Source organism: Urocampus carinirostris, chromosome 1 (assembly GCF_059441175.1).
Source record: "Urocampus carinirostris isolate Australia breed hairy pipefish chromosome 1, RoL_Ucar_1.0, whole genome shotgun sequence".
Lineage (NCBI taxonomy): Eukaryota > Metazoa > Chordata > Actinopteri > Syngnathiformes > Syngnathidae > Urocampus > Urocampus carinirostris.
The window spans coordinates 16,208,284-16,338,999 of NC_142349.1; the positions used below are offsets into that span (position 1 = coordinate 16,208,284).

The 130,716-nt window shown below is 39.7% G+C and overlaps 5 protein-coding genes across 11 annotated transcripts; 4 read left to right on the top strand and 1 right to left on the bottom strand.

The window, feature by feature from the left end:
• Positions 1-286: 286 nt before the first annotated feature.
• Positions 287-39,526, top strand: lmx1al (LIM homeobox transcription factor 1, alpha-like). 2 transcript variants are annotated; one of them, XM_088328640.1, is made up of 9 exons: positions 287-500; positions 1,616-1,707; positions 3,944-4,139; positions 29,163-29,395; positions 33,326-33,489; positions 34,907-34,984; positions 35,051-35,171; positions 35,610-35,765; positions 36,451-39,526. In XM_088328640.1, the coding sequence occupies exons 1-9, from the start codon at positions 460-462 to the stop codon at positions 36,606-36,608; spliced, it is 1,239 nt and encodes a 412-aa protein (XP_088184766.1). In that variant the 5' UTR covers positions 287-459; the 3' UTR covers positions 36,609-39,526. The 2 variants fall into 2 exon arrangements, with proteins under 2 accessions (XP_088184766.1, XP_088184775.1); XM_088328649.1 differs by having other exon boundaries at positions 3,947-4,139.
• A 738-nt stretch (positions 39,527-40,264) lies between these two features.
• chchd5 (coiled-coil-helix-coiled-coil-helix domain containing 5) lies at positions 40,265-49,526 on the bottom strand. Of its 4 annotated transcripts, none has more exons than XM_088328663.1 (5): positions 49,398-49,507; positions 47,570-47,731; positions 46,977-47,117; positions 46,746-46,893; positions 40,265-40,448 (listed from the first exon to the last, which is right to left on the bottom strand). In XM_088328663.1, exons 2-5 carry the CDS (start codon positions 47,584-47,586, stop codon positions 40,386-40,388), a joined length of 369 nt encoding a protein of 122 aa, XP_088184789.1. In that variant the 5' UTR covers positions 47,587-47,731; positions 49,398-49,507; the 3' UTR covers positions 40,265-40,385. The 4 variants fall into 4 exon arrangements, with proteins under 4 accessions (XP_088184789.1, XP_088184814.1, XP_088184798.1 ...); XM_088328688.1 differs by having other exon boundaries at positions 46,742-46,893; positions 49,398-49,504; XM_088328672.1 differs by lacking the exon at positions 47,570-47,731 and having other exon boundaries at positions 49,398-49,526.
• Positions 49,527-49,804: 278 nt separating this feature from the next.
• atp13a1 (ATPase 13A1) lies at positions 49,805-60,253 on the top strand. Its single transcript, XM_088328628.1, has 25 exons — positions 49,805-50,339; positions 52,520-52,609; positions 52,720-52,983; positions 53,089-53,244; positions 53,317-53,386; positions 53,460-53,566; positions 54,364-54,493; positions 54,636-54,691; positions 54,763-54,889; positions 54,970-55,107; positions 55,176-55,296; positions 55,385-55,542; positions 56,763-56,938; positions 57,023-57,133; positions 57,212-57,337; positions 57,424-57,526; positions 57,743-57,936; positions 58,071-58,167; positions 58,249-58,433; positions 58,546-58,660; positions 58,731-58,927; positions 59,015-59,157; positions 59,230-59,341; positions 59,542-59,685; positions 59,755-60,253. The coding sequence occupies exons 1-25, from the start codon at positions 49,842-49,844 to the stop codon at positions 59,863-59,865; spliced, it is 3,729 nt and encodes a 1,242-aa protein (XP_088184754.1). The 5' UTR covers positions 49,805-49,841; the 3' UTR covers positions 59,866-60,253.
• Positions 60,254-63,844: 3,591 nt separating this feature from the next.
• Positions 63,845-70,888, top strand: dsn1 (DSN1 component of MIS12 kinetochore complex). Its single transcript, XM_088353650.1, is given in 12 exon segments — positions 63,845-63,954; positions 64,172-64,208; positions 67,362-67,632; positions 67,716-67,789; positions 68,490-68,562; positions 68,645-68,702; positions 68,770-68,820; positions 68,894-68,965; positions 69,040-69,187; positions 70,110-70,191; positions 70,282-70,349; positions 70,352-70,888. Coding segments are annotated over 12 exon segments (1,011 nt in total). The 5' UTR covers positions 63,845-63,919; the 3' UTR covers positions 70,394-70,888.
• An 8,904-nt stretch (positions 70,889-79,792) lies between these two features.
• pbx4 (pre-B-cell leukemia transcription factor 4) lies at positions 79,793-121,452 on the top strand. 3 transcript variants are annotated; one of them, XM_088328703.1, is made up of 11 exons: positions 79,793-79,939; positions 80,568-80,753; positions 87,362-87,475; positions 93,262-93,335; positions 109,693-109,937; positions 111,038-111,228; positions 111,356-111,491; positions 113,846-114,002; positions 114,280-114,350; positions 115,531-115,617; positions 117,367-121,452. In XM_088328703.1, the coding sequence occupies exons 2-11, from the start codon at positions 80,569-80,571 to the stop codon at positions 117,454-117,456; spliced, it is 1,350 nt and encodes a 449-aa protein (XP_088184829.1). In that variant the 5' UTR covers positions 79,793-79,939; position 80,568; the 3' UTR covers positions 117,457-121,452. The 3 variants fall into 3 exon arrangements, with proteins under 3 accessions (XP_088184829.1, XP_088184838.1, XP_088184846.1); XM_088328712.1 differs by having other exon boundaries at positions 80,581-80,753; XM_088328720.1 differs by lacking the exons at positions 79,793-79,939; positions 87,362-87,475 and having other exon boundaries at positions 80,062-80,753.
• The last annotated feature ends 9,264 nt before the right edge of the window (positions 121,453-130,716 follow it).

Consider the following 130,716-nt stretch of genomic DNA (forward strand, 5'->3'; position numbering starts at 1 on the left):
TACCACCCAGGAGCGCTAGATAATAGACACTGTCCCTTTAATGTCCGTTGTTAAAAATACTTTGAAAAGTCACCCAAAAATTGCACAGCAACAGTTATTATTTTGCAATGCTGGAGTTGCACCCCAAACTCCTTAAATTCTTCCCATTTTTGGGGTCCCCCACTTTTTATCATCACCCCTCTCCCTTTCCACGCGCCCACAACCCTCCCTCTCTGAAATCCGTAGACATTTATTTTTCTCTCCCCCGTCCACGCAAATAGAAAACACGCCAGGGGAGAGAGGCAGCGAGGTTGCTAGACAAGAAAGAGGAGAAACAATAGTGCGTGTGCAGAGTGGACAAGGAGCGTGGAGTGTCGTCACGGATGTTGAGTTTAGCGAGACGCGAGGACGGCGAGTGTGCAGGTGAACTAGCGGTCCGTGAACGCATCTGGAAGTTGCCAACTTGCCTCCGTGGTTTTAATGTTGCCAACCGAGATACCGGCAGTGTGTTTCACCTCAAGGTAACAAGACATTGTATTATCGCAAATGGTGCGTTTGAGTTCTCATTTACACCTGAAAACGCAATGGTGTATACTTTTATGCTTTTTCTTTAAATCAGTCCTTTTAATTTCGTGTCCTTTTTGGATTAGCGCGCATTTCTTGACTGACATATTTGAGAAAATGGCTTTTTTATATTTCAATTTCACGTGCACTTGTTTTAGTCGTTTGTTGACAGCATGCAATTATATAGTACATAAATACAAACACGTCCCTTGTGGATTTTCCATGCCTCCAGTTAGTCATAAAACCAGATCAGATAACGCCTAAATTTCCATAATACTCATTTCTTCCATCGTCTTTTATCGTGTTTTTACTTAATGTGGCAATTAAGCGGGTAATCCTCAGTCAGTATCTAATAACTGCGCCCTAGAAATAATGATCTAATTTCAACGATGAGACAAAAATCCAAATGGATGGCCGTGTTAATTGTATTACAGGCCATGGATATTACACGATGTCTGATTAAATTGAACCATTAAAGATCAGGGGGGTTATTTGGGTTTTATAATTTTGTGTGCATGGAAATGAAAAATATTTGTATTCGATTAATGAGTAAGATTTTGGATTGATTCCCTTTTGGGTATTTAAAAAAAAGGGGGGCAATGGAAATAATCTCGGATTAGAACATTGAGCAATGTGTTTCCCCAAATCATGAAACGGATACGATTATAACAAAACTAAAACAATATGATGATATTAATTGTGGGTAATTAATAAAATGCAAGACAAATAAATCAAATTAAGTTAGGTGTGAGAGTGAGTGCACGCGTGCGAGTGTGTCAGTTTATATAATGTTAAAAAAAGTTAATACTTGATGAGTTATTATTATTTCGTACTTGCAAAATTGAACTTGAAAAAGTTTTTAGGCTTTCTTTTAATTAAATATCCGATGGATTTGTCGTCATAAATTTTGCAACTGTGCATAATGATTTCAAAGTTTTGATCATATTCTTGATTTTACACATCACATTTTCTTGATTTCTTTTTTTTTTTTTTTCAAATATCCAGAATAAAAACAACATATAACATGTATTTCTAATGTTATTTATTTCTCAACCTGCGTGCGTGTGTGCAGGGACCACATTGAGGCAAGGAGAGAAGGCATGAAAACAGAGGAGAGCCAACAGTCGTGTCAGCAGCAACCTCCATCCTCAACACCCTTTGTCGGTGGGTGAGAGCATATTGATACGTAAAATAATAAATTCATACATAAATAGATGAATGTAATGTGTCCAAAAACGGGCCACGAGTTTTTCCAAATAATTTGGCTAGATAGGCCTCGTTATTTCTGCTACCACCATTTTATAAAATGCCACTTGGTTCTCGGAGAAGGAAGAACAACTAATTCACAATCAAATACAAATGTTGTTTGTCTCTGCAGCACCTATTTACTCATAGCAAGAGATAATTTGTGTAATAGCTTATCTTATTTACCAAATAAACGCCACAAGCAATTATTTCAGCTTCATAGTTTTTCCCCAACTTGCAGTAAATTCAGTGTTGCTTGTTGTATGTAGCAGAGTGTGCAAGATTTCGCAAATTACAACCTCATTAGCAATTTACGATGCCGTTGTCGCCTGGTATTAGTGACAGAGACGATCCGCATTAGAGCCGGCCGGAATGGTCAAGAAAAAAAATCCCGCATATCAATTGGTATACGGCGCACAGAATTTGAAGAAAAAAAAAGAATCCAAAACATATAAAATACGGGGGAAATGTGAGTTGAATTCCCATCGTTTTGTGAACAAACCCCCACCACAACTTCTTTTCACATTGCATGAAACTTTTTGGGGGGAAAACAAAAGAATGGTCATTTATGGAATACAGTAAGTCTTGTTGGAAAGTATTAATTTAAATCAATGGAAAATGTTCTTTATTTTCTGTGAGTTTATTGTTTAACTCCAATGTTTTCCTCATTTTAAAAACTATCCGTGTATATTTTTATACAGTTTACATATAAATGTGAATAAAAACAACACTGACATTGTTTTCTAATATCGGTCCCAATTTAGTAAACGTTTAAAGTTAAATAAAATATCCATTTAGAGTTTTAAACATCACAGTGGCGGGTCATTTTGACCCGGAGACAACAGGAGGGTTCACCCCGGACAATGTAGCCCATTGCCATTAATAAGAACGAAAATGTCTGAAATATTATAATATAAGTTGTTTTCAATAATGTGTGATTCGTGCAGCTAAAATGTTACAATCGCCATTCAATATATTGTTAAAACATTCACCAAACATTATATATTTTGGTCATCATTATTATTATTATTTAAAACCATATATATAGCGATAGCCAATTGTCTAGGCTTAATATATATATAAAATTGTAACGATGCACTAAATGCAAGTCAACTGCAGGAGAGAGAGTGGGAAAGGTGAGATGGCACAACATTCATTTGGACAGGTAACTTAAAATTAGTTTTATCTGGTTATATCAGTATCAGAAATATTTTATTAACACTCCACTTATTGAAACATGAATATTTTGTTTGTTTGTTTGTACATGATTCAATTGTTTGTTTGTAAATGATTCAAATTGAATCTTTTCTTCCGGCGCCGTCACGAATGGCAGCCACTACAGCAGCTCCCGTGTTATTTTCGATTGTTCTCGATTGTTCTCAGCTCAGGGATGCTGCTGGAAATGTGAATTTCCCTTCGGGGATGAACAAAGTATCTATCTATCTATCTATCTATCTATCTATCTATCTAGTTTTCATTGCACTATTATTATAATGCACTCACAACTTAGGCCAGTCTCAAAGCAGTGTCTTTTTGCCTGATAATAATTATAAGATAATAATTATGTTATTTTTAGTTTTAGTACGCGTGTATCCTAGGGTGCCATGTATAATCTCAATGCAAGCAATGTTCACTTGTTATCAATAAAGACTATTGAATTGTATGGTATATACAATACCATACAATTCAATAGTCTTTATTGTATTGTATTGTATTGTATTTTATACTATTCTATTCTATTCTATTCTATTCTATTCTATTCTATTCTATTGATAAATGGTAAATGGTCTGCATTTATACAGCGCTTTTCAAGTCAATGAAGACTTCCCAAAGCGCTTTACAATGTGCTCCACACTTACCCATTCACATACACTCACACACACACACACACACACACACACACACACACTCAAACACCAATAGCGGCCGTGCAGCCATGCAAGGCGCCAACCTGCTTATTGGGAGCATTAGGGATTCAGTGTATTCTATTCTATTCTATTCTATTCTATTCTATTCTATTCTATTCTATTCTATTCTATTCTATTCTATTCTATTCTATTCTAAATATATCAGAAGTTCAGGTTAAATTCGCTGAACTTCTAGATCTATGGATGACGATTTTAATCTTATCCGTGGGTGGGCCTCTGTCCCCAAGCAGGTCCAGAATACTCCGGCGGAGGCGGCGAAGTTTGCGCGGGCTGCTCTTCGCCAATCGCAGACCGATTCCTGCTGCGCGTCAACGAGAGTTCGTGGCACGAGTCGTGCGTCAAGTGCGCAGTGTGCATGAGCGCGCTCACGGGGACGTGCTACTGCCGCGACACACTGCTCTACTGCAAGCCCGACTATGAAAAGTAAGGATCGGGATGCGCGTGCATGAGATGGAGGGGCAGAGCGTGAAACCACTGGATTCAAATTCCCATTGGAGTATTTAAAGAGGCAACGTTTTCCTGTTCACATCGATTGCTATTTGGAGTTGTTCTTAAAATGGGGGTCCACAAACTTTTTCCAGGGAGGCTGGCAGGATTTGAGATTCAGGGCTATGAGGGTGCTGAGCTCCAAAAGTGTCTGGCCGGTTTAATTTTTTTTTTAACAAAATGTTATTCAAATTGATACAAAACATAAAATTCAATTATGTGAACATCCATCCATCCATTCATCCATCCATCATCTATTCATCGCTCCATCCATCCGTCCATTATCTGCACTGGGCAGTGGGCAGGGGACACCCTGAACTGGTTGCCAAGCCAGTTGCAGGGCACACAGAGACAAACAACTTTCTCGCTCATTTGTTTCATTAAAATATTTTGCTAAAGGCTTTTTATCTTAAAAGGCTGTTTTAATCAATTGAATGTTCACTTTAAGGCCATTTATATTAAATTATTGTTTGTTTTAAGGCCGTTTTTACCAATCGAATGTCCCTTTTTTATTGAATTAGGGCATTCTTGGGCTTCCATAATAACATACTCTCACCGCAATACACCAGAACCTCCACAGACTCCGCCGCAATGCCGCAAGTGACACTAGCCAACCGAAACAGGAGTGAGAACAGTGCTAGGAATCAAATGGACTAAAACATTTGAAGGCAGTGGAGTATTTTCTGCAGTGTGTTGTTCACATATTTGTTTTGTTTTATTTTTTATATTTTCTTGACAAATTTCATTATATTTAATCCTATCCTGTTTTTTATTCAAGAAAAGAGAGTCTTAAAAGTGCCTTAATTTTTGGGGTTGCTTGGTTTGAATTTGAGGGCACTTGAGCACCCCCAAAATCAGGTTGGTAACACCTACGCGGTGATGGCTACAAAACCTTTCCCTTCAGTTTGGAACAGAAGGATTGTGACAATTGCAGCAGTGCCTAAATATAAAAATTGTATTGTTTTTCAGGAAATCACGATCATAAAACCCTTCTAATATCTTCACAAAAATAAAAAATCTGAAAATATATAATAACACTGTTTATTAAATTAATAACAACACTCTGTGGGATATTTACAGAAAAAAAACAGTTTTAATAGGCCCAAGTAAAGCCGAGTTCCCAGAGCACCTGACCAGCAGTATTGATGACTTGCGAAAAGGCAGATTTTATCACACTATTTTAGTCACGGTGGCAGAGACAAATGTTAATTTTGTTGTGTATTTTACATGTTACAACTACAATAAACTATATTTTATTTGTCCATTCTAATGTCATCAAATCTATTGTCATTGTAAAATGTGAAATACACAAAGAAAATTGACATTCATCTCTGGTATAGTAATTAAAGAAAATTCGATAATAGGATAAAACCCAATGCCTTTTGAAATGTCTTTTGTGTCAGTGGTATTCACGTGGTATCACTGTGGCGACCAGGATTCGAGTCCCGTTACAATAAAAAATTTAAACCCATATTTAGAATTTTTAGTTAGGTATAAAAAAAAAAAATTCCAGTCAAAACGCTCTCTAATGTTGTTCAGGGTACCGAACCCAATAATGGGGCAAGCCTTATCCGGCCCGCTGGCCGTAGTTTGCAGACCACTGCTAAAACCCTTCCAGTAGGATTAAGGCCCCAATTCAGAATGAATAAAAGCAATTTCAATTTTACTTTACCTATTGTAGTTGCATAGGTCAGATTTGGAATGTTTGGGTGAGATTTTAATTATGTTGCTAACATTTTATGGGCGGATTCTAAATAAAAAAGATTTTTTTTTTTTTGCTCTGTTATTTTGTAGAAATAATCTTTTGGGGAAAAAATAGGCAGAGTTTTAAAAAAATTCTAACTTTTTAGTCATTAAAAAAAAATAATATTAATCCAAATAGAGAATCAAACAGGTTGGATGTGAATTGGGATATTATTGACCCAAACTGTTTTCAGAGTGTGTGAATAAACCTGTTAAAAATATATCATAGACGACAGCTGCTTCAATTATGCGGTTAAAAAAACCCTGTAAAAAACAAAAATATTACAACATAATTGTAGACATGCAGTATACTAGTGTCATGCAGGAAACAGATGCCATATTTTAAATGACTTGAATGATGAAAATATGACTTTTTGGAGATGCTTAAAACAATGGCAGTAGCCACTAAAATGTAGAAAATTGAAATAAGTCAAATGAAGTCTTCCCTGTAGGTTTGCAACTAGTGTGTCTGTGCGGTCTTCTTTCTCGGATGCCAGGGAGGGGAAGCCTTTCAGAAATAAACAACAGAGGGAATACACAATGTAAAAACGCAATGGTCCTTCCAGATGTTTCACGTTTAGTGCTTTTCGTTTCCTGAGGCTGCACTTTGTCTGCTGGTAGAATATTGCTTGAGTGTGTTGCGTCCATTATGTGCGTTGCTATCAATGTTTTGGAAAGTGTCAGACGGCATCTAGCAGCTCCCACTGTACCTGACATCTGGAGGGCCGAGCGAGGGCTCCGTGATGCGTTGCAAAAGAGGAGAAAGGAGGAACTGGCTGGCTGCTGATGAAAGTCCCATTGTATGACGTTTATCGCGGGGGAATGAGTGGGAATGGCGTAGACGCTAGCTTATCAAAAATCATGCTTTTGTTTTTAGTTTTTTTAATTCCAGGGAGTGAAAAACGGTATTTGTTCTTTTCGTGTAATGACGATAGTTGTAGACCGAGTTTAATAGTCTGGGGCTTATTGATGACATGGTTGATTTAGTCCGCCTGTATGCATTCCATATGGGTTTGTTTTTGGGCTGTTTCCGTGCCAGACTTGGCTCTGGGCGCTGCCAGTGACCTTCAATGGATCAGCAACAATGTCTCCTTGTTTTACTAGCATTGGCACCTCCACGCACAGCTTCAGTATCTGGATGATACATTGGAAGTAGACGCATATTGCTTTTACAGTAAATACAGTTGTGTTTATACCTTGAAAGCACATAAGTTAGATGATTAGAATTGAAATGAATTATGCAGAGGTATATCTTAGATCAATTTGAATTTGTTTAGATCAAGAGCATAACTTATCCATTCTATTGTTCATGTTTATGGCGGTATGACACTGCCATAAGTAGAAAAAAACAAATATATGCCATACAAATAAACGAATGGATAAATAAATCACCTAATACCTAAACACAAGACAAAATGCAATTATTTTGCTATTTATTTTGTCATTTATTTTGTCAATGTATTTTGCCTTTGTAGTTTGTTGTTGTAATTTGTCATTGTGTTTAGCTGTCGTGTTTTGTCGTTATATTTTGTCCTTGTACTATGTCCTTGTATTTTGCCGTTGTTTTTTGTTCTTGTATTCTGTGATATGTTGTTGATGTATTTTGTCACAACAAAATGTTGTTTACATTAGGGGGCGGATCAGTAATGCTAAACCAATAGGTGAAAAGCTGGGCCAGTTTGGACCGTCCCTTCATTTAAATAACGTGTTGTTGTGACAAAATACAACAATGACCAAATACGACGACGAAATACAAGAACTAATAAAGTACAATGACGACAAAACACAAAAACAACAAAATACGACATCAAAATACAACAATAACAAAATACGATGACAAAAAAACAACGACAAAATGCGACAACAACAAAATGCAACAATGACGACAAAATACGGCGACAAAATACTCAGACTAAAAACAACGACAAAAGGAAGAAATTACAAAATGCATAAGTATATTAAAAATTGCATTTTTATCATACTGTATACGATAGGTAAATATACAGACCTATCGTGTGATTTATGTATGTGTTCATTTGAATGCCATGTATTTGTAGGTATTTATTCATTTATACAACCATTTCTACCTATAGCAGCATCGGTTTATTATTACTTATCTCAGGATCAGTCCTCCATACCATGTTGTGCTGCAATCATCGCTTCAATTTTGTGTCATTGAGTGAAAGTGTTGTCAAAGGACGTTGTGCCCAACTTTCCAGGGAAGCTAATAAGTGAGTTTGGTTGAATCATAATGGGGACTCATAAATAAAAGACATTTGCAGGAGGATGCAAACAATCAACACATTTGGTGAGTTTTGTCTCACACAAAATGAATAAAATAGGTCTCACCCAACATTTTGGGAATGTAAATTTATTTTACATAACACAAGCCTCACCTAGAGGGAGCTGACATATTTGATTGTCATCTTACTGCCACTAACACACCCAAAGCACACGCCAAAAATATTAAAAACCTCGTGAAAGGCTAGGCAAAAAAATGAAAGGCAAAATGGTTCGGTTTGGTCAGTTTGAATCTCGGTAGTTTGTTTTCCTCCTTTTGCTTTATTGCACTCGTTTTTGGTCACACCACTCAAGACACGACATCTAGTGGTCAAATAATTCCCACCGTTCCTTTAAAAGCGAATCATTTTTAGCTAGCACGCTGCTATTTTCCTATCATCCCTCCTATGGAAAGCTAAAAAATACTGAAGGAATTATGCTAACAAGTAGAAATATAGTGAAAAGCCATAAGGTGTGATGACAGCAAAAGGACAATAAACATAAGCATTTTTTTCTTTGCTATGAAATAGCGGTAGTTGTCTCTTCTTAATCTACTATGGAAATGAGGGGGATTTCAAAAGTATTATCTGTGATTTCAACCACCGTCCCTGTATGGAGCAGATGTTTCCCGTGACGCTTTTACGCCTTGACTGGAGTCTTCCGTCTATATATATTGCATATGGCACATGCCCAGCTGGTGCATTCAAGGTGCATTAGCTTTACAGACTAACCAGCTTTTTTATAAACCTTTTGTATAAAACTAAAGTTCATTGAACTTGAATAAAACTTGAATAACGTAAGTTTTGGAGAAGGGATGTCTTTGGCGTAAATTGAGTTAAATAATTAGCAGAAATACACAAACTATTATATACACATGCATTTTTAAAACACTGGTAAATCGAGAAATGAGTATTTATAATACATAACATGAGCCTCGCTTAAAGGAAGCAGAAAAAATTGTCCGCCATCAATCCATCCATCCATTATCTGCACCGCTTATCCTCAGTAGGGTCGCGGGGGTGCTGGAGCCCATCCCAGCTATCTTCGGGCAGTGGGCAGGGGACACCCTGAACTGGTTGCCAGCCAGTCGCAGGGCACACAGAGACAGACTCACTCACTCATTCACACTAAGGGACAATTCGGACCGGCCAATTAACCTGACTTGCATGTTTTTGGAATGTGGGAGGAAACCGGAGTGCCCGGAGGAATCCCACGCAAGCACGAGGAGAACATGCAACTTTCACACAGGAGGTTCGATCTCATGACCTCAGAACTGTGCCGCACACGCGCTAACCACTGCTCCACCGTGTTGCCCCTTGTCCGCCATAATGATCTCAAACGTTCCCAAGTACTGAAAACCTCAAATAGGCTGGGCAAAATAATGAGAAGTAAAATGATGCGCTGTGGCTAATTTGAGTCTCTGTAGTTTATATTTCTTCTTGTGTTTTTAACACTCATTTTCAGTTGCACTACACAAGAAAGTGACATCTAGCGAGTAAATACAGTAATACCCACTGTCGCTTTAAACCACTGGTTCTCAACTGGTCTGACTCTAGGACCCACCATTCAACATTAATGACAAACTGCGACCCAAATCAATAATAATGTTACACTCTTCAAATTTGTCAAACCAAAGGATTCGTGCATTTCAAAGCAGAGATAGCAGAATATATTCACTCATATGCGTACGTAATATATTCTCATACCATTTTCTTATTTCGCAGTCGTTTACTTCTTCGACTCGATCGATGTTGCCACTGTTTTGCACTCTTCTTTTCTCTTATCATAAACCTTTTTGGGATCCATTGTTATGGGCAGAAAAAGCAAATAAAACGAACAAAATCACATTAAAATGAGATATGGGCCCTCTCAAACGCTCTGATTGACTGAACAGGTAGAAAAGTTAAAGCAGACCATTATCGCCAATCAATAAAAGGAGTGTTATTGACCCACATGACTTGACTCAAACATGACTTCCAAGGAAAAGGCCCGTGACACAGTGAAAACTGGTCCAAGACCTACTTTCGGGTCCCGGCCCACCAATTGAGGAACACTGCTTTAAACTACAGCGGCGCCCAGAGAGAGAAGGTGAATAGCACTCTGTAATATAATATTAAGAATTAAAAGGTTTGTACATCATGATTAATTCCTTGCACCACCTTCCGGAGTTTATGACTTGCCCACTTAGGGGCAGTATAATCCGTTGCTGCGCACATAAACATGGAAGAGTTTCACAACTACTGTAAGTGACTTAGTATAATTCTGCTGACACAGACCAACTCGATTTCATTTTTGCTGTGTTCCGTATAAAACTCAAAGGCTCTGTGGAGACTATTTTGCGTTATCTCAATGCGAAAGAGGCAAGGGTGGTCCCGGCATCATAAGAAAAAGTGCTGCTTATGTAAATGGGCCTCCTGATAGCCATCATCTCCCTCCAGTACAGGTCAGCCACACGGTTCCCCGTCAAGGTGGAAGCTTCAAGGCCGGCGTTTCCCGGTCAATGATGTCGAGCGCAGCTAGAATGAGCCTGTGGGCCCTCCTCGTGAGCGCTATAAAGGCAATGCGGACCTTGTGGAAAAAGAGGTCGCCGGGGGTGGATATTCACTAAAGCTTGGGTTTAATAGCTCACTCGGTGTGGGGTGGAGGCCGCTCACGCTACATCTTAGCTTTATAAACTCACACAGAGGGAGATCCCGCCAGCAAGTGTAATGCAATATCTCTCTTCTGACCACATAGTCGCACCAAAGTCTACACAGGGCTTTATTTTCGTTGGTAGCAGAGCCATCCTTGAAACCAAGGGGAACTAACACATAGTGATTATCATGGTGAATGGGGGCACTCTTCCTTTTTAATCAAATTCAACAAAGGGCATTTATCTCATGTGTCCTAAAAAATATCCCGAGTGATTATCACGTGTCTGGTGAGCTCATAAAAATTCTCCCCTTATGATCATAATATTTGAATGATTATTCTGACTCTGAAAAGACTAACCTGTGGGTGTTTTATTGATATATGATGGGCAATAAATAGGACCATCAGTCATAAATGTGAAACATTTACGATAGCAATCCTTAAATGTGCCTGCAACACCTTGATTGACAAGCCAAATGGAACGCATAACCAATCACCAAGTCCACTGACAGGACATGTTGCAAACGTGTACACTGGTAGCTAAGGGAATTGTCATTTGCCTATTTACACAACGGTGAAAACCTTTTTCACTATCCGTCACTTGAAAAATATGATTTTCCTCATGCTGATGTTTTGAGTTTTACTTTGCCTTCATGTCGGTTTTAGATCAGGGAATGGTGTAATGATATTCTATTGTCCGTAATAGTAAACGGTCTGTGCAGCCCTTTGAGACTATACAAATAAACTTGACTTGACTTAACTTAAAGGAAATATAAAAATGATAACCAAACGAACCATTTATAAAAATAATATGAGGTAAAAAATATCAGATTACAGTAGTACTTTATTGTGTGTTTGTTTACATCAGTGTCTTTTTTATTCTTTGTTTCTTTGGTAATTAAGTATTTGCTTATTTCACACTATCCGCCTAGGTCGGTTGAATTATTTTGTCCTAATAGCAACAAGCAAAATAGCCCGCGTTGCCGGTGATAATAATTGGATTCAGATGCTTGGAGTGGTCGGTGGTCAGGAGCTGCAGTACACAATTTGGTTGCTGGAGGAGGAAAGCAGACCATAGGAAAGAGTATTTTTACCATTTTTGTAGGTTTCTATTAGCGGTGGAATGACACAAAACCTAGTTAAAGACAATCGCGGAGGCCTAACGTACATGAAATTCGGTTCAGCCGTTTTGGAGCCAATAAATCACATACAAACACACACACACACAAACACAATAATTAGAAATTATTAAATAGTTTAGATTAGATTTAGATTAGAATAGATATATTTAGATACATTATGTCTCATATCCATTTGCTGATTAAGCAACAAAAGGATTGTCCTGCTGAACTGTACCGATCGACAATACTACACATTCTCTTAAAAAAGCTAATAAACCTGAACTAAAAGTCGTCAATTGTAGATGCTAAAAATGAAAAATAAACAAAATTAAGCAACCTAAAATTTGTGTTGTTGAAGTGTGACAAGTCAAGGTTATAAAGAACAGGTCATTTTTATTTGTCTTTTTTTTCACATTTTTTCACATTCGATTCATTTGGTTTTTGGTACTACTTAAAGACGGATAATGTTGCCGCTCTTTGCATATTAAAGGTAGAACGCGAACAAGTGAATCCTGGTACCCATTCCTCTGGGTTCAAAATATCTTTCCTCGATCTTCCGAGGTTTCAGTCGGACAGAAGCCGCCCATCTTGCATCGACGCAGTCGCCACATCCCTCCTATCTGCCGCCTCGTTCGTCAATGTCTGCTTGGCGATCATATTTCTCCACCCCAAACCTCATTTCCTTTTCAGTGAGATTGATCACAGCCATGACACCAAACAGTTTATCTCTTGTTTTCTCTTAATGTCACTACCCCCTCCTCATTGTCCTCGTCTGCCACTTGCTGGCTTTATATTCCCTGCAGGGAGTGCATGAGGGGGGAAGGAGGTGGTGGTGCTGATTGAGAACAGCTCTAATTAGCCACAGCTCTTGTGGCTGTCTCAATGACAGGCTCGACACGGAGCATGGGGAAATATTATTAACGTGATGGCTTGTCAACAAACTCTTGTTACCATCAGCTAAACTTGGGCTGACTAGTGAAGATTAAGGTGTCAATATAAATGTCGGAGACACATTATTTTAAAGGGAATACAGACTGCTGTTTGTATACTGAAAGGTTTTTATTGAACACACTTAGATTTCTAGTTTAGACTCTCACAATTTTGTTTGTCAAAGGGGTCGGGAACCTTTTTGACTAACAAAATTGTGAGAGTATAAAGCCATTAAACCAAAATGTTTTTTGGAAGAGCCATAAATTATATTTTGAGACAAAACTCAACAATACATCCAAACCTGCTCTCCAGACAAAAGTTCATTCTTTAGCACATTTCATTTTTACTGTGGGCTGTTTGATCATTTGATCAACTCTATGCAATAATGATAATGCCAGAGCTTATGTCCCATACCAACAACTATACCACTTAAAATTTGTCTCCCTCCCACAGTTGCTTAAGAGAAGGCCTCTTTTGTAAAAAATGTCACAAAGTACTGTAAACCAAAGGTTTTGGATATATTTAGGGAAGTGCACTACATGTGCAGAGATCAACCAACCCCTACAGTTTGTTTAGTGGGTTTTTGTCAAAAAGTGTCTAAACAGTGAATATAGATTATTTAATGAGCTTTGAGATGAGGATCCTATACAGCCAAACAGGGTCTCTTTGTTCATCACTGTAAGAGCATAGTGATGTTTGAACTTTGCCCTACATATTCTAAACCGAAATAATGTCTTACTGTCTGCTTCACATACACTTAAATTTGAATGTACCGTGGCCCTTGTTTATATCCGAGCCAGATGTACTCGTGAAAAGAACCATATCTGGCTCGCAAGCCATACGTTCCTGACCCCTGGTTTAAAAAGTTGAGCATGTCGCTGTGTAAAAGCCCTAAGCCCAAAGTTGATCACCTGGAAGAGGCCATACCTACATGATGGACGGGATTTCAACATGCTTACATCGAGTATTTAAAATAAAATGTAGGTATTGTGAAGATACGTTGATACTTTGGGAATATAGAAGTTGCCTTTGATTTTTTGTAGTAAATTTGGAGTCACCCGTATGGTGCCAAAGGACAACATAAATAGCATGCTCTTGGTTTAGAGTAAAGTAAAGTACACATAGGGTAGGGTGCAGGAGGCAGTGAGGGGCTAAGAATGCAAACCCCAGGCAAGAAGGCCACGAACCCCGGATCTCTGGATTGTCAGGCAGACGTGCTAACCACACAACCACATTAGGCTGGTTTGGAGAGCATGAACATCCGTTGCGGGAGGGGAACTTACATAGGTCCCCTTCAATCGGCCCTCTTGTGCGCGTTCCTAGACTTTGGATAAGCCGTCACGAGCTGCGGGAGGGGAACTTACATAGGTCCCCTTCAATCGGCCCTCTTGTGCGCGTTCCTAGACTTTGGATAAGCCGTCACGAGCTGCGTGATGGTTTTTCTATCGTGACTTCACTTGCGCACCGCAAGTATGAGAATAACAACGCATGTGGTTGCCGATTTCCTTCTTTTACATTTGTGTAATTGGCATGCAGACGTCATACAGATGAAAAATTAGAACAGGGTAACAGAAAACAGAAAAACAGTTGTAGGCGTATTAGAATTCTTGTGCTTAAATTATCAAACGTATTCACACAGGGATACGAAGGTTCAGACATTTTTTACGCAACTATAAAAGCTAGAGCATATTTCAATTGTATTTTGTCAATCAGTGTCGTGGAACCACCAGGAACAGTTTTGAGGGACTAGTAAAAAAATCCTGAAATTGCCTCCCTCATAGACACGCACTTAAGAGATTGGCCCATTAAACCTAGCCAGAAGTATCGCAGTGTCAACACCGAGAAGAAAAACAGAAAGGATTTTCTTGAGCAGGAACCATTTCTTAAGCAAAATATCTAATAAAAATAGTAATTGTACAAGTTAGTTTGCGCTAACCCCAACTCCCTTGGCCCAAATTGTATGCTTATCAGGAATAAACTTTGCCTGACTATGCTGAAATCCGTCTATGATATTCTCCTTTTAAACTTTAGCAGTATCAGGTACATGCACGCCTTCCCCGCCCTAAAAGCAAGGCAATGTGCAAACATCACGTTTATGACTTTTGTAAGTCGTACACATTTTGACTTTTGTCTTCACCTCTTTACCCACCTTTTTTGTGTTTTACTACTTAAAATTTAAACAGTCAAAATGGCCTTTTTTACGATTACCGGTAATCATAAAAATGTTACCAAACAAAGTTAATGCCATTTCTGAAGGAAGGTAAGCTGTTTCGAACCAAAGGGAAAATTTCTGTCATCATTTTTATAAGCAATTCGCAATTATATTTCGATATTTATTTCTGTTTTTGTTCTTTGGGTTTTTTTGTGAGTGAGGGTACCATTACATAAAAAATCAAAACAAATCAAAATTACCAAACAAAAACCTTTCTTAATCACGTCACCTTACTTTGTTACATTAATCAATGCAAGATTTTTCAACCCAAATCCGAGGGTTGAAACTTGGGTAGGCTGAAACTGCCTGGTAATTTTCTTTAGAAACCTGTTTTGTATTGGGAAGTGAAGTGAAATTAGTATGATTTCACTCACAGCTATACAAATATTGCATGCGCTGTTTCAAATCAGCAACGGTTGTTCGTTTCCATAGTTCATCTTAATAGTTTATCTGATGGATAATTCCTAATCGCGTAATTTGCATCTGGGAGACCTAAGTAGTGGCTGCCATGCTGGATGAGTACCTACCCATATTTTAGTACACCTGTATTTTCACGTCCGGGGGCTCAAACTTGATATACCTGGGGGCAGATGAAGCTCGGTGAGGTTTGGCCAATTTAAGTTTTCCATTAAAAGATTTGAGAGAAGGGGGCCAGTCTGTGTTGTCATCATAGTACAATGCAGATAGGTTAGCCGGTTGAATAAAACTTCAGTAGGTGTTAAAAGTTCAATGGGAGTTTGAGGCTCAATCATTACAGTATGTAGATAAGCATTTTTGTTTTTGACATATGTGGAAAGGATAGGAGAAAAGTACGCAAAGTTGGTAACTAGCCTCAGGAAGAGACCAATGCTGGTAATGTTCCAGATGCACTTAGTGGGAAAAACTAACATCTTGCCTGACATGTTACGTTAAGTTACCTATTTACCTAAAAAGACATTCAATAAAAAAAAAGATTGACCAAGTTTCTTATTATTCATTCTAAAATGACTTTGTGGTTCTGATCACTTACTGTTTATGAAATGTTCAGACCAGACTCTTACATAGTGATTTGGGTGTTAGTTCTGCTCTATTAAGGCTGAATAACCATGTTTGTCACCTCCTCCTCAACAATTCCTTATTTCTTTTGCTCTGAGAGGTCACTACAACAGGAAGACAAAAAAACGACGCCTTACACCTTCAACTTTCATCTGAGCAGCCGATAGAATAACAGTGTAGACCAGGGATGTCAAACCCACTTGGGTGCTGTGGGGCCGGATGCAGACTTTCAGTTCTCAGGTGGGCCGAATCAGTAGAAGAATGTCAACTTAAAATTTTTATTTTAACATAGTTTTTCAGTATTATGCTTGATGATTCAGCCTACTTTAAAAGCCTACACTGATATTTTTATGTTCGGCATTGAATGTGTTAAATAGTTTGTTTTAACAGTTGAGTGATTGCAGTTGTACACCGGGACCAAATCACCACACTTATTTAAAATACTGATCACAGCGATATTTGGTAGTTTCAAAAACTGTGACTTTCTTTTCGGTCAATTGAGCAGTAGATGATACGTGAAGTTGCGTCTTAAATAAAGTAGCGGCATGTTAATGTCATGTTTTTGAATCATCACCGTACGAAAGGCCAACCGTCACTTGACAGATTGAGTCCGATGGAGAGGGTGAAGAAGATGTGGTTTTTTTTCCCTCTCAGCCACGTGTATGAGGTTGTGATATTGTCACCGATCGTGCATAATATGAGACACCATCGCCCCCCCCCCTCCCACACACATACCAATTTTATAACAGACAGCTAATAAATGTTTCATGGCAGAACAAGCTGGTCGCCTCGCCTTTATTAAATCTGAGATAATAAAAGCAGAGAGGAAGAGGAGGAAGAGTATGAGGGAGAATAGAAGAGGCGGGGGAACGGCGTGGACACTTTCCACCGAATGTCTGCATCTCCTGTTTCTGGGGCAACGGGTACCACTGTCCCCCGTCACTGCCGTGCCGGCACCCCCGCTCCTCTAACCCGCTGCTTCCCGCTCCGCCTGAGACAGACAGGAAATGAGAAGCGGGCAGACAGGATATTGCGTTCTGGTGGCCTGGGGATTAACTGTTTTATCTGAACTAACACACGCACACACCGCCTGACGCTCACACAAGTGAGAGAGCAGGTCCTCGTGCATTGTATTCATTTTTGGTAGCATCAGGTTGAATCAAGCATCCCGGGAGAAATAACAATAAAAGCATTTTTTTTTTCCAATCAAACATGCTTGTATTCGAAACGCAATTGAATGCAAAATATGCATTGATGCATCGTATCAAGTGACTGCACTGTTTGTCAGCTGTCAAGTGAACTCTCTCGACAACAAGCAGCAGTTTGGCAGATGGTAAGAAATTCCTTGAGATGTTTAATGCCATTCCAGATTTCAGTCAAACTAAACATCAAACAAAGAGAAAGACATATCGAATAGATCAACACTTTCTCAGCTTGCTGCTAACACAAACAGTGCGAACACCATAGTCAGAGTAATCAATAAATAGCGTTTATGTTAAGAGTCACATCTTAACAATTACTTCAGGGGTCAGGGAACCTATTTGACTCAAAGAGCCATGACAAGAACATTTTTTTGAATTTATTTTGAAAGCCACACCATACATTTTCACCAAAATCTCAAAACCAGCTTTGTAAAAATACTCTAATTCTGTAGCAAATTTTATTTCACCGCGAGATGATTTGATAAAATCTATGAAATAAGAATAATGCCAGAGCCTGACTCCCATATCAACAAATATACCACTTAAAATCTGTCTCCCTACTACAGTTACTTAAAGGGACAGTTTGTAATATTTAGTCCCTCCAAGTGGTACAAAAAAACTTTCGTCCAGTTAAAAAAAAAATTTGATTTGAATACCTAGAAAAAATACATGAACTATCATCCATCCATCCATCCATTTTCTGCACCGCTTGTCCTCAGTAGGGTAGTGAGGGTATTGGAGCTCTTCTCAGCTGTGTTTGGGAAGTGGGCGATGGAACTGTTTGATGAACTATCATACAAATGTTATTTTTTTATTAGGACAAGAGCATTAGTTCAATTTTGAATGTCAGGATAAATAGGAAAAAATATTTTAAAGGAAATGCTTGGAGACAGGCCTAAGTTGTAAAACTAGTGCAATGGAAAACAGTGAATCATAAAAATTGTTCAATAAGAAGTAATGACATAAAGTGCTGTGTTTCTCATGGCAAAGCGAATTTCATGCAAAAAATCATATCAAAAGTTATCCTTTGTCAACTGTTTATATAACATTTATATTCAGCTTTATTTCTGGCTCTGGGATATTACTAATTGAACACTTAAAATTTATTTTAGTATGTTGTCAAGTATTATTTTGGAAATACATCCTCCGAATAACAATATTTTAAATTCGGGCCTAATCACTACAACTTTACTCATGGAACTTGAAATTTATTTTAGTCAAGTATTCTATTTTTACAAATACATCCTCCAAATAATGATTTTTTAATTTGGGTGTAATTACTAATATGGTAAACATTTGAGTCCATCAAAAAACAAATGTGGGCCTTTAGTTGACATTTTTCTAGCTCTGTACATCAGTGGTTCTGAATTGGTCTGATTTAAGGACCAACCATCCCACCCTAGTGAAAAGCTACGACCCAAATCAAGAAAAAAAATATATTTCTCCGATTTATTGAATGAAATGATTGTGCAGTTTTGGAATTAGAATTGTTTTTATCGTCATTGATATCAATGTTGTGAAACATTGTATGCAACGAGATTGGTCATGGCACTCCAGGGTCAAACATGTAGTTAGCACGTTCGCTGAATATGCACAAGGTCCATGGTTCGAGGCCTGGTGGAAACATATGTCACCCTGGAGAGGGATGGGCCCCACCAGGCTGTACTTGCCCAAGACACACCACAGGAAATGGTGCCCCTACGACCCTAGTGGTTAAGGGATCCAACCAACCAACCCATAGAGACTTTGAAGAGAAAAGAGATTAAAGGTTGAATAGGCCCAAAAAATAATAATTACAGCATAGTTCTTAAAAAAAACTGACCTAAGTTATAATTATGATAATTCAATGAAGAATAGTGCATTGTAACAGTAGTGCAATGAAAATATGACCAGAGGCAGTAGAATATGTTCACAGGGGCGGCAGTAGCTCAGGAGGTAGAGCGCTCGTCTTGGGATCAAGGGATCCCAGTTCGAATCCCGGCTCCTCCATGTTACATGTCGAAGTGTCCTTGGGTAAGACACTGAACCCCTTTTAATTTAGCAGCCTTCACATTAAAAATATCTCAAATATTCTCCCTTGTATTCGTGTTTGGCCATGCTCACCATGTGTGAACAAATGTTATCAGTCTTCTTCTGTAGTGAAAGATATTGGGTGTCAACTCATATTTGCAAGGAATTGTAAAGTAGTTTAAATGACCCTTAGTTATTTATTTGCTTTTATTTGCTGCGACCTATTAAATGTAAATGGTCTGCATTTATATAACGCTTTTCAAGTCAATGAAAATCTCCCAAAGCACAATGTGCTTCGTACTAACCCATTCACATATCGATCGCGGCGTCAGCCATGAATGGCAACTACCTGCTTATCGGGGGCATTAAGGATTCAGTGTCTTACCCCAGGACACATCGACATAAAACATAGAATCGAACCTGCAACCTCTTAATCCCAAGACAAGCGCTTTACCTCCTGAGCTACTGTCGCCCCTACTGAAAACAGATTCGCGACCCACGTTTTTCGACCTAACCTACCAGTTGAGAAACACTGCTGTACATTATAATGTTATTTTGTTAGTAAAACAGATACAACCTGTAAAGTGATTGGCCAAGACTTAGGAAATATTTAAATTCAAACAGAAAATACAAAAAAGTCATGAAATAAAGGTTGTTTTAGAAAAAATGCAAATCTGAAAAGAATGTGTTTGATAGGAAACATAATATGTAGATTTAATGACTTTCGTAAATAAAGAAATGGCTTGAGAGCTGTAGTCTAGGGTATATAAGGGTAGTTTATATCGCACGTTTATTTAGTTAACTCCTTTAGAAAAATTTCATTCAAGCATGAGGATTCCTTACCCAATTAGTTTATCAGCACACAACAAATATCAGCATCTGGCCTTGTTTTATGGATGTCGGTACATACGCACCTTATCTGCTTTTCCACAAACTGAGCATGAATGCTTATGTGACAATGTGTTTGTATAGTATTTACTGTGTGTGTATGTGTGTGCGTGTGTAACTCGCACTGTACTCCGTAATCATATATATCCATGCTTGTGTGTGAGAAGGACTAGCGTGTGCGGGTGTGAGTGAGAGGTGGCATGGGTAGCATGCATCGTGGGGAATGCTGGGAGATTTTAATAACACAGAAGCAGTGCAGGGAGATTTAATAAACGAAGATGATGTGATTACTGAACCTTGGCTCTGAGCCATTTTGCTTCGCAGAGCAATATCCGCCCGACGCGTGCGCACACACACTCAAAGACACACATGAGAAAATGGATACTAAAGTGACTTAAAAGTACAATAGTCGCACATTGCCGTTTTCATTGTCCTGTCCGATGCAACCCGCTCAATTTTCATGTATTTTTGACTTGGTACAGGTACTGTGTTACGAATGTTCTTCAAATTAAAATAAAACATTATCAAGAAAGATGACTCAGAGACACATTTATAAATATTCATGAAATGATGGTGGGCTTGTTTCACTCACACATCGTTGGATTTTTGATTGTGTTACTGTGATTGTCTGGCGTGAAATACAGATTGAAGGACTGACTCTTTTATTTTTTTTTTAAGTAACCAGTGTTTATTATTTTGGTGAAAAACAAATAACCCTTTTGGAGGGCTTAACATTCCCGATATTTTTTTTAAAACTTGTCTTTGATATATGTAGCAGGGACACAGCAATACCCAGGTCAATAAATCTACATTTAGATCGGGAAATATTTTAGGCAGTGAAACGCTTATATTAGTGGGCTATATAGAAGGTCACAACACTTTTTGAACCTGACAAATGACCGATTAGTGCGGATGACCTCCAATATCATACAGATTTTCTAGATATGAATATATTAATACGTAAGAAATAAGCAAGTAATCATGATTCTAAACTCAGCAAAAATATCCATAAAAGTTGTGAAATCTCCAACATAACAGATCTACAAAGGCAACTTACTAAATACCTTAAGGATAGCCCTCGTTATTATTAAAATATATGATTTATGTGAAGCAACTAATGTTAAGGGAGCTTGCTTGAAATTTGGAACTTTGTTACTCTCTGCTGCCAGCTCCTGGCTTGAGTTGTCATTGCAGCCTCAATCAGTTCATTCATGATGCGAAAGCAAGGGTTTGCATTTCTTAGATGTGCTCAAATAAACACTTCCTTTTTCATCATACTTGGGGTTTCGGTTGGTGTTTGGACTTTACTCGAAGCAGGCTCTTTCCTACTTTTGCCATTTTCACACTACACTGACAAATAGAATTTTTTTAAAACCTACAGGGATGAGCATGTCATAACTCTGCAGCACTGCCTCCAGCCATTCCTCAAACTTAATGTGTTCCACCCCAAACAGCCCTGCTAAAAGTAAGATAAGAGCAGAAAGGCACGATGAAAACAAATATAAAGGCTCTTCGAACTGAGTTGGGCATTGTAAATACATACTTAATGGAGAAAATATTTAACATTCAACTTTTTAAGGACACCTCCAATGATGCACCCCATCTTTAACGATTTCTGAAAAAAGCAATTCTACAAAACAAAAAAACCGCAGTGGCAGCCCTCATGAATAAGAATTGATTATCTTAACGATTTCCTCCAACAATAATGAGTAAAAAAAAACTACTTCATTTGTGTAAATATTTTTCAAAGTTTATACTTTCTAATTCTCTCCAAGGTCACAAGGGCCAATCAGTGATGAGCTGTTTATTGGAAATGTTCCACAGGGTACTAATGTAATCCTTGGGGGCTTTTTATAAAGTTTGGCATATTGTCAATATTTACTTGCTCACGTCTGTTAACTATTGTAGGCCAAATTATTTTTTTAATGCTGTACTGTAGAATGTATGAAAAACGTATTAAATATTACAAAAAGTTGTTTTTTGTTGCTGCTTAATGCTAAAACGTAAATTACAAGCATGGTGGTGATATGAAATCGAGACACTTGATGCCACAGTGCTAAATTGGAGTTTGACATTGCATATAACCCTCATATACTGAATTTGCTATGAAAACATTTCGGAACTATTTATTGCTGCTCCCAACTTGTTTTTCTACCTTATATCTTATCTCATAAAAGTTACATGTAATTAGTCATGGCCTCCCTCGTTCATTTTCCTCTGAACTATATGAGAGACAGGCCCCTGTAACTAGAAGTGCTGGTAAATTTGACTGTTCTCTGCCGCCTTTTATGTTCACTTTGTTTGACTCATTATTGGTACAACACGCTCCTTGAATTACAAAAAAATTGAATAAAACGTGTTTTCATTGCATATCGTTCCTTTTATTTTTGTTCATTGATATTAAGATTAGCTTGTTTCATTTACTTCACGAACAACTCTTTGAAGGGAAAAATTAAGAATCCATCAGATTTTCTTTATTTTCTCTTCAAGCACTCAAGTGACAATCACTCCCAAGGAATCTTGCCTTTAACATGTGTGGGTCAGAGCTCAGGAGTTTTGGGGGACAGTCAATAGGATGAGCTCAAGAACATGCAGTGTATGAATAATGTCGAAAGTCCCGCAACGTCTCGGCATGCAGTTGCTCTTTAGCCAATAGTTGCACCCGTCAGGGCTAGTGTGAATGATACTTCTATTAGAGGGGGATTAGACTGATCTACTTACAGACCCCCGCTGAGGCAGTTACCCTGAGTTGCCTCTGTTTTCGGTGCTGAGTAAATTCCCACCGCGCTGCATGCGGCCCTATTTAAGTAACGTGGGGACTTAATATGGCCGGTATCACACAGAGTGATCGTTGTCATTTTGCAGCGTTTTGTTCCCTGTGTGAAAGGACTAAAGACCGGAAATCAGTTGTACTATTGCTTGCTCGAAACTGTTTTTAATATTGGCCGCCTGCAAAGGAGATTCATCGTATGGCAAGGTTGTCCGTCATTTTGACTATTATTCTGCAAAGTTGCCTATTTGAATACTATGCATTGTTTACATCAATGTCTCTTACGGCTCACGAATCCCTTAACCGCCTGGGTTGTATGGCCACCACTTCCTGTGTTGTGTCTTGGGCAAGAACAACCTGGCGGCGCCCATCGGTTTCCAGGCTGTTTTTTTTGGGTAGGGGTTTGCTCCCCCACATGAAACATAAACAGATGTAACAGTATTGGTTTCCATGATTTACCAGTAGCAGGTGACGCCTCCTGATCTGATTCAGGTACAGCACTTTCATCATCTGGTCGTCGTTTTTAAGCATAGTCATCCCTCTCCTCAGAGAGGAGCCGGACCACGACAAGGACAGCCAGCTGCTTTTATGTAACAATACTGATACTAGATGCTAAAAAGATTAACAAGGAGAGTGACATGACAACAGGATTAAGAAATATATTGCAGGCATACTAACTAGCTGTAACTAGCAAAAATCTGAAACTAAGACAATGCAGGATGTCATGGAACACTAATTCTATCTGAACAAAAACATGAAAGATAGACAACACAGAATATGTTGGGCCGCTATCGGCCAATAATTATGCTGTTCTTTGTGACCTAGAAGTGACAATGTGTATTATTTGGGGCTTCCTAGTGGTCAAATACTCGTAGGTTGAGAATTTTTTTTTTATTGCTAACATTTTTAGGCACAATTTGTCAAAAACTGGGCACTTGATTTTGGTTGCACTCCAAAATACAGCGAGATCTATTGGTCAAATATTACACTGTGCCCCTTTGATTACAGCCAAATGATTAACCAAAATAAATAACCTGTACAACTTGCTGAATCACGGTGACGAAAAAATGATTAAAAAAAAGTTTTTAGTGTCAATTTAAGCAACATGATAATTAAAGGAAGTGTCCGCAACTTAAAATGTTGCTACTCTCTGCTGCTATCTCCTGGCTTACAAAGTCAACTTATTCCTCAAGTACTAATACACTGTTCTTTTTTCAAATATTTCGAGTGTTTAGTTTAGTGTTTGGACTGTATTTGAAACGGGCCTTGTTTTACTCTTGCCGTTTTTAGGCTACACTAACAAGAAATCCAGTGGAGGAGCATGAAATCAGTCAGCCTTGTGTGCCTTTGCTCAAAAAAGGTTGAGAAACACTGACATAACAGATGCTTTCAATAGAATAGCAAATAGTGTGTTTCTTTTTATGATTGTCTCGCCTGTTTGCTTACGATACAAATATATCACCCACCTTTGCTATACCCCATTAATTTGAAATCACAGTCGTTTTAGGAAATTTGTAGATGGCTTTTGGCAGATGGAATGGATGAGATTAGTCGTGGCAGCTGCGTTTGGGACGGAATGACAGATTAGGAGCTCTAATGTGCAGACCTGGCTCCAGATTTGTGGAGCAACACCTTCCTTGCGCTCAGTCAGGGAGCAACAACACTTTTGTCTGTGCCTTCCTCCCCCTTGCACATCCTCGTGCCAGAACTCCCTTATCCCCGTTTGTATCTCGTTCCTTCTTTTTTGTTCAAATTGGAGCCCCTGCGCTGTTATCCTGCTGATGGCAAAAAAAATCCTTGCTTCTTGGTGTGTGAGTGGGAACGGTACGACAGCTCACTTCAGAAAAAGTATTGATACTTGAGTGTGTTTGTGTGTGGCTCAGTGTGCATAAGTGAGTGGCGAGAGATTAACCCCATGCTATCTTCAATCCCTGGTTATGAGTTTACAGCGTCTGGCTGGCCATCGCCCTGTTTAAACAACAATCTAATTAATCCCGTCTTTATTAGTTTCGGTGAACTGGGGGAGGCGGGCTGGTAGGGCGAACTGGGAATACTGGCAGAAAATACCAAGGTGGGGGTTGGGGGGATGCTTGCGCTTTTAGGAAAGCAAGAAGCAAGAGCCGGGATTTCATAGGAATTTAATGGCAGGGAATTAAGTGCTGGTGAAAATTAACAATTGTGTGAAGTGATAGTGAAGTTAGAAATCAAGTGATGAAAGGTGGGTGGATGAAATCAGAGGGGCAATTGGAAAAGGCTCTCTTCATAATATTGAAAGTATTGTGAGCTTGGTGCCGAAGTGGAGTGTCACGGCCCCACTAGGGGGTGCGAAGCACAATGCAGAAACAGAAAGTACAGGGAGTGCAGAATTATTAGGCAAATGAGTATTTTGACCACATCATCCTCTTTATGCATGTTGTCTTACTCCAAGCTGTATAGGCTCGAAAGCCTACTACCAATTAAGGATATCAGGTGATGTGCATCTCTGTAATGAGAAGGGGTGTGGTCTAATGACATCAACACCCTATATCAGGTGTGCATAATTATTAGGCAACTTCCTTTCCTTTGGCAAAATGGGTCAGAAGAGGGACTTGACAGGCTCTGAAAAGTCAAAAATAGTGAGATATCTTGCAGAGGGATGCAGCACTCTTAAAATTGCCAAGCTTCTGAAGCGTGATCATCGAACAATCAAGCGTTACATTCAAAATAGTCAACAGGGTCGCAAGAAGCGTGTAAAAAAACCAAGGCGCACAATAACTGCCCGTGAACTGAGAAAAGTCAAGCGTACAGCTGCCAAGATGCCACTTGCCACCAGTTTTGCCATATTTCAGAGCTGCAACATCACTGGAGTGCCCAAAAGCACAAGGTGTGCAATACTCAGAGACATGGCCAAGGTAAGAAAGGCTGAAAAACGACCACCACTGAACAAGACACACAAGCTGAAACGTCAAGACTGGGCCAAGAAAAATCTCAAGACGGATTTTTCTAAGGTTTTATGGACTGATGAAATGAGAGTGAGTCTTGATGGGCCAGATGGATGGGCCCGTGGCTGGATCGGTAAAGGGCAGAGAGCTCCAGTCCGCCTCAGACGCCAGCAAGGTGGAGGTGGGGTACTAGTATGGGCTGGTATCATCAAAGATGAGCTTGTGGGGCCTTTTCGGGTTGAGGATGGACTCAAGCTCAACTCCCAGTCCTACTGCCAGTTTCTGGAAGACACCTTCTTCAAGCAGTGGTACAGGAAGAAGTCCGCATCCTTCAAGAAAAACATGATTTTCATGCAGGACAACGCTCCATCACACGCATCCAAGTACTCCACAGCGTGGCTGGCAAGAAAGGGTCTAAAAGAAGAAAAACTAATGACATGGCCTCCTTGTTCACCTGATCTGAATCCCATAGAGAACCTGTGGTCCCTCATCAAATGTGAGATTTACAAGGAGGGAAAACAGTACACCTCTCTGAACAGTGTCTGGGAGGCTGTGGTTGCTGCTGCACGCAATGTTGATCGTGAACAGATCAAAGCACTGACAGAATCCATGGATGGCAGGCTTTTGAGTGTCCTTGCAAAGAAAGGTGGCTATATTGGTCACTGATTTGTTTTTGTTTTGTTTTTGAATGTCAGAAATGTATATTTGTGAATGTTGAGCTGTTATATTGGTTTCCCTGATGAAAATAAATAATTGAAATGGGTATACATTTGTTTTTTGTTAAGTTGCCTAATAATTATGCACAGTAATAGTCACCTGCACACACAGATATCCTCCTAAAATAGCTAAAACTAAAAAAGCCCCACTCCAACTTCCAAAATATTCAGCTTTGATATTAATGAGACTTTTGGGTTCATTAAGAACATGGTTGTTGTTCAATAATAAAATTAATCCTCAAAAATACAACTTGCCTAATAATTCTGCACTCCCTGTATAGTGGTAGTTATTTTGGGCAGGGTTTGGTATACAGGGATTCAGGTATTGAGGCAACAGTATCTACAAGACCAGAGGCAGCAGTCATGGTCCTAGAGGCAGGCAAGGGGTCGGTGATCCAGCAGGCAGGAACGGTGGCCGTCCAAGAATTCAGCAGGCAGTAATCGTGATCCAGGATAGTAGGCAACTGTTCGTAGGTTTTGCTAAATTTAATCGGATATTCATTCACGACTACAGCACCATTGACGCACCCATTGACCCTCTCACTCTCACCTCAAGGTTAGATTCACCCGCTCTTCACAAAACACTATGACTTTCTATAAACTTGAAACTGCCTTTTCCTCAGCACCTATTCTTTGCATGCCCGACAATGACAGACCCTTAACGGTTGAGGTCAACCTCTCTGACACTGGGATAGGAGCGGCCCTATTTTAGGTCTCAGCCAATAATAGGAAACTGAACCTATCCAAAAAACTTTCCAAAGCCGAACAGAATTATGTCATAGGCAATAGAGATAGAGAGGAATCAAAACCTGAAAGTGGAATGTGACATGGAGAAATAACAAAGTTCAATCAACAAATTGTCAAAATTTTCTTTAAGTGTCGGGTGCAGTGTTGATGTCTGTTCTTTTAAATCATCGCGAAACAAATTAACCAGTATTTAACAAGTACAGTACTAGTTATATGAAGGCAGTATTTCTCAAGTTTCTCAGGTGGTAGTCGAGCAGTGTGCAAAAGCCTCACAGCTACATAAGTTAAGTTGTATTTAACTTTGTAGACTATTCCTGTGTTATGGCACAGGTTTGTGCTTCAATCTTAGATGCAGCAAGTTTCCTTTTATTCCACTAGTAGTGGGTCGTACGATGCAACTTTTTTTTGGATCTTTTTTATGATTGTGGTACTTCGGCATCTTAAAAGTTTAGCACTAAAAATGTTTATAACACTCACAGCCTGCAAAATTGACTTTTCTCCTTTTTTTGTTTGTTTTTTAATGAGGATTCTGAAGACACTCAAAGGGACATTGTAAATTATTTAGCGCATCTTTGTGGTAAAGAAATTTATCCAGTGGTTGAAAAACTGATCCAATGATGTCTGCTTTTACTGGCTTTTGTCTGAAATGCGAGAGGCAGGCGTACTGACTTGTCAACACTTTTTTCGGGTGATTCCTTTCCACAAACTCTGAGACATCATGGAATTTTGCTAAAATGTCCCTAATTTCGAATGTCTCTGAACTCTGACTGTGACATAAAGAGCATGCAGGGAGCACACATGTGCACTGGGTTGCCAGGCAGATTTGAAGCAGTAGCCGGTTTGTTTATGTCCGGGAAACGAATAGTAGTTTTGACTTCGTAACTAGAGCCGATCTTCAGAACTAGAGGCAATATTTTCCCGTTCAGGTACTTCATTACCTGAAACTTTCATATTTAAAGGTACCACTGTATATATATATATATATATATATATATATATATATATATATATATATATATATATATATATATATATATATATATATATAATTTTTAAAATAATAAGCAAACACATCAGAGCTATCATGTAAAAAGGACTTTTTTTAAATACTCGCAAGTCAAGAAATGTACATTTATTTGACATAGCAAGAGCCTTGCATAGAAGGAGCTGTCATAATTGTTCACCATCATGCGGCTATGATGGGCATGAAATCTCTGGTTTGCTTGTTGCTCGGTCCTGCAAATAAAGTCAATTGGTTGGGTTCGGCTTGGTGGGACTTTAATATCTGCAGACCAGGGTGGTGTCGGACTGATTTTTTTAGGCCCAATCTTACCTCTGGTAAGGATGGATGAGCTATAGAGAAAAATAATCAGATCATCACACCAGAAATTCCACAATAAAATATGTTCGATCCGAGGCTCACTTCTACCATCTACTACCCAAACAGTGTAAGCAAATTTCACCATAAGAAACAGACTCTTATTCAACAGTAAAGTCATTCCTTGTATAACAGATGTTCACCTTGCTGCTCTGAGAATTGGGTAATGTTTATACGGCCTTTAATTAAGAGACCACACTAATCTCTGGAATCATTGAATGCGAGGGTAAATGTGTTGGGGGGCTCCTTGTTTACGCCTCCATCTTTAATTACCTCACCTCCTTTCAGCTCCTTGACCCTCATGGTGCTCTACTTTACATCCAATATGTAGGCATCCATCATCATGTGTGCATCCCTTCGGTGTGTGTGTTTTCAGGCTGTTTGTGCGGAAGTGCAGCGCCTGCCTGCAGGTAATAGGCCGTTCCGAGCTTATTATGCGGGTACTGGGCCAGGTATACCACCTGGGCTGCTTCAGCTGCTGCGAATGCGAACGCCGGCTGCAACGAGGGGACGAGTTTGTACTGAAGGAAGGTCAGCTACTCTGCCGCATGGACTACGAGAAGGAAAGGGAGATGCTGGCCGCCATCAGCCCAACACCTACAGAATCTGGTATGAAATGTGGGATTTCAAAGCAATATGCCTAACAGTTTGTTGTACGGCTAAAATGTATTTCTGGGTTTGGATACCGTTTGCACCTTTAAAGAAATACAGTGGTACCTCCATATACGAGCACCTCTAAACATGAGAATTTCAGTACACAAGTTTTACAACAACTATTTTCCAGTTCATAAGCAGTCCCAGAGGCTACCACTAAAGACCGCTCGTGACTGCATCAGCTCGTCCAGTTTGTGCATGCAGACTACAACAAGAAAAAAATTGGGCCGTAGTTTTTGGGGGTGTGTATGTTAATTTAAGGCTGTGCTTCTCAATTATTCTTCATTCATGCCCCTTCCTTGGAAAAATGGCCAGCGCACTATTTTAGAATGACAGATTTAAAGTTAGAGTAACTTGAATTTGAAGTGTACACTAATTGCTTGCGTATCATGAAAACTCTCTTGATCTCATAACTGTCAACCTCCACCAATTGCTCCCCTGATTAATGGTTGCACATCCTCCTTACACAATAATAAGACACACGAAAGGAAATCGTGCCCTTATGACCCTAGTGGTCAAGTAATATGTAAACCCACCCAAACAGAACACTGCACCTATTTACTCATAGCAAGACAGACTATAGACTAGAGCAGTGTTTTTCAACCCTTTTTGAACCAAGGTACACTTTTATTTATAAAAAAGTTCCGAGGCACACTGTCCGTCGAAAATGTTTGAAATTGAAGTCATGTCAAATCTTTTACTGTACTACCTCATAAGCATGTAATTAGTATATAAAAAGAATGAATGAATGAATGAAAACTTTTGTTTCGAACATAAAAATAAAAACAGGACAAAAACAATGAGTCAACAACAGAATAATGTCACATAACATGTTCGAAAAGGGGTAGTCAGAGGCAGATGCTTATTTTTCCTACCCCGAAGAAGAAAATTATATTTAAAATAAAAAAGAACGATGTGCTTTATTTATGTTTTTATTTTTTACAGTGCAATCTTAAACCGCTTTATTAAACATATAAAGTTATTAAATGTACTGTGCTACCTCATGAGCAGATTAGTATATATAACGTATATAAAAATCTACAGCCACCTACTGATATGGATGACTATTACAGTTCCTCGTCGAAAGTGAATAATGGCGTGACATTTTTGGAAAGATAAAATTGGGCAAATTCCAGCGGCACACGGGACAAGGTCTCACGGCACCGCAACTATATGGGCAATCTACTACCAGTGACCGAGATGGTCCATGTAAGAGTTCAAATGGCAAGACGAGATCGGTCTTTTTAAAAAAAATATTCCCTGTATAAAAATTGTCATACGCCTCACACAAACTGAAATGATCGATAAACGCATTAAATACGGAAAAAAACATAAGTTGACAGCAACCAACCCCCGGCCCCCCTTTACACCACACAATGTTCACACATTACTGCAGGACTCATAATAAACTTCCATTTTAATTAGTTGATATCGTCTTATTACTGTATTTTTTTAATGTTTAATCACTATTCTAATGCGTTTTTAGTGATCAGGAATATGTGTTTTATAGCTGTTCACTTGGGTACATTTGGGAGGACAGGAGCGGAAATATTAGTTTTAAATTATCTTTATATCGAGAAAATTACCCCGTTTCATGAGCAATTTGCGCTATGAGCATGATCCTGGAATGAATTAAGCTCATATGCACAGTTTATTCTAAGCCCATCATCAGGATCACTCTAGATAGATAGATAGATAGATAGATAGATAGATAGATAGATAGATAGATAGATAGATAGATAGATAGATAGATAGATAGATAGATAGATAGATAGATAGATAGATAGATAGATAGATAGATAGATAGATAGATAGATAGATAGATAGATAGATAAAAGGATACTTTATTCATCTTCGCAGGGAAATTCACATTTCCAGCAGCATCCCTGCGCTGAGAACAATACATTAATAAAGCAAAAAGAATACAATATACAAATACCCACGTGCTAATACCCACTGTAACGTGTTATATAGAGTATCTAGATAGTGCTACACAGAATACATATTGCAATAAAATTCGGTAATAAGCAATGTAGGGGGTGTGGTTTAATGTGGGCCTTTACTCTGCCGGGTAGAGTTAAAGAGCCTCTACATATAATAATTCATATTTGAAGTTTTTTTTATAATTTTTGGGCAGTATAATGAGAAGAAAATAACAGGACAAAAATGATCTGGTATAGGAGGTGCTGGATAATTTTGCATATTTTAAGAAATATTTTGCCACAAGACTACAAATTTAACACTTAAAATGGACAAACCCATCTGCAATCTGATATGATACACACACCATTTTCTAACTTTAGGTATGACTTTAATATTTTGCTTGAAAAAAAGGGTAAAAAATTAGTTTACAAAAAGTTTATAGTTTAGTAGACTCCCAAAATCAGGTGAGAAGGCATTCATGAATTTTGAACTTGCCAAGAGAACAGGAGAGGGCGTTACAAAAAATCCTCACAATGCAAAATTCCAAATCTGATCTAAAAGGAATATCTATCCTAAAGTGTTCAGAAATCAAAGAAAAGCAACATTAAAGGCCAATAGTTATGGTGATGTCGACAGTGCATAATAGTCAAAATAAAGAACTACCTGGCATCCAGTTCAATTTTCTTTGTAGCTGCCCAACATTCAAAATAGAAGAATCGTATCCATAGTAAATTAAGATTAAATACACTTAAAATAAGTGTATTTTAAGGATTAAACATGGATTCCTTATTTTACAGTCATTGTTCTTGTATGACGTGCTTTGTGTATAACATGCCCCCTAATTTCGGAATGAAAACCGGTATAAGATATTGTTTCCCTTTTTTTCAGTTCGAACTAAGCGGTGTAAGTGACAAACATTATTGAATACGTGCCACAATGATTGAAATCATTTATTGACAATGTCACGACCAGCACACAGGGTAGACCCAATTTTCTCACAATTTTATTGAACGAAAGAGAAAGGGCAGCGCCCGCGATCCGATGTTTGCTGGACGTAGGAAGCAGGTCGCTCTCGTACTCGGATTGTGATCTGAACGTGGAAGTGGATCTTCCATAGCGAGCGATGGCGGTGTCAGGGACGGAAAAACTGGTCGGTAGACGGTACTAGGAGAGCAAAACTGTGGTCAGGATCATAAACGGGTCGTAAGTTGGGACGGGAGAGCAGACGTGGTTGGAATCAAAAAGGGTCGAAGCCGGAAACAAACAGGAGCAAAAACGGGGCAGGCGGGAGTCAGGGTCGGGAAAAAAAAAGCTTGCCTTGTAAAAACAGAGGTTTGCAGACGGAATGACAACAGGGAACTGACAGGACTGGGTTTGAATAGTGACAGGGAGCCAATCAGAGCCTGCAGCGGTTGGCCCCAAATGATGGGGCACAGATGATTCACATCGGTAATCATGACAGACAATGTAAATAATAAACACAATACCAACATAAAATGTGCTTTTTTGCATTACTTATTTTTCAGGTCAACTTTCTGTTTTCTCCATTCTCTAACATTCATCTCTGGAACTGTGACTAAAAAGGTGTCATCAATGAGATAAAATCTAATATATTTTTATATGACTATATCACTGGTGATCTAGTGGTTAGGATTCGGCCCTCTCACCACTGCTACCCAGATTTATTTCCCGTTTTATCCAATGTTTTGCGATTGTAGTCAGCGATAAATGATTAATCATTGCGCTAATACAGTATCATTAGTGCAATGATGAATTGCACTAATACTACCGTGTATTATTCTTTCTTAGGAAATGCACGTTAAACACTCCTGATTTTTCCCTTTTTAGTCAAAGAAATGCCATAAGACATTGTGTAAAAAGTGTCATGGCCACATGTCTTGATACTTCGAGTTGCAATTGAGTTTACTTGAAGGACACTTGCACCTTTTTGTTATTGCTCAGTGAAAAGTGAGGACGAGGATGGTGGCGGTGGATCTGGCGGGTGCAAAGGCGGTGATGAGGGCAAGGAGCACAAACGATCCAAACGCCCGCGGACCATCCTGACCACGCAACAGCGCCGTGCATTTAAGGCGTCTTTTGAGGTCTCGGCCAAGCCTTGCCGGAAGGTGAGGGGGCGCACTGAACAGTTTGCAAGTACGAGGAACCATGACTTGCATTTGAGCTGATATAACATCAACTAGAACTTGAAAAAACAAAATTTGGCATTTTGGGTGGATGTGGGGTTTTATTTCATAACGAATTAAAGGTAAAATTTTAATTTCATGGAAAGGTTCAAATTTGTATTCCCTGTTATTCTTGACTTTAATAGCAGACACAAACCCCCCAAAAAATTGACAAATGCACGTTAACTTAAAAGGTGTTGTGTTTTATTTAAAAACTTCTAGTGATAAGAAGTTGTATCTCAATTTATGCTAAATGTAAGTACTCTACACCGAGGGGGGAAAAAGGCCACCAGATGATGAAGGTGCTGTATCAGAGTCAGATCAGGAATCTTCTGTTGTTACTGGTAACAATGGAAACCAAACCAGTACTGTTTTTATGTGGGGCAGTAAACCCCTACCCCAAAAACCAGCCAGGAGAGAGATGGGCAGCACCAGACTGTACTAGCTCAAGACGCATCACTAGAAGTGGTGCCCCTGCGACCCAGGTGGTTAAGGCATCCGAGAACCATGAATATGCAAAAATACATGAACCATGATATAAAAGTGCATTGTTTTAAATAGTAGTAGGTCAAGGAATTTGTATTTAGCGTATTTTACAATAACTGAGCCTCACCTTTAGCGAGCTGACATTATTGTCTGCCATCTTGCTGCTAGGGGTACCCAAACACCCAAAACCTTGCAAAACTGGCAATCCGGTTTCAATGCTAAAAAAAAAAAATTGCAGAGCAACTTCCAATTTCTCCAGGAATGAATGAATACTGGTTGTGTAGCAGATGTGAATGACTTCATCAATTGGCGGCATCACTTGGCAGGAGATAGAACGCTTGTTTTGGGATCAAGAGGTCGCAGGTTCGATTCCCTGCTCCTCCGTGTTATATGTTGAAGTGTCCTTGGGCAAGACACTGAATCCCTAATGCCCCAAATAAGCAGGTAGCCGCATCGAATGGCCTATTCCCAATTGGTGTGTGAGTGTGTATGTGAATGGGGAAATGTGAAGCACATTGTAAAGCGCTTTGGGAGGTCTTCATTGACTTGAAAAGCGCTATATAAATGCAGACCATTTACCATTTACTTGAAGGAATACCAAAGGTTGTGTGAGATGACATTATACGTGAGAAGAAAAATGGTGCAGTTTGGAAACGGAGCCTCTGTATTTTGTTTTTTTCCCTTGAGCTTTGTAGCACTTGTTTTCGATTGCACTATGGTAACAAAATCTAGTGTTTAAATATTACACAGTGTCTCTTTAAATCTAAAAAAAAATGTGAAACGCCTTAGAGAGGCTTACAAACCGACTATATATCTATGGTTATTTACAACAGTATAGCACTTTTTGGAGTTTAAAAACAAATCTAACCTCCAGGTGAGGGAGACGCTGGCTGCTGAGACGGGCCTCACAGTGCGGGTGGTGCAAGTGTGGTTTCAAAACCAAAGGGCCAAGGTGACACTTTTCATCTGACCTCCATAACCCCTCAAAAACATGACTAATAAGAACCTTTTGTGTCAGATGAAGAAGATAGCCCGAAGACAGCAACAACAGCAACAACAACAGCAGGAACAGGAGCAGCTGGGGGGGTCCAGGAGAGGCACGAGTCGAGGGGGACGCCAAAGCAACGACGACAGTGAGGGTAAGAAACAACTTTTGAGAGTCCAGGGCGTAGGTTTCGTCATAGCACCGGTGGGGACAAAGCTCATTTTTAAAGTGATGCCATAATATTGGCGGGGACAAAACAGTAATTGCTCGGTATTGATTTGCTTTTTGCGTACCATACAGTCACCTGCTCCCACGACAGCAAATGGGGTTGAGATCTGGTGACTGCACTGGCCACTCCAATGTAGACAGAATACCAGATGCCTGTCTCTTCCCTAAATAATTCATGCATAATGTGGAGATGTGCTTCGGGGCATTATTCTGCTATAAGATAAAATTGGATCCAATCGAGCACTACGGCGTACCCTTGGTTGTGTCACAATCTTATCCAAACATGTCGGGTCACATCTTCAACCCATGAGATCAAATTGGCAGTGTTGAAAGTATAAGGCGTTCACTCTTCCCATCCAAATAGATGGCTCGAGTGGTCACGGCATGGACGGCATCCTGGGATACCCCTCATTGCCTCGACAGCAGCTCCTCACCTTGGACCCCAACATCTACGGTGGGGAACCCTTCCGGCACGGGCTCACCCCACCTCAGCTGACCAGCGATCAGCTTCAGTCGTACGGTAAGAAGCAAGGTTAGAAACGTTAACTCTCAACCGTGAAGTCTTATTAAATGTTTGGAAACAGGGAATTAAAGACACCTCAGGAGGGACTTGAACGCACAATCCCTGGTTTATGAGGCCAATGCCTTATCCACGGGGATTTATCTCGTAAGCTCAGTAATTCCAACACATAGATTACATCAACTCCGGGAAAATCATTACGTCATTTTAACAAACCTCGTCTTTTCACAAAAATATTTGAAGGTGAATCAATTAAAGGTATTCCTAAATTCTTAAATGCGCAAAATGTGAGGAACTCTTTTGCATAAAGTCTATATATATTTCATTGGAAGACAGCCCATCTTGTCTTTCACTTTTTGAGCTATATCAATTGAGTAACACGGCACCCTAGTAAGCAAGTCACCCTATTGGTTTACATGTTAAGGTTACGAGTGTTTTAAGTTTTTGTTGTTGTTGTGGAAAATGCCTAGGCGTTGTGTCACAGGTGGATGCAGTAATGGTACACCAAAGGGCGAGCAGCCGAAAAGGGGCTAACTGCCCAATAAAACACAGGGTTGAAACACCTATTACCCAGACACACACAATGGTTAAAATACAATAAAAGCAATATCATTGACATAATAATGTAAGTGACCGGTAGCTACGTTTATCCTGATCCACAAGTATTGCATGTTCCACTTTTCAGAATCGGAGACGATTTTTCATGACTTGGACAGCGACGGCAGTCTGGGTCACCTCGGCGACTGCCTCCTTGCAGCCGGTGAGGGCGGCCTTCTTACGGCGCGAGTGGGAAACCCCATCGATCGCCTCTACTCCATGCAAAACTCCTACTTCACCTCGTGACCCTGACAAACTCTCACCCATCCTCCCGCGTGCTCTTCCACCTCTCACATCAAAAGATGCAGCTAAAATGGAATTCGTCCCCTAAAAAAGCTGCCACTGAATAGATGGGAACGTCTTCTCGATACATCATGAGAATCATTTTGAGAGACACTGCAAGTGTGACAAATGCGTAGAAGCACCTCTTTTGTGATATTTATGACGTTTATTAAATGAGCACTTTTGAAAGTAAAAAAAGGCCAGACATATAATGTATGATGGATACTAATCTAAAAAAAAACTCTTTAAATGCTAGAATGTTCTCCATTTATCTCTGCTACCAACAGCATGAATCATATTTTAATCAGGTTCAATGGTGACGTGTGTTATCTTCAATTTTCACTCATTTGAACGTGATTGGTTTATTCACTGTGCACAGCTCCACCCCCTCAGGAAAAGGGTGTAAATTGCTCGTCTTTATTCCTGCTCTCAATCAGTTTAGCACATGATATATCAAAATATTAACACTCTGGATAGGATTCATTTTGGTGTCTTTTTTTCTCCAACACAAAAATAGCATTTAAACACGATTTTGTAGACTTTTATCCATCCTCTGTCACCACACGTGAACTTTGTTTAAAGATAATCTACCAGTGAGAATGTGAACATTTGATTTGTTCAAGACTCAAAAGGGTGTAAAATGTGACACTTAATGCAGCTAATATAGGACTGTATAGTAACTGGAGTATAGCATTTAAACACGATTTTGTAGACTTTTATCCATCCTCTGTCACCACACGTGAACTTTGTTTAAAGATAATCTACCAGTGAGAATGTGAACATTTGATTTGTTCAAGACTCAAAAGGGTGTAAAATGTGACACTTAATGCAGCTAATATAGGACTGTATAGTAACTGGAGTATGGTTTTGCACTCAGGTTAGTGTGTGTACTTTGTATGTTTTACCTGAGACATAACTCAGGATATTCTCTTGATTGAGTTTGAATGTTACCAATTATTTACACGTGAAGTAATGTTTTGAAGAGACCCTTAATAGAACAGTAGTTTTCATTGCCTATTGAGCAAGTAAGACCCTGCGATTCTGGGATGAAAAGACTGAACAGATATTTTTCAGGCGGTGGGGGGGATTTCTTAGTTGGCAAGGCTGCTTTAAAGTGCCCTAATGTAAAAACCCTCACTTTTGAAACCTCATTTTATAGCTTTGGACATTTTCATTTAATAATTCAAAATTGATGGTGTTTTAGAGTAAACCTATAAATACATTTCACTAATACTTTTAAACAAAAAACTGCAGGAAAAATATACCACCGTATTCTGAACACACTAGTAGAAGGGTCTCCAACGTAGTGCCGGCGGGCACCAAGTAACCCCCTAAGAACACCTGAGTAACCCATGGACAGGTTCTGAAAATAGCTAATTAGCTATTTCTAGAAAATTATATTTGTAACTAACACAATGTTTAGTGAAAGTAACAGTAACAAAATAGTAATAACATGAGTAGTTATTTTCAAAGCGTATTTCAAAACGGTAGCCCTTCTCCCCATACAGTAACAAAAAGTAGCTTTCGGCTTCAACAAGGTTGCACTAGTAGATGGCAAGATAGCTAATCTTTTTTTCAATGCTATCGTGACCTTGGTTTTTTACTTTTTAAATGAGATAAATCTTCAGTAAATCTTCAGTGCCGACGCTTTATACAAAGGTATGAGAGTTTGTCATTTTGAAAGAAGGGAATTGTACAACGGTATTTCAAAATTGCAGGGGAAACTTAAGCATTTAAATCAGGCAATTATTTTTTATTTCCAATGAGACAACTTGTTCATAAAAAAATTATGTTCCACACTGGAGGTTCCAATGTTGACAGCTTTAGTTTGCATGACTGGCTTATTAAAGAACAGAAAACGGCTGGGTTTAATGGTTTCCTTTTTCTTTTTTTGCTTTTAGAAACCACAACAGGGTTGTTTTACGGAGCCTTATTCGGATACAGGGTTGCACAAGAGGCTTTTGACTTATTATTGCATAATTTAATCATACACACTGGGTACAAAACAATGAGCTCCAAATGTAGATGTGTGACTGCTTTGCTGTATTTAATTGTAGTACTGTAGTTTCTTTCCATATATATTTATTTCCCTCGTCACAAATTAGATGGGTAAATATTTTGTACCTTTTCATGTGCTTAACCACAGCATGATTGTCACATTGTTGAATGAAGAGCCTCCAGACTAACGGCACCCGGCTCAAAGCGGTCCAATTTATAAAGCATACACATACTGTAGCTCTAGCAATCCTTTTATCCATTACTGCTCCTAAAAAGGTGCTTTCTCACGTCAAGCTTGACGCATGCACTTCCATGGTGATAATTTGTGAGGGTAGCTTTTTTGTGCTGTGTTAGCTGAGTATCAATCTTATGTTCAGTGGCTACCAAGGTGACGTGCTTTGATTGTATAATGTTACTGTATATTCAATACAGTCTTGGGTTTCACCATTTAGCGTTCCTTGTTTTGATTTCCATATTGATTCTACTTGCATCACACGTGCTTTTTGCAACTAACAGGCATGAAAACGGTTAAATGGTTGAAAAAGTGAGAACATTGTGGAAGATTTATGTTTTGGTCCATTTTACAACAACACACATACCCTTGGGGGTATTGCACAAAACCAAAAAAAGATTAAGCCGGGTTAGGTTTATTATCTGAATTTAGCCTAGTATGGTTGCATGAAAGCAAGTTAAATTTAGCTTGGCTTAGTTACTAGTGTCTCTACAGGTAGCCTACTCCAGACCAGGCTAACATTATCCCCAGGGATACATCTGGCACTGTTACAGTCAATTGTGTGAAAAACCAATGGGGTTTTTTTAGCATTTCCATGGACTATCTTGATATGTTGCATTATTTTAATCATCCTGCATAAAATGTGGATATAGGCTATATTGAAATTTCATTAAACTCTGTTGAGTGTAGCCATTCATGGAGTAAATTTTACTGGCCGTGATTTATTTTTCATGCCAATTAAGAATGCTTGTCAAATGGCGATCGGAGCTTTGATTTGATTAATATGCATGTTATTAGCCGTTTTTGAGATTCTAAAGTGAAGAAAAAAAAACAAGATGGTGTCAATAAAGTCTTTGACACGGGTGACAACGTATGCATAGGTCCAATACACATTCATCTGTCCCCTTGTCAAAGAGAAAAGTTGTTTCTTTGTGAAAGACCAGTGAAATAAAACCCAAAAATAAAAACAGTACTACCATTACTAACATTTAAATTCAAACGCACAGTTCAAGCCCCCTTACCCTCCAAAAAATTTCTTTTAAATGTCCTTGGATCTACACAATTCACATCTGTCACCGTTTTTTATTTCAAAACTGCTACTCTCATTGAAAGGTAGGAGATTTTCATGCCTGAACTAGATTGTAGTCATTTAACAAGAAAAGTTTTGTTCTCTGTGTTGCTCACAGAGAACATAACTCAACTGGCGCTCCTCTCTCAGACGGCCTCCTTCTGCTCCGTTCTTCCCAAACTCCCTTTTTCTTTGTCAGTGAGTAGATTTTGTGTGGGAGTGCAACATTCAGGTTTAATATTTGACTATGACTCAGCACAGTCAATGATGTGGGGGTGCAGATATATGGCACTGAAAACAAAGGAAGGAAACCCCCACCGGTTGAGAGAGACATACCTTAGTTTTAATCGAATAAATACGGGTTCACATGAATTTGGGTCTCCACAGCCTAGCAGTTGGTACAGGTGAAAAAAATCAAGGCTCGTGAATTGAAAGACAAAAACTATAGGAATGTAGCTACTGCTGAAGTGTGAATGCTATGATGGCACAGGTACTGGATTTGTCTCTGAAAAAAATACATAAATATAATGATTAGTCATGCAATCACATTATAATAGATCATAATAATAGTAAACGTTCTCTAATTTTTGACATTTCCAAATATTAATAATAATAATATTACATTCACTAAATGAAAAGTACTATTAGTCAATAGACTCATGTCAGCATGTCTGTCCAATTTACGTCCGTTCAAAGTTTCTAAGGCTTGCACGATAAAGTCAAGGCCCACGGGCCAAATCAGGAAGCCTTTAAATGGGCCCTGAGATTATCTTGGTACACTGGTAAATTGTATATGATGAATTGTTGTATATTATTTTTATTTTACATTATTTCTCCCTGTAGTAAGTCGTTTGTCAATTTATTGTATTTCTATCCAGTTATAATATAAAATATTTTCCTTGAGTGAATAATAAGACACCTTTTAAGACACCCAAGGTTGCTGTACACAGAATACCAAATAACAATAAAACAAGCAAGTAATAAACAGTAAATTAGAACAAAGTAGAGTTAAAAACGGGCCTGTATGTGAAGCAGATGATCATGAATAGGCTAGTCTGAGGAGGAAAGTTTTAAGTTCCGGATTAGAATGTGGACAGGGAAGCGGAATTCCAGAGGTCAGGCGGCAGTGAGTTCCAGAGATGGGGCAGAGTAGCTGAAAGCTCTGCTCCACTCTGCCTCCCATGGAGCGGAGACAGTCAGTGAGTATAGTGTGATGGAAGGAGGAGGATAATCTTATGATCTCCTTGGTCAATTTATCCCACTTTTGCCAAAATAGTAACGGAAGGCTACTGATGGTGTCTGAATAATACTGCCTTTTTTCATTTCATTTTCATGTTACGATTTTTATACAAAATAAATGTATCTTTTTTGCCGGTTGAAAATGTTAAATTATAGACAGAGCCATACGAAAATATTGCTCTATTCATTTGATAATCTAGGAATATTCTTTTCTTTTCAGTAGGTTCAATTAGGTTCACCAGATTATAAGTGTCATTTTAAGGATAATCAACATTAAAGCAGTCCTGTATTTGGCAAGCATCTCTCACTTACCTAATGAGGTTTTCTAAAGAGAAATGAAAGCGGAATAAAGTAAGGAGATTTGACATATCAAACAATTCCACTGCGTAATTAACTGATTTACAACTAAGGACTCCTACAGATCTCAAACATTGATAATAATTTCAGCGCCATCGACGAATATAAACGTCAAAGAGAGGGAGTAACCATCCAGTTTTTGGGAGTGCTCAAGCACCCTTAAATTCAAACCAAGCAGCCTGGCTTTTCCTTTATAAAGGACAAGATAGGCTTCAAAATCAATACGGTTAATCTTATCTATCCCGGCTGACGTTCAAAGAAACTGAGCGGGTCAGATGTATCGACATTTCGTTCTGTATACACGTGTACACGAATGACAATAAAGTAAATCTGAATCTGAATCTGAAAAATTGCATTTTTTTTAAGTTAAAGAAAACGAAAATGTGAACCATGCAGGATCCGAAATACTCCACTGCCTTAAAATTGTTTAGTCTATTTTATCCATAGCACCTCTCTCGTCCCCTCCCCGCTCCTCTTTTGCTCGGCTGGGGTTACTTGCGGCATAGTGGTGGAATCTATGGAGGCGCCGGTGTATTATGGTAAGAGTATGTTGTACTGTACAGCGATTATGTTAAACAACTATTTTACCACCCAAAACTATGATTTGTTATCATCAACAGATATTGGTCCTTATTTTAGCTGCATTTAATCAAATGCAACAATGATGTGAGTATTGCAATGTTCACAAATGGAAAATGACACTCCGAAACAGCGTTGAATGATCCTAAATCACTAAGTGAAATGAAAAAAAAATTAACCAGCCAGACACTCTAAAACTTAAAATTGCTCCCCGTGTCAAAGGTTGGTTTTATTTCTAGTAACTTTGACAACTGTGTACTACAAAGATTAATTTAAAGTTGAGTTGCATTAATGACTATGGTTGGATCCCTTAACCACTAGGGTCGTAGGGGCACCATTTCCTGTACTGTGTCTTGGGCAAGCAGATGACAAAAATATATTTCAATTTCAGTGGCGTTTTCAATAGATAGAAAATATTGATTATTGTTCTTTTAACTTGGCTGGTAGTGAAGGAGTTCAAATGTATTGTAGTGGGCATTTAGCTACATCTTTAAAATGTAAACAAATTCGCCTTGTAATGATTTACCCCAAGGCTAATTCTTAAGTGAATGAACTTCTCTCGCGCCTACACGTTTATCATTAGACAAAGGAAGAGTGATTCAACAGCGCCTCCACTTGTTGCATTCAAGTATTGCACTACACTAGTGATACCAATACCAACTGAGAATATCTAGGGGTAAATTGAGATCAGAGCACACGTTTGTAATATGGTTCAATAAATACTGGTAAACACAGCACTAAAGCCAACGGGTGCAATCAAAAATTCTATACTAAATAATTACGATGCGGCGAATTTTCGAAAAAAGGCAGACAAATGTTTGGCCCAAAATGATCAAAAATGAATGAAAAAAAAGAAACCAAAAAAATGCCACAAAAAAACAAATGTTGAGATTGATGTCACATCAAACGTCATTTTGCACACGAGAAGGAAACCAGGACCTCTGCCAAGCTTATACTAACAATATACATATTTTATATGCATGTTTACTGCTCGCACAATTTTAAGCTGAATTTAGCTAATAATTACATGCTTAAACAAAAAAGCAACCTGTCCACAGTTGAGCCGTTTAACCCTGGAGAACCCAAAAACCCTTTTATCCTTTGGAAAAGTATGACCAGTGGGTTCTACAAGGTGACAAGAATTGAACCATCCTTTAATTATTGTCAGGAGCTAAATGCTGAAAAAAATATTTGTGTAATGACTGGCTAGTGGTTGTCCCCTTATTCCGATTCAGGATGTACAGTGCCTTGCAAAACCAAGGTATAAGTTTTGACGGTGATCATTTGTGCACAACAAAGTATCTATCTATCTATCTATCTATTTTCAGATCTTTCCACAACTGCTCTATAGGATTAAGGTCTGGACTTTGGCTTGGCCATACTAACACCATTATTTTGTTGGTTTTAAACAGACATGGGGACTTGAGACTTAGTGACTTGGACTCGAGTCGACTCGAGTCGCTGTTTTTATGACTTGTGACTTGACTTGGACTTGGCAATCTAAGACTCGGGACTTGACTTGTGACTTGACTTGCCCAAGAAAAAAATACTTGGGACTTACTTGGGACTTGAAGGTGAAGACTTGAGACTTACTTGAGACTTGCACATGTGTGACTTGGTCCCATGTCTGGTTTTAAACCATTCCGTTGTAGATTTTGATTCATGTTTAGGTTTGTTGTCCTGTTGGAAGGTAAACAGGCGCCCCATCTCAGGTCACTTGCAGAATCCAAACAGATTATCTGCCAAAATCACCCTGTATTTGGTTCCATCCACATTCCCATCAATTCAAACAATCTTTCTAGTCCCTGCTGTAGAAAAATCAACCCGAGTGTGAGGCTGCATGATGATGGACGATGAGCAGTGTTACTCTTATGCAATGGGCGTAACCAGCCTGTTGTAAAGGATGCTCAAGCACCCTCAAATTCAAACTGTTATTTGTGTGCCATGTAGCTCCTTGCAAAAGCCAAGCAGGCCTCACAATGGTATTCTTTTAAAAAGGGCTTTGTTCTTGTCACTCTTCCATATAGGGCAGACTTATGGAGAGTATGATTAATAGTTGTCCTATGTACAGATTGTCCCACCTCAAATTTATTTGCCTGCACGTCATCCAATTTTATCATAGGCCTCCTAGTTGCTTCTCTGATTAGTTTTCTCTTTGTTTGGGCTGACCAGGTCTTGGTAGGTTTGCAGTGATTTTATGCTCTCCCCATTATGAGATTATTGCTCACACAGTGCTCCGGGAGATGTTGCGATATCTTGTATCCCATTCCTCCTTTCTACTTTTCCACAATTTTATCCAGGTGTTTCCTGGTGTGTTCTTTGGTGTTCAGAATGTGGTTTGTTCTCTAGTATATCTTTTTACAGACCTCTGAGCCCATCACAGAACAGGTGCATTTAAACTGAGACTTAATGACACACCAGTCTGTTTGTCATTGTGAGTCATTTAGGTCGACATTGGATCATGTGAGAACTCTTGGAGTCAGTTGGTTGAGCTGAAAGAATATTTTAGAATATAAGAATATTTTTGCAACAGTTCAAATGATTTGGTTTGACCTCACAATTGTATCTCACATGTTGATTTTTAGACAGGGGTTTTGAAGGGTTATTGTTCTATCTTCGTTATTCATTATCCATTATCCGTCAGTTCATAATACGCTACAAAGCCTAGGAGCCAGGACACTTAGTCTCAGCCAAAAGACCAAGCTAAGGTCCTAGCCCTAAAGCCTTGCTGCGATCATTGCGAATGCACCGTTCCCGGAGGTACTGCAATACCGGGCCGATGCATGGAGTGGTCAGAAATTTCTGGCCGTGAAGCAGACGCTGTTGATATTGGCCCTGTACTGCAATAAATGTTTTCAGCTTTTTAGCTTTCTGTTTGAAGTAATATGACAAAAAGTCGAGGGTGAAATATTTCTGCAGGGCACTATATAGGGCAGGTGTGGCGGACAAGTTTGACACGAAGAGCCGAAATTTTTAACTGTGAGAGTCAAAGAGCCACACCACGCACTGACCTGCCATGACAGATAGACACACACAAACACACACAATTAAAAACAAATTATTTCCCATAACACACTTCTCTCCTTACAATACAAAAAGTATTGTTCTGGTGTTGATTTCAAGGAAAGTGTCCACCCTCAATACACACAAATCGCTTTTTTCCCTTTTTAATTAGTCCCTTTTTCCTCTCATTCTTTCTTCTTTCATTTTTTTTTTTTTTTAATTTTAGCCAACATTAGACCCCCACCCTTTTTTCCTTTCCTTCTCTAAAGGCAAGGTAAAAAAAATTGAAAAGAAAACAGTGTGTTTTGGTCACTTCCAGTGTCTGTAGTTTATATTCTTCCTTGTACGTTGTAGCGCTCGTTTTTGGTTTGTTACACAATACAGCCACATATTGTGGTCAGAAATACATGTCGTCTCTTTTATGCAAGTGCAGCCCACACAAAACATGGATTTTTTTATTGTTAATTGTTTGATTTCATTCCTAATGTTTTTTTAAATAGTTTATATCCTTAAGAATAGCAAATAACAAAAAGGACATTTGAGAAAAGTGGATTGTTTTTATCAGAGCCTCTTTTGTGGAAAACCTGGTTTGTTAAGACCCATTTTTTAATTTCTGTATATCCCTATTAATGAAAACAATATTTCCCCTTTTCCCATATGTTTAAACACTGCTATACAATGGTAGGCACTAACCATTTGAACTTAAATTTTCTCTAAAAATACAATATTTCAATGATTAAATAAGTCTTTATGTAGTAAAACACATGAATCTCCCACACTAATCTGTGGAAATTTGGAGGCCTGCCTCATTGAGATAAAAGAGTGGATGTCACTCAATTTCTTGCGTCTTAACTCTGAAAAGACCGAAATGTTAGTCATTGGTCCATCTAAATGCCGTGACTTATTCTCAAAAACTGCCCGGTCCGAAGCCTACGATCTGAGAGTGCCGGTCTTCTGGTGATCCCAAGAGCAAAGAAGTGTTCAGCTGGTTCGAGAGCGTTCTCCATCCGGGCACCGGTGCTGTGGAATGCTCTTCCCCCTGAGATCCGATCTGCAACCTCAGTGGAAATGTTTAAATCTAAGCTTAAAACTCACTTCTACTCCATAGCATATGAATAACCTACTCTTCTCGTCGGCTGAAAAATAGTCTGTGTAATATAGTGTAATAATCTGTGAAGCCCTTTGAGACTCTTCGTGATTTAGGGCTATACAAATAAAAATGACTTGACTTGACTTGAATACTGGTGAGCTTTTCATTGCATACGTCTGTGACCTGCCACAAGTTGAGCATCGATTACTTTAAAGCAACTCTTGACAACTTTTAAACCCTTCACTTCCTGTTTTCGTATCTGCAGCAGAAACGTTGATCAACGATTCATTTAGGGTGGGTGTGTATGTATAATTGTGGTGTTTTGATACGTACTAAAACGTATTCAATGGCTTCTCTTTGGCAACGATAATGAGTCTGAATTAATGATGGATTCATCACAAGACATTGCGAAGTTTTAAAGAAAGTCTATCCGTGACAATTACTCTTTTTGCTTACTCTATCCAACTCTGGCCCAATATTATCGTTCAACTATTCATGTTAAAAAAGCATTGTCGTTTTTAATCACTTACCTACCCTGCTGAGATCCACCGTTTCTGCACAGCCAAGAAAGCGAGTCACGTGGGCTGAACAGGAGGCAGGTGAACTGTGGTTTTCTCTCAAACACTTTTCGAATTCGACAAACTGCTTAGAACAGTCTGCTCTGATCTTCTGAATCACTGGGCTAACAAATCAATCACAGAAGTCAGTGCACACCAAACACGTGTTCAATTTGCAGGTTATATGGAGTAAATAGATAGAACTTACTGTGATGATGTGCATTGTGAGACCTTCAACTTCAGTTCATGACACTTCTCCTGCCATACAGATGGGTTGGCGGCTACACATGACCCATAGGCGTCCATCTCTTTATGGCAATACTTTGCCGTAATTTCCATAGCTGCCTGCCTAAAATAAGCACATGCAGCACTATTTTTTAAGATTTCAATATGTTTTATTTAGACTAGTTGGCAACATAAAAAGACAAATCTCAAGTTTAATTTATCGGTAGGCACTCAACATCTCATGTACATGCGAGTCATATATTTGACTCTTTTAACTAAAGACAACATGATGGATACATACCTGTCAACCTCACCCAATTTCTCCCCTTATGAATAATTGCAAATCCCCTTATTAACACTAGTACATATTATGAACATTTTTTGTGGTTTTTGTATTTTCAATCAAAGGAAGAGCATTGAGTTGGCACGCAGCCCCACAGTGCAGAGGTTCGGGGTTCAAGTCCAGCTACCACAGCCTTTTTTTTTTTCAAACACATACAATTTTTTTGACCCCACAGAGTTTGCATGTTCTTCCCTTGCTTGCGTGGGTTTACTCTGGGCACTCCGGTTTCCTACCTCATTCCCAAAAACATGCATTTCAGGTTAATTGGCCGGTCCAAATTGTCCCTAGGTGTGAATGAGCAAGTAAGTTGTCTGTCTCTGTGTGCCCAGCGACTGGTGTCTTCTGCCCACTGCCTGAAGATGGCTGGGATGGGCTCCAGCACCCCTGCGACCCTACTGTGGATAAGCGGAGCAGATAATAGATGGATGGATGGAAAGAGCATTGAAAAGTAAACACTTGGAGGCTCAAATTTCTCCTGGGTTGTGAAAACATGCAGGAATTCAAAATGCCACCGTGCTGTGATTTATATATTATTGCATTTGGGAGTCAACCACATACTATACACAACACAGGCCTTGTACATTATTTGGAGGTATAGACATGATTGTTGTATAATATCATATTGTAATAATTAAGTATTATATTGTTTATAAGTGTCATAATAACCATATAATAATCAATTATTATAATAAGCATTATGATTACAAGCATCAATATAATAATACTTATAATCACCCATTACAATTCATAATCATTGGTTTATAATAAACCTGGTGTATTTGACTGCATTTCCCAGGATTTTTGTCTTAATATACTGCATTTATTCATTTGTTTTCAAACATTACCCTGAACCTAGACAAATGTAATATCACCCATAGTGACTCGGTCAAAAATCTAGGTGTTATATTTGATCCTAATCTGTCGTTTCAGTTACATGTGAAAAATATTACTAGAATAGCTTTCTACCACCTCCGTAATATTGCGAAGATTCGTTCAATGCTGTCCCAATCAGATGCAGAGATTTTAATTCATGCGTTTATTACTTCTCGGCTTGATTACTGTAATGTATTGCTTTCTGGTCTCCCGATGTCTAGCATTAAAAGTTTGCAGCTGGTTCAGAATGCGGCAGCTAGACTTTTGACTAAGACTAAAAAGTTTGAGCATATTACACCTGTATTGGCCAACTTGCACTGGCTCCCAGTCCACTTAAGATGTGACTTTAAGGTTCTCTTATTAACGTATAAATGTTTGCATGGGCTTGCACCCTCTTATCTCTCTGATTTGATTTCCCCCTATGTTCCTGCACGGAGTCTGCGCTCGGAAAATGCCGGTCTACTTGTGATTCCGAGAGCCAAGAAGTCTGCGGGCTCGAGAGCGTTCTCCATCCGGGCCCCGGTGCTGTGGAATGCCCTGCCTCTGGAGATAAGATCTGCAACCTCAACGGAAGTTTTTAAATTGAGGCTTAAGACACACTTCTATTCCAAAGCATATGATTGATGCCCACCTCGTATTCTGTTTTGTCCTGTCTTTTTCTGAGGCCTGCCTGGCTGATACGAAGGAGAAGGATGATTTGGGATGGGTCAGCGGACCGGGGTCTGACCTGCAGCATGTCAACCCCTGCATTTACCAGCTGGCGTCGTCGTTGATGTCATGCTCTTTCCGGACATTTTCAACATCTTACCTAGTGTTTACTATTCTGTGTACAGTAATGCTAATTGTAATTCACCCTGTTCAATCCTGGAAGGGGGATTACCACATGTGAGGTCCTTTCTCAAGGTTTCTCTTTTCTCCTCACACTGAGGTTTTTGAGTTTTTCCTTGCCCGCATGCTGGTTTGCTAGTTTAAGATCAGGTAATTGTGTAATTTTGTAACTGTAATCCTGTGCAGTCCTTTGAGACATTTTTGTGATTAAGGGCTATATAAATAAATTTGACTTGACTTGACTTGACAAAAAATGCTTTACGGCGTACAATTTGAAATGACAATTAAAAACGTACACAAAAATCGGGAAAGCGTAAAAGTTGACCGGTATGTATAAATAGCAACAATAAGAGTTCTTACATAGTGCCTATTTTGTGCTCGTTAGCACTAGTAAAGCTGAACAGTCAAGGTTATGCTTCTCCATGTGGCGCCATGTAAATGCATTTGGTCACGTCTTCTTATAATCCAATTGGAAGGAATCTACGAAATATTCACTCTTATTGGACAAAGGAGAACACCATCTTGAATTCGATTGGTCAATTTTCATGAATCCCGTACACTAGTTTCCTGGTCCTGTGATGACGAGGTTAAGTTAAAGACACAGGCTCCTAAATATAAATCTATGTCAGGGGGAAATTTGTATATTTTGTTTGTATGATGGAAAATATTCATGTTTATTTAAAGACATAGCAATGTAAAATTTAACGACTTCATGACTTTCTGTTGTCTGCAGTATCGAGTGTTGCGTGAACTCGAGGCGTGCGTGCGCATCTTGAGCGCTGACGTATGCGGAAGTGACAGCTGATGAAGAGAGCCCACAGTAAAACTTGTCGCTTTTGGGTAAAAGGATTGAGGACCATTCCGCGTGTATACTTGCGTTTTAACGGCATTTACACGGCGGAGCAAAGGTGGGTAACAAGAGGGTCTCCGAAGTGTGAAAAAAATAAAATGAACGACGTGTTCAAAGAGGACAGAATGACCACGGACAGCGTTGGTACACCAGACAAGCTACTATCGGCGCCCTCCGAGAACCACAACCGGCATGACAATGGTACCGGGGACGAGCTGGTGAGCTCAGTGACGCTTTACAGACGAAGGTCACGGCTCTTTCACGGCACTGTCCTGCCGTTCTTGACGGTTTTTTACCCTGCCTGGCTGTACGTGTGGCTGGGGGTGTACGGTGCCTCGGAGTATCCAGAAGCTGGCTTCCTGACTCTCGCTGCCATCGTGATTGTGCACGTCCTTACGGCGCTGTCGGGTTATTGGTCCGTGCACGCCCACTGTTGGCTGACTTGTTCCAAGGTAAACACAATAAAACACCCCCAAAATGATGATGTTCCTTTGACATGTTCACGGTCAGCATCATCGAGAATGGAAGGCATGAAAATCCCTTACCTTTTGGAGGAGAATTTCTGTTTTGAAGTTCCAAAAGGGTGACCTACGTGAGATGTGTAGAACCGAGGAGATTTTTTAGAAGGGGTGATGGAGGTTGTGAGATCTCACTCAGAGTGAATCGGGTGTTTGAGGCCGAGTGGTTGAATTAAAATCAGTGCAGTCTGGTGCTGGCGGAAGCGCAGTATTTTTCTTGTATAACACACTTATTTTCCCTAAAAAAAACACGTTATGCTCAATATTTTTACGGTAGTATCTGACTGTATTGTGCGATGATTGAGCAATCGAAAATATTGCTGACCACAATGACAAAACATCGGATGCGCAGGAATTGAACCTAGGTCGTGATGGTGAGTGTGCCGAATCCTAATCACTAGTCCTGCGGTGGTACCGATGAAATACGAAAAAGGCATTCAATTTTATCTCATCATACAATTTTCATTCACGGTACATAGAGACAAATGCTAGGGGATTGAGAAAACAGGAGGTCGTCACAATAGATAAAAAATTAACGCAAGAAAGCACAAAACAACTCTTTTCTGTAATTTTTGTGATAAATGATCAATCAGACATAAATAAATACATTTTCAATTTTATGTTGGTATTGTGTTCATAGTTTACTTTGACAAAAAATGAATTTAATCATGGCTGCATGTATTCAACAACGTTTCCCACTTACAATGCTTAGCCTGAGCTGAAAAAAGTGAACCAAAATAGATTAAAAAAGAAAAAATAGGGGTGCACATTGTACACAAATAAAGACGGTATATCCTCTGCACCTTTCTCACCTTTTTAGACCCCTAACCCATTTTCATCCCCGGAGAGCTTAAATGATTGAAAAATCAAATGACCCTTAACGCGTTATCCATCTGTTTGGTTCACTCGTGCTTATTAACATTTTATTTAAAAATAGTGGGTCAATATAGATCAATGAATGAATGAAAACTTTATTTCGAACATTAGAAAATAAAAATGGGACAAAAACAATGACTCAACAACAAAAATAATGTTAAGATAAAATGTTCGAAAATGGGTAGTGAGAAGCAGACGCTTATTTTCCCTACATATTTCCCCTAGATAACTAACATTAGACCCCTTCCTTTGTTTGTAAACAAGTATGAAGTAGCCGACCAATGTGCACATTTTTGAGGCATGAGGCGGAATACATGTATGTTTATAACAGCCAATTGACAAAAAAAAGGTCGTGGATTTTAGATAGTAATATCTCAATTAAGGACAAAATATGTGCAAGCAGCAAGATAGCAACTTTATTTTACAGATCAAAGTCAACAACAACAAAATCACTTTTTTTACATTCAAGATGTCACACCAACAGACCCTCTTATGGCTGTACATCCCCAATGAAGCTTTTATATGGAAGCTCATAAAATAATCCATGTTCACTGTTGACACTTTATGATGAAAACCCACACAAAAAAACTATCAACACGCCAACAATGCACCCATAGCACTTGGATTGGGTGAGCGGTAGGGGTGGGTGGATCCCTGCTCACATAGCGCACTCCCCTTAATACATCTGTACCCTTTTTGTTTGTTTTTGTTCCTAAAGTTTACTTTGCCATCTCAGTGCACATGACATCTCTTTCAATAAAAGCAGCATCTAAGAGACAAGGTGACTTTAGTTTTCAAACAAATCAATAGTAACAAATATTCTATAAAGCTTGTTCGATTTTCCCGCCTCATGTTGCAGTTACTGCTACGCATTACTGTTTTCTTTTCCGCATCACAGTTAAATGAAAAGGTACACCTCAATAAAGAAACTACCCTATATGAAATAACTTGATATCCTTGCTGGTCTTAGATTTAAGAAGATATCTGGTTTATAAAAATTGCAAGAACTGTTAAAATTGAAGAGCCGTCTTGATACATTTTCAAATGGCGCTGATGTGCTTTATAAAATTGCGAACAGATATGAAATGGCTTTAAACAATTTGTTGTCATTGTTATTTTTACAAGGGCAAAGATAAGAAACAAGTACTAATAAAAACAAACCCAATGTAATGTGGCAGTATTGCATTTTAAATTGTGTGCCTTGTGTTTTATGCTTTTATCAACTTGGTCACCTTCAGGAATTGGACCCAAATAACGCTACTCTGGCAAAAGTTGTACCCACCCCTAATAATGGTTCTGCTGAACTTGTGGCTCTACAACGGGATGTGGTGAGTTCTGACCAGATGTCTATTTGGGGCTTAGTTTTTCTACTTTGTTTGAGTAAAATGGATATTAGTTAGAGCCAAAAATATGATATCATATTTTCCCTTTTCCACAGGATGAAAATGGGGACAAGATTCTGTTGTTTGAGTTTCAAAAAATCCGCTACACTTTTGACCACAAAGAAAAGAAATGCTTCTTTCCCATCGCGTTCCCCATCAATCACTCTATAGGACACTTCCAAATGTGGCGGGGTTACCAAGAGGAAGCGGACCTCAGAGCAGCAGAAAAGCAATACGGCACCAATCGGGCAGAAATGATGGTTCCCGATTTCCTGGAGCTATTTCGGGAGAGGGCTACAGCCCCCTTTTTTGTCTTTCAGGTTTGTGGAAATGTTGGAAAGGTCTTTTAAATATTTAATGACTATTGCACAAGTTTATTTTAAAGCAGATGTATGTGTTTTTGTTTTATTTTGTAAATCCTTCAGGTGTTTTGTGTGGGGCTGTGGTGCTTAGACGAATACTGGTACTACAGTGTATTCACGCTTTTCATGCTGGTGGCGTTCGAAGCTTCCCTTGTCCAGCAGCAAATGCGCAACATGTCCGAGATCCGCCGCATGGGGAATAAGCCCTACATGATCCAGGTGAAGTTGGAATCAGAGCTAAAACCCACATATCTTCAAATATTCCAGTTAAATGTCTTGTTTTCCTGGCAGGTTTACAGAAATCGCAAGTGGAGGCCTATCTCGAGTGACGAGCTGGTCGCAGGTGACCTTGTTTCGATTGGTAAGCATTGTATCATTTTTACGCTTCACTCAAAAAGAAGGGTACAGTAAGTTTGGAATTCTCTGGTTGCTAGGGCGTTCTCCGCAGGACAATCTGGTACCATGTGACGTGCTTCTACTCCGCGGTCGCTGTATTGTGGATGAGGCTATGCTAACAGGAGAGTCTGTGCCTCAGATGAAAGTAAGACACACAATTACCTAGCCAGCCATTTTCTAGAGGTGTTTATGCAGACTGCATAGGGGACAAACCCAGGTCAATAAAATAGAAGTTACGCCATTATTTGTCTTTAGTCACTGGATTGTTACTCAACTTGCAAGTCATTTTCCCAGTTTCCACTAAACGGTTCTGGCCTGCCTTGCCTCACCGGGCCTTTTTTGGTTATTTATTATGAAATCGTAACCGGTCTTTAGTCCCTGGGAGCCCAACCTTAGGTACCCTCTCTGTTGAGGTTTTTTATCCCCGACCCGGGGACTTAAACCTCATGTGCCTCACTGTTGACCACTGATTGGTGCGCTACTTTGGGGCACTGCTGACCAATTATTGTTTAGAGAGGGTAATAGGGAAAGGAACGTTTAGTTGGTTCTCCCTGTCATTTTTAAAATAGTGTCGCGTGTTTATATTTTGCCGCTACGAACACTCTTTCGAAATTCAGCCGCTTGGTCTTTTGACAAGGTGCACTGTTTCCTAAATAACTGCTCTGCTGCTCGTTTATCCACTGTCGCTTGTCTTTACCCCAACATCTATAAAGTCGATTTCAATTTTAATTATGTTTTCTGTTGAGAATGTAAATAATTTTAAGAAGAAATACAAACATACAAAATTAAAGGCAGAAATGGAGAAATATGTTTTGTCATCTTAAGTGAATTGTATTTTGAAAGTGCAGATTGCAAATGACTCAATAGATTTAACAAAAGTGGAAGTTCTTTTTTTGATTGATTGTTCTTTCAATAACTGCTGACATTTTGGGCCAATTTCAGGAGCCAGTGGAGGACTTGGACCCTAGTCAAATCCTTGACCTTCAAACAGACTCTCGGCTCCACATCATCTCTGGGGGCACCAAAGTGGTTCAGCATAGCCCCCCTTTAAAGGCCAGTGCTGGACTCAAACGTAAGCCAATATGTTTTGCATTGGTTGTTAATGAAATAAATGAAATGTAGTGAACTGTTATTCCAGATGACATAACGAATCAAATGGTTTTTTTTTTCTATTGATGTGTCGTCTGTGTGTATCTTTTCATCTGCATTTGCAGCTGTCGACAACGGTTGTATGGCCTATGTCCTGCGAACAGGGTTCTACACCTCTCAGGTGTGTTTCTTCTTTCAACTTGTCAGTTATCTTTGGAAATAAAGTTAATCTAGAAATATTTTTGCATGCAGGGTAAATTACTGCGCACTATCCTTTTTGGAGTGAAGAGAGTTACGGCAAACAACCTGGAGACATTTATCTTCATCCTCTTCCTACTGGTGTTCGCCATTGCAGCCGCTTCCTACGTGTGGGTGGAAGGTAAGCTTTGCAGAATCGGGATAGTGTTTTCTGTCGGATTGGCATCTGTAGTCTCTAAGCGTTATAATATCTTTCTTTAGGGACCAAGGACCTCAGCAGAAACCGCTACAAGCTCTTCCTTGAGTGCACCTTAATCCTCACTTCAGTGGTCCCACCAGAACTCCCCATTGAGCTTTCTCTGGCTGTTAACACTTCTCTCATTGCCCTGGCCAAACTATGTATGGCAGCTTGCATTCACGGTCCCTATTACACTTGCATTGTCTCATTCCTGTCTTTTCTCGTTTAGATGTGTTCTGTACAGAACCCTTCAGGATTCCGTTCGCGGGAAAAGTGGAGGTTTGCTGTTTTGACAAAACAGGAACGCTGACTAGTGACAGTCTGGTTGTGCGTGGAGTAGCTGGCCTCAGGTAGATCGTTTTATTATCACAGTGTAAGAGCTCATATACAATTTCGACTCATGGTTGTATGTGAATGCATTTATATTTGAATGATTAGGGAGGGGAAAGAGGTGATGCCTGTATCGGATATCCCAGTTGAGACTCATCGGGTCGTGGCTACCTGCCACTCACTGGTCACACTGGATGATGGACAGCTAGTTGGAGATCCACTAGAGAAGGCCATGTTGACTACTGCTGATTGGACACTCACGAAAGGTAAAGGGTGCATGGATGCAGACCTGGCAGTGTGGTGTCAAGTATATGACTTACTCTATGGGTCTTGGTAATGCTATTTTTTAAAATTTAGTTTTCCGTTGTAATATAGTAGGGTGTTTCTTCACTTATCGCTGGTGACTCGTGTCAAATGCTTGCATTTGCCGAATTTCTGAAATGTTCGTGTTATTTGTGTTGACTAGATAGATAGATAGATACTTTGTTCATCCCCGAAGGGAAATTCACATTTCCAGCAGCATCCCTGAGCTGAGAACAATCGAGAACAATCGAAAATAACACGGGAACTGCTGGAGTGGCTGCCATTCGTGACGGCGCCGGAAGAAAAGATTCAATTTGAATCATGTACAAACAAACAAACAATTGAATCATGTACAAACAAACAAACAAACAAAATATTCATGTTTCAATAAGTGGAGTGTTAATAAAATGGGGGGAAAATAATTTCTGATACTGATATAACCAGGTAAAACTAATTTTAAGTTACCTGTCCAAATGAATGTTGTGCCATCTCACCTTTCCCACTCTCTCTCCTCTCACCTTTCCCACTCTCTCTCCTGCAGTTGACTTGCTGCTGCTCGCTCCTAATCCATTTTTGAGATTTACTATGCCATAAACATTAACTTCCAATACAGTGCCCACCAAGAATGTTTGCAGCTCTGTGTCTTGTTCCTAGAATCTTTAAGCATTTTTAAGGCTCCCTTTTAAAAGTCAGTTAAATACTGTTCTTATTCTTAAATGTTTCTTATATGTAGACGATAAAAGGTGACTTTGATTGCCTTTAATTTTGTATGTTTTGACTTGCTGTCTTACTTTTACTTGACATTGCAAACGTTGTCCTTGATAAAAGTTATTAGACTAGTGACGATGCAAATGATGTGTTACTCACGGTTGTAATTTGTTTAATTACTGAAAGTGAAAGTATGATGATGCATTTGCATGCCTGTTAAATAGTAAATACAGTGATTTGTGAGACTTTTGTATGTTCTACACTGGATTCAAATTTATTACATATGTAGGAGTATAGTATTCTGGAGTTATGGAATTATAAATAACTGTACTTAAGTGAGATCTCAAATTAGCAAGAGACCACTGTGCAAGATATTAAAATGTAATAAATAACAAATTTAAATTCTGGTACTAATATGATTTTGATGTAGTTCACGAGTTGCTGAACCCATGTCCCTCTTAATTTGTTCTATCAGATGAAAAGGTCTTCCCACGTAGCATCAAAACACAGGGCCTTAAGATCCATCAGCGCTTCCACTTTGCCAGCGCGCTTAAGAGGATGTCAGTCCTTGCGTCCTATGAAAAGCTAGGATCTACTGAACTTTCTTACATCTCTACTGTTAAGGGTGCTCCAGAGACTCTCAAATCCATGGTAATTATGTGTACTATTTGAAATGTTTGGCAATGTCATTACAAAGTTTTTTGTAATGTTTTTGTAACGTGACTATGGTTGTAGTTTTCAGAACGTCCTGCGAGTTATGATAGTGTGCACAAGGAAATCTCTCGCGAAGGGGCAAGAGTACTTGCTTTGGGGTACAAAGAGATGGGGCATCTAAGTCATCAACAGGTTTGTTCCCTTTTAGCTCAAAAAGTGTAGACCATAATAAAGTTTGTCCTGACCTAATTCGAAATGTGTGTTTTAAAGGTTCGGGAGATGAACCGCAGCTCCTTGGAGTGTGATTTGAACTTTGCTGGCTTTATGGTGGTGTCCTGCCCGCTAAAGAACGACAGTAAAGCTGTCATCAGAGAGATCCAGGAAGCTTCTCATCATGTGATTAATTCAATTCAGTGCAAAGTTCATACAACTCCTCACTGCTTCTCTTCCAGTACCAATAATTCTGGTTTTTGTGCTCCCAGGTAGTGATGATAACAGGGGACAATCCCTTAACAGCATGCCATGTGGCTAGAGAACTTCACTTCCTCCAAAAGGAGCAAACACTTGTATTGCAATCAGTTCATGGTAGGATAAATGCACTCAAAAGCCACAACATCCATTAAAAAGCTTCAAGGAATATTGATAGTGCTTAAAATTCATACCAAAAGGCATCTTTCGGAATCAACGTAGCACTGCTACTGCTATCTCTAACTGTTTCGCTTGTAATTGACTACATAGTACACAACTCAGGGGGAACAAAACTAGTTTATATGACCTTATATAGTGCTGTGTTTTGCCCAGGTGGATGGCAATGGGAGTCTATCGACGGAGTTGTGAAGGTTTCGCTTGTGCCTCAGTCGGTATCGTCCTTTGTTCACCAGTACGACCTTTGTGTAACCGGGGAAGGGCTGGCAAGACTCTGCTGTGACCCCCGACTACTGCACAGCCTTTTGCCTCACATACGAGTGTTTGCGAGAGTTAGCCCTAAACAGAAGGTAAAACCACAGATGGGAATTGGAGCTGGGATTACCAAGGATTGTGACAAAGTTATAGTAACCTTTCTAATAGAGTGCAGGTCGATCAAAGATCATGTATCAAACTGAGAATATACCCACTTGTGGCGTTTTAGGAATTTGTTGTCACCAGTCTCAAGAGTCTGGGTTACGTGACCTTAATGTGTGGCGATGGTACAAATGATGTCGGAGCTCTCAAACATGCCCACATAGGTAAAATTTTCAAATGATAAGATACATTTTTTTGTCTTTGTCTCACTATAATTAATTTCTCTTCTGGGTTTTTTTACACAGGTGTGGCTTTATTAGCAAACGCTCCAGAGCGAATGCCTGAAAAAAAGAAACGAGGAAAAGAGAAGGAAGCGCCTGCAGTTGACTCTAAACCTTCCCTTTCCGTCAACACAGGTGGCAAGCCAAGTTCCAGAGGTGCCAGGCAAAGGATGATGGCCCAGAGAGAGGAACAACTTGCTGCACAAAAGGTGCCCTTCAACATCTTCCTAATTTCTCTACCTTTTCCTCTTTTCCAAAAGATGGTTTCATGTTACTAATGGAATTTGGAGGGTAAAGTACAAGTTTACTTTACTTTTACAGGAGAGAATAAGTCAAGTCTTGCGGGAACTTGAAGAAGATCAGGTTCAAATCGTAAAACTGGGTGACGCTTCCATTGCCGCCCCCTTCACCTCCAAACTTTCCTCCATTCAGTGCAGTGAGTAACTCATTTAACAGCAAAAGTGTGTCTGGTTCCATACCTAAAATATATTTTTGTCTTTGTCCAGTCTGCCATGTAATAAAGCAGGGTCGTTGCACCTTAGTAACGACACTACAGATGTTTAAGATACTCGCTCTCAATGCCCTCGTGCTCGCCTACAGCCAGTCTGTGCTCTACTTGGAGGGGGTCAAGTTCAGTGATTTTCAGGCAACCCTGCAGGGTCTCCTATTGGCAGGATGCTTCCTTTTCATCTCTCGCTCAAAGGTGACTATTGATATCAAAAAGTACAAAGTGTTTGGTGACTGCTTATTATTTTTGCCTCATGGTTTCTCTCTTCTCTTGATTACCCAGCCACTGAAAACATTGTCCCGGGAGCGGCCCTTACCGAACATCTTCAATCTTTATACTGTGTTGACAGTGTTGCTGCAATTCGCAGTCCACTTCTGCAGCCTTGTCTTTCTATACAAAGAGGCGCAGAGCAGAAGTCCGCCAAGGTAGAAAGGCAGGAATATTGTGGGGTTTTTTTTATTTGGCTGGTAAAATGTCACATTTCTGTTACCTTACAGAGAAGATCAGTTTGTGGATCTGTACAAAGAATTTGAACCCAGTCTAATCAACAGCACTGTGTATATCATGTCCATGGCAATGCAGATGGCCACGTTTGCCATCAACTATAAGGTATTTGTCTCATCACATCACTGACATTTTTAACACGGCCGAAGGATGCAGTAGTATGATTGCTGTAAAAAAATATAACCTAACTACTTTGTGATCAGAACACAATGATCAAGGATCAAACTATCACAAACGAAAGGACAATTGTGCTTTTGTTTGGCTTTTTCAACAACATTGAATGCATTTTTTATTTTCCTGCACAGGGTCACCCCTTCATGGAGTCACTCAGTGAGAACAAACCATTACTTTGGAGCATTGCTTTGTCTGGTCTAGCAATTGTTGGACTTCTTTCTGGTTCTTCACCGGAGTTCAATGAACAGTTTGCCCTCGTTGATATTCCTACTGAGGTGAACTAGAACACATTTTAGTGAACTCTTCCAGTGTTTTTAATGATAGTCTCTTTTTATCCCCTTCAGTTCAAAATGATCATCGCCCAGGTTCTGGTAGTGGACTTTTTTGCTGCCCTATGTGTGGACCGTGTACTGCAGTTCTTGCTCGGCAAAGGAACACTGAGGGTGCCTTCTTGAAGACTTATGTCCTAAAGAGTTAGATTTTGGGAAGATAATTAAGATGGTCACGACTCACAGTGCTCCACACTACACTCCTACAGCCTGCTCCTTCCAGTGTCATTTCCTTCTTGTATTTTCATCAGCTACAATTGATTATTTGTTTCTGGTCCCTAAACTACTTCGATTACCATCACAACCAACACAAGGGCATGAAGAGCAGTATTGACAGGAGTATGAGACTGTGGCAGCAGAGTGACATACTCACAACCACAAGAGGGACATTCTCCAAGAGAATTCAAAAACTGTTTTGAATTTTTGATTATTATTCTTGATTTTGTAAAAACGTGAGAAAAATGTCTCTGACGGACTTGTATATTAAAAATGAAAAAAGACATCCGATTCGCTACATCGAGTGTTTGTTTTTCTTCAATCACACACATACCACAGACCGTTATGAACATCTCTGGTGAGACACTATGGAAATGTACAAATGATAATATCAGCTTGTCTTAGTTGTTCTAAAGCAACAGTAATGGCAATAGTTCCACTTTTAACTTATACGGGAGAAAAGGAAGTGTCTATAATTAATTTGAAAAGTCAATGAAAGATTTATAAAATCACAAAAGCATTGCAACACCTTCACAAGTTATTAATATGCTGATGTGCACTAATTTAGAAGCTTCCATTGGCCTCAACTAAGAGAGAAGCCATACCAGATGTGCTTATGATAAAGCAAATAAAGATCCACTTCTATGCAAATGTGTGCTGGGAAGTGGATTGATTCACCAACCCTATAGACAAAACAAAAAGGCACAGGTGTCCTCAGTATTGGAATTTACCATAACAAGTTTCTAAAGTGTTGCACTCTGGTGATAGTATGATCCTTTTTGAGGCCACTCAGTCCCGGTGAAGGATTTCCAGATGGTGTCTTTCCTGTTACTGCACTGTGTGCATGTTAGTTTCTCCAGGATAGTGCAGAAGCCCACTCAGTGAAATTAATTTTGCTCTTCTGGGAATTAAGTTGTCTTGTGCAGGTATTCCAAATAATCAGCTTTTTGTCAGTTTGTTTCATACAATGGTTGTGAAACTATCTGGTCCCCTTACACATTGTGACCTTTTGCCACATTTCAGACTTCAAACATAAAGGTATATAACTAATTTCTTGTGAAGCATCAACAATAAGTGGGACACAATCATGAAGGGCAACACACTTTATTGGATGTTTTAAACTTTTTTAACACATAAGAAATGAAAAGGTGGGTTTGCAAAATAATTCAGCCACTTTACTTTCAGTGCAGCAAACTCTGTCCAGAAGTTCAGTGAGGATCTCTGAATGATTCAATGTTGATCTAAATGACTAACGATAATAAATGGAATTTACCTCGGTGAAATCAAGTCCCTGCACTGTGTTAGTCTCATTGGTCTGTTTTAAGCGCAGAGAGCATCATGAAGAACGAGGAACACGCCAGGCAGGTCCGAGATACTCTTGTGGAGAAGTTTAAAGCTGGATTTGGATACAAAAAGATTTCCCAAGCTTTAAACAGCCCAAAGAGCACTGTGCAAGCAATGATATTGAAATGGAAGGAGTATCAGACCACTGCAAATTTACCAAAATCGGGCCTTCCCCCTAAATCTCCAGCCCATACAAGGAGAAAACTGATCAGAGATGCAGCCAAGAGGCCCATGATCACTCTGGATGAACTGCAGAGGTCTACAGTTGAGGTGGGAGAATCTGTCCATTTGATAACAATCAGTCGTATACTGCACAAATCCGGCCTTTATGCAAGAGTGGCAAGAAGGAAGCCATTTGTTAAAGATATCCGCAAAAAGTGTCATTTAAAGTTTGCCACAAGCCACCTGGGAGACACACCAAACATGTGGAAGAAGGTGCTCTGGTCAGATGAGACCAAAATCGAACTTTTTGGCAACAATGCAAGGCGTTATGTTTGGCGTAAAAGCAGCACAGCTCATCACCCTCAACACACCATCCCCACAGTCAAACATGGTGGTGGCAGCATCATGGTAGAAATTACAGAAAATTAGTTTTATATCTTTATGTTTGAAGTCTGAAATGTGGCAAAAGGTCACAAAGTTCGAGGGGGGCAAATAGTTTCGCAAGCCACTGTATTCCATTGACACCCTGCCAGCAGTTTCTGCATTCTTTGACCTGACAACGTGCACCAAACATCGAAACCCACCCATCTATATTCAGGACTGTCACGAAAAATTTAAATCTCCTGATTAAGTTCTTTATATTTTGTGATACAATTCTGGATTAATTACAAATTGACTGAAATATTGTATTTTGTGTTTTTCTTTTAATATTGCTGATTATCCCTAAGTATCGTCAATCCCATCTCAAAATAATACAATATTAGACCTGTCAACTGATACGTTTCCCCCATATTTTGTACATTTTAAATATTTTCAAAATTGTGGACGCTGTTCAACAATTTTTAAATGGCATACAAATATGAATATATTATTTTGTTGGATCAATTTTGCTTTCCCTATTTTGTCTCTAATCCGGATCGTCTCGGTCACTGGTGGCAGACGACAACCTCGCCGTAGATTACCTGTATTGTCGCGCAAAACTAGAGAATGTTATCCTACCATCTAGGCTACCGAGCAACTAGTAAGTGGGGATTCCACAGTGTAATAGAAAAACAAATCTCTATTTTCAATGAATAGTAACATTGGTATGATAGTTCATGAATTTATGCCTGATATTCAAATCAATGTTTTTTACTGAATTAAAGTTTTTCTGTACCACTGGGAGGCACTAAATATTACACACTGTCCCTTTGAATATGAAAGTACACATCTGGAAACACTGCAACCAGGGAAAAGCACTGAAATGATTTAATAGTATTGATGGACAAAATATATTTGCTATCACATGATTCAGATATTTTTGGGCCAGCAGAGAAGGCCTTGCAGAACCTCACAGCCCACCACTGTTATTTACACATATTTGGTGATCATGTAGAGTTTCTATATTTTTTACCTGTTTAATTACTTTTTCAACCCTAAAACACACCAATGGTTGTTTTAAACTGTCGTTGCATTAAGGTGACAGTGTGTAATATTTAGCCACTAGATGAGGCCGTGTTGTGTCCAAAAGAGTGCTACAAAGCACACGAAAGATTACCATTAACGGAGACTCCAAATGACCAAAATATTTTTTCTTTTTGCCTTGCTTTCACAAAGAAAAAAAAGAATAAACGAATCGAAAAAGAACATAAAAAAATAAAGGGAAAATGAAAATAAAATAGAAAAAAAGAAAGAAAATAGAAAAGTACAGAAAAAAGAGAAAAGAAGAAACTGGAATAGAGAGATATAAAAGAAGAAAAAGGAGAAATGAACAAAAACAGAAAAAAAGAAATACAAAAATAATGTAAAGGGGGAGGAATGGAAAAAGGAGACAAGTCATTTTAAAAAGGAATAAAGAAAAGAGCGTGGAAAGAGTCACTAGCAAAAAAATCAAAAAAAAAAAGAAAAAAGATTGTTTTCTCTGACCTGGCACAGCAACTTGGTCGACAATCATGTCAGATCCTTCTAGATGAGCCTCCTTTAAGTCACATAAAAAAAATGTATCGACATGTGACTATCGACTATTGAAATGCATGTTTTTTTCTGTAATTGTCTTATTATTCAAACAAATATTGGTTGTTTTTTTAGGAATAAACGTGTTTTTTTATACCACTAGTAGGCGCTAAATAATACACGTTGTCCCTTTAGTATGTACTATTTGTCGGCCATAAAACACCGTATGCTTCTAATCATGTAGGGGGGGTGATAAACAATATAAAGATACAATATTTAAGGCATGCAATAGTAAGTAGTCGGTGTGGGTAGGTGCTTCCCTTAACCACTAGGGTCGTGGGGGCACCATTTCCTGTGGTGTGTCTTAGGCAAGTACAGCCTGTTGGCGCCCCGTATGATAACTACAGTACGTATATACAATCGTGTACAAATAGATTCGTAAGAACTGCATTTCCCAGAATGCCATTCCACGGAAAATAGGGTGGAGCATGTTGGGCGCGCCATGTCAATAACAGTTTGAAAAAAGATGGCGGAAAATACCTCATCAACAGACCAGCTTGGGTTTGTTTGCTTTTGCTTCTTGTTTTCTTCTTAGTGGCGCAGATCAAGTGGAGTTAAATTGAGTGACGAACATATAAAAGTCTGTAGATTTTATATTTGAGTGACTTTGAACGGCTTGGGTAATTTGATTTATTCTAAGAAAGGTTTCTTTTTAAGAGATTGGTTACGTTTTAGTTTGTTTTTTTATAACATGCATACAATTTTGATCTTGTTACAGTTGCGGGACCGTTGCCCCTGTGCAAACGACTACAGAGGTACGTTTAACATTAATGTGACATTTTTTTTCGAGGTTTCCCAAAATGAATTCTTTCATCGTAAGGTGGTCAGATGAATATTGTAGAAAGGCTTGCTTGTACAACAGTTATTATTTGAAACGACTGATGGCCGCAAGAGCCACGGCCGTGCTGGAGTTTTTTGGGGAATGGGCGACGTACATTCTGCAGTGTTCGAACAGGTGCTTGAAATGCTAAACTTGAATTTTTGTATTGCGTCTTTTTAAGGACTGTGAAGTGGTTGTTTTTTTAGTGAAGTGTTAGTAAGGGCTTGAAATTGGTGTCATGATTCACATCAAGTCTGCTTAGAATTACCCAAACATTGCTCTCTGGTGGCTTCTCTTTGACATCGTCTTCTCCCAACGTGATTAACGAAAACTGGCATTAGTTTGTTTGGCTTTGTCCTGTGAAGTGTCATCACCCCTTATGGGTGGTGCTCAAGAGGACAGCTGCTTGCCACACCTTAAAAGGGTGCTATGAAATGTGTATTACTGCAACGATTATGTATCAATTATAGACATTTATTAAGGGGGATGCAAATAATCAAGGTTGCGACCCCAGTGGTAAATTTTAATGGGAACAACTTCCTGCTACAGAAAATGTAAGCTACATATTACTGTCATTTTACCCAATACCTATACAGGGACAGTGTTGTTCAGATTTACAAATATATTCACGAGTTACTCTAGATCCAAAATGATGTCTTGAGAAATGCACATGTAAGATTAAAAATTACATATGTAAATCACAGATATAGTTCTGTTTCTGCAAAATGCATAATTTCTTCTTAATGGTACTGAAGAAATAAAAATTTGCTTTGGAATTCCTTAAAAAGTGCTTGAATTTGACATTGAAAAATGTATAGACCCTAACTCTGAACTGTTTGCCATCATTACATTTAGCTAATTAAACATCTATACATTATCTGCACTGCTTGACCTCAGTAGGGTCGCGGGGGTGCTGGGGCCCATCTCCGCTATCATCAGGTAGTGGGCCAGCTCAGTCACAGGGCACACAGAGACAGACAATTCACTCGCTCATTCATTCAAAAATCAATAGTTCCACTCTTTTAGGGTAAACAATAATGCAGGTAAAAGCAACCCTGGCCATTTAAATCATCTGAAATATTTATCGTGCTATTAAATCCCAAGTAAAATATTTGGATACATTTGCAATTGTGATTTGCGCTTGCAATCCATGCTCATATTCAAATGGATTTAAGGCGATGACAAAAACACAAGGCCTGTTCCACGTTACATTTAGGTTTTTTTACTTATTATAATTCCATACTGATTTTTAATTTTACACCGTCTTTTCGTGTGTCACTTGTTGGCTCAGCACTTTTGTCAACAGCCTGAATACTCGCTTGTCCTTTGTGCATAGCACATCGTATAAAGTCCACAGGATTTGTCATCCAGGTGCTTAAAATCCTTTAAAGTTGTCTTTTCGAGGACTGAAAAGTGCTTAAATTTTAGGTGAAGTGCTTGCAAATGCTTGAAATTGTTGCTATGTTTCAGGTAAAGTATGCTTGAAAACGACACCAACTATGCTCCCTGGCTTCACCTTGCAATTGCATTTCTTTTATCCTCATGATTAGGGAGCTGGCATTAGTCTGTATGGCATTGTCCGATGAAACGTCTCACCTAGGAGGACAGGTGCATGCTAAACCTAAAGGAGCACTATTTATTGTGTATTAGTTCAAGGATTACACATCAATTATGGTCATGTATTATGGGCTTCGCAAAAAATGAAGGTAGCATTTCTCGTTGGTAAATTTTAATGGGAAGAACTACTTGCAACTGAAAATGTAAGATACTTTTTATGGTAATTTCTACCCAAAACATATTTGGTGAGAGATTTGCCTCATTTACTAATACAGTGTAACCTCGGTTTTCAAACGCCTCTCAGTTCGTACAGATCTGTGTTCGACCAAAAATTTCAAGAAATTCTTGCTTCGCTGTTCGGTCAAAAAAATCGGAGTTCGAACGCCGGTACGCTAGGGTGCGATGCTGAGTGGCGTACGGGTGTTTTAGCCCCTAATTATGCCTCCGAAGAAGGTCGGTGCAAGCAGGACAGGTGAAAAAAACAATTGTTCGTCCAACTATTGCCTTTAAGAAAGACATAATAGCTAAATATGAAAGAGGTGTACGAATTTCTGATCTTGCTAGTGAATTCAGCATGGCTAAATCTACTATCAGTACGATAGTAAAGAATAAGGAGGCTGTGAAATCGAGTGATGCGGCTAAGGAAGTTAGCCCTATAAGCAAGCAACTGCCGCAAGTTTTGGAAGAGGTTGAAAAACTTTTGATGATTTTTATCTCCCCACCGTCCACCACAAAGGTAAAAAATCCTATTCATAATCCTTTTTTAAATTTTTACTCGTTCATCTTAGCGTAATCTTTCGTACGGAAGATTACGATAACGCGAACGTACGATTAGCCTGGGTTAGCTTCATGTTTACGTTCTTGGTAAACATTCAGGGTGTTGGAACGGATTAAAACGATTTTACATTACTTTTAATGGGAAAAACGATTTTCGGTGATCAACCAAATCGGTTTTCGAACAGGGTTCTGGAACGGATTATGGTTGAGAACCGAGGTTCCATTGTACATTCTCTATTTACTCAAGATCTAAAAATCCTTTGTCTTGATAAATGCACACGCAAGATTAAAGATCACGTATGTAAACCGCAGATACATTTGAAAATCTGCAAAGTACATGATTAACACCATATTTTTCTTCTAATGGCACTGGAGAAATTTGATAATTGGATTTGAAAGTCCTGAAAAATTGCTTGAATTTGGCCATAAAAAACGTGTACGATGTTCAGTCAAAAAAGTCAAATGTTTACATTTCTAATTTAGGATTGGAGTGTCCCAAACGTCCTTCCCAGATATCATACGCAAAAGCACTTGGAAAAATAAATTCCAAGTAATGTACAGCAATGCAGTAAGTCTATCTGTTGCTTTTTGTTACATTGAATTCTAGTATATACTGGTAAAAACTGTTAAACTTAAAGCCCCCTTAGAATTTTTCAATGACATTGCTCCACCAAATATACTACCATAACTTGTCCCCTCATGGGACACTGCAAATAATACAGGCTTTTCATTCTCTCTCTTCCCCCAAATTTAGATCACACAGCCACCCAAGCGGTGTTCTTCTCCTATTTCTCCAGACAGTGTCCCCCCCAAAAAATCGCCCCGTGTTGAAGTTCTGCAATCAGGCACACAGATGTTCGATACAGGAGAACATGACCCAGACACAAACATTCTAAACGGTGTTTTGGAAAGCACAGATCAACCTGAATCTTGTCTGCCTGAAAGCTCCACTGCACGAAGGAAATCATGGAGAATAGCCAACTTGACAAGGCGCTCCCTTCCTGTTCTTCCAAATCCAAAAAGAAGTGAGTTGAATTCGTCATTCATTAAAATCCTCAACTGTGTATTGAGGTCAATCTGATGTTATATTTATTCAATTTGAATGTAGCTTTGTGCAAGAACATCAGCATGTCTCTGACACAAGAAGAAAGATTGAGTATCCTGATGGAGGCTGCAACAAAGGTAAGCCCAAAGACAAAAAAAAACAATCTATCTACCCTGGTCATATCCCTCGAGAGGGGTGACCGACAGCAAGACAAAAACAAAGAAAATTAAAAGGGCAAAAAGTAGCAAAAAAACACACGCAAAAATTGGGGACCATGGCCAACCCAAATGCCCAAACACCCAAACAAGTTAAGCACCTCGGCGCCCAAGTTGGTCATGCTAACGCTATCAAGAGAATGTTCTAAAATGTAGATTTTACCTGATGCCAAGGCACAAACACAAATTCTTTAACGGTTACCCTCACGAAAAAGGACACATCTCACTTGCGCTGGATTTTTTCCCTTCTTCGCCCCCTTGTGCTTTCGCTTTGGATTTTCTATTCTTTCCAACGAATCCACATTTTTATATTTTCATGAGAAAATTCCTTTTTGTCTCAGGTTTAACACATGTTAGAGAGTAAGGATGAGAAAAGGAAAACCCCTCAGTAACTGTAAAATTTATATAGTATCTATAAAGATGTAGGACATGATCATTTGTTCATATGATTGATAGAACTGTCCGAATGTATTTTGGAAACAGGTGTCTTAAAAGCCTTTGCCTCCTACATAGCATGCCTTTTTTCTTTTTATGTGATCTGTTAATTTTGTGATATCTGTTGCAATACACAGAAACACAACGTGTATATATAATCTTGAAACCATTTTTTCCCTGTGTGCAGCTGGCTTTGGATAAAATGAAGCATTCGCTCCAAACAGTGCCAAATTCCTCATTGCAATCTTTTGAGAAACAAGGTACCCTGTTTTATGTGTTTCACGAAAAATACTGATAAGCGGAAGCTACGTCATTAATCTCATTTTCGTTTCCTCGGTTTAGTGGTGAAATTGATGAAGATGTGCAAATCTGTTGCTATAAATGTTGAAGAGCCTCTAAGGTAACTCATTATCACCACCTGCATGTTTTTAACAGATTTGTTTTAACGCACAACAATTTGCTTTCAGGACTGGGGGCCTTGGACCACAAGTAACAGTCATCAAAAATACTATCAAGAGGTTTGCTTGATAAGACCTGGAATAAGACTGATGGTTTCACTACGTTTACTTATATGACCCGCTGTTGTTATAGGCTTCAAGTTGAAAGTCGCTCTTGGGAAGCACTGTTACAGAAACACCTTACAAAGGCAGAAGAATTGCAAAGGTGAATGTGTAAAACTAAGCAATGATCATCATTTTCCTTTTGGTGCTAATTGTATGTTTTCTTGCCTGTCGCAGAAATCTGTCAGAGAACCAAAAGGAGGCCGTGTCATTAGACCAAGCGTGTATGGCCCAATCCTCGCAGTATCATTTCATTTTGAGTAAACCAGACTACCTAGGACTTGTCAATAGACTAGAGTCCACGCTGCGCACCATTGCAGCTGTCGTACGTACTTTGATATTTATTTCCCACGTTTTGTCGCGTTTCGCGTTGCCCCCTAAATCCGGGATGTCAACGTGAGTTTGGCTCTGGGGCCGGATCCAGACCTGTTCTCAGGCGAGTCGGGTCAGTAAAAGAATGTCAAATCGAAATTTGTAGCTTCTTTTTTTCAGTATTACATTTTATTATTCAGTCTACATTAGTAACCTACCCTACATATTAGAATCACGGATGACAAAGGATCTTTTCTAAACAGAACACATTTACATACTTGCCAACAATAGCACTTTTCGCCCCTTAAAAACGCCTACCACTTTTCGTAACAAAAAAAATCTAACGACTTTTTTTATTTTAACAACAACAAAAATCTTGACCCGAGACTAGTATTTTAGTCCACGGATGAGTCCACGGATGCTTTATTATGAAGCAAGACTTAAATGCTTGTGCGTGAATAAACTTTTACAACTGGATTACATTTCTGTTTTGGTAAAAGTTTGCCACTTTTGGTTTTAAACAAGTTGTTTCTTTAATATTTTGGAGACAGTGTTTTGCGCATTAAAACTGCCTTTTGAATGTCAAAAGGTTGGCATGTATGCATTTATTCATAAACAAATGGGGAAATATTTTTATGTTTGGCGCAGAATGTGTTAACTGGATTATTTTAACAGTTAAGCAAATGCAGTCACACCAGAACCAACTCACCACACTATAACAACTCAACAATGCCCACTAGCGGCCAGAGAGTGTTTGTATGCATTCATTTAAAAAAAAAAAAAAAAAAAAAAAAAAAAAACACATACCTTTGATAGAAACTACCAAGAGACCTGCTTCCGTTTTGACGTACTCAATAATTTATGGCTGGTCTGATTGCATCATCCAACATTTAGTCTCCTGCAGTCTGATTGCAAATGTTGTTTTAAATGCACAGATGGACACTCTGTGTACCCAAGAGCTTCAGTCTGTTAAGGAGATGTCAAAGCTCGTGGTCAAAGAGACAAGTGGCCGATTGGGTAATTCTTTATCGTCTACATCTTGTTCGCATTCTTAAGTTTCATGTTCATAGGAACTAAACGTATGGCATTGTTTCTTTTTCCTTTCAGCGGTGCACGCAGGATTTCAAGATAATTCTACAGACATTATTCACAGCCTACTCAGAGCGCCTTTTCCATCCAATGGCACACAGTCACGTTAAATGGAGGCGGATTGCAATGAATGACTTGTGTAAAAAGGAAAAATGTCCCTTTTTAGCTGTGATGAGTGAAAGAAAAATGTGAAACTTGTTTTTCCACACATCACTAGTTGTAATTTGTGCAGGTGTCCAGCTGGTGGCAGTGACTCTCCTGCAGACATTAGTCATTTTTTTTTTTTTTTTTTTTAAGAAGGGGAGGCGGAGAGTGTTTATCTGGCATGGCTTTACAAACGCCGTCTCACCATCTCCTAAATGAAAAGAAGCCTCAGAGGCTTGATTGTAATAAAAGTACTAGTCCCGAGAAAAAGGCACACCATTACAACTTTATGATCTGCTGTGCACAAGAATTCATCAACAGCAAGCCATGAATTATTTTGCTGGCGAGTTTATCCCCTTTAAGTATTCCATATTTAATTTTATATAATTACACGTAAGCATTAAACTGACGGTGTAAAGTGTAGTGCATGATTGATGTAAAAAAAAAAAAAACACGAATAAAACAAAAAAGATAAACCCCACTCAGTTTGTATTGCCATTTCTTTCCCCTTCTTGGGCCTGTTAACTCTTTTTTTTTTTTTCTTTTGCTTGGTGCCGCATCTATTTCACTTCATCAGTGTCCCCTGACCATTCAAGAGAAAGCCCCTCCCCCACTGTGACTCACCCCCCATCTCTTGCATTTGGCTGGGTCACTGATGCAGAACGAAGCTTTGACATTGTACCAGTCAGTCAAATGCTTTGTTTGCTATCACTCCTATCTCCTACAACCATACTCTAATTAATGTTCCTGAGTCATTGGAAGGATAAAGCCCAAAGAACTGTATTTTTCCTTCCTTGCAATGTGTGTGCAGTGCTTATGATGTCGAATAGAGCACGGGTGACATTTTCAGTGGGCTGGTGTTCAAGGGGTTGACAGGAGAAGAGGGACAGGCGAAGAGGAAAAGACGAGCGGGGTTGTGACCGTGAGAGTTGTGAGTGAAGGAGGATGGCGCACAGCAGGACAGATCGATTCTTATTTAGATGAAAATGAGGCTTGATGCTTGTGGGGTGAGAGGAGGGCACCTTAAGCATCCAAATGAATAGGAAGTTCCTCAGAAATCATCCCTAAATGGATCGATAACAATAAAAACTGCACTGTCCACAAAGACGCTGTCGTCTCCTCACTTGTAAGGAAGGTTTTTTTCGGCAGTCAAATGCAATTACTTTGGTATTAGATGGTAATCCTTATAGCTTTTCACTCAAAAGTGTGAGGAACAAAACAGCAGACAGACACCAATGATCCCTTTATGAGTAAAGTGTTTGATTTTAACATTTGGATCAAGAGACATTGCTCATTTTCACCTTTCTTGTGGATTTGCATAATAAAAGCAAGAGTTAAATTTTATATAAGTTTGTAGACCTCCTTCGAACTAAACACTCTTCCTATAGGAATTTAGGTGTAAGAAATCTATTGAAATAAATGCAATTTTTCCTGTTCGGATAACATTTTTATCAATGGCCGCTATTTGTGTGTGTGTGTGAAGCACATTGTAAAGTACTTTGGGAGGTCTTCATTGACTTGAAAAGCTCTATATAAATGCAGACCATTTACCATTTATTAGACAATGATTTCAGAACGCTATACAGTTTTTTATATTACTTGTGCGATAAAAGAATAAAATACTGTAAAAAGACGAAATGTGGCTGCACAAGTTTGAACACCCTCAAAGTCAACTTACCTTTTATAGGTGAGGACGTTCATAGCTAAACTGTGAAATTCGAACTGTTAAATGTGTGCGCCCATTTGAAGTAATATTGCTTAAGGTACTTAAAATCCTTAAAAATGCTTGAATTTTAATGTTGTGCTTTCAAGGATTGAAAAGTGTTACCATGTTTCTCAACAAGACTGCTTAAAGTGATGCCGACATTGGCTTCACTTTGTGATTGCAGTTATTCTTTCATTAAGTGTTAATCCCCCCTACGGGTCACGCCCAAGAAGACAGGTGCATGCTACACCTAAACGGGGCACTATGAAATGTGTATTAGTGCAACGATTGCGTATCAATATGGAAGTTTATTATGGGCTATGCAAAACTTAGATAGGATAACCGAATGATAAATTTTAATGGTAATTACTTCCTGCAATTGAAAATGTTAGGTACATATTAAGTCAAGTCATTTTTATTTGTATAGCCCTTAATCACAAAGAGTCTCAAAGGGCTGCACAGGTTATTGCAAACCACAGAGTATTAATACAGACTATTATTACACCATCCCCTGGTCTAAAACCTACACTTATATGGGGAGAGATTTGTCTAAAAAATATTTTCATGCATTGTTTTGTTTCCCCAGCACTCACTGAGGTGAGGCGTGTCTTTTTGGAAAGGTGTTTATTCTCCATTCTCTCACTGGTAAACCATACCGTTGAACTGTGAACGGTAGGGGACATAGTGCACATGCTCTGTAACGATATTGCAACATGGATAATGTAGCACTTAGGTTACTAGGCAAATAACATCACATGCTTATGGATCAGATCTACAAATATTTAAAATAAAATTAGATCTACTCAAAATCTGAAACTAATATGTCTTGATGAATGATATGCAAGATTAAAAATTGCATATGTAAACTTCAGGTATACGGTGAGGCATATATTTAGTCAGCCACCAATTCAGCAAGATCTTCTACTTGAGAATATTAGAGAGGCCTGTACCTGTAATTGTCAACATGGGTATACCTTAACCCTGAGAGACAAAATGTGAGGGGAAAAACCAATTTTCATTGATTTTTAAATAATTTCTTGGTTGACTAAATACTTTTTTACCCCACTGTATTTGCGGTTCTGCAAAATAGGGAGAATAAGCATCTGCTCCTTACTACCCCTTTTCGAACATGTTATGTAACATTATTTTGGTGTTGAGTTATTGTTTTTGTCCTGTTTTCATTTTAATGTTCGAAATAAAGTTTTCATTCATTCATTCATTCATACATGATTCACAGTGGAGTTCTTATTTTAATCGTACTGAAGAAATTTGAAAATTGGCTTAGAAAGGCCTTAAGAAAGTGCTTGAATTTGGCCATGAAAATGGTGTGTCAACCAACGAATTGAAGACACCACCCGGTGCTGCACGGATTGTTATCGGGTCCGGAGAGATGCGAAAGAAGCGTCGGTAGGGGATGCCAAAGCTACGCTGGCTACGTAACAACTCTCAATTGCAAGCAGTCTTGAGCCTGTATCTCATCAACACAATATCCATTACCCATTAAATGGATGACCCAAAGCCACACCTTGTGGAAAACCGATTGTGTTTTAATCATCACTGAGACCTTGCTCAACCCGATTCTTGCATTCAGCTTGCCGGCCGCTTTCTACATTGCTTCTTGCACTGAAAGGAGAAGCCCTCCAATTTTGTTGTACTATTGTATAATGGCAATAAAGACCAATAAATCATACTGTTACCTAGTGAGTTTAGAACCTCAATTTTAATTGCGCCCTTCAGTAACAGAGGACGCTTGCCTTAAACATTGAACATATTTTTGCCATTTCCCAGCTGAAAGAAAGCCCTGAGTGTCCCTGATAGACTGGCCGAAAAGAGTGTACCCTGATCCGGTGAGTAGAGGGCAGAGATAGGCTCAGAATGAAGTAGAAGTAAGAATGGGGCTGAAAACTCCAGCCCGGCCAGCGAGTATATAAGCCCAAACCGATTAACCTGATTTGAGTGACCAAGCCCGAAGTAAACCTGAAGCTTTACTTCGGCGCCGTGTGTACTTAGGCGCCGAAGTGCACACTTTGGGTTTATTTCTGACGGAGTACCTCAAATTTCGTGTGCACTTTAAAGGGCAGCGCCGAAATGAATACTTTGGCGCAGAAATGCACCGGAAAAAAAAAATCAAATTCTGCAGATTACAAGATACAAGTAGTGAAATATTTGGCCAAAAGCAGAAAGAGCGTTTTATAAAGTTGGTGAAAAGCGGAAATTATGTTTTGAAGTAAAGGACGTACAGGTGGAAAGGGCAAGTGGTGCTTCTTTTACTGTGACACAGAGGATGAAAATTACTTTGGATTCAGTGATTTGGCGTTTAACTGATTTAGTAAGTATATTCTTTATGATAGAGTTGTATGAATAATATAACTCTAGTCCCAGAGATCAACTTATTTGAACCCTGCCCCTTACACCAAACATTTTTCCTTAGAACGGATGGGTCTTGTTTGAACATCAGTTAACATTTGATCGTAACTTAGCCCAGAACGTTTAACGACAACCAAACTACAACTTTGATCGCTATATTTTGATTGTCAATCACAATAGTAATGATGTACACCCAAACAGTATGGCCGCCCCTACTTTGATTGCCCTGATGTTGTTACATGATTAGGAACTATCAGTTATTGCTATTATCGTTTGCCCGATTTCTTATAGTTGATATCTCCAATTTGAAATTGATTAGGCCAAGATTGCCGTGGACGCATGTGCAGCGAGTCAGCGTAAAGCAGCGGCAGTTTGGTTGCTACTACCTTATGCACACCCATCATCTCCTCATCGTGCATGTGGGCATGCTGCATCGGCCTTTCCTACACACGCAACCAAGCAGCCATTCGTCTTGGAGGTCTGTCTCTCTGATCTGAGTGATAAACTGCAGCAGAATTGCCCAGTTTGCAAAAAAAAGAGAAACACAAGGACACTAGTTTTTCAATCTGTGCTGTCATCATTTTCAAACTGGAAACTGATGCGAGGTTTCATTCGCTGGCTGGTGAAAGAGGGATTCTCCTCTGTTGTGCTTCTCGGGAAGCTTTGTCTTTTGTGCAATGTAAATTTGACCAGTTTGGCATTATCAGATGGGCTGTTTGATTCGCTCGCAGCTCACTGAGCAGAAACAGATTAAAGAGGTTTGTATTGATGTGCCTAATTAGTACCCATTTCGATTGTCATCAACACATTCTTGCATGCAATAACGACCATTTTGTTCTACTTTCAAGCTATCACAGCTATGGAAGTTACCAAACTTTTTTGAAGGTATGTAATAATCATTTTCCATCAATGTTTTCGTTGAAATTCAAATAGCTGGAGAAATTTAAAAGCAAACTGGTTATGTTGTTTCTTACTTGTTGGTGCTTATTTAGGGAGATTCCTGTTTATCATGGAGAGCCATGTCTGTTTAGTCAGATCATCAGCTGATTAAAGTCGATCCAATCAACAACAAATTACAATTCTGTGTACTTGGACAACTTGATAGGGTGAAACCTCTGTGGATTAAAAGAAAAAAAATACACGTATGGACAGACAGACAGACGTGTGTGTGCATGCACGTTGCGTTATCTAACCCTGCTTACAAGTGGCATCTAGTGTGTTTTTTGACTCACTGGTCAAATCTAAATAAAAGAAACTGGATCTCTGACAAAAAAAAAATTACCAGTAATGACGTGGAGGGGATTTAAGTAACGGGTTCAATGTAGCCTAATGTAGCAGAGCGAGAGTACAGTTTCGTCTTCACAAATCTACTCAAGTAAATGTTAAAGGTACAGTGGTTTAAAAATACTCCTAAAAGTACGAAATGTCCCAAAACTTATTCAAGTAAATATAACAGAGTAAATGAAATTCGGGACTAGCCACATCTGGTCCTAAAACCAGCCCAAGTCTAGTTACGTGATTCGACACTACTTAACAGCGCTTAAGTTAAAAATGCTGAATTTGATTCAAAAGGGAAGCTGTGCTTAATCAAAATTGATTCAAATTCGGTATCTACTGAGGAAAGTATATTTTATGCTTTATTTACATTATATAGCACTTCATTTTTTATCTTATAATAAACATTGCTGCAATGTAAATACTTTCACCCCTTTCATGCCTCATTGAACTCCTCGTTTGTTCACAATTAAAATGCCAGATACGTTCCACAGTTTTGATCATTTTTAGGTTGTTGTCTGGGAAAATTTCTTGATTCCTTGTACGGTTGGAAGTCCTGGTGAGCTACCCCAGACCAAGAATCCGAGAAAGATCTGATTCAACATAGGGCTTCACATCAAAGTCGCAAAAAGAATTGGATTATTCCTTTGACCTTGACTGTGAACTCATGAACTTTGAGAAACAAGCGATGCTCGTAGATTTAGGATTCCCTGAATTGAAGAACATGGTTTCTTTGCTTATCTGACGCACATCCTTTTCTTTTTTTGTTTATTTGATGAACCTTCTTGTCATTCATTTGAAATGTCATTAAAACCTGTAGTATTGTGTGACTTTACACAAAACAGATTTAGGTTGAATCTAAAACCCATCATTAAACTGAACCAGAAATAAAACAGGTTTGGTAAACCAAGATCAAACTTACGTTTCCTGATGTAACATCTAAAACCTAATACGAGTGTTCCTTCACCGTGATTTATGGTAAATTTTATCTATTGTCTTGTTCATTGTTTATTAAATAGTCGGCTTTTGTTTAAATGAACCTGTGGTTTTTCCTCAATTAATTTTACCACTCATCAAACCTAGAACCAGTCCGGTAGCTTTTCTTCCCTCTGCCTAACAGCACAGGTGCTACAGGAGTCAGTTTAAAATCTAATTTCGGGAAAGACACTATAATATATTGGACCAGCTCCTTCCGGCTGGCAATTATTACAAAAGACGTGATCATCACTAAACAGTAAAACTAAAAGTAAAATGTGTCACCCTTTGACACCCCTGAGAGGTGTAATGGACTGCTGGCAAGCTCTCATTGTCATGCAAGTCAATGGCATTTATTGCCTTCAACTACATGTTATTCATGTTAATGGCCGCTTTGAGAAACTAATTTGCATGTGTAATTAATTCATGAATTGGCATTTTTCCATTTAGTTACATTCACTTCACTAAAACCGCTATGTAGAACTGCTTATGATATGACTAATATATGATGAGTAATTTCAAGTTTGAATCTCAAAAACTCATAGCTGTGAGGTGAAACGTGATAACCAATGTGTTAAACATCTCATCTCATCTCATCTCTTCAGCTGCACCGCTTATCCTCAGTAGGGTCGTGGGTATGCTGGAGCCCATCCCAGCAATCATCGGGCAATGGGCAGGGGACATGGGGACAGACAACTCACTCGCTCAGTCACACCTAGGGACAATTTGGACCGGCCAATTCACCTGAAATGCATGTTTTTGGAATGTGGGAGGAAACCGGAGTGCCCGGAGGAAACCCACGCAAGCACGGGGAGAACATACAAACTCCGCACAGTAAGGCCGAGAGCTGGATTTGAACCTACTCAGGAGGTTCCCACGACCTCAGAACTGTGCCGCACACGCGCTAACCACTGCGCCGCCGTGCTGCCCTGTGTTAAACATATTGACCAATAATATTTCCAATTTTGATTGAGGTTTTCAGAAACACGCTTCAGAATTGTTTTAAGTTAGTAAAACATTAAATGAATCAGTCAATGAATCTGATTTAAAACATTTTTCTTCGCTATTTTACAAATGCTCAAACTTGAAAATATATGATTCAAATGCTGGTTTGGAACTTAAAATGTTACAAAATAGGCAAAAATGTTTATTAAGGTTGCCTAACCTGAAGCTAATTCTTTCACACATTTTATTTCACTGTGTTATATTTTATGATTTGATAAAATCTATGAAATAATAATAATGTCACATTCTGTGTTTCAAATCAATATAAATATACCACTTAAAATTTGTCTCACTCCCGCAGTTACTTCTTGGAGTGTTGAGGCTCATTTTGACCGTCTTTTTTGTCCTAAATATTGGTTTCAAAACAAGGTGCCAGCAAGGTTCTTTAGTAAAAACGTCAAAAAATACTGCAAAGATGCCAACTTTTTAACCTTTGGTGCAGATGTTACAGGGTGAAGGGAAGAAGGAGTGTGGGGGCTGTGTGTATCGTTCCGAATCAAATCGCTGTAGGTGCTTTGCTAGAATTTTGGGATGTTTACAGATTGTTCTGTGGGTTTTTGTCATAGTCAGTCAACAGTGAACATACATTGTTGTTGCCGTTTTGCCTATTGTCTTTAAAGTATTTATAGTACATGTTTTACCTGGAGTGCCATGTCTAATCTTGTTGCATACAATGTTTCACAACGTTGATATCAATGACAATAAAGACAATTCTATAAAGTGTATAAATACTTCCTGTTCAACAGAACCGAGGGTGTTGAAAACCTGTTTTACGTAGTTGCATGTTGAGGATCTTTGTTTTGGTTGCATTATTAATGTCAAATATTCCTGACAAGACAACGAGGCACTTGTCAAATCTCTTGTCATCTCAATGACTTTGTTACACCTTTGTACTCATCGCTCATTTTCTCAAAAGACTTTAAGGTTTTGCTAGATGTAGATCTACAAGTTGTCGATCTCATTTAGCTGCTGATTAGGCTGCTGATCTTTCATTTAGGAACTTCATCCCATTACGTCTACATTCAGCACTAGAATTAATCACGGAAACATTCAAATGCCTACGCGCATGCAACATTTCACATGATTTACGAGAGTTTGGGGTACTAATAGCTAGCTGCAAGATAAGTGGCAGATCCCTTTAGGTGAGTCTCATTTTATGTAAAATAAATTCTCATTTCTTGACCTACAAGTATTTTAAAAGTACACATGTATATGATGGTTCACAATGTTGTTTTTTCAAAGGAGCTGCACGGAATCTGGAACTTTTCTACTCGCTTGCTGCCTTCCTTGGCTTGTGTCATCATCGCAGCCTCAGCCAAATTGTTCATGATGCGTGTGCAAGTACATGCATTTCTAAGACTCTTTTAAATAAAGTTTTTCAACTTTCGTAGGGTTTAGGTAGGCATTTGAACTTAGATAGAAAACAGATAGAAAACCCCGCAGAGACGAGCATGGCATCACTCTCCTGCACTCCCCCATATCCTATTACACTTACCTAATGGTGTTCCACCCCCGACAACTTTGCTAAAAGTAAGATAAACGCAGATCGGAAGATGGAAAATAAAGTTCCCTTCTCTTTGAACTCAGTTGGGCATTGTTATCACATACTTAAAAAAGAAAACATTTAACTTTCAAATTTTTAAGGACACCTCAAATGACGCACCCCACCGTTAATGAATGAGGGGGGTTGACACTAGAGGTGCTAAGTGACACAAACTGTCCCTTTAAAATGTATGTAAAATGAAAACTGTATACATTTCTGAATAGGATAGCATTGATAAGTTTTAGGAATAAATAGTTTAGCCTACGATAAAATCATTGAGGTTAACAGGTATAGACTGGGGTCACTTCATAATTGTGACTGAGAAAGCTGATTTCTCTCAAGCAGCCAAGTATGTCCAAATGCTAGTTTTTGCGATGTTTCAAATGCATTTTTTATATCATTGACTTGAATTCTTCCAGCGTTTCAAAGAAGTGATTTTTGGGGGGGGACCAAATGGAGTGATTAATGACTAACATATTGATGACGTCAGTGGCTAGTCATGCGTAACGCCTGCCACGAGGGGAGTCGTGCATTTCACCTGGACACATATTGAAGCCCCTCAAAAGGGTCGTTCAAAAATGTCCAATTAATAAAAGCCCACTCTGCGAGTATAGTATCGTGGAAGTGGACTTTTTGCCACCTACTCTCAAGCTGCCTTGCAAGTGAGTGAAAGAACCAGTGCTCTTTCTCCCCACAGCGGCACCGCCGAGTGCAGCAGCACATCCCACGTAGTCGCGCGACACACAGCAACAACAATGGCCAAGCGTAGTCTGTGGCGGTAGGAGCTGTCTCTCTCTCGCTCGCTCTCTCTCTCTCGGCGGAGTCCTCCCTCCACCGATTCCACTCGGTTTTTGGACTTCGCGGCGGCCAAAGACAAACCCGCGGGGACTCGCCCGCCGTGTTTTTTGTTTAGTTTTCTTCAGCTCGCTATGTTCGAGGCGAGCCCACACGGACCGTGCGCTTATGTCCCCGCTGCTGCTTCTTGGCCGATGGGTTGCAGCTACTAACCTAGCTTCTTTTCACTCGGTGCTTAGCTAACGTTTTTAGCACCCCCCTTCCCCCTCGTCGTTTTCCCCCCAACAGCGCGCGAATGTTTTAGGGAATTTGGCCCCAACTGTTTTTATGACAACAGTTCCCAACTCTTTACTATTCGTCGAGGAATCCTGCGTGTATGTTTGTTGCGAGAAGTAGTTTGTGGGCTAGCTAACAGGCTAGCTATTTGAATGTGTGTGTGAGCGTGTGTATTCGGAAGGAAAACGGCGAGTTTCCTTTTTTTTTTTTTTAACAAAGTATGGATGACCAGACCAGGATGCTGACGGGTCTCACCGGACTTGGTGGACTACAGCCAGGCGACGTGGGCGATCCGGACTCGGTTCGGAAACAGCAGTCCCTCGGCCAGCCTCAACAAGACATCGGGGATATCCTACAGCAAATAATGGCCATCACCGACGAGAGCCTGGACGAAGCACAGGCCAGGTAAGAAAAGCCAAGAGCCATTTTCCATCGTGTTACTACGATGTCGTGTTTACAATTAGTCGACGCGGTTCTTGGTGTGAAAATCAACTTCAAAGTAAATGATCCACGGCTACTAGAAGCTTGCGTTTTATTACTGTTTTAAAAAAAGTAACACCAAGCGGTTCTTTTGTTACTTCACTTGTGCTCCGTTGCCTATGATTTTTGCGAACGCATTTGCCATAGAAGAAAAACTGCGCACATTAGATTTTTTTTAACTCAGTTTTTAAGTTTTAAACAATTTTCCATTCATGGAGTTCGACATATGTGCGAAAATAATTATATACTAAACTAGAAGTGAGATGCAATGCTCTTCTAATCCGAAGGTGTTAGATTCTAGTTGAGATGAAAAGTGACCAAAGTCACCCAATCGCTCATTAGTAACATTGAACCAGTTTAACCTCCCGAATATTTTCCACAACCGTCTATCATCAGTGTCCTCGGAACATTTATGGCTGGGCTATCCGGGAGCTTCCAATGTCTCAAATTGTTTGAGCGCAGGTCGTGAGTCCAACTTCAGTATTTTGAAGCCAGATGTGTACGAGTTGGGAACCACAGTTCTGTCTCCAAGAGGACAGTCTAGAGTATTTTGGGAAAGTACATTCAAACAATTTTCCAATGCATTTATGTATGTGAAAGTTTGAAAAAAACTTTGGTTGTTGAATTATATTCTCCCAACGCTTAGCTGCCACTTAAACTACACTTTCATGGCACATGTCACTGCTTAACTATAGTACAGAAGTAGAAGTAATTATTATAAGGTCTTTTACTAACCCATTTTATGTAAATAGTTTCTCAAAAACGCACTATACGACACCATTCAAGTTAATATCACGTTAACACAACTGTATGTACTACAAAGTTTACATGTCCCTCCTCAAAGTAAAACTTCACGAGTGTAGTCTTAAAAAATGGGTTTCCAGGCTTCACCACATTACTGTTTATGCCTAATAAGATTTGTCTAATTGCACCCAAATGAGTCTGAATAGCGTTGTGCATCAATTGATAGTCAATGTCATTATCCGATAATATGCAAATGAATGCAGGGATTACTCAATTGGCTGGCGTATCCAGTCAGGAGCTCCCGGTGATGACAGCAGCCATTCATTGATACGACTCCTCACTTAAGGCTCACATCACAGAGGCATTCCGGTGTTTCCATGATTCCTAGCGGAGGGGAAATCTATGCAAACAGCGAGTACTCATGTGCCATGTGGCCCAGGGAGCATAAGGTCAGCTTTCAGATAATGCCGCACAATCTCAACAATAGGAAGGCGTCCACTTGCAAGGCCGTGGCCACAGTGTGATGTGTCATTAGCTAGTGATTTTCCACCCAACATTTGACCACCTGGTTCTCTTAATTAATTCACTCCCCTTTCACTCCCCCCCTCCCTGGTGTTCATCCTTTTCATTGTGCGCTGGGTGCAATCAATTCTCCTATAATGTGTACGCGAGTGCAGCTGTCCGCAAATCGAGTTTCTATTAATGAGGTGGTGTTGAGGGGGGATGACGCTATACCGCCAAATCACACACCAGCCTTTATTGTTTTTATTACCGTTTTCTATTGTGCAAGTTTGCAAACAGATTCTGGGTCTAAGCACCTTTTTTATTGTCAGGCTTTCCCTGTCGTAAATATGTTAACACCACCCCGAATCAACGTAGACTGAATGATAGTGTTTTGGTCCTAAACACGCACAATTAGAGTGAATGTAACAGGCTAAACAGGTTACAAATATACAGTGTGTAACTAAAGGTGTGTCGGCTTTTGGTGCACTATACCAATTTCCACTTTGTAGAGTTTTGCACAAGAGGTCCATTTCTGTCTGACACATGCAGGCTGTAATGTGCAAACTATTTAATCAATAGAGGCAATTCCATTCCATTTGATAAAATATTCATCTGTTGAACAGTGGGTGTTTGTTTTTAGCTGACGGCCTAACTTGCCTTAGGTAGTAGACCCTTCATCTGCTTACTAATTGGCTTCTCCTTCAGTTCAGGTGAAAAAACCGATGCGGAAGCACTCACGATAACTACGTGCTCCCTGTTTGTACGTCCTTTGAATGGTTTATATTACAGAGTAAGCCTGAGTGTGGCTACAAAACTTTGTGGCACAATGGCCAAGTACCCATAAAGGGACATATCACATTGTTTTATTGTGATTTTTTATAGATGTTTAAAAATTAAAATACATTTTGACTCTAAAAATATAACTCAAAAGTTGTAAAATCTACAAGTTGACATTTTGAAATACAGTGGAACCTCGGTTCTCGACCATAATCCGTTCCATTTCTTTGTACGAAGACCGATTTGTACGATCACCGAAGCCGTTTTTTCCCATTAAAAGTAATGTAAAATTGTTTTAATCCGTTCCAACACCCTGAATGTTTATCTTGAATATTTAACGTAACGCTAACCCAGGCTAATCGTACGTTCGCGTTAGCGTAATCTTCCGTACGAAAGATTACGCTAACATGAACGTGTAAAAATAAAAAAATCAGGTAGTTTACACGTCATTTAGCACCCGGGTCCCCACAACAAGTGGTGAGCGGTTAAATGATAAAGAAAAGAATTATGAATAGGATTTCTTACCGGTCGGCAGAAGCCATGCTGTATAGCTGAAAGAAGGGAAACTCGCACACCTTCTTCATATTTGGCCATTATTTCTTTCTTAAATGCAATAGTTGTACGCACTATTCCTCTTTTTTCACCTGTAGCAACTTTGCTGCTTGCACCGACCTTCTTCCGAGGCATAATTAGGGGTTAAAACACTCCCTTCACCGCTTTTGAAAAACGAAAACAGAAAAGGAGTGCGCGTTGCCGTGACAACAGTTCTTCACGAGGGGTGGGGGCAATCTACACTCGTACGCCACTCAGCGTCGCCCCTAGCGTACCGGCGTTCGAACTCCGATTTTTTGAACGAAAAGCGAAGCAAGAATTTCTCAAAATTTTTGGTCGAGAACCGATTTGTTTGAACTGAGAGGCGTTCGAAAACCGAGGTTCCACTGTATGTATATATATATATATATATTATTTACTTATCAACCGGTGAATGCTGTAGAGTTTAAAGATAAAGGTTCTTTATGTCAAATGTTCACAGACTTCACAATTAATACAGTAGTTGCCTTTCTGCCCTCGAGAGAATTTTTGTAGCATTTTTTTCAACTTTAGCTCTCATAACATGTGTAGAAGAATGTGCTCTCTAGCAATATATTTGGGAATCCAGTCCCAAGTGTAGTTATTTTTTGTTTAACTTTTCATCATGTTTGATAGTTAGTAAGAAATTACATCCTGTCTGTAACTTTGGCAATTGAACAAAACATGTAAACACAAACAGAAATGTGCTGTAATTCATGTTTTCATTCATGTTTTTAAAGCAGGACAACCTCAGTTACCCCTTCTATACCATATTTCTTGTTCATGTTAACACACTCATATGATAAGGTGATGCATTAATTTTCCTCAAGTACATGTGTTATTCTTCTTTGTATTTTTCCATGTAATGCATTCACAATTCGCCCGCCAGTGTTTTATAAGCCTTCCATGACACCAGAATTCTTGAGTCCCCCCAACAACCCATCAATGAAAAGTAATATACAACCAACATCGAAAGTATAACCTCCCATTGAAAAATCCTACACTTTTCTTTTTTTTTTTTCTCTTAATATATGTATATAACTCATCCCAGCAATTAACAGTTAGGGTTTAGCATGCGCCATCCCTATGCTGACAAACTAACCCCAAAGAACATATATGGATTTAATCCTGGACCATGTATAAAAGCGACCCAGATTGCATTTTATGCAAAAGAATCATATTAGGCCTGTTTAGGCAATTGCAGGAAAAAGTCAAATACCGGTAGCTTTGGCGAAAAGAAAATCATATGATTTGAGCTTCATTTGCTTGCAGTGTGAACAAAGCCTATTTTAACTCACAAGTAGTTTTCTTTGTTGTGATTCGACAGCATATAAACATCAGCACAATATAAATTTTCAAATTTAGTCTCAGTTAAATTAATCGATGTTTCAGTGGTGTTTGTGCTCTCTTTTCTGTCACTATAGCAATATTATACACATATTGTGTAATTCCGTTCTTCAGTTGAGGACACAACTGGAAATACACTCAATTCTAATTGAAAACACATGACAACACAATATAGAAACACTTTTCAGGAGAGGGAGAGAGAGGGAAACAACTACTGCATAAATCTGTTTTATAACAGCGGAAATGTTAATGCAGAAATGTTTTCTGTTTGCTGTAAACGAGGATACTGTAACTTTCTTTTCAATCGTATAGTCAAGCTGTTATAATTCCTTCAGAAACTCAACTTCTGAGTCACCGAGCTGTAGTGTGCCCATGCACTTAATAGTTATGACAGACGAACCCCTTTCTGGTTGGAATCTCCAATTAATTCATTTTTACTCAGTTAACCTGATTGTTTTTCAATGAATTCAACCAAGACTGGTTATAGTGACCTACTTAATATGGAATTTATCTCAGACAATATTTGACATTGTACGCATAATTATTAATCAACCATAATGTCATATTTAGCTCGATCGGTAATTGAATTGATGTGATCTTTTATTAAAAAGGCATTTCAGTAAAAACAACAGATCCTTTCTGTGCTGGCGATAGTGTGAGCCCAAAAGGTAATCAGTTTTCGGCTGTGTTATGTCTATTGGGAGCGGCAAGGAAAGACCTTTGTTTTTCCTCTCTACTCTCGACCATTCAATCAGGTAGAAGTACAGTTTACTCCATTTTTAAAAGTTTGGCGAATGTAAAAACGTCCTCAAGTATTTTATCTGCGCCAAATCAATTATTAATTTTACTAGTTTACGTGTGTTACTCATTTAATTTTGACAGTTCTTTAATTAAAAATGTTTTTCATGATTACTCAGCTTTAAGGATTTGTCTGGAATTTGGAACGTTCAAGTGTGCATTTTGTAAATGCACTCGAATAAACTCTTTTTTCATCTTTCTTGGGGTTTGGTTTTGTGTTTGGACTTGAAGTATGCTTTCTCTTTTGCCATTTTCCTGCTACACTGACAAATAATGTTTTTTAATAACCTGCAAGGACAAGCATGACATCACTCCAGCACTGCCCCCATTCCTTGAACCTAATGTGTCCTGCCCTGAACCGCTCTGCGAAAAGTAAGATAAAAGCAGATGAATGGACTAGAAAAAAAGCAGAAATGTTCTTTGAACTCAGTTGGGCGTTTGTAACACCTACTTAATAGAGAAAATATTTAACTTTCAAACAAAGCACCCCACCTTTAAGTAACTTTAAATTCTATCTAACCATATTCAGCTTATCACAGAAGCAACAAGAAGACATACATGCCTGTTGTTAGAAGTTGAACTAACAGAATAATTCAGACCTGTTGGATCAATTTGTCAAACCAGCTTTTTAAACGCAGTATTGTGCCAAACAAATAGTTTTTTTCAAGACTATGTCGTTTTGGAAAAGAAAAATATTTTTTATACAAATTTAATGTACATTCATTGGTTATTACTTACAAAGGGACTCTATTTACTGCTAAGTCCATCAGCGGGCTTTCAACCCTGTTGGAGTAGGTTCGTTTAGGTGTTTGAAATCCTTAAATTCTTGAACTTTAATGTTTTGTTTTCAAGGATTAAATGTGCTTGAATTTTAGGTAAAGTGCTTGTAAGTGCTTGAATATTTTCCTGTGTTTCTCAGCAAGTCTGCCTAAAAATGACGATGACACCGCTATCTGGTGGCTTCGCTCTGCCATTGCATTTCTTCTTTTCTCGATTAACTTCAGCTGGCATTAGTTTGTACAGCATTATCCTATCAAGCGTCATCCCCCTTAGGATCGTGCCTAAGAGGACAGTTGTATGCTACACCTAAAGAGGGCACTATGGATTGTCTTTTGGTGCTAGGATTACGTATCAATTATGGACATTCATTGAGATTTCAAATAATTAAGGTAGGATTTTCCAGTGGTAAATCGTAATGGGAAGAACTTCCTGCTACTGAAAATGTGAGCTTTTTACCCAATATCTGTATGGGGAGAGGTTTGTCTCAAAAGCAAAATTGTCCGCAATTTAGTAAATATCTAAAAATCATGTCTTGATAAGTACACATGCAAGATTAAACATCGCATAAGTTAATTTTAGATTTAAATGTGGGCCTGCAAAGTACAAGTTGCACACCAGATGTTTTTCTTTTAACGGTAAATTAGCCTTGAAAGTCCTCAAAGTACTTAAATTTGTCCATAAGAAAGGTGTACGAACCCTGTCAGAGGTTGCTTATTTCAAATGATCTTGTTCTTTTCACCAAGACTAACGTGAAGTTGCACAGCTGTCGCCTTCATTACTACTCTGGTCATGTTTGAACGTTGCATGTCCACTCCTCAGCCATAATCGCCAAACAGAACATGTGACGAGGCTGACACATGACCATGACACACCTGTTGTGGAGGGCGTGTGGGGATGGGGAGCAGTCAGGGCAGTGCAAGAACTTTGGTGCCCTTTTTGCACACCCTGCCTGTCCTCTGCCCTCATCCCTTACCACACTCCCCACTCCACCCCTCCTGTCGCCATATGTTTAGATGCTGGCCAGAAGATTCACCGGCGCATTGGGGTGGATCAGACGACCCCACAGAGGGAGGGAGAGCAGGGGGGGGCACGGCAGGGGGTGGCCTGCCTGTCAACTTCCAATTCAGGTCAGTACAGGACCGCATGAGCATTGAGCACCTCCTTCCCCCCTGCTCATCCCCTTCATTCTAATGGCAGACCACCCCCAACTCAAATCCAGCCGTGATAGAGTTAACGATACATAGAAAAACATTTGATACCACTTTTTAGGGCTGTAACAAGTATCTTGAAATAATTTATTACCAAAGAATGTCAAAGAAAAGCATCACCCTCCAAGGGTCCTCGTGAATTAATCTGCCTGCATTTGCGCCTGCGAAGTTGAGTTGGTCGTATCAAGCCAGGAGAAAGATCCCACAAATGGCAAAGACAAAAATTGATAATCCGCTCACGTTTAATGAGGAACTTCACAAAGTGTTCACTAGAGAAGTACTTCTGCATAGGTCAGGGCTGGGCAAGCTACGACCCGCAGGCTACATGCAACCACGCAGGCTTTTAAATCCGGCCAGCTCAACGAAAATGGTCAAAATATCGTGACAACATAATTATAAATAAAGTACTACTAATAAACATAGTTTTTTGGTGTTAGCTTTTTCCACATTGTCCCTTTATGTGTCTACTGCAAAAATACTATCTCAGAAATTGTACAAAATGACTACAAAACTAAATATCAAATTTAGTGCTTGAAAACGGGACCCAATATATTATTTTGCTTTCATTCTTAGTGGAATAAAATGCTACAGTAATAATACAATACAGAAATACTGCTACAGAAATACTACTAAATTTTATCACAAAAGTACTATAATACAGAAAAACTCCTGCAGAAATACTACAATAATACTAATACGGAAGTAATATTATACTGAAACGCGAATACAAAAAATCTACAAGAATTCACCTACAGTAATACAAAAAAACTACAGAAACACTCAAAAAATAGTACAATGGAAGAACTAAAAAAATATTACTAGAGTAATACTAGAATACAGAAATACTACTACAGATATACTACTGCAGAAATACCACTACAGAAATACTACAAAAACACATCCACAGAGCCTACTTCAAAATTCCTGCTATGATACTGACAAAAATACTAAAAGAATCCTACTATTGAAATACTACAAAACACAACTACAGTAATACTGCAGAATTGAATAGCAAATCTAGAGCTTAAAACGGGGACTTAATATATTATTTTGCTTTAATTGTTTTTCAAAACCAATTTGATTAGACTAATCATATAAAAAACAAATAACAAAATAAGTGTACTAGTAGATGTCTGCATGCATATTTATTCAAGTCTTAAGGACCGGCCCCGTGGCCACATTTTTAACTCAATTTGGCCCACCATTCAAAAAATTTGGCGACTCCTGGCATAAGTGATTGCAAAGTAACACATCAATTTGTGTACAGTATACCGTTGTTAGTTGTGATGTATTATTTCCCTAAAATGGTAAAGCATAGCGACCAACAGTGCACCGTTTTTGTGAGGAAAATCCTAATTCAGACTAAAAGACCACGTATGCTCATACGTATGCATCCATACCTAAACAAAAAAATAAAATTAAGTGATAAAGCTATCAATCCCCTAATTGAAAACAGTAATAAATCAAACACATAATGGCCACATTTGACGGGCACAACTCACGGCAAACCAATCACTTCTGTAAGTCGCTGGCAGCAATGTTGCTGGCCTTTGAAGTCATTCACACTGAAAATCTCTTATACATCTCTAGAATGTGTATTAGGCCACCCACAAGTGGGCAAAAGTTCTTTACTCCTACATACACCTTATCAACACTTGCACAGTACATTTGGGTCCAATTAGAAAGTTCTTATGGTTGCTTGTAGCTGTAATACTGCAGTACTGCAACCTACTTGAAAAAAATATTTGGTCCATAAACTCCTTGAAGAATGAGCTGATGGTTAGCATAAATGGTATTGAACTCTCACTATGTAGTGAGGTTACTTCTAGATGCTGGAAACCCTGACTTGGTTCCCGTCTGTGCGGCCCTTTGCTGCAGGTCATACCCGCCCTCCTTTCGTGAATGACTTCAATAGTCCATTCAATCAAAGGTTAAAATTCTCATAAAATACTTTTAAGAAATATAAATAAAATACTTGTTTAAAAAGTAGATTTTTATTATTCCAACACACTATTGTATAAGAACTCTAATGGTGCTTATCTTACGATGAGCAGGATCACAAGGTGAATCCTGGCCTGTCTTTATTCCCTTCCTGAAATTTCCCCGTGGGCCTTCACAACTGGAATTGCTGTTGTGGTCAGGTGTCGCCAAGTCATATTCATTTGTGCTTGTCTTAATGTGCTGTTTTCATTGAAAATAATATCATAAGGATGTCACTTGTGGCAGTTCATACCTATCACATCTCAAATTGTGTGCTTGGTTTGTTCGCATGTGGGCAGAAAAGGTTTTTTGTCACTGTTTATAATGAAACTGCCAGTTCTGATATTATTTGCGTATATGTTTTTTTTCTATCACAACCAGACACTTGCAATTAGTGTGAATGACACATCTTTCACCATTTTCAGATTTATAGATACACGGCGATATATATTATGAATCTGCCGCCCACTTTGAAGTCTGTAGTAAGTTTTGGGCCATATTGAAACTCGCCACTCACCTTTACTGTACATTACTCGTGATTTCAAATTCTTAGCACAATCTAACCAAATTAAAATAATCAGAATATTCATACTTCAGTGGTACTTTAAAAGTAAAATGTAAAATCACATCAAGGTATAGGGGAATCCTTTACAGCATTTACTGAACATGAAGGCAGCTAGCGGTGCACTCCAAAAATCAGTACGGCAATAAATTGCTGCGGGTTTCATTTCAAATACTCTTATCGAAACAAATGAATCAGAATTGATGCTGCATATTGAGTTTCTAGGCGTGTCTCTGATGCTACTCTTTGTCATGAAGTGCACCCATACTCCAACAAGCAGGCATGGGATTAGCACTTAATTGCAAGCACTGTTAAAGTTATACGTGATAAACACTTTATGCTTACTGTTTAACAAAAGATAAACATGGCAACTACATAAGAAGACGTGCGGGTCTACAACATTGTACTGGTGTGCCACATACAGGAATTGCTTTTAGGTCAGCAGTGCGTAGCATAACATCAATCAGGTCCGATTTAAGTGTTTTCGGACAGGATAACCAAAAGCTTTGAAAAATAATTGCAGCTTCTCAGTAGCACCATACACATGAAGACTTAATGTAATCTGTATGTGGTACAGGTCCACAAAAAAAACCTAAAGCTTCTAAGAGCTAATGTTCCACTATTTAACCTGCTGTATATAGTATACAGTAAAAACAAAGTGATTCCATTCCAGAAGCGATAAAACTAGCAAATAGGTCGCTTTAAAGGACACTGAGTTTCTAAATTATTTCTTCTAAGAAATTTAAATTATTGGTTTTCTCACAATAACATTTATTCCACTGCTATGGTTAGGTATAAGGCAGCAGATTATGAACTAAAGACTTGTCAATAACTCAAGATTGTGTTGAAATTATTCTGATCGTTTTATTTAAAAAAAAAAAACTGCTGACGATGCGTTCAAAGGCCTTACATTGCCCTCATTAAATAATTGCCTAAGGCAGAAAGGTATGTTAGGAAATTGTTCTAATTTTTAATCTGTCATTATTGTGATTTTTTTAATTTTTATTATTTCTTGTACGGCTCCTTATTTGTATGCCTATATGTATGTTTTAACAGTGTATTGCGTTTAATAAGAAATGTGGGGAAAAATTAAAGGCAAATGCTTTAAAAAGGCGTCAATAGACAGGGATCAGAATTTTCCGCGGATCCGCGGATTTCCGCTGTTTTTGAACCCCAAAGGCATTCCGACTTCTTCACTTTTTCTCTTGCGTAGCAAACAAATTCAAAATCCGACTGTCTCACTCTTTCCTTTATTGCTCTGGCGCACCCTGGCGGCCGTTAGAAAAATTGGCCGCAATGGTGCTCAAGCTGCAGGGACTGAACTGCATTTGAATTTATCTTGCAGTATTTACAAAAAAATCCGTCCTGCTTTATTCCTGGACCCTGGCTATTTCAGCTGAAAATGAAAATCTCCATTCTGATCCCTGAATAGAGTAGTGATTGTACCTTAGGATGATTAAGAAGGCACTGGTTACAGAAAGTTACAAAATTTAGCTAAGGTGTATTATCACGATCAATGAGCGCAACGGCACCAATACCATGTACCGTAAATTGCGCACTAGAAGCTACTACGTTTTCTGAACATTTTAAACACTGCAGCGTTTAAATACCGTTTTGCCGGTTCTTTGTTTTATTTTATTTTTTATTTATTTTTTGGAGTGAGGCAGATGGTCGCGAGGGTGTCTGTGGCAACTTTGGTTGCGCACCTGGCTCGAGTCATTGTTGTATTCTTTTACGACTTGCTTGAATTTCATCATTCATTGACATATTGTAATTGGTGAGTTCTATACCAAATGATGATTAAAGTTCTTTACGAGGTGTCACAATCACCTATTCAAATATGCACACATCAGTGGGCAGTGGTAGCTATCCAAGACTGTGCCTAATCTCACTTAGAACAAATTAGAGTAGTCTCGATCAACACACCTCAATATGGTTGCAGAAGAATTTGTAAACTGGAATTTTTGCTATTCGGCATTAAATACCATGAATTAATTTTGTTTGCAGATGTCTTAATAAACTCATTATATAAACTACGATCACTTTTTTTGTACTAATCACGCCAATCATTACTTCTTGTTAAATATATTATACAGACTGCGATCCTGACTCACGTTCTGTCGCAAGCATAATGTGCGTTTACGCGGAGGGGGGTCAGATTTTGCAGGGGAGTCGAATTTAGCCACTACATCTCCCGCAGCTACTCGGTTACCACGATCTTCTGCGTAGTCTAGAAAATAACACACAATAGTGAACAAAAACACGGAAAGCATTCAATGGTGGGGAAGTGAGGTTTTGGATTTAATTAATATTTTTGGGGAAAACTCTTCACCCTTTAGTAGCACAATAAAGTTCAAATTGCTAGTTACGTTAAGGCGTTAGCATTCATGAGCACTTTCGCCTAAAGTGCAATGCGTGTGACATCCCGTTCCCTCTTCTGAACAAGCGGCAAGCTAATGGCGTCCAAACAAGAATAGCTTTGAACTCACAGGAGACCACATACAAGTCACATTTAGTGTGAAATGTGAACGATCTCTCAAAAACATCTGATTTCACCAAATATGGTTGTTAGTCTTAGGTATGACTCGCCAAGGCTCGAATTTGTGACTCCCAGTCTCGGGTTGGGCGCCCAACCTTACGTCATATGCAGGGCGTACCGCACACATTATAAAATATCTGAAACTTTAATGTGCGTCTAATGGTCATGAAAATACGGTTGTATAAATTTCAGGATATGCATGACTTTGTTGGCAATGTGTCAGGATACATATTAATTGTCCCATGTATCGTATTGTAATACATGCAATATTTCGTCGTGATGTTGTTTGCAATAGCCTCCCTTCCTTAAAAGTGACATGAATTTGGTGCCCAGTCATGCTATTGTAACTCTGTAACTTATTAGTTACATAGCTAGTTGACTAATCATCCAATTCTAATCACCGAAATGACATCATTCCTTTTCGTAATGTTGATGTGCCAGGTATATTTGTGACGTAATCAAAAATTTGGTTTGGGACACCTGCACATACCTCTGTAGAATAAAAGTGAGTTTTAAGAAGACAAAGACGTAGTACAATTTGAGATGGTGGGGGGGGTTTCTTTTCTTTTATTGTGTACCTCCTAGCTCTCTCCCTTGTTTGATTCCTTCTTCTCTGTTGCGCAGGAAACATGCCCTTAACTGTCACAGAATGAAGCCAGCCCTGTTCAGTGTTCTCTGTGAGATCAAAGAGAAGACAGGTGAGTTGTGACTTTGCTCATTTCCTTTTCATTCTGCACTCCAGAGTTGAAACCCAGTTGTAGGTGCACTGTTGCACCTTCCATCCGATAATGGCTTCCTTGCATCCAAGCTACTTCCTTCCTGGCCTTGCATAACTCACACATGATTGAGCGATGGTTGTACTTGTTTGGTCACTGCAGTTTAGAGTCCTAGGGTCGAGGGGACTGGTTTAAAAAGCCATTAAATATTATATTAGGTGGTCATAATGACCCATGTTCCTCCACATCCACTCTCAAAATAAAACACAAAGATCGACTGAAGAACCAATGTGACTACTACACTGACTATAGGTTACTGGTATTAATAAGGTGGGGGAAAGTACTCTTGCATAACCTTGACAAAAAAAATTCACTCACTCGTTGACAGCAGGCAGATATGAAAAGAATCTGCGGAGGTTATTGCCTCACAATCAGTGTATTATGCCATCTCCACATGCTATTTTCTCAGAACGGCCACACTCACTGCAATCTAATGCAAATATGCATTGGGAATAAAATGCTATGCTTATCAATGTAGAACTCTGAGCCAAACATAGTTTGTGACTCGACTCAAAGGGCTTAAAAAAGTAATGTTGTTGGATTTCACAACTATGATCACATATGAAGCTTTGTTCAACCTGATCCATTTATAGAGGGCTCCGCGCTTTGTGCTAAAAATAGTGACACGGCTTCGTGCCGCCATCTTGGAAGTCTGTCGATTACAAGCGGTGATAGCGAGAGGAGCAAATATTTACTCAGTTTGTCTATTTATTTACTCAACTAGCTTTGTTTGTGTACGGATTTTGTCCATCAACACTATGGAAAACTACGTGGAGAGTTTAGACAAGCAAGCACGCGAGCGGTACGCTGCGAAGTTGCATTTTATTGGAAAATTGGATCCCTACAAAATTAAAAACAAGGACTGGAAGTCTGATCCCGATTTGTTGCCGTGTGTGACTTGCATCGAACTTGTTAACTATCTTATTTTCCACCCAAGTCCCTTTTGTGAACTGAAGGATTTTCAAAATTACAAAAGTATGGAAGCCTACGACAGATTTGTGTCTGGTTGGGTTCGGGATGTGTCTGTGCACACAAGCCAAGGTGATGAAAACAAGATTGTGAAAGGGAAAGTTCTACATTCTCGGAGTTTGTCTCAGCCAAGTTTACAACCATGGATCATTGTTGACAAGTCATCATCGATTCTGTGTGCCCATTGCAACTGTGTTGCAGGTTTAAGGGAATGTTGTTCTCATGTTGCTTCCCTTTTGTTCTATGTTGAACAACCCGGGAAAGGCAACGCTTCTCCGAACGGCGCACCGGTGGCTAAGTTAGCTTAGCTTTCGGGGGCTTTAAATCCTCTATTGACGCGAGTTGACTGAGGAAAGGAGACTCTCTTTCCCTGAAACCGCGTTGAATTTCTCCTCCAAAATAGTGTACGAATGAGAAACGGAGTTTTGTTCGGTTTTTAAATGTCGTTTTCGGCGAAATACCTCACATATATGTTAGAAAAGTAGTTTGGGGTCGTCGAGCTGTTGTCATGAAGTACACATGTCCCATAACCTTTTTAAATTTTATTTCTACATCATAAATAATTAAATTTACCTGTCAGAAAGTGGTCAGAACAAACACGAACACAGTCAAGCTTTGGCAAATTCGACCGGTTGATAGCTGCCAGCCACATTCGTCTTCGCCGTTCACTTTTCTCCTGAGCTTCAATCCCCTGATCGTAAACACACTTCGGAAGTCTAAAGAAGCCCTTCCCACCCTTTTCACCTCGGCTACAACAGCCAACAATAACGCACGTATTCGGCATTACAATGTAGAATCTAACTGGTTCGCTGAAAAGCTTTGTGGACTCCCAAAATGGGCGCCAGCAATGCATTGTGGGTGATCTTAGGACCTCGAAGCACTCTATTTAAGTGTGATGGCAGTTTTACATTCATTTGAAGCAAAATCAGCGGGTTATCCTGATCTTGTAAGATATACCAGTCTGCTAGCAGACAGACTCAAGTTCAGATTAAAGGGCAAAAGCTTAGGATGGCCTGCACACTGGTATGGTACAGTGACTGGGTAGGATTTTGAATCCTAACCCTTTTGTCAGTCATCTCTCTTGGCTTCTATTTCCCTGATGCCTGCCTTCTTTCACTAGTTTCTTCTGTTGTTCAAATACAATTTGAAAATGCTGCTCCGCTGCCTGCCGTGGTCCTCTGTCAATAATGTATTATTGCTCTCCAGTGATTGGAGAAAAGTACTGACTAGGCTTGAGCGAGTGGGGCAGGGCATACGGTTTCCTAGGCAACCAGTGCTCTTATTTACCCTAATGCCATTCACTTTGATTTTTACATTGAGCCTCCCAGCCAACTAGAGAGAAATTGTTAGTACTCATACACTAGACTGAGCAAGATTAAAGGAGGGTTCCAATTGTAGCCTAAATAGATTTCTAGTTTTGTGAAAATGCTAACAATGGAGAAATATTTGGCTTTGCCATTTGGCTATTGGTCGTCTTCCACACAGTGCTGTCTCCATTGCACTGTTACCTGCTTTGGCATTTCTCTGCTCCTCATAAGACCCCCTGAAGGCTCCATTACGTGCTGCCGGAACAGGAATTGACTTTTCTCGTGCGCTGCTTTTGAAAGACCCAATCAGTAACCCTCTTGTATCTCTACATTTTATGCAGTGTATCCCCCACCCAGCCCCCTTGACATGCACTTGTCAGTGCATACACACTCTTCTCTTTCTCTCTTGTGCACATACAGTAGAAATGTAGCAAAGGAGGATAAAAGCGCAGTCGGTCTTTGGGTCTACTCCTACTGATTCTGTGTTGTCCTCTCCTCCTCTGCCTCAGTCTTACTCCCTTTCTTGAAAGAGAAGACTCGCTTTGAACTCGGAGCTTTGATATGGTAATGTAATGGTGCTGTTGCAGGAATGGGGAGGAGGGCAGTGGGGGAGGGGAGGTGAATTCCTCTGAGTGCTGCAGTTGGTTAGATTGTTTTCATTGTAAAGGAAATGTTCTGTGCAAATGCCAGTGGCCCTTTCTCGCTACATGCACACCCCTCATCCCGAAACACCAAATTCAACATCTACATGAAATGTGGTACTCTTTTCATAGTTAATTAAAAACACTCTTTCAGGAACAAAGTGAAAAAGACAAAAAAATGATCAGAGCAAAGTGTTAGGGGCTTTGCTGAACACTTCTCAGTTCTCTTATTCCGCACTCTCTTGGGTATTTACTGTAAAAATAGCTCATGTCGTGCAATTGGACTGCTCATGCCAAAAATCTCCCACAAGCTACTGCAGTTATCCTCAAAAGATTTTACATTTAGCTTTTTCTTTTTAAGCTTCTTCTATTTACTTTTCATGTTTCCCTTTTTTCTGTACACACAAACAATCCGAGCCTTTCTCTTACTTCTGTCACAAGTTCCATAATTTTATTTTATTTCATTAGTGAACATTACCAGTTTATTTTCAGATACGTTTATAAGGCTTTCAACTGTTCTCAAGATGAATTGATGTAAAACTGTGCAGTGTAATACCTTGGAGAAAACCGGTTTATAATTACATACCTTCTCATTCCTTTTCTTCTCAGACCAGCACCTATTATACACATGCCAGTTACCTTGAGAACTTGTCCTTATAGCTAATTTGTTTTGTAATTAGCTAAATAATGGCTCTCCATGAATTATGTGATATCTAAATACAAAATTACTTAATTTTAGAAGCAATTAATAAAATTGTAAATATTTTAAAAGAATAAAGTGAAATAAATGAATAAAAGTATTTTAATGAGAAGCCATTTACAGAAGACTATTCAATTGAATGAAACACCCAGTCTTCAAGATCAGAAACATTCGAGCCAAAGGGTTCAACCACCATATACAGTTGAATACATATGACAAAAAGCAAAGGAAAAAAACATCACAGCAGATACATAAGTGTTGAATTTTATTTTTTTTAACCTATATCCAGCTGTTAAGGCAGTTTTGATTTGGTTTACCGACCTGGTAACAGACAGCAAAATGAAACAAAGGAAATCAAATACAAACACCCTGTCACTAGATGACGCCTGTTACCATGATCAAAGAATGACGGACTATCAGAATGACGACCTCTGTGTTTCGTTCCTAAAATGATGGTGATTAATTGATGGCACCAAATAACTTCAATCGTAGTTACTGTAGGTTTAGCTTGAAATAAATAAAGTACTCTATGACGGAAGAATTCCAAAGGTCTTACTGTATTGTACTGTACCAATAACATTTTGCAAGTTGACCACGTTTATTTTGCAGGGGGAAAAAATCCTGCCGCATGCATGCAACAAACCCGTTCCAATTAGCATTAGTGATGGCTAAATTCTCATCCCCCTTGTAGCATGCATCCCAATACAGTTCTACTTGAACCACCAAATGGCCCCAATTACATGTTAATGGGATTGCAAAATACTTGTAGTTGTAAAAACACAAGCAGGCTCTCTATTAACATTAGTTGTCATTAGTGGTTTTTTTGACTAATGCAACTTTCAAGGCACAGACTCTTTTGTGTTAAATATCTTCATGGGCAAAATGATCATAAAACATGTATTAAATATTACAGATGGTCTAGATATTTTTAATCAATAACACAATTTGTATCTTTACAGAGGTCACACTAACAATAGTCATGTATCAAGATACACGGTCTTTCAGGTAATAGCATGATATCTCACTAGACTTTCCAAAAATTTTTGCTAGCCCCAGAAAACTTTATAAAGAAAAAAACAGATCATTTCTGATGGATCTTGAATGTGTTTTGTAAAAAGGCTTGTGACCATAAATTTTTATATTAATTGTTTAAGCACACTGAGAATTTGCCTTTTCTGTTTTTTTTTTGTGCTATTAATTTAATTTAACTGCACACATGAAGCTTTGTGAGTCAAACAGCTTAATTATTACAAGTTTTAAATGGCCCCAATTTAGTAAAGCAACAAATTGATTTTGTTGTTCTAAATATTTGAGCTGTCATCATTGTATTTTAATAAAGCTTTATAGCAACAGTAGCCCCAGATCCCCACATAGTCACAAATTCTTGTTTTTTTAATTAATTTCCTGAAACCTCTCGTTTTATATTAATGCACTGCAGAGGAGCAAGATTATCTCATTGCTTTTTGGGGAATCTCACTTGTGGTGTGTGGTGTCCTGTCACTCATTCTTGCTCCGTAACCCCTCCACCTCCCTCTCTCTTGCAGAAGAGAATGGAAAAAAGATGGTGTGTGTTGATGGCGGAGGGGTATAGGTTGGGTGGAGGGTGCTGTGGGGGGTTGTAGGAGTGATGCAAGGAGATTGATGAGGCAGTAAGAGCAGGAGTAATTACTCGATGTCCATTTCCCAAGCCAGATTGGCAGACGGCTAATATCACACAGACCCCTGGCCCTGACAGACGCATTGTCATCCACCCCACCCACCCCCGAAATTACAATCGCCACCCCCAACTTAAACTGAAGAAGCGAGGCACCTCAACCTTAAGCCTAGGCCTAATGGTGTGTGGCTCAGCTGACTTTCCCATGTGGCATTATTCCTAAAGGATTTGGATGCTTGTTTACCAGACATGGGACCAAGTCACACATGTGCAAGTCTCAAGTAAGTCTCAAGTCTTCACCTTCAAGTCCCAAGTAAGTCCCAAGTATTTTTTTCTTGGGCAAGTCAAGTCACAAGTCAAGTCCCGAGTCTTAGATTGCCAAGTCCAAGTCAAGTCACAAGTCATAAAAACAGCGACTCGAGTCGACTCGAGTCCAAGTCACTAAGTCTCAAGTCCCCATGTCTGTTGTTTACTGACAAGGCTGTCTGGAGTTTTGTGGTGGGATCATCTCAGTCGAATCTTATAATGATTTTACCATGATTTGTCCCCAAAATGCAACATGACATGTTGCTCGACACCTATCTTAGGGCCCACACTTAAGAAATGTGTTTCTCATTCACCATCAAAAAAACTACATCCTTATTTTTCTAAAAATTAGTCATTTCTGATTTTGGAGTGGATAGTAATGGAACGAACACTGAAAAAAGTTATTGTGGTCAATTAAAGACCAATGCTGTTCTCCAATACAAAGGTCATATTGCAGAGTTAAACCTACCACAATGTGATTTTTCTCAATATTGAAAGCGGAAAATTGGTTAAAATTACCAGATGAATTTCTATTAGTGTGTTTTTATCATGTATTGAAGTCGAATGGCCATGGCTTCCCTACCAATGTTTTTGATCCACCCAGATTGCTACAATTTGACATGATTCAACATAAGTGCGTTAGCAGTTAAGTACTCATAATAGTAGTTTTCAGTTATTGTAGGCTTTGTGACTTCAATATGAACATTACTATCACTCCTTTTATTTTTTTAGAGTATCACCTCAGATTTATGGCATTGAATATATGACGATTAAAATAAAATGAGTGGTCGATTTCCCCGGAACTTATCCAAGCTAATCCTACATCCTTGATGAACAGATAAGCTGTGTTGTCGTACAAATTATTTAGCAAAATTAAAAGTGCTATTTCCAATATTTCAATTACGAACAATTTTGAAAGTAGGTGTTTACATTGAAAGGGTGATTAGCTGCCGGTGACGTCCTGCCTCAAGAGATCGCATAAAAATCTTGGCAAGTTTACCGGCTGAGTAGACAACAAAAATAAAGACGTATAAGAAGGCTGCCATAAATAAGAAGTGGGGCATTAAAAACAAAATGTAGTATGTGGCGACCACAAACAGCAAGAACTGACCTTGCAGTAATTGGCCCCAACACTTTTCCCCCAAATCATACCATGTCGTCAAGCAAACTATTGTTCAGTGCTGCTGCTTGAATCTTTCAAAAAGAAGACAAAAGTACCCAATAGTTCCATGGCGTATCTCATACATATGGCATACCATGAACCACTGCTTAAAAAAACAATAGACCAGTATTGTATCGTTTATTGTTTTAATAATACTGATCAATAATTATAACTGCCTGTCTTAACTTCGACGGCTGGACATTTTAAATAGTACTTCAAAAAAATTGTAATAAAGTTTTAATTTGACATGTCTCAAATCGCTTTTGAGAGCATAAATACTTATTTGCGATCTTGGAGTGTAAAAAAATAAAATAAAAACAAATTTATGGGATGAAATACATTTTTGGCATGACTTGATTTTTCTCGGTGGCTCTTTGTGAGCAAATTTTAAAAAAGCTTTTTAAATTTTTATTTCCAGCTTGATGTTTGGCCCACGGCACAAATTAAGAATATTTTGTTTTGATTTTTCAGCCATGTTGCTTAAGCTCCAAAATGTTAAACAGATGTTAAAATACAGGCAATGGTTGGCGGAAGATGGGAGCAATTCATTCTGCAAAACTTAACATTTTCCCCTACCGCATCATCAACTTCTTAAATAGTGTACATCTATCCAATATAATTTAGTACTCCTGAGTCTTAAGTCCACAATATGTTGAAGTCACCACTGAAAAAACTCTTATCTTTAGTATGTCCTCTTTCCCTGTGTTTGATTTGAAAGGTTGTCCTATTTAAAAACAAAGTCTGTTCAATCTAGGACATGTATACATGAATTGCACTAGATTGGTTGGTTGCTGACTGGTAGTAGAGTGTCAGATCCCAGCTCATAATCCTGGCTAATTAGGGATTAATTATAATTGATGGGAGCCTTCCACCCCTCTACAATTGTTCACATCATGATCCCAGTCTTTTTTACGCCGCGTCATAAATGCAGGGATTGGCAGCAGTATAGTGGTTATAGTGGGTGCTGTAAATCTACTTTTACACAAAGTTTACTTAAGTCTCCTTGTGAAGGAATCTTCTTCAGTGTGGAATTCAGCTTGGTTACATTTTACCAAACAAAACAGGTGTCACTTTACAGCAATGTGTTAATTTTGTGCGGACGTTTTTACAGCCACATTAATTCATTTAACACTTTGGTGTGGTTGGTTTGTTGTGCAGGTGTGCAGTATAGTAACCGGCCAATCCCACTAAAACTAACAGTAAACATTACTGGATCAAATCCACTTAATATCTGCTCATATTGGGGTTTGTAAATTTCAAGCATAAGAAGGTATTCAGACTTTGTATCGGTTTACCTTTCAACATAACTTGTGCTTCAAAAACCTCCAGTGCAAAGCATCGGGGCGACGGTATTTTGACCAACCATAAACACAATTAGCCAGTGGTTTTATTCCTCAGAGGTATATCAACCGGTGTAGGCTAAACATGTCGCCTCAGCAATGTGACACCATCTGACTGTGTCATAAAGCTTGTTCACGTGTTATAAATGAGGACCGCTCGTCTGATCTATCGCTTAATTGCGGCATCATTTGCATAACAGTGCAAATTAACGACCTCTCAAATGAGCGTTCATTTTTCACAAAGTCTTTAGGAGCTCCTTAAGAGTCTGCGCTAATGAGCACAGGAGGCAGCTGGCCTGATGAGAGTCGACTGGGGGGAAAGCCAAACCGTGCCGTGCCTGTGCTTTTACGCGATCACCTTCATCCTACTCTTCCTCTTGTGACATTTCAAAAACCCGTGGCTTTCATCTTTTCTTAGTACGCGACAACACCGGACTTGATATTACACTGGAGACAGAGTCCTGTGATTCTCATTCCTTTATTGTTGATTAATCATGTTTTGAAGCTGCAGAGGCAAAACAAAGTGCACTATTTGCCTGCAACAGAAAGGTGTGCTGTTGATTTCAGTGTGTAGCATACGCAATAAGCTCACATGAGGTTTGTGAAACTTTGGATTTGCACACACTACCAAAATGCAACCTTACAAAAACAGTTTTATAAAAGTCTATAAATATTTTCAGAGTACAGACTCTGCCCTACTTACGAACAAGACGATCATTTGTAAGGTGAATTTGTTTGTAAGTTGCTTCACTGCTATATTTTGTATGTTTAAGGTTTATATAAGTATGTTTAAAGCTTGTATAAGTAGCATGTAGTTTTGTACTAAAACATAAACATTTCATGAAATAATATGCTCCATAAAGATTTATAAAGTTGAGTTTAACCTACTTTTGGAAGATGCGCTTCAAGAAGCCCTCCTCTGTGGTAAAACGCAGCCGAAAAAAGTGTTCCGACCATTTGCTCAACCGCATCAAGCTTTATTCCACTTTCATGTTAAAAAAAAATGGATCGCTTCTTCTTTAGAGTTTATACAAACCATATTGAATGCATCCACAAGATAGTAAACGATAAAGTTCTAAGTGCACTGGCGATTCAGTAAACGGAGCACTGTATGTTTACTCACTAGGAAGCCGAAGCCGGATTTCTTCTTCGGGGTGGACGCTGGGTGACCGCTCACAGCGCCACCACATGCTGGTAGCAGCTCTGTGGCCTTGGGGGTATGGCGCCAGCCCCGAGACTGGCAGGTTGTGGTTCAAGCCTTGGCCGAGTCATACCTAAGACTTAAACATTGGTCCCCTTTGCCTCCCTGCTTGGCGTTCAGCATTAGGGGTTGGAATTGCGGGGGTTTGGTCACCTAATGACTCCCAACACCTCAGTTGGGTTGAGCAAGGGGGCTTGGAATCCCCTCCTCTGAATCAATCTCCCAAAAAGAGTCAGAAAAGACTCTAGCCACCTCCCACTAGGGGGATATGGCTGTGGTAGCAAAATATTTTTTGACATCCCGAAAAAATAGAAAAACTGACTTTGGTTGTGGTTTATTAAAGTATTGATTACAAACACACATGGATAAAAACTTGTCGGAGTTCGTTTTCAGCTTCTTCCAACTTACGAACATTCTATTCATTAATCTTAAATTCTCTCGCGGCCGATGCTTTGTTTCCATGTCCTTCTGCGTAGCGTAGAAATCAACACACCACGGCGGAAGAAACACTGTAAGCATTCAATGGAGGGAAAGTGAGGTTTAACATTTAAATAATATTTTGGGGGACAACTCTGTCCAGACTTCGGTAGCACAATAACTTTCAAATGGCACATACGCTATGGCGTTAGCATCCATGAGCACTAATAATGCATTGCGTATGACATCACGCGTACTCTTTCGCACAAGCTGCATATGATGGCAATCAAACAGGACATGCTTAAAGGCACAGGAGAGGCATAAACGGCACATTCATTTGGATATGTGAACGATCTCGCAAAAACATCGGAATCCACCCCAAAATATTGTAAGCCTTGACAAAGCTGAGGCTCAAACCTGTGTCCTCCCAAACTCTGGAGCGGCCGCCCGACCCTGAGGGCACTGAGCTGGTCTCTGCCCGCCGCTCTGCATGAGAGACTGGGTGCACTGCCCAATAGGGTTCACCCTACAATTTAAAGAATATCTGAAACTTATATGTGCGCTTTATGGGTGTGAAAATATGGTACTCCCTTCAGAGAACAGCGCAAATAGGCTCTAACCAGAGTAGAAAGAGACGTGACAAGATGACAAGTACATTGGAGTCTCCAGTTTGAGAAATGGATACTTACAGGTCCTTAATGAGCAGCTCAGTTAATTAGTACCCAAAAAGACCAGTCTCCACATCTAAACTGAAGACGCGACACCAGAGAAACTGACCTTCAAGGCAGAGTGACCAAAAAAAGCCATATCTGACACTGGCCAACAAAAGGAAGAAATTCATATGGGCAAAAAACACAAACTTGGGACAACACATTTTTTAGATTAGAATTGTATTCTACTCATCCTTTTGATGGAGATAAAATCAGCACCGTAATGATTAAGACATAGCGAAGCTTCCATTACCTGACAACACTAATTGATCTATCCCCGTTAATGTTTTGTGAACTCATGTGCGTGTGTTCGTGTTTGCGCTCGGGAGACTGTGTTTGGGTTTGTCATTGGAAGGGGGACAACATGTCGTCATCGCTCTTCTCTCCAATGCTCTCTTTTAGTTAATGAAGTACTGATTAATTATGTGCTGGTGTTGAAGTGTAGTTCAAAGTATGAGTTGTTCAATACTTACCTTGGTCAAAACACATTGTATCTGCACTCTATATTTACACACATAATGTATGTGTTAAATGTGAAGTGAAGGTCTGCGTGCAACAGGACTCTGGTGAGCTCCCCAAACAGATGCTGATTAGTGTGAGCTGCTTAAAGAAGCAATGAACATATGGATTGTGCTTATTAAGTTGGCTGTACCCCTCCCAAAAATACATTATTGAACAATATTAAAAAGAGGGCATGTATTTGGTGTTGCTTGAACGTTGACTTTACAATTTCTTTCATTGACTTAATGCCCATTAAGGCAGCATTTCGTTTAGAATATCGGCACTTCAATACTAATTCCAGACAGGGATGTTGTCACCAACTCAACCCCGCTTCATACGAAGATGAAAATACCTAGATATTTTGTTTTAAATGACAAATGATTAGCAACATTTTTGGACAGTCACACCCTGTAGGATGAATTTGACACATATTTTATTGTACATAATTTCTTGTCACAAAAAGCTTTCCGTGTCCTAACTCTCTTTAGCTATGTAATGAAAGAATAGCTGATGTAGCCCCGACCACACCCCCCACCCCTAATTTTTTTCTCCCTCTCCGGTATGTCTCAGCTCGGAATTCTTTATATTTCTGTAACCGCTCGGTGTCTCTTCCCGTCTTGCACAAACACACAGCGACACTCACTCTCATGCACGTCTTCGCCCGTGACTCCCTTTTGCCATTCTCCTTGGTTCTCCTTCCACCCGCCCATTTCTGCTCACCTTTTTTTTCCCCTCTTCCTCCCCTTCCCCTATCCTTCTCTCCTGCTCCCTTGCTCTCTCCCAGTGAAAGGCTGAGAATACCCAAGGGAGCTGATGCAATTAAAATGCTAATCCTGTCTGTCTACAGAGAGAGGGAGAGGGGGGGCTGACAGCATGAGGGATTGCGGCTCACATGGAGAACTCGACTGAAATGGAGAACAGAGGGGGGAGAGAGAGAAGGGGGGAAGGGGTGGGCTGAAAGGGAGAGGGGGGAGGGGATGCGTGTTGGGGGGAGACAGAGTGAAAAAGGGGATGCTAGCGAGGGGAAAGACAGACAAGGATAAAGCTTGTGCTGTGAGCTGAGCAATGATATACTGACTGCGTTTAAGTCTTATCTGCGCTTCGGTGTGGACGGCATTACGGTTAATGTACATCATCACGCCGCGCTATTGGTTGGGCTCTTCAACCTTACTCACTGCCACACTTCACGCAGCCTACTGTTGTGTCTGCCCAGCTCAATGGCTTCCGCACTGGCAGCCGCGCAGAAATGAGAATGATTATGTATGCAGCCAAAGCCCAGCTGGATACCCTGAATATTTCATAGTATATGTTGCTCGCTCCATCTCCCGGTGCCACGGCGAGGGTGGGAACATGTGCAAAGTACTGTAGAGGCCGCTTTTATCATAGCCAAGTAAGACGAATTTAAAGAGTGCCGCTTCTCATTAACTCAAGTGTCGTGCTTGCAATTCCAATAGCTCGTCAAGCAAAACAGCTTTATCCTGTTTTTATGTCATTTTCAGAGCAATTGTGGTGGGTTTTAGAAAGTGTGCTGGCAGGCAATGCAAACAAAAAAAAACCCTCAAGTCACAAAGCACAAGGCTGGAATCCCATTTCTTTTGGAGGATATAAAATTGTTATTTCCACAGCAACTCATTACAGCATGTCTTATAATAACACTAGACTGTGCTTGAGTCCAATTCGGGTAATCACGGCTTAATTGGAGTAATTAGGGGAATGTAAGGGCATTAGGCTACAGCTGGGGGCCATAATGAGGTGGGGAGGGGGCTCAAAGGGAGGTGGCAAAGCTTTTGGAGTGCTACAGTTGCCTTCTGCATTACACAATGGTTCTATATATCGCTGAATAGAAAGAGCAAAGGAAAAAGTCCCTTAGTCCATGTGATGGACATTGAACATGGTCTGTAACAGTACGACCCGATTATTCTGTCTGCTGTCGAAGGAACCTCAAACAAAAGACGTCTATTACGCCAAAACAATAAATCCAATAGCGTCCCTTTTTGTGACTAATTAACTCGACGTTATCTTGCTAAGTTGTGGAGCGCTTGCTGGTGAATGACTACAAAAAGTGGAGGGAAAATGATGGGCGAATCAGGGTCATTAGTTCAGGCGGCAGGGTCTGCTGCATTCCTGAGCCCTAAGATGGGGGAGCAGCAGAGCAGGAATGCGCCTTAGAAAGCGAAGAGACCTCAGCAAAGGGAAAGAAACGGGCAAGAAGGAACAAGAAAAGAAAAAAGGGAGGGGGGAGGTAGTTGGACGCTTTGCTACAAATGGTGAAACACTCATTTATCAAACGAAGGTTGAAGGAAAAAAACTAAACTCATCTGCTCGGCCTGTGGCATCTGGAATGCTTGAGCCAACTTTTTTTTTCTTTTCCAGATTGGTTAGCACAACAAAATGCACTCAGCTCTTTAGTTTCTAACCTGTTTTTCTATCTCACCCTCCACGGCGAAACATCCACACAAAGACTCACAAAATTCGTACTTAAGTTGCACTTACCAGAGACACTTTGAATGGCAAATTTTGAGGCACTCCGCAACCTTTGACGTGGGGTATGCATAATTATGCGCATAATGCTACAAGACAAATCTTGTTCACTGTTCAGAGTGCTTGAAATCCTTTAATGCTTGAATTTTTATGTTGTGTTTGTGCTTGAACTTTGGGTGAAATGCTTGTGAACGCTTGAAATTGTTTCCATGTTCCTCAAAATGATGACAACACTTCTCTCTGATGGCTTCACTTTGCCTTTTCATTTCTTCTTTCGCAATTAACGGCAGCTGGGGTTAGTTTGTATGGCATTGTCCTATGAAGTGGCGTTGCACCCAATTGGACAGCTGCATGCTACACCTAAACAGGGCACTATATGACATGTGTATTAGTGCAAGGATTATGGATCAATTATGGACATTGATATGAGCCGTGCAAAAAATAAGGTAGGGTTTCCCTGTGATGAATTGTAATGGGGAGAACTTCTTGCGACTAAAAATGTAAGCTACACATTGTTTTACCCAAGACCTATAGCATGACAGGTTTGTCACACACATATATTCATGATATACTCCAAATCTAAAAATCATACATCTTGATAAATGCACACCCAAATCAAAAATCTCACTTATAAATCGCAGATACATTTCAGGGATATGCGAAATACATGATCTCGCCTTTAAATGTTACTGGAGAGATTGGCATTGCAAGTCCTTTAAAAGTCAAGTCATGTTAATTTGTATAGCTGTTAATCCTTAATCGTTGCCATGAAAAAGGTGTACTAACCCTGTGTGATATGAACATCGAAATTCACATCCTGATTTAGGAAGATTCACATTTTGGGGAGTTTTTACCTTTTTTTTTTTGCATGTACCATATATTTTTAAGTGTCTGAAGCACTTTAAAATAAGAACAATTATTGTGAAATTCAAGCTTACTGTTGGGATAGTGTTAATCCAAAATAACTGTTAGTTTCACAAAGACACTATCAACCTACGAAATAATAGATAAAATAAGAGACACAAGTTCAATGTTCGAGTCAAGTTATTTTTATTTGTATAGCCCTTAATCATAAGAATACAATAACAAAAGGGAAAAAGAGAGCAGTTAGAAGATATAATTACTACCTATCGAGGATGTAAATTCCCACCAAACCCCCAAATATAAGCAAAACAATTCCTTGATTTATAATTGAATCTTCTCCTGGAAGCAAATCAAGGTGAGAAAAAAAACTAATTCTGTGTTTTCCAACTCCGATTACTCAATGTTAGTTGCAGTTTTATTTGGTGACTCATTTTCAGAGTGTTAGCTTTCAAAACAGACAGAGACTGTTCATATTCTCCAAACGGTTGAGCAACAGGATTCAATTTACTATGGGTACACTTCACATGCTAAGCAAGTACTCTTTCCAAAACTGGACTTGGTTTTTCTCTCCCTGAATTGTGAACGATTCGAAAGAGAGTAAATGTTGTAGGCGGCGACGTAAAAGATAGTTGTCTGCGCCAGAAAGTTTCCACTAACCGAGTGTTATCTGGAGGTTTGTGTATGTGTGAAAGAGAGAGATGAGAGTGCGGCTGTGGGCTGACAGAGGTCCTGGTATAATACAGTGGTGGAGAGCAGGGACTGATAACTATACTTATGGCCACTGGGGCTCATAGTGACAGCACATGCACTCCCATTACTGGTCCCATGCCTCATGCCCTTATCTCTGGCAGCCTGCCACCAAGGGACCACACTGCCCTCTGCTGTGCATACTGAGTACGTGTTAGGCTTCTTTGTGAATTATGTCTGAGTGTTGGGGCGGTCAGAGCTCTGCTTTTTGGAATTTAAGAAAAGAAGTACCGTATTTTTATGGACTATAAGGCGCACATTAAAACCCTAAATTAGTCAGAACTTTGAAAGTGCGCCTTATTTACCGCAGAATACAGTGCATACAGTTGGAAATGCACAGTGTTTATAGTTGTGCATTACTACACAATGGTTTATGCTATAGATTCTTATTTGGGCAATAAATGATTAATTGTTAATTGTAGCATGCGTGGCAGTGACGCCGTCAACACTTCACCACTATACCAGATGACATACGAAATGGCGTTAGAGCTTAATTCATGATCAGATTATTTTTACTCGCAATGCCACAAACACTGATTTACAAACTGCTTCTGATAGGTTAACCATTCTCTCCACTTCTTCACATATGCGGTTATAACCTTGTTTTAATATGTATACATACTTGAAAGAGCTTTTATAGTATTTTGTTGAAAGACTGTCTGTTTTCAGTTTCTGTCTATTGCCACATTTCTGCCACACAGGTAAAGAGGTTGCCACACAGGTAAAGAGGTGGAAAGCTTGTTTAGCCTATCAGGATGCACCATGCTAATCAGTGTTTCTGGCACTGTGTGTAGAAGTAATGTGGTCAGGAGAAAAGGTGTGCATTTTCGTAAGTTGTCCGTACCATTAGTGGTAAAATGTCGGTGTTCTTACCGCCGTGATTCGGGTTCGATTCCCGTTGCAAACTGTTTACTATTTTAATCAGCGATAAATAGGGACTGATCAATCATTGCATTATTATAATTATACGCCGTAAGTGTTTAAAGGGCCCAACACTAATAGCCACGGTAGTTCCCACTGTACTCCCAATTACATGTGCACCTTATGTATGAACAATATATGACCACGGACTGTTTTTTGGGAGTGTCCCTCATAGTGCTGAAAAATACAGTATCTTCACTTTTCCAATGAATGTGCAGGAAATGCCAGCAAGACGTTGTATTTTCTGTTAAAAAAATCTAACAAACTGTTAGAAAGTCTTTAATGGCTTAGCTTGTAAAAGAGCTTCTTACACTCGAATCTTCACTCAATACATATTTCCTTCTCTTATTCCATACAGTTCTCAGTATACGAGGCGTGCAGGAAGAAGACCCCCCAGATCCCCAAATCATGCGTCTGGACAACATGCTGCTAGCAGAGGGCGTTTCCGGTCCAGAAAAAGGTGGCGGGTCGGCGGCAGCTGCTGCAGCCGCAGCCGCAGCAGGCGGCTCACCCACGGATAGCAGTATCGAACACTCGGACTACAGAGCCAAACTCGCCCAGATTCGTCAGATATACCACTCCGAGCTGGAGAAGTATGAGCAGGTGTGTTTTTCATCATACTGGCAATTGTTTGGAAGTCGGTCAATCAATTCCAAGCCATGTTTCCACAAGGCAGCTTCGTTTGTGTGTTTTGGAAAAATACATCTTGACTGGCCAGTGTTTATGCAGAACAGTATGTGGGTCACATGTTAATGACTGCGACTGGTGTGACAAATAGAATGAGCAAACTGTAAACACCATAAGTAAAAGAAGAATGTGATTGGACAACGGTCCCTTCCTGGGTGTCAAGTTTCATAATTAACTGAGGACCTTGACAGACTTAAAATAAACTAAAAACAGTTGTATGTCAACCTTGACAGGAAGGTAAAAATGATTCATAGTATGATTTACCATATTTTCCAAACCATAAGTTTCCGTTTTTTTCATAGTTGCGACTTACATTCTGGTGAGACTTATCTGAGAAATTATTGATGCATTATAATTTCACATTTCACATGGGCGTATCATTTCACGTATTCACACTAAACTGCAAGAGGGCGCTCTAGTCCTGTGTTGATCATTTCAACCTTGCCCTGTTGTGCTGACAAATGTTTTGGGTGTTGGGTTTTATCAAATAAATTTCCCCCCCAAAATGCGACTTGAATGTTTTTTCATACTTAATTATGCATTTTTTGGCTGGTGCGATGTTTTTATGCAGGGAACATGCAGAGTATTTTTCCTCCATTCTGTTTCGTGATATGGTTTGAAACTATTTGTTTTTACTCAACATACCAAATTTGTAACTATTAAACCCGCATCAAATTTGGCTTCTTTATTAATCAAATAAAAGTAATTTTGACTTAATTGTTCAGTTCTTGAAAAGGGTAACACTGCATTATTGTTCACTTCCTGTCTGGTGTTTTACTAAAAAAGTTGGATTAAGGTCCAAAAATCTCCAAACATTTCACAGTTACATGTAGTGTGTGAAAGTTCCCTGCCATACATCCTCATGACAAGCCGATTATCCAGTCAGTAAGAGTTGAGAGGGCTGAGACGCTCTCTTCGAGTCTTTCGCAGCACCTGACAGCTTCCCCACTTTGTCTTTCTCTATCTAAGCAGCAGCTTTCAAGACTGGTCTTCTCTTTCTCCCTCTCTCTCCGCAGGCATGCAGCGAGTTCACCAACCATGTAATGAACCTGCTGAGAGAGCAGTCTCGAACACGGCCCATCTCGCCCAAGGAGATCGAGCGCATGGTGGCCATCATCCACCGCAAGTTCAGCTCTATCCAGATGCAGCTTAAGCAGAGCACATGCGAGGCCGTCATGATCCTGCGCTCGCGCTTCCTAGACGCCAGGTTCGTATTTGACGCGTGACACGTCTCTGATTACTGCTAAAACACTCTTTGAGCGAGTTTTTTTAAGCCTTTGCATGCCAGCTCACATTCCGAGCGTGTTGCCGATTGTTTCTTTTCTGAAAAACAGGCGCAAGAGGCGCAACTTCAACAAGCAAGCGACAGAGGTGCTCAACGAGTATTTCTACTCCCACTTGTCTAACCCTTACCCCAGTGAGGAGGCAAAGGAGGAGCTGGCCAAAAAGTGTGGGATCACGGTTTCTCAGGTAGGTTAAGCTGCGACCTCTAAAGGGAAATATTTTGGGGCCGATGGCAATCCGCGTAGAAGGCAAACTGGAATTCTTGCAGTGCTTCTCAAATGCGAGTGGCTACTTTAGCCTTTGTTAGGTACTTGAAGGTCGTCTCAAGCGGTGCTTGAAATATTCAGATTTATTGTAAAAAAAAATAAACGCCAACGCACAATGACTGCTTCTGTTTTTACCACACTGCAAATTAAAATACAAATCTTGTCCCATTGGAATGTATTTTTTTACTTAATTTTTAATTGACTTTATATCGTAATTTATTTCACTGTTTTATTTTACTTGGAGGCATGGTCAGCAGCCAGCATAAATTTCTGAGTATGTAAAAAAAAGAAGTCTCTAGCTCATTTCTTTCAAAAGTTCTGAATTCTTTAACAAATGCAAACCGATTACACTTCGCCAGAAGGGCGCAGTAAAAGTTTGAAAAAGCTGACAATATTTTGTAGTACAGTGGAACCTCGGTTCTCGACCATAATCCGTTCCAGAAACCTGTTCGGGAACCAATTTGTTCAATCACCGAAATCAATTTTCCCATTAATAATAATGTAAATCGTTTTAATCCGTTCCAACACCCTGAATGTTTACCATGAATGTTTAACGTAAACATGAAGCTAACCCAGGCTAATCGTACGTTCGAGTTAGCGTAATCTTCTGTACGAAAGATTACGCTAACATGAACTTGTAAAAATAAAATAATCAGGTTGTTTACAAGTCATTTAGCACCTGGGTCTCTACAAGTGGCTAGCTCTTCATTTGGAAAGGGGGCTCCGTTCCAACACCCTGAATTTGGGGCTCAGTTCCAACACCCTGAATGTTTACCTGAATGTTCAACATAATCATAAAGCTAACCCAGGCTAATTGTACGTTATCGTAATCTTCCGTACAAAAGATTACGCTAACATGAACATGTAAAAATAAAAAAAAGGGATAAAGAAAAGAATTATAGGATTTCTTACCTTTGTGGTGGTCAGCAGAAGGCGCAGGCAAGATCAGACACTCGCACACCTCTTTCATATTTGGCTATTATGTCTTTCTTAAAGGCAGTAGTTGTACGAACAACTTTTCATTTTTCACCTGTCCTGCTTGCACCGACCTTCTTCGGAGGCATAGTTAGGTTCACACCTAACACTCCGTTCACCGATATAAAAAGCGAAAGCAAAAAGAGGCTAGTGCGCACGTGATAACGGTTGGTCACGGCGCGTGGGGGCGATCTACACCCGTACGCCGCTCAGCATCGCACCCTAGCGTACGCACTCACGCATTACCGGCGTTCGAAACTCAGATTTTTGGACCGAACAGCGAAGCAAGAATTTCTCTAAATTTTTGGTCGAACTCCGATTTGTTCGAACTGAGAGGCTTTCGAAAACCGAGGTTCCACTGTATATTCTCAGCTTCGGTAGGCCCAGCCTAGTAGTTTGATCTGATGTTAATACCTGTTTACTGCTAAAACACTTATTTTGTATTTCTTTTTATTGCAAAGACATATGACAATTAAGCAAACATATTTTGATCAATAGCTCCCCTTTGAGTTTGATATTGTTTTATACTTGTGGTGAGTTGGTTCAGTTGTAAAACTGTGTTTACTCAACTGTTGGAGACAAATTGTTGACACATTCAATGTCAAACTTGAAAATTATGTTTTACCATTATTTGTGAATAATTGTGTTGTGCTTGCATAAAAATCTCTTATCTGTGATTTAAATTTGTAGGGTAGGCTACAAATGTAGGCTGAATGATGAAGCATAGTACTGATGAATAAAAGTATTTGGCGTTGACTTTTTTACTGATCCGGCGCACCTGAGAACATAACGTCTGGATCTGTTCCCCAACCCAAACTGAGTTTGACATGCTTGGTTTAACCTATTAGAATGCTGAACAAAATGCACTTTGGAAATCAATATTTTTGTCACTGTGAGTTAAAATGGTGTTATAAAGAGATAAGTTGTTATTGCTTTTCTTATGTCATCTGTACCACTGGTAGTTGAGTGATAAACTATCGGCTCACTCGCCGACATGACCCATCTCTGTGAACAATGTTTTACGTTTTTCATCAATCATTGTACAATTACAAAGAGACCGACGGTTATACATGCAGTCGCTCTTACTGTAGTCTCAAGATTAGATGCCTTGTAGTCTGAAGTTCCTTATGTATGCAAAATATATGACAAAAGACTATTTGTTGCAGAAAATATGGTACTGTGTTAGCCAAACCAATTATTGTATTAGGAGGGCACAGCTATCTAGCTTGATTTATTGTGTGATTTGGGCCAAATTGTGTGGGTCGCTATCTTAACGTTCCTCGCTACACCTTTCCACAGGTCTCAAATTGGTTTGGCAACAAGAGAATACGTTACAAGAAGAACATCGGCAAATTCCAGGAGGAGGCCAACCTTTACGCAGTCAAGACGGCAGTGGACGCCGCTAACGTATCGGCGCAAGCTAGTCAGGCAAATTCACCGGCGACGCCCAACTCAGGTAACCATTTATCACTACTGATGGCCTCAGATCCCCTCTAACCACTTCTCGTATTTTTCAAGCAAAAAAAATAATCTGACACTTAATTTTAGTCATTTTATAACAAGTTTTTCACATTTTCAAATGTTCTTCCCAAGCCTATGCAGCCCCTTCAAAAAGAGTAGCTAGATGATATTCCAGCTTCGCGTTCTGCTCGTGTAATACTGCCTAGCGGTGACCCCAAAACAATAAGCATGGCGTCTTCTCCCTGTGGGGTGATTGGGTTTGTCTCACGCAGGCGACAGCTACATTGGATTACGATTGCTCAACGGGGAGGGCATCGGCGTCGCACCCTCTCTCCAACCGCAGGTACGCCCCGAGGATGGCAGTGCCTGCTGACCATGCCTTCCAAGCTCCTGGGATAGTTTCTTTAGCTTAGCTCCCTTTTTCCCATGACCTCTACCCTCAATCCCTTCCTGTACTCATCCCCAATTAATTGCCATGCAAGGAACGCCAGGGACATATTCAAAGAATTGCAATATCCATTCCTTTAGTTGTGTGAGCGTTTCCCCTTCCCCAGCAACAGCATCCCCCAATCTACAGAAGACCACCGCACACTTCCCACCTTTTTGTTCCAGCCATGCTCCTTCAAACATTCCTCCGCTTGTTATGTCTCTTAAAGCGTGTGCTGGGGGGGTTAAGTATGTGATCATCAAATTTGATCGGATCTTCATCAAAGTCCATGAAGGAATTACGTAGTAGCATATTTTCTGTCAATACTCGGTGCATCAGATTATAAGGTGCAAGATACTGGACTCATATCTTTGTAGTTTTTTGTACACACTCAAAATAGGGGGATAAGACGTAATTGAATTTTGCATTTACAAGGAGAACAGAAAAGAAATGTTAAAACAACCTCAGATAAGAGAATTCTAAAGGTCCTTACATGAGCCTCTTTTTATTAAATTTCCTAGAAAACCGAAAGCACATCTTTCCCTAAAGAACAGCAACATTATTGGGGGATAGTGACAATGCATAATTGGCAATAATGACCAACCCTAGATCTTATGCAAGCTCCTTTGCAGGTGTCCAATAATAAAAACACAAGCAAGCAGAATCAAATGATCAATAATATTGGTTTACTTCCAAGAAAAGAAATTTCTCAGAAGACTTAACGCCTTACAAAAGGATTATGTACAGTCGCTTCTTAACGCAAATAAAAAGTATATTCATCTAGCTTTTTTGTCCTTTTGGTGTTTGGAATTTTGGTGAAGATCAGATTATGTACAGATTGTGGAATACCTTTTCGACCACTCGTCCAAGTGAGCATTCCGATTAGCTTTTTCTTCTTTTTCACCCCAAAATTAACAAAAGATCACAAAGGCGCTTGTCCTGTTGTGGAGAAAATCAATCCGAATATTCTGTGATCAACAAGACACCAAGCAATGGTAAAAACAAGATTGCGGACACTCACTCGGCCGTGTTGCTCTCCGATTGCGGCGTTTAGAGGGGGGGCTTGTGACTGATCCCTGCTTGTGTGTGTCAACAGGTGGATACCCTGCACCGTGCTACACACCTGACGGGCGGCTATGAGGAGCTGTCAGGTAGCGACCTCTACACCCCTCATCGCCTGGATGTGAGTCACGCATTTGAACGTATCACCGTTCTGAGATCTTAATTGATGTACACTCCAGACAACATAGCGCACCTAAATAAAGGCGCGCATTTAAAGATGAAACCAAATGTCGTTTTTGTACAAGCCGCGCTGGATATTAAGCCACCGATTTATTCAGTTATACAACTGAGCTCATTCACGTCCATTTCTTACATTAAAAAAACATCAGCGGGGAAATATCCAGTACAAAATAGTAATTGTGCTGCGTTGAAAACACTCGCTTGCAAACTGAATTTCCGCAGCAATCAATCTTAATCAAGTAGTTCAGCTATTGATATTCATTGAATTGTTATTAAACATATGCAGGAGTGTGACAATAATTTGTGTACTGTACTGACTAAAATCCAGTTTTTTTTTTGGTGGATGTAGTGACAAACATGCTGTTTTCTCCAGACCTTGAGCATGTGCCATGCAGATTATTCTTCCCTTTTTGATAAATCTGGAGATGTTCAGTCAGGAGAGGCAGATGAGGCGCAACCTGTAGGCAAGGTGTCTGGAACCTTTCTGACTGAGAGCCCATCCATCCATTATCTGCACCGCTTATCCTCAGTAGGGTCTCAGGTGTGCTGGAGCCTATCCCAGCCATTTTCACTCAGAGGGCAGGGGATACAGACAATTCGCTCGCTCATTCACACCTAGGGACAATGCATGTTCTTGGAATGTGGGAGGAAACCGGAGTCCCCGGAAGAAACCTTCACAGGCACAAAATGCAGACTGGAAGGCTGGTTGCTTGATTTAAACCCATTACCTCAGAACAGTGCCGTAGAAGCGCTAACCACTCATCCGCCGTGCCGCTACTCAAAGAGACATGATAGTTTATACATATAGATATATATATATATTTATGTATGTATATGTATATATGAGTGGTTGGTTCCCTTAACCACTAAGGTTGTAGGGGTACCATTTACTGTGGTGTGTGTTAGGCAAGTACTGCCTGGTGGCGGCCACCCCTTTCTAGGCCAGTATATTATGTACGGACGCTGCCCAACCTACAAACGAGTTAGGTTCCGCACGATCGTTGGTAAGTTGAAATTGTCTGTAAGTGGCTTCAGTACTATATTTGTATGTTTTAGGTTTATATAATTATGTTTAAGGCTTGTATAAGAAACCTGTATTGTTTAGTACTAAAATATAAACATTTCACAAAATAATATGCTCTATAAAGATAAATAAAGTGAGGTTTCAAAAGGCCCTCCTCCATGGTAGAGTGGACGTTAAAAAAAGCGTTCTGACTATTTTCTCAAACACATCAAGCTTTCTTATTCCACTTTTGTTTTAAAAGAAACGTCTCGCCTCTTCCTTACACTTCAACCCAACCATGTTGAATGGATGCTCGAGATTTTAAACAATAAAAACGTCATAGTTCTTAGCGCGCTAGCGATATAGTACACGTTGTTATGATTACACACGAACCAGGAAATAGAAGCCAGATTTCTTCTTTGGTGTGGATGCTGGGTGACCTCTCTCAGCGCCACGCGCGGGAAGAAGCACCACACTAATGTCTTGTACACGGAAAAAGGTGCACACAAAACAAAATCTAACTTGCAGCAATGCAAAAATGATCGTATCTGCCAGAATCCGTAAGTCGAATGGACGTAAGGGGGGGAGCGTCGGTATATATAAAATTATTTTTATTTATATGTTCAAAAAAGGAATTTACATTTCTTCGTTTGTGTTTTTAAAAGGTTGTTTGTTTTGTTGTCGCAGGCTAACAGTTGGCAGGATTCTACAAACCCCCCCTCCGTCACTTCCCCACCCGGAGCCCCCGGCAGCGTCCACTCAGACACATCCAACTGATCCCAACGCGGGGAGGCGCTCCTTCCTTCCGGGCGCCGCCATCTTGGACTTTACAGGCGCAACATGCTGCGCTAGAACTTTGGACTTCCTCTTTCCCCGTCCTAAGATCCACACACACGTGCACACCTTCTTCATCCTCGCACTCTTCACTTGTGGCTTCATCTTTCTGATCGGTCACTTTTGCAGGCTCCTACCAAAATGCGTCATCTGCATCACTATGTCGCGCTGTTAGTTCTTGTTGTTCTTGTTATGAACGCAGCCAACCAGTGAGCAGACCAGGAAAAAGGAAAGCGGATAAGAACATAGCAAGCGCCCTTTCCGGCTTACTAGGTTTGATTCTTTTTTTTTTTCTGTCTACTCGTGTCTCCGATTGTCTGCCATGTTTTTGATTTTTCTCGCACCAGCCGCCACCAAAAATCCAAACACCCTGCCAATAAAGCATCTGAGAGTGCGGGGGAGGACGGAAATCACGATGGCCAAAGTGACCATCCACAACCTAGCAAAAATTGTCTTCCATGCATGTTAAAAGGCTCATTCTAGCCAACTATTCTCCTTGACATTTAGCTCCGCCCCTCCTCTCTTTAAAAATTCATTCAGAAAAACGGAAGAACAAACAAAAGGATGTTGTTATCACGGTCAGACCAAATAATAAAACGTTACGCGTCGCTCGGATAGCTGTTGTCTTGGCAACACGCGACAACCTTCTCTCGTACCAAAACCAAAAATCCCTCGCGGTCGGTCGTTGTGATCATGAGGAATCCAAGCAATTCTTGTGTCCTGACTTTGTCATTTTTTAGAGAGAGGGGGGCATGCACATTGACTTTTTATTTTATAGATTCGCCTTTTTTACCCCCTTCCCCCTGGCCTATCGTACGACGGCTCCTCTGTCTCACTCTCCATCGACTTTGTTACCAAATTAAGAGAACGAACGAAACCACTCTTGGTTATGAAGAAATGTCTACGGTCATGCGGAGATGTGTTCTCATTTAAAGAGAACTGATCTTAACTCATTCACTGACGGCCATTTTCGAAGCAAAACCCCACAAACTGCTTTTCAACTTGTTTTCAGCCATGAAAATCTTTTACCTTTCAGCGAAATTTGCTGTTTGCAAGTAAAAAATGGATGACTTGCGTCAATTGAGGAGAAAAGACGCATATTGTGAGATTATGCAAAATAAATGTGTAGGTGTGTTTGAATTAAAATCGGTGTAGTTCGCATGGGCGGAAGTACTGTAATTTTTCCTGTGAAACACCCTTTTTTTTCTTTTTTTTCCTAAAATAAACACTCAAAAGTTTGGGCGCATGAGCAGTGGTTGCTCAGTCAAAAAATATCTCCGATTGCAAACCATTGGATGCAACGGGACTTGACCTGGGTCACACTCGGGGTAGCGCTGAGATGTAACCACTAGACCACGAGTGATATAGATAACATAATTTATCATTTTCACACTTTTTGTTCACGGTACCAGAGACAAATGTAAGAGAATATAGAAAATAGATTAAAAATAAACAACTATCTATCTGGGGATCAATCTGACTTTGAAAGATGAAATACAGTGCATTGTAAATTGTATGTTGGTATTGAGTTCATAGTTTTTAATCATGGCCGCACGTATTCAACCACGTTCGTCATTTACACTGCTTAATTTGAGCTGAGATAAATGAAACTTTAAACCGTCAGGTGTGCGTGTTATACGACTGATTCCTCCACGACCTTCACCTTTTCATTCCCTGACCCATTTTCATGCCTGTTTTTTATACTTCCTACTGCCACCTATCCACACTTCTGCACATGGTTTCATGTGAGGTACCTAAACTTGTTCAACACGTAGGCGTTTCTTCATAATTGGGGAGCCAAACCAAATTTTTATTGTCCACTTAAAAGCTGTGCTATTTTGAATTCCAAAGCGATGCAGCAACGCCGCCTATAGGTATTTCTTTTAAACGGCTTACCATTCAGTCGTGGTCATTCCCAGTTGAATATACAGTAATCCCTCGGTTTTCACTGTTAATGGGGTCTAGACCTAACTCCCTCGAACATGAAAATCAGCGAAATAGTGACGCACCTTTAAAAATCCCCCAAGGGTCAAACTTACCTAGAAATGGCATCCTTACCGACCAACAATATATGATTGTAACCCGATAACACCACAAATAAAAAATAGAAATGCAGTTAAATAAATGGTCTTAGATTTTTATTATACAAAAGATCAAAGACATTGGAGAGGATATCTTTCAAGTCAAATCGTTTTTATTTGTATAGCCCTAAATCACGAAGAGTCTCAAAGGGCTTCACAGATTATTACACAGACTATTTTTCAGCCGACGAGAAGAGTAGGTTATTCATATGCTATGGAGTAGAAGTGAGTTTTAAGCTTAGATTTAAACATTTCCACTGAGGATCTCAGGGGAAGGAGCATTCCACAGCACCGGTGCCCGGTGCCTTTCCAGTATAAGGAAGCGATTTGGAGAGCGGCTGGCTAGCTGCACGCTAGCATCTGGTAACCTCGAGTTGAGCTCAGTCTCCTCGATATTTAAAATACAAACATTCCGAATGTAGCAGTTTCCCATGAGTTGTAGCTCCAGGTCATCAGTTTCTTGGGTAATAGATTTGGCATTTGTGAGATACAGCCTCGGCAGGGGTAGCTTGTGGAAGTTGTTACCTAGCATAGCTGCAGTAGGCTGTACCTGCGGCGCTGCGATTGCCTTCTCTCCCGACGCAGCCTTAGTCGCTTCCCGAACCCGATAATAATCCAACGAGCACCTGTTGGTGATCACCGTCTCCTTAGTCTCTTCTAAATTTCCTCAAAGTCCGATTTACCTAATGAAATTATTTCCAATGTAACGAGACGCCAAAAACTAGTTGTTGGGTGGATACCTTAACTTGGGCACCTGCCCAGTCGTTTGAGTGACAGCATACAGCAGCCTATCACAGTTACGCACACGGTCATGCCCACACAACACACACATACAACCTGCGCCTCGTGTTTTCGTTTGCTGTGTGCTCTCTGTCCGAACACAACGTACGATATGTTGATATCAATGACAAAGACTATTCAATTCAAAACTGAACCAGCGGTAACCGAGGGATTACTGTAAATGGCACAACAGTGAATGAGTTCAAGGGGGGAAACTACTTCCTAAATGTCTGATGTGACGTCCCAACATGTCATTTGTTACTTCTGCAATTACCAAAACGTCATCAAAAACCTCCCTTCTGCCCCGCCCCCTCTTTCTCTTTTCTACCTGTGTAATGGATGTCACTGTACAGTTTGTGGAACGTTTCACTGTTTATTTTCTTGATGCTCTGTTCAGATGCTCGTTTTTTTTTTTTTTTTTTTTTACTTGGCACAATTGTCCGCTCGGTGATCTCTCACACACACGTGCACGCACATTATCCTATATAACCTTTTATCAACTCTATTTTTTATGATTATTGTTATTATTTAGGCTTCTTTTTTTGCTACGTAACCGGGTAGAAACGTGGGGGGGCACTGCTTTGGATGTGGAAGTTGAAGGTTCCCATGAAGCTTCCCTGAAAGCGATGCGAAAAAGGGCCTCCATGGTATAAGTATAGAACCACCCAAAATGCCGTTTCGATTCTTCTTTGTTTTTTTATCTTAGTATATTTGTATTACATCTCTTTCCCTTGTATTTACCCCCATCTCTACCTCTATCTTTCCGTCTTTGTTGTATATATATAACCCTTGAAAAAAAATCCCTCAACCCACCGCTGTTTTCAGACCCACGTGTCAGTCTGAACTCCTTTTATACCTCAACTTTAGAATTGTTCTAGAAAGTTAAAAACAAAAGGAAGAATGAAAAATTGTAGTGTTCTTATTAGAAACTTAATAAAAAATACATTTAGTGTGATTTTTCTTTCTTCTCCCTTTTCCAGTATTTGATTTCAGATTTTAGGAGTGTTTCGTTTTATAAGTTGTCACAAAATTGCTCTTGTGATAGTCAAATGTAATAAAAAGGAGAAATTGCACCATCTATCGGATCGTGTCACTCTCACGACACTCAGTCTTGTCCTTGTGTCAGAAAATGAGATTTGTGTTTCCAAATTGAATATAAGAAACTATGTACAGCAAGGGTCTGGAATCTTTTCGACCCAAAGGACCTAAATAGCAAAATGTCTTGATTTTTTTTTTTCTTTTAAGGGGAAAGCGAGAGGGATATTCTAAGAAAAAACTTCTGCAAAACTGCCAATTTTTTTTTTATTTCACTTGAGACACGTAAGAGGATTTGATCCAATGTATAAAATAATCCCAGAGCCTGTGTCCCATGTAACAAATATACCATTTCAAACTTGCCTCCCTCCCGGCTCATTTTGACTTTCATTTTTTCATAATGTTTTCAAAAAGTGCAAGCAGAGATATTTTGTAAATATGTCACAAAATACTGCAAACAAGGATACCAAGGTATTTAACCTGTGGTGCAGACAGTTTTGGGTATACAGAATTTGGCTGTGTGCTTGGCTGCTGTTTCTGGTCGTTTAGAGTTTTTAATGTGGGTTTTCATCTTAAAGTGTCAACACTAAACCTAGATTGTTTAATAAGCTTCATAAAAAGGAGTCCCTAGCGGCATACAGGCAAAATGGTGTGTGTTAGTGTTACTTCTTGACTGTAAATTGTAGTGAGAAGTATGCGCTTGATCTGATTCACTGCACCCCTCCATTGGGCGCTTTGTCAGCAATGCGTCCACTGTACTCGTCATCGGGCTTATCAGATTTGGGATACTTCAGATTAGAGTAGCAAGAACACAAATTTATCACCGAGTCGTATGTACTCTTGCCAATACCTCCCAGTATTGCATTGTCAATTTTTGCAACAGCTTCTGTCATTCGTGTCTTCACCTCATCCAGGTCTCTTGGAAAATGGGGCACTAGACTGATCCTTTCACAAATCCCCACTAAAGGTAAATGTGTGGTGTTATATCTGGAGATCTGGGTAATCAGAACATGAGATTGTGATCATTCTGCCCTGAGCGATGAAGGATTTTATATATTTGACTATAAGAGATTTTGTTCGATCAAATACAAATTACATTTAATGCACAAGATATTCACTGGCTGAGCTGTGGGGCAGGTCACTGCAACTTTGTGAAGAATGATGTTTACAGAAACAATGGGAACAGGGACAAGGGCTGATATGGTAATCAGCGCTTGCCGGCGCGAGAGGGGCCTTCGTGACGTAGGGGTCCAGACATCGAGGCGACGACGTGGAGCCCACATGGGCGTTCCTGGCCCGCCCATGGGAGGAGCCGGCACGCCAGCTTGGGAGATACGTGGGCTGAGAGAAGAACTTGAGAAAGGGAGAAGATCGATCGAGAGGGACAATCGTGACAAGAGGCTCGACAAAGCCTCGAGCGACACTAATTGGATGGAATTCACTTAATTATTTAAGAAATTAAATCTGCCCTCGTGTGGAAATGCCGGTCTCTTGTCGTCTTTTCACAAAAAGAAACGAGCATGCATTGTTAGGTGAATCAGATCAGATTCAGATCTACTTTATTGTCATTCTAGTACACGTGTACACAGAATGAAATGTCGATACATATGACCCGCACAGTTTCCTTGAATGTACAGATATAAATAAAATGTTGTATTGAGTTGGAGTATTGAGTACTAATAATATACTAAATAATTATGGCTATGTATAGTATTTTACAGTAGCGCAAATAGTGCAAGAGGAGCAGCTAACCAGATGTGCAAAATGGGCAGTCAGGTAAACAAGTCAGGTAAACAGTAACAATAACACTGTAACAATAACGCTGTAAGTACAATAGTGCAGAGAAACAGACGTGCAAGGAGTGGCTAGCTATAAAGAACTGCCAGTAGTGCAAAAAGTCAAACAAAACCAACAAATGTACAGATTAGCAGCAGTTTAGATTTACTATGTGTTTGATTGACCGTTTAACAGTCTAATGGCCAGGGGGACAAGACTATTGTGGAACCTGGTGGTCCTGCACCGCACACTGCAGTACCTCTTCCCAGAGGCTAGCAGAGTGAACAGTCCATGATGGGGGTGAGAGGGGTCCCTGATAATGTTCTTAGCTTGGGATAGGCAGCGCTTCTGGCCAATGTCCTGAATGGAGGGGAGAGAAGTTCCGATGATTTTCTCTGCTGTCCTCGTCACCCTCCTCACACGACCCCAGTCGGAAGCGCTGCAGCCTCCACACCACACAGAGATACAGCTGGTCAGGATACTCTCTATGGTGCCCCTGTAGAATGTGATGAGGGAGGGTGGGGGCAGGTGGGCTCTCCTCATCCTCCCCAGGAAGTACAGGCGCTGCTGTGCCCTCTTAACCAGTGATGCAGTGTTCACGGACCAGGTGAGTTTGTTTGTGATGTGCACCCCTAGGAACTTGATGCTGCTGACAACCTCCACAGCCTTGTTGTTGATGAAAAGTGGGGCATGGTTGGGCTGGTTTTTCCTGTAGTCGACAATGATCTCTTTAGTTTTGTCAACATTCAGGACCAGGCTGTTGTCCCTGCACCAGCCCACCAACTGCTCCACCTCCTCTCTGTAGGCCAGGTCGTTGTCGTCCCTGATGAGGCCCACCACTGTTGTGTCGTCCGCAAACTTCACGATGTGGTTTGTGGCGGACCTAGGGACGCAGTCGTGTGTCATCAGGGTGAACAACAAGGGGCTCAGGACACAGCCTTGGGGGGAGCCAGTGCTGAGGGTGATGACATCGGAGATGTTCTGACCAATCTGCACTGACTGGAGTCTGTCAGTGAGGAAGTCCAGCAGCCAGTTCCGCAGGGGGGTGTTGAAACCCAGGAGTCTCATTTTGTCTACCAGGTGTTGTTGGATGATGGTGTTGAATGCTGAACTGAAGTCCAGGAACAGCATCCGCACATGGGTGTCCTTCTCCTCTAGGTGTGTCAGGCTCAGGTGAAGCGCAGAGGAGATGGCATCCCCGGTGGAGCGGTTTGTCCGGTAGGCGAACTGAAAGGGGTCGAGTGAGGAGGGGAGACTGGAGGTGATGTGCTCTTTAACCAGTCTCTCAAAGCACTTCATTATGATGGGAGTCAGTGCAACGGGCCGGTAATCGTTGAATGATAAGATCTGGGGTTTCTTTGGCACTGGGATGATGGTGGCAATCTTAAAGCATGATGGTACTGTGGCTTGGTCTAGCGAGGTGTTGAAAATGTCTGTTAGTACACAAGCCAGCTGATCGGCGCACTCCCTAAGGACCCGCCCTGGAATGTTGTCCGGGCCTGGAGCCTTCCGTGTGTTGACCCTTCTCAGGGTCTTCCTCACGTCAGTTGAGTCCAGGAGGAGTGCTCTTTCGTCCTGATTTGGAACCGCTTTCGCTGCAGGGGTTATGTTTGGTTAATGGAGTCAGATAACTAATTCGAACAATTTGGTAAACGGTACATTTTAATATATTTAATTCCTAAAAGCGTCCAATCAAAAACTGCTTTATCAGTGCCTTTTAACTGTTGGACGAACTAGCTTCTAAGGCATCATGTTCAGTTGTCTTCTTAAGACGCGTCAAACAGTAGTTGTAGGACACCGAAATTCCCTTCTTTCTCTTATTATTTTATGGGGTCTTCTCTGTGAAGCAGTTCGAGCTTGTTCAATCACATCTTCTGAATTTGAGGGGCTTCTTTTAGCTAGGGAAAAGCACCCATCCATATATATTTCCCACATATTCTCACTATGGGCGTCCTCTGGTGACGCCTTTCTGAGGCTTCTGCAAAATGCACGTTGAACAAAAGTCCATGATTTAGTTTTTGCACATTCAAACACACGAAACACCTTTTCTGGTGGAGTGAACACCTAAATGGGCCCTGAGAAGAAATTTAAAAAGCAATCGCCTTACCACAAATGTTGGTGTAATTAGCTTTAGAATGGCACAAGTTTTATCTTACTATCATTCATAGATAATATATGTGCACTTCAAATGTGCCCAAGACTTTGATACCACTGTACCAGGGATGTGGTCCGATCTGTGACATTTGACAACAGAAAACAAGATAACAAACTGCAGAGACTCGAAGTAAATAAAACAGCACAATTTTCTTTTTTGCCCATCCTTTGGCGTGGTTTTTGTTTTGTTCAATTCTGCATTGTGCTTCTACACCACCCTGAGTAGCCATGACAGTACCATACCTGTCAAGCTCCAGGGCTCCATGCCCTTACAAACTGTCGTATTTTCCCTTACAAAATACAAAATAATCTTACACCATATTTTTTCAAACGTGTTTATTTGTGTAGTTTAACATGTTATATTGTACATGTGTTTCAATATATCATATACTGTATATTGTTAATTAACCTTTTGTTGTGAGATCCTGAGTTGCTCGACATGAATGAGGTTTATTATAAAAAGTTCAAAAATTAAGTAGCTTGGACGTTCACTGTTGAAGGAAAAAATACATGCAAATACAATTAAATAGAATAATACATTTTCTTATTCAAATTATGAATTCATTTTCTGCATTAAATTATTGTTGGTAATATACTGATTAAAGGGATAACGTTTATTCATTTTCTCCTTTTATATTTCCTTTTTTTCTTAACTTCTTTATACAACATCATAATTTGTAATATAATGCATCAAAGCAAGTGAGCCGTTTGAGAGCCGGCTCTCTTTAATGAGTTGAGCCGAAAAAGCCGATTCTAAAAAGAGACTGACTTCCTTTCACTACATCAAACCGCTCGCTTCGTTTGAAACAAAAAAAAAACGATACCGTGATAGAGGCTTCCGCGGCGAACTCGTTTGACTTGACTGATTTGCCGCTTCGTGATAGTCGGTGTATACCGGATGGTCCCCATAATTGAACCAATTTGCGTTTTTCCGTACAGATTTTCTCGTACGTCGTACACGTCTTAAAATGCATAATAAACGTACTTTGTACAGCAAAAATGTACAGCTTGACAGGTATGCAGTACGAACTAGCCAAGATGGAAGCAGCAGACACAGACGATATGCACGACAACCTCCTGTCATGGGCAAAGAAATTGTCGACGCAGGAATATCAGTGGTTTCTCTGAACGCCAATGTTACGAGGTGGGCGGAACACCAGAACACTGTTTAGTCAAGCTAGGGGGACCGACTCGAGGAAATTTAGGAGGATTTGGCGGAATTTTCCAGCCTCACGGCGGTTCTGCTGAAGATCCCCCAACTGCAGAAAAACAGTCTACCTCCAACCGCATCCGCAGCCACCAATCCCATCCAGCTTTCTCTCCTCGAAATATTCCCTGGCGAATCTGATCATGTACGGTCGTTCCTGACCCAAAGTGAGATCTGTTTCAGTGTGGTGGCCAAAACTTTCTCCTCTGAGGGGTGTAAGGGTCTAAGAGGGTTCAATCCTTCTTGTATTACCTCACGGGAAAAGCAGCGTTTGGCACTTTACAACTCCCTCGGTCAGTTCTGGGGCGGGAAGCAGTAAGACGACTCAACAGATCTCCTCGAGAACAATAGTAAAGGATTTTATACATTTTGACTATAAAGGATTTTATACGATTGACTCATAATGCAATGAAGATATTCACTGAGTGGGCTTTAGTTCAATGAACAAGGTCAGGGCAGGCTGGTGGAAGATGTTTACGGGAACGGGACGTACTGCTGCTAGCACATCAGCACATCCAGACGTTGACGCAGAAAGGCCCGGCGTTGTTTTGAGAAGCCAGACATCAAGGCGCTCGTGGATGAGATTGTGAAGCACAGGGAGAAAGCTAAAGGACTTCGGAAAAAGGGTTCACACAGACGCCAACGTCACTTCGGCTGTCTTTGATGGAGTTCACTTAGTTCTTCTGTTAGGGAAAATAAATCTGCTCCCGTGTGGAAATGTTGGCTTCCTGGTCATTTTTCCCTTAAGAAACAAGCGCGCATAATTTTTGGGGTGAATGTAGGTTGTGTTTGGTTAATGGAGTCAGATAACTAATTCGAACAATTGCTCAGGAGGTAGAGCGCTCGTCTTGGAATCAAGGGATCCCAGTTCGAATCCCGGCTCGTCCGTGTTACATGTCGAAGTGTCCTTGGGTAAGACACTGAACTCCTGATACCCCCAATAAGCAGGTTAGCGCCTTACATGGCTGCAAGGCCGCTATTGGGAAATGTGGAGCATATTGTAAAGCACTTTGGGAAGTCATTGACTTGAAAAGCGCTATATAAATGCAGATCATTTCATTTCATTTACATTTTGTCAGTTAAATTCCACTAGTAGTCAGTGTCTGACTACGCCATCGATTCCTATACCGTCGTCACATAAAGTGAGTGGAATTCACTTGCCCTTATTAATGTGTTTTCCCAGTAAGTCACAGACCAACTCATTGCGGTAGACATGTCTGAAAATCTTAATTTCATCATCTATTGATCAAAATGGCAAAAACCCGAGAAGCTGTGTACTGTCCCAACAGTCAATATAAAGGCTTGGTGTGATTAGGGACAGGTGTGCGGTGATCGGGCTCAGGTGTGTCCAGTTCCAGACTCCGTTGGCGGCCTGCAAAGGTGGCATACCAGTTCGTGACACAAACTTTACAATTGTGTTTGTGGGGTGTGGCTCGGTGAACAGTCCGAAGTGTTCAGGGTGTTCCCCCTGAAAAGAACAGCTAGCTATTTAGTCAGGCTTGAGGGACCAACTCAAGGAAATCAAGGAGGATTTGGCGGGATTTTTCTTCTGGCAGAGATCCCCTGACGGAAGAAACCCGTCGACCTCCAAGCACGTGCACAGTCACCAATCCCATCGATGCGTCCGTGCAAGTGTCACTTGCACCATCTCAATCTACTAGTGAAATTATTCTCTAGGTGGAGTAGCTACAAAAATGTCAGTAAAAGCCTGTGCGATTCAATCAGAAATGATCAAGCAGCTGGACCCTCAATCTTTCTGTACCACGAACCGGTTTAATGTCTATATTCTTGGATCCAGATCAAAACATTAGTAAAGATGATAATCCCGTATCCACTAGGTAAAGGATAGACCACTAGGAATCTAGATAACAGAGGAAAAGGCATTCGGTTTTATCTCATCATTTCATTAAGTTTACTCACTGTACCATGTTGGACAATTATGGTTTGGCTAAACTCTTTCCCATTGCTCCATTTCAACTTTGACACGGCGCTGTAAAAATAGTGTGATGATGAGATAAGGTATGACGTCTTTTCCTTTGACATCTAGCAGCCGAGTGGCCTAAAAATTTGCAATCCTGGTTTGATCGCCGTTTGTGTCCAATGCTGAGCAAATAAGGTCGGCGATATTAGTGGACCGTAAAACCTCGGTATAATGCGCACCCAGACTTGGAGGGTCAGTAAAAGTGCGTGAACAATATATACGAATAAATACGGTATAAGCAAGAACTAATTTAAAGTAGATTTTTGTTGTTGTATATCTGTAATATTTTCATAGTGTTTTTGTATTATTACTGTAGTTTTATGATTATTGTGTAGTATTATTTCTTTTGGTATTTTTGTACTATCTCTGTTGTATTTCATAGAATTTCCATATAAGAACGTTTGTTGTATATCTGAAGTACTTCTGTAGTATTTGTAGTTTTATTATTGTAGTATTTTTGTCATATTTCCATAGAATCTTTGTAGTATCGCTATAGGTGTGACTTGCAGTATCTGTGTTGTAAACCTCTTGTAGTAGTATTTTTATAGTAATATTTCTCTAGTAGTTTTTTTATGATATAGTATTATGTATTGGTCTTTTTTAGTATTTCAGTAGAAGTATAATTGATGTATTTCCAAAGCAGTATTTTTAGTAGATTTTTTGTAGAATTTTATTTCCATATCAGTATTTTTTCATTTCTTTAGTCTTTTGTAAAACTACTGTAGTTGTCTTTTTGGAGTAAATAATTCCGTAGTAGTATTTTGTAATATAATATTACTTTAGTGGTGGTTTTGTAGTAATTGTATACTATTGTTTTAATTTCAGAATAAAAGCAAAATAATATGAGGTCCCTGTTTTTAAGCACTATATTTGATGACAATGTTGGCAGTAAAAAAGTTAATCACTCTTGGGGGCCCTCTAGTGGTTGCGGGGCCCTAAGCAGCCGGCTCTGCTCGGCGGTTACTTCTATATGTTCACTTTATGGAAGGTGAGTAACACCGAAAGACAAAGCAAGCTTTATTAAAACAACTGTTTTTAAACGAAGTAGATTAAACCACTGGGGGTCTCTATATATCACACTCTTGTACTTTAAGTAATAACAGGGAAGTTTTGAGGCTGACGTGAGATTCATGTCTGATTTACAAATAAAGGAACCTATACCTTATTCATTATTTTTTGGGGAGAGCAAGAAAGAAATGTATAAAATGTAACACAAGAAATACTTTTGTCTTGGTGTATGAATGAAGTATATGCGCTGCTCCTCCTGAACCTGCTACCAACCTTTTTTTTGCATGTTCTCCCCGTGTTTGCGTGGGTTCCCTCCGGGCACTCCGGTTTCCTCCCACATTTCAAAAACATGCATGTCAGGTTAATTGGCCAGTCCAAATTGTCCCTAGGTGTGAATGAGCGAGCGAGTTGTCTGTCCCTGTGTGCCCTGCGACTGGATGGCAACCAATTCAGGGTGTCCCCTGCCCACTGCCCGGAGATGGCTGGGATGGGCTCCAGCACCCCCGCGACCCTACTGAGGATAAGCGGTGCAGATAATGAATGGATGAATTTTCAGCACTTGTTTCTACACAATACAGTGACAACTAGTGGTCAAAAAGTACATTTCAAATGACTAATACTGTACATAGGCAGGAGCGATTTTAGGTTGAGAGCCGGTTAAAAAGATTTTTTTTTTAAATTTCTTTTAAAGTGATACATGTAAAATTCAATTATGATAACATAATTGACAACATTTTATTTTAAACGGGCATTTTTATCAATTGAGTGTTCCTCTTTTTAAATTGATTTATGGCACTCTTGGGCTTCCATAATAACATACTCTACTCTCATGGTAATACACTGGAGCCTCCACAGACTCTGCCGCTATGCCCCAAGCAAAAGAGGAGAGCGGTGCAAGGAATCAAATGGACTGAACCATTTCAAGGCGTTGGAATATTGCATTTCCGACGCTGCGATGTTCACTTTTTGTTTTACTTTATATTATCTCGCATTTTTCATTATATTCAAAGCTATCCTGTCCTTTATTAAGTAAGAGTTTTAAAAATGCTATCATTTTGGGCGGTTCTTGGCTTGTCGGTAAATGTTTTTATCTATATCGGAAAAAATTTACAATTTAGCTTTAGAATAAAATGGTATTTTTTTTCTTCTGTTAACTGAACATGCACTTTCTTTCCAGTAAA

Coding starts and splice junctions, on each gene's coding strand:
- pbx4 (XM_088328703.1), top strand. CDS start 80,569: ATGGATGACCAGACCAGGATGCTGACGGGTCTCACCGGACTTGGTGGA. Junction 93,336..109,692: donor TGAGATCAAAGAGAAGACAG/GTGAGTTGTGAC, acceptor TATTCCATACAG/TTCTCAGTATACGAGGCGTG. Junction 111,492..113,845: donor GTGGGATCACGGTTTCTCAG/GTAGGTTAAGCT, acceptor ACCTTTCCACAG/GTCTCAAATTGGTTTGGCAA.
- chchd5 (XM_088328663.1), bottom strand. Junction 46,894..46,976: donor TCACAATGCACATCATCACA/GTAAGTTCTATC, acceptor TTGATTTGTTAG/CCCAGTGATTCAGAAGATCA. Junction 40,449..46,745: donor AAACGGTGGATCTCAGCAGG/GTAGGTAAGTGA, acceptor TATTTTTTTCAG/AGACAAATCCAGTACCTGTG.
- lmx1al (XM_088328640.1), top strand. CDS start 460: ATGTTGCCAACCGAGATACCGGCAGTGTGTTTCACCTCAAG. Junction 33,490..34,906: donor CGGCCAAGCCTTGCCGGAAG/GTGAGGGGGCGC, acceptor TCTAACCTCCAG/GTGAGGGAGACGCTGGCTGC. Junction 34,985..35,050: donor TTCAAAACCAAAGGGCCAAG/GTGACACTTTTC, acceptor CTTTTGTGTCAG/ATGAAGAAGATAGCCCGAAG.
- atp13a1 (XM_088328628.1), top strand. CDS start 49,842: ATGAAGAGAGCCCACAGTAAAACTTGTCGCTTTTGGGTAAAAGGATTG. Junction 50,340..52,519: donor GTTGGCTGACTTGTTCCAAG/GTAAACACAATA, acceptor GGTCACCTTCAG/GAATTGGACCCAAATAACGC. Junction 57,134..57,211: donor GGCATCTAAGTCATCAACAG/GTTTGTTCCCTT, acceptor TGTGTTTTAAAG/GTTCGGGAGATGAACCGCAG.